Source organism: Prionailurus viverrinus, chromosome D2 (genome assembly GCF_022837055.1).
Source record: "Prionailurus viverrinus isolate Anna chromosome D2, UM_Priviv_1.0, whole genome shotgun sequence".
Taxonomy (NCBI): domain Eukaryota; kingdom Metazoa; phylum Chordata; class Mammalia; order Carnivora; family Felidae; genus Prionailurus; species Prionailurus viverrinus.
Genome location: NC_062571.1, coordinates 78,962,394 through 79,087,656, shown reverse-complemented (window position 1 = coordinate 79,087,656; position 125,263 = coordinate 78,962,394). Strand labels below are relative to the sequence as shown.

The window sequence follows — 125,263 nt, the reverse complement described above, 5'->3', positions numbered from 1 at the left end:
CTCTGCCCCTCCCCTGTTCATGCTCTGTCTCTCTCTGTCCCAAAAATAAATAAATAAACGTTGAAAAAAAAAATGCAAATTCTTAGGGCTCCCCCAGAACTACGCATCAGGAGTTCTGGAAGTGGTGCCCAAATATGTGTGTTTACTAAGCACTCCAGGTGACTCTGACACATTGGAAAACCACTGTGCAACAGCATATGTAAAGGAAACGTAACAGCGAGTTCAACAGTATGGTGAGATACACTTCCTTAGACAACCACTTACGCAGCCCCTGTAGGACGCTGGACCCCTCAGGCAGGGGATGTATTGACATTGCGTGATGCCTCCACTGTCCTTTGTAAATTTGCTCTAGCAGGTGAGGCGTCCAGGTAAGCAACTGGTGAACAGGAAACTAAGGGCTCCAGCTGAGGGATGTCCAGGAGTCTAGCGGAGATCATATGTGATTCCCCGGCACAATTCCAGGAAGTACAAACAGAGGTGAGCCAGGCAGAGGGGAAGATGTGGGGCAAAATGGGCTCTGAGGAGGTAGGGACACTACTTCTACACTAACTAAAGGGCTCCTTCGAAACAGTCTTATAAGAATAAGAATAAAAAACAGTATTTATAAGAATAAAATACAAACTCTAGGGGCACCTTGGTGGCTCAGTTAGTTAAGCATCCAACTCTTGGTTTCGGCCCAGGTCGTGATCTCACGGTTCGTGGGTTCAAGTCCCACGTTGGGCTCTGGGCTGACAGCTGTGGAGCCTGCTTGGGATTCTCTGTCTCCCTCTCTTTCTGCCCCTCCCCCACTTACACACACATACTCTCTCTCTCTCTCTCAAAAATAGAATAAGTAAACATTAAAAAAAAACAACACAAAAAATACAAGCTCTATGCAAAGCTTCTTGGCCGTCTCCTGCAGAGGGAGAGATAGACGAATTAGGTTTCTGGATGGAAGGACTGAATACAGAAATGTCATTCACTGTAGACCAATTTGGGTTTACTATCATTCCCATCCAAAGATTCTTCTTTGAGAGGTTCTTTCAAAAAAGGGTTCTGGGGGCACCTGGGTGGCGCAGTCGGTTAAGCGTCCGACTTCAGCCAGGTCACGATCTCGCGGTCCGTGAGTTCGAGCCCCGCGGCAGGCTCTGGGCTGATGGCTCAGAGCCTGGAGCCTGTTTCCGATTCTGTGTCTCCCTCTCTCTCTGCCCCTCCCCCGTTCATGCTCTGTCTCTCTCTGTCCCCAAAAAAATAAACGTTGAAAAAAAATTAAAAAAAAAATAAAAAAGGGTTCTGAAGTTCATTAGGAAACATTAACAGCCTAAAACTAAGTTCTTGAAAAGGAAAGATCCTGATGGGGCAAAGTGGGGGTGCTGGGAGTGGGACCTGTACACCCAGGAGCTTGGGGGACACAGGAACATAGGTTTAAATTCTAGTGCTGCTGCTCCTTTGCCCTCTAAACGTGAGCAATCATTAACCTCACTCTCCGTCTCCTTATCTGTATGAGGATAATTACACGAACTCCTTCATTAGGTTATTGTGAAGACAAAACCAGAAAAAAAAAATACACCAAGTGTTTAAAATAGTGTCTGTCATGTAGCTGGCATTCAAAAAATTAGCTTTGAAATATTCAAAATATTAGCTATATTAGCTATATTCAAAATATAGCTATACGAATTAAATATATAGGGGGAAAAAACCCTTATTCTAAAATAAAATACTGACTTTGCACCAGAAAGCAACATAATTTTCAGAATGAAAGAACTAGATATTTAAACACACAAAAATAAGAAACTCGTTAGAGACCAGATACGCTGTTAAACATCTTAAACGCTATTAAACGTCTTAAAATACACAGGCCAGAGCCCCACAACAACACTTCAACCTGATCTGAAATGTAAGTACTGCTGAGGTGGAGAAACCCTGGGGTTGGACAAGAAAAAAAATGACTTTTCTCTGAGTTCCCATTTCCAAAATACACGTCCTCATTTTATAGATTAGGAAACCGAGGTTCAGAGATGTTAAGTCATTTACCAAAGTCACACAGCTAATAGCTCCCCTTCCTTGCCTCATACCATCAATTTCAACTTACAGAAATTGCAGAGTATTTTATTCTTTCCTTTTAATGTTTATTTGTGTATTTTTGAGGGGGGGTGTAAAAAGGGCTGAGAGAGAGGGAGACAGAGAATCCCAAGAAGGCTCGGCGCTCTCAGCACAGAGCCTGATGTGGGGCTTCAACTCACGAACCGCGAGATCACAGCCTGAGCTGAAATCAAGAGTCAGACGCTCAACGGACTGAACCACGCAGGCACCCCGCAAAGTATTTTATTCTTAAACAATACTGTTCAAAGAACACCATATATATATATATATATATGTATGTATATATATATGTGTGTATATATATGTATGTATATATATATGTGTATATATATGTATGTATATATATATGTGTATATATATGTATGTATATATATGTGTATATATATGTATGTATATGTATGTATACACATATATATATATACACATATATATATGTATATATATAGTCTGCCAGAAATTATATTTTCTGCTTATTTGTGAGATTTAAATTTCAGCTGACACTTTCACTGGTTCACACATTCTCACACCTTCAAACATCAGTCGGGCTGATGGCATCCACATTTCTGTATCCATCCTGTTTTTTACCCTTTGCATAGGAAAGAATGTATAAGACATAAAAAGAAATAAACCCCATAAATCTTAACAAACGTATACTGTTGTTTCCTTATCACACTTCTGGCCCGGGGGCGGGTCTCGTGAGAAAATGCCAAGGCCGATATCAAAAAGGTTGCTGCCTGTGTTCTCCTCTATGATTTTGATGGCTTCCCGTCTCGCATTTAGGTCTTTTCATCCATTTTTAATTTAGCATCCCAGAAACTATATATACAAGGAAACAGAAATCCTGCTCAGGACCTGGCATGAGGTCGTGCCTTTGGGGACGGCTCACAGGCACAATGGCTCTGGCCCAGCTGGCCCCGCACTGGAGCATTCAGGCTGCATCACTATGTTCAGCATGAGCCAGGCACTCTGTCAGGCTCTTGGAAATGCAAGATGTGGAGCCAGGTCCTAAATGAGCAAGACGCTGCCCTCCAGTGCCCCCCAGCATAGCAGGATCCCTAGAAAAATCCACAGATAATTTGGTGCAAGATGCCATGGAAAAATAAGAGTGATAACCATAAGGATGATACACTCTGTGTGTGTATCTGTATACGTGCCTGTTTGTGAGTGTGTGTGTGTGTGTGTGTGTGTGTGTGTGTGTGTTAAGAGTATATGTCAGGGAAAGATTCCTGGACAGGACAGGTATGTCTGCGGTATTGAAAAATAGCAGCTAAGGGTGCCTGGGTGGTCAGTCGGTTAAGCATCTGACTTCAGCCCAGGTCACAATCTCAGGTTTGCAAGTTCGAGCCCCGCATTGGGCTCTGTGCTGACAGCTCTGAGCCTGGAGCTTGCTTTGAGTTCTGTGTCTCCCTCTCTTTCTCCCCTTCCCTGCTCATGCTCTGTCTCTCTCTCTCTCTCAAAAATGAATAAACATTAAAAAATAAATAAATAAAATAAAATTGAGATGAAATGGACAAATTACTTGAAAAAGTAATTTACCAAAACTGACAGAAGAAAGAGAAAATGTGAACAGTCCTGTATCTACTGAGTAAATTGAATTTTGAATTAAAAACTTTCAACACAGGGCGCCTGGGTGGCTCAGTCGGTTCAGTGTCCGACTTCGGCTCAGGTCATGATCTCGCGGTTCATGAGTTTGAGCCCCGCGTCGGGCTCTGTGCTGACAGCTCGGAGCCTGGAGCCTGCTTCCGATTCTGTGTCTCCCTCTCTCTCTGCCCCTCCCCTACTCGCACTGTGTGTCTCTCTCTTTCAAAAATAAATAAGTATTAAAAAATTTTTAAAAGAAATTTTTTTTAAATAAAATAAGAATAGCAGCTAGATTTAGCCAGGTGAAGGCAAGGGAGAGGGGGAAGAAGACTGTAACCAGATAAAGGGAACAGCATGAGTGTTGTCAACATGGCAGAAACGGCATTACTGGAGTGTGGCCACGGACTTTCTCCTTGTTCCAGAACATTCGGCACCTCAACCAGACTGAGTCACATAACTTTCACTGGTGAGTTTGTGCAACAATCGTGCTCTGAAGAAAGGAGAACTGCTCAGGATGGTGATTCAGGAGTGCCTCCCCGTGTCCCACAACCCCCCCCCCCGCCCCGCCCCCTGTCCAGATGTCACCCACATTAAACACCTTCTCACAATGTCTGAAAACCCCTTCATTCGTTTTCTCCTTATTTCAGGCATCAGTCATTGCTAAAACCCCTGCGAAGCTGTGGAAAGGGTACACACAGGCTCAGCAACCTGCTGGAATTCATTTGTAAGCAGTTATTACTTCCTCGTTTTGCAAAACGTTGGCCTTCAAGAAATGGGACCAAAGGAAGTTACATTAAAAATTTTCTTGCAGGGGCACCTGCGTGTCTCAGTTGGTTAAGCATCCGACTTCAGCTCAGGTCACGATCTCACGGTCTGTGAGTTCCAGCCCCGCTTCGGGCTCTGTGCTGACAGCTCAGAACCTGGAGCCTGCTTCAGATTCTGGGTCTCCCTCTCTCTCTGCCCCTCCCCCGCTCATGCTCTGTCTCTCTCTGTCTCAAAAATAAATAAAAACATTTAAAAAAATTAAAAAAAAATGTTCTTCCAATAACTGTAGGGTTCTAGAAAAAGCTGCAGGGCTAATACGGAGATCCCACACACCCTGACCCAACTCCTCTGATGCTACCCAAAACGACCGGCGTGCATTTGTCCTGACTACCAAATCAGTGCTGGTACGTTCCCACTCACTAAACTCCAGGGTTTATTTGGATGTCACTTGCTTTTGCTTTTTCTCTCCCAGGATCCAATCCAAGACACCACTGGCCCTTTGGTAGTTAGGTTTGGATAAAACGTTAGGACAGCGTCTAGAGGCTTAAAAGTGAGCAGTTCTGGGGTGCCTGGGTGGCGCAGTCGGTTAAGTGTCCGACTTCAGCCAGGTCACGATCTCGCGCTCCGTGAGTTCGAGCCCCGCGTCGGGCTCTGGGCTGATGGCTCGGAGCCTGGAGCCTGTTTCTGATTCTGTGTCTCCCTCTCTCTCTGCCCCTCCCCCGTTCATGCTCTATCTCTGTCCCAAAAATAAATAAATGTCGAAAAAAAAAAATTAAAAAGAAAAAAAAAAAGTGAGCAGTTCTAAGGTGCCCTCTATGGGCCGGACACTGGGCGGTGACTTCCCGTCGATGTGACCCTAGGAGGTTGGAACACGGTCGCATATCACAAACCAGTAAAGGGAGGCTTGCAGAGGCCCCAGAGCTGGCAAACGGCAGCGCCAAAGACGTGGCTAGGAAAGGCAGGGGTTCCACGACCCCTCCAGCCCCGCACAAACCTGGGGGCACTGAATTTTTCTCAGGAGTTTGTGCGAGGACCAAAGCTGAGGACGGTGCCCGCTGCCATGGCCGGCGGGCACCCAGCTCCCCCACGGGGGCTCCAGCCCCGAGCCAAATGCCGAAGTTTGTCTCCTGGGCTCTTTTTGAGAAGCAGCAAGAGTCGTCGGGCCAAGACGGCTCCCTGAATGCCAGCGGACCGCCTCCAGGGTTCAAACCCCGGCCCAGCCGCTCACCCGCTGCTGACCCGGCCCAAACCGCGTAACCTTTCTGAACCTCAGTTTCCTCGTCTGCAGTGCGGCAGTGGTGATGCTTAACTGTGGGGCTGTTGGCAGGTTTAGATCGGAAAACACAGGCACACTCTCCACCCGAGCACCTGGTACAGAGGGATCACGTTGCAGAGGGTCATCCCCCACGTCTAAACAGCAAGCACCGGCGCGCGCGCGTGCGTGCGCGCACACGCGTTTGCGCATGCGCATGCCTGTAACACCCGCTGGTAAAACCACGAGTTACGGCAGTCTGAGATCCCTGCGGCCGTAAGCCCCTGTGCAGGTAACAACGGGAGAACTCGCACCCTGTCCCTCAGGGGCTGACGCGGATCTCGTGTCCCTGCTCAGCCAGTCCAAGTCCAGGGATTAATGTCCTCTAGATAAAAGCCAGAGCTAACAACACCCCCCCCCCCATTTGCAAGTATTTTGATGGAGACGAAGTTTCCAGCCCCCCGACTGCCCAGAGCCAGTAGCCACTGCCCGGAGCCAGTATCCACTGACGTCCTCCTGACAAGAAAAGAAGGTGGGCGCCCTCGGTCACCATGTAGTCAGCACCCCGTTGACGTAGAACTGGCCCGCCCCCCATCACCAGCGCGGCGAGCGCCTCATCACGGGGGTGCTGCTTTCACGAAGGCCGTTTCCCAAATGAACCTCTAGCTTGGGAGCTTCCCCTACAAAGCCTGGGGGTAGGCGTGAGAGTTCTAGAAGTTCTCTGGGAATTAGGGTTCTTTGGCCCCGTCTTCTGAAATACACGAATGGAGCAAAAAGGTGACACCAAAGAAAGGGGGAGGAAGATAGAAGAGAAAAAGGAAGGAAGAAACGAAGGGAGGGAGGGAGGGAAGGAAGGAGGAAAGGGAAGCAAGGGAAAACAGAAGGGAGGAACTGAGGGAGAGACAGAGACAATGGGAAAAGGGAGAGAGATGGAGAGATCTCTAACAGGCAGACTGGCTAACCGGCCTGTTCACGTACTATCTCATACATGGACACCGAGATTCCACAGTCACACTGATTTGCCTGTGGCTCTTTTGTGTCCGTTTGACCACCTGACACTCTAAGAACACAAAGATATTCATGAGTTGTTGAGCTTCTAAAGCGGTGAGTGATAGACACAAATTTCGAGTCTTAATGATCTTGTCTGTGCTCAGCTCTTTGGCCTGTAAATATTACCAAGCCAGATATACCTGCAGAAATAAGTCACGTAATGAGCATTTCCAGGGGCAGTCTTACTGCCCGTTTTTATAGTACACAAACCATGTCCTCAACCACCGATCAAAATTTTAGGGCCTCTTAATAATACACACACACTTTTCCATAACACCAGGGATTTTTCTAAGGCCAATCAATCATTTCCTTAGTTGAGCTACTCGCTGAAAACACTGACATAATGATCGACTTTTTCTAAGTACAACTATTGTATTTCTCAGCCAGCAACAAAAGGGGGGAGAAAAGAGCCATTCCTTCTAAGTACTCGCAATGACAATTATCAGCAAAGACTTGCCTCCTCCTTGATACAAAACTCCCCTCGAGATGGAAATTCTAACACCAGAGAATAAGTAGATACAATTTGCTATGATTTGGATTTGCAGGAGCGAAATTAATGAATATAATAATTAGATATAATACCTGTAGATAGAACTGGACCCAGTAAAAGACATATTTGGAAGATGACCGTGGAGATCCCCATTTTGCTGGGTTCTTCTCAACTGGAAGAAAAATTCCTTGACATTTATAGGTTCCCAGCTGAAAGGAGGCGTGCCCACTAGGGTGGTATATTTCTACTGCTGCCATAAATCAGTGTACACTTGATCTTAGCCAAAAGGCCGAGAAGCGATTGCCATAAATCAGTGTAAAGGAAGTGAGGACTTTTGCTAACAGTTGATGGTTAATCTGTGGGAACAACTTAGGTGTGTTAGATTGATTGCTCTGTGAACGATCTGGCCATTCTCCAACTGCAGACACACTGACAGTGATACAATTCCCAACTTCCTTTTAGGTGAACCTGTAAGACTCTCAGGTGCTCTCTGAATACAGGCTTAAGTTTCATCTTGGAGAATTTGAATAAACTTTGGGGAAGTCAGCCCCAAGAGTGGGGCATAGCAGGATGTGGGCTGCTGGGCAAACATAGAGCATGGTGCCAAGGGGAAATCATCTCTTTGGGATGATTTGTTCTGGCAGTGCATGCCCTTGTTGGCCCCTTGCTTTGGAGAACAACATGATTGGAAAGTAGAAGGTACCAGGGGTGAGTTCATAGATTCTGTGGGCTCGACCTAGCTTCCACCATCTTCTGGCTCTCACACTAATCCCATAGCACGGGAGCTGAGAAACCAAACCTGAGACCAAACCCCCTCCGACCATCTCACAGGCTCTGATTTCTTGGCCCTTGACGTTCACGTTGTGTAACTCTGGGAGCTTGGCAACCCCACAAAGCCTGCCCCTGACCTCCTCCTACCTTACAAACGGTCCCTCTCCTTGGGTTTGTCATGGAGGTATCACTTTTCCCTTTGGGACCCCCAGTGTTTATCACCAGACTTTGGTAAACCCCCCACTCTCCCCAAGGTTGCCTGTCTCATATTTTGATCAAAGTGCTCTTGGTGGTTGGTAACCCTTGGTAGAAGCATTTGCAGGACTTGCCTGTCATGCTGACCTGGAGGAGCAGTGCCCTGCCTCTCAGCTGAGACACCGAGGCTATCAGATGACACCTTGGTTTCCTTGCCATGAGCCGATAACCTGTGGTCTCCTGGTGTGTCATTCTAGAAGGATACCATGAACTCACGCCAGTCAGGATTCAAGGCTGGGCGTCTACACTTCGCTTCATTCAGATAGAAGATACGTTCACCCCGGGGATTTTGTTTTTAAGCCTACAGCTCTTCCCAAGTTCTACTTCTCCTCTTGATGAAAGTAGGCACGTTTCTGCAGGATAGCCTCATTGATTTTCATTCTCCTGCTGTCAGTCCAAGAATTGGTAGGTCTCAGGGGACTAGAGGGCAGGGATACACATCTCCTAGGGATGCCTAAGACCAGACAGCACATCGGATTCCTCTGCCAGGGGTTATGCTAGTTTGGATCCTGGTGGGCTGGGCCGGGGATGGTCATGAAGCCAGGTCTGGGATCATCAAAACAGGGGAGCTCTTACAGCTTAGTGATGTCTGCCTTGAGCACAGCAGAGAATAGTGGTGGTCGGAGTAAGAAATATCTGTGAGGGAGAAAGAGGGTAAATGTATCTTTCCCTCACCGAACAAAGCACACTGCTTGGTCGTAGAGACAGATGCACATGCTGACAATTACAACAGGGGGCAGTAAGTATTAATACAAGTTGTGATGGGAACATACAGAAAATGTATCTAAACCAGATGGCAGAGGCAGTTTCTCAGAAAAGGGGACACCTAAACGTAGCGCCGAAGTATAAACAAGGGTCATCCAGTGACCAGCAGTGGGAAGACCCAGCGAAGAACAAGGCATGACTTTCTGGACTGTGTGAGAAGGGAAGCAGGAGGGTATCCTGCCAGGAGCCTGGGAAGCAAGCTTCATCGATAGCTCTGCCCAGCCCGGGAGCATCCTTCTCGAGAGCTTAGTGTGATTTTCCCAATGGCACAGTATCCCCATTTTCGTTATTTTGGTGACTCTGTTCTTCTTCCTCTTTGATCAGTAGTAAAGAGCCAAAAAAACCAAGGGCGTGTGTGCTTTTTTTTTTTTCAGAAGACTCCAGGGAGAGGGAAGTGGAGGGGACCTACCTGTCATTTCAAAGCCACTGGGGGATGTGTCCCAGGTGGGAAAATGGCTAATGTCAGTGGAGCAGGAAGAAGGTGGACGTCCCTAACGTGCGGGATGGACACAATGGGGTTGAGGGCACCACCAGGTAGGTCCTTCCATCACCAGAAACCCACCTTGTCCCAAGACCCTTTGTTGGTTATAAGACCCTGTTCAGAGAGGCCTTCCTGTGTGTAGAGGAGGGCTCTGGGGGAACCCGGCCCTCCAGCAGCATCTGCTCCCTCTCCCTTTCCCCTGCCCACTGGCTTAGAAGCACCTGCGTGAACAGCACATCCGGATGGAAGACTGGAGCTACGGAGCTGCCATTAAGAACAACAGAACAGGGGCGCCTGGCTGGCTCGGGGGGTTAAGCCAACTCTTGATTTTGGCTCATCATCTCACAGTTCATGGGTAGAGCCCAGTTCATGCATCGGGCTCTGTGACATCAGTGCGGAGCCTGCCTGGGATCCTCTCTCCCCGTCTCTCTGTCCCTTCCTCGCTTGCTCTCTAAATAAATAAATAATTGAAAAAAGAAAAACAGGACAGAGCAGCTCATCAAAGCTCCGAGGCTCGGCACGAAGGCCCCACGTGGGAAGGGCCTTCCCCAGGCAACCCATACTGATGGCCACCTGCCTGCAGACTCCGGAGGTGGAACCAAGCTCCCCACCTCCGTCCCAGAGGGATGGCCCTCACTGGAACCCTGGAGGCGTGCACATGGCTTTTACTTTTTTCAGCACTAGAAACCTTTCCTAAATTGAAATTCGTGGGAAGCCCCCAAATGTAAAACGGAGGAGGAGGGGTCCGTGCCAGTTCAGACAGCTCCTCCTCCTTCCTGTGCTCACTGTCCTCCAGCTTACCACCCCCACCACCACCCTTTCCTCCTTCAGGCAGCCTGGGGCAGAGCTGGGAATCCCTTGAGGGAGCTCTACCCTTCCTTTTACGGGACGGAGAACTAGAGGCCCAGTGAGGCTCCGGGCATTGCCAGAGGCAGTGCCCCGATGCTGAGCTGGGGTTCCAGGCAGATTCCCCAGGGCAGGCAACTGCCCTCAGCTTACGTGGCCTAAGCCACGCTTTCTTCAAAGATTGGCTCCACCCACAGGCAAGTGCCCTGCCTGCCCATCTGGGGGGCTGGAGGCAACACAGGTTCCCATCGCCTCTGCAGGGTGTCTGATCTCTGAGCCCAGGGGCCCTGTGACTGGGACGGACCAGGGTCGCTGAGCTAAGGGTGCAAGCAGGAGGCTGGGGAGCCTGGGTGGGAAGGGGTGGGCGTCTTCGGATATTGCTGTTTGTTTCTGGCCACTGGGTCCCAGAAGTCTGTGTGACCACGGCTCACCTTCGGGTGTCAGGCTGACCTCCAAAATCTGATTTTGCCCTTGCTAAGTAACAGCAGAACGGCTAGCCATTGTTACCGTTGTAATAACCCTTCGTGCACAATGTGTATGATGCATACGGTACCAGTCAGCTTTGATCTCAGAAAGCCCGTCTTCCCGACCAGGCTACAAGGGACCCCCCGCCCCATCCAGCCCCACCACGATCTGAAGAGCAAGCTGCCTCAGGGTTTCCTGCTGCTCCTCTGTAATCACGGTGCCTCAAGCACAGCAGGTGCTCAGCAGGCATTGGCTGTTGAAGGTGGGTTATCAAGAGCAGTCCCCGCTCCTGTTTTCCAGGGTCACCAACATGCGGCCTCGAGCTGGGGACTCTGTGATCCAGAGACGGGAAGTGACACACAGAGCCAGGCCGGTGTCCAGGACAGCTCCCAACAGAAACGGCCTCCCATCAGAAGAATGGAGCGTAGGAGGATTGATACAGCTTGCTGTCCATCAGGACACAATCCAACTGCAGAATCTTCCAGAAAGAAACACTCGAATGACCCTTGAAAAATAGAAGTCTGATCATCTTACTCTCATCTTTCTCAAAATAATGCTGCAAGCCCTGGCATGGTTTATAAGCCCCACAGAGCCAGCCCCCGTAGCCTCTCCTCTCAGCACACTCCAGTGATAGTCCAGCCTCAGGGCCTTTGCACTTGCTGTTTTCTCTGCCTGGAAGATTTTCCCCCACAAATCTGTGAGTTCACTCCCTTCCATCCTTCAGATTTTTTCTGATACGTATTTCCCCCTTGCAGCCTTTCCTAACCACCCCTATTTAGGCCTCCCTAACCCCTTCCTGGCTCACCATTCTCCACAGTGCTTCTCACCATCTGGCCTCCTTATATTTTATGTCTTTACTGTTTTGCCTATCTGCTCCCACTACAATACAAGCTCTACAAGGTAAGGATTCGTGTCTGCTATATCCCCAGAATCTAGAACAATGCTTAGCACATAGTAGGTATCAAGAAATATCAAGAAATATTTGCAGATGGAATTGACTGAATGGACATGAACAGATCGGAAAGAAGGAGACCAGGACTGTTCACACAGAGTGACTTCTACGTTAACTGGGTATTGAGTACATGTAAAAGATAATGCTGTTTATTCATCTGCTTACTTAGCAAATATGTCCTGAGTACTTACGATGTGCCAGGCACTGCTCTAGGTAATGGGGCTAAAGTCCAAAGCCAGGGAGACATAATCCCTGCCCTCATGGGCTTTACAAACTAGAGCAACACAGACAATAGACAAGAAGTGAATAAGTAGAAAGAAGCATTTCAGATTGTGATAAGAATTATGAAGGAAATGAAAAAGGCGATAGAATAGAGAGTATCAGTGGTAGGAAGAACTACTTTGAATGAGGTGCCCAAAATATCACACTAGCTCGGTAACTGCTTCAGAGGAATCTGAGTCTCAGAGAGGTTAGGTAACTTACTCAAATCACACCGCTAGAAAATGGCAGAACCGGAGCTTGAATCAAAAGTGGGACTCCGGGGCCTGGTATTTTCCCACTAAACCCCAAAGCCCTCCCCACCTACCCCTAAGAGATTGTATTTCCAACCAAATGGTGGCTCTTGGGTTTGAGTGCTATCCACCAAAGGACATCTTGATATTCGGAAACATTCAAAGGAATGGGTAGAGAAAAAAAACAAGCTCTGAGGTCCTCGGGACAGGTGCAGAATTTTTTGACACGGGTCCTATGAAAGACACTAAGTGGCCTGTCCCCAAAAGAGTGAAGGGAGAATATTTTTAAGGACAACATGAGATCTAGACCAACACAACTGGAAGCCTCATAGGCAGCTGCTGTCCAGAGTCGGCTCACAACAAAATGGGAAAATAAAAGGAAACCAAACCTGTGGCTTCCCAGTTCCTCTCTGCTACCTGTCTTTCCCTTTCTCTCCCTCCCCTTAGACACCCAGGAGCCATCTCTCCTTCACCAACGATCACCATCTTCCCCAGAGTTATTTCCAACTCTTTCCCACTGAGGCACAGGTTAGGGAAGCCCAGTGCACTGCCTCTCCAGGGGGGTTATTATGCCTGAACAGGGAACCCCTGAGGGCAAAAGTCCAAGTACAAAGTGAGGGAAGCAGGGGGAAGGAGCCTGGGGGACAGTGGGAGCACCCTCACACAGGATGGCAGCATCATGGAGTGTTAGCCTTTTCAAGTTCAATTCGCCCCAGGGCGATCAGATTCTAGTAAATCCAGTAACACTAATTATACTCACCAGACACTAATTGGTAAGCCAGGGGCCAATTCGTTCATTTACAATAGGAGTATACTTTGGCTCCAGAACCAGTCTGCTTGAAAGACCAAATTATATACCAAGAGTTTGTTTGGTGAGCAAAGAATGGGAACAAGGAAACTGGATGGTCTCCAAAAGAAACTCTTATCAAGATAATGGAACCTGTCATTGTCCTTGGGAAGTTTCTGCACAAAGAACTATTCTGGGCACGTCTAAATGCTTGTGGTTAGGAGTGCGTCCACAATTCCCCAACGTGCAGCCCCTGCTATGGAAGAGATACGGGAGACTCTTCAGTAGGCCACCTCCAGCCGGAGCATGCGAGAACTGGGGCCACGGCCAATTTGGTTCATGCCATTATTTGTGTTCAATCCAAGTTGCATTGGTGGTCGTTTTGCTAAATTAAAAGGCTGAGATTTAGTTATTTTAGGAGAAGTCTTGGGATCCAAAGGGGCTGATGATTGGTCAATGTCTACCCAGAGGGCATCCTGCACCATAAGATAGTCCCTCATCCTCGTCTCCTTCAACACCTCTACCCGTGGCTGGGAAAAGACATATAAAGAGGGATGAACAGAAACCAAAGATACCACCGGTATGCACAACAATCTAAAAAGACTGAGCAGCTGGTGAAGCTAAACATGATTAAATGCAGCGCAAATCAGACCTGTCCTTGAGTCTAAAAATCAACTGCACCAGTCCTGGATGGCGGGATTTTCACCAGGCATCTGTAAGGATAACTGCAGTGTTAGAACGGACTGGAAAGGTAGTAGGAATCCAGTGGAATGAGGCACCACTGAAAGCAAGGCATCTAGGTTCATCCTAGTTGCTGCTTGGGGCCCTGAAGGATGAAGGACCCGGTTCCCTCCAGATGGATCAGGACATACCTTGAACACTCCAGACATTGATGCACTGAACCACTGGTTCTCAAAGCGTGGTTCCTGAACCCACATCAGCATCACCTGAGGACTGGTCAGAACTGCAACATCTTAGGCTGCAGAGCAGGTCCTAGTAATCTGTGCTTCAGCAAGCCCTCCAGCTCGCTCACAGGCGAGCTGCACAAAACAAACCTCAAGGTGCACCCGCACATGCCTGGCTCGCATCCCCAACCAGGGGCACACATTTGAGTAAAGCATGGCCCTGCCCTGCAGGAATGTGGCAGGGCCAGTGGCAGTGGGGAAGATTTCAGGGGGAACAGGAACTGAAGCCAGGGTCTACTGGATGCCGGGGGAATAAGGCAAAGGAGGTGGGGGAGCCCAGAATGTCCGGCTCTGCTTTGAGTCAATGGGCCACCAAGTAAAGGAGCCACTGCCTGAGACAGGGAACTCAGGAGGAAGGGGGGCACTGGGGACAATGGGTGCTTTTCTGAGCTCTACCTCAGCCCCCTGCTCTCCCGCCTCCTGATGGACTCCATCTACACCCATGGCTTTGCACCTTTGACCCTGATTCTCTACCTGGCCCCTGCTTCCCCTGTCTTTTGCTACCTGCTGGCCATCTCCACCTGCGCAAAAGCCTAATCTGCACATTCAGTTGATTTAAGCCTGTAGGGGATGGGGGAGGGGCCCTGGGAAAGATGCACTGAAGGTCTAACAAGTAGCCAGTGTGGCTGAGATTGAGCCACAAATCAGAGGGGCCCAGGCCCAGGGGAGGGTGGAGAAAACTGTCCGGTGGTTTCAGGGGTCTGGAAGGTGAAGCTCATGGGTGGGATGAAAGGAAAGAAGTGAAGCCGGGGTGGGGTAGCCAATGAACTTGGGGGGCGGGGGGGGCACAGGGGTGCCAGTGAGGTGAGGTCTGGGTCTGTCACATCTGTGTGGAGCTAAGGACAGGAGAAGGTGAAGGCTCTATGCCAGTACTGGGGTCTGGCAGCAACAGGCTGAGGTTCTGGAAGTTTCTAAGGCCCAGGGCATGGCCGTGGGGAACAAAGAAAGGTCACTGGGAAGAGGGTCTAAGAACCGAGAGACTCTGCCGGATGCCACGCTTTAGGCAGGAGGTGGGCCTGTTGTTTCCAAACCTTCGCTGTAACGGGCCTGTCCATTTTCAGACAAATTTTATTTTGGGACTAACACAATGCCGCCATCTTTTATTGGCAAATGAAAATGTTTTTAAAGCCCAATTTTCATCACCACCATTTCATAAACTAATGGACATTTAACCACAAAGAGACAAGAGTGACAGAAGCTCAGATTCAAGGACGGTCCTTCCCGAGAAGAGGCCTTGTTTTCCTGCTTTGCCTCGGACCAGTACATCTTCAGTCTGGTGGTGCCATCCCTGGTCCAGTGGCAGAGACCCACAAGGGAGTCCCCAGGGGAGAAGGGCCAGGGCCCTGGCTGGTGAAGGCTACTCACTTCACTGCACAGCCCCAGGGCCATCCCCCCCCCCCACTCTGCCTTCAAACCTGGACTGGCCCCACAGTCCCTTTGCCCCCTTCCAATCTGGACTCCATCCAGAAGCTACAGTGACCTTTTAACAACACAGGATGGATCCATTGTTCTGCTGAAGGCTTCAGGGCAATCCTCATGTGTTCTACATTAAGACCAGGCTCAATAGCAGGGCCCAGGCTCACATAGGGACCATGTGTCTAGTTGTCCTGAGGGTCCTGATTCTTACTTCTTATCCCAGGGCCTTGACTGCTGGAACCCACCTCTGCTCCCACCAGTGTTCTGGTTGGGGTGGTTTGATGTGGGCGTCTACCCTCTGCCCACCACCCTCTTTCACCTTTAATAAGGCGTGTGAGCCTTGGGGCACCTGGGTGGCTCAGTTGGTTAAGCGTCCAACTCTTGATGATTTCAGCTCAGGTCATGATCTCTCTGCCCTGAGCACAGAGTCTGCTTGGGATTCTCTCTCTCTCTCTCTCTCTCTCTCTCTCTCTCTCTCTCTCTGTCTCTCTCTCAAAATAAGTAAATAAACATTTAAAAACAACAACAACAAGGAGTGGGAGCCTTTCAAGCCAGTGAGGCAACACGGGGCAGGGAGGGCAGAGGAGGGAAAGGGAACAAGGAAGAGAGCAGTGTTGGCTCACGGGAGTGGGTGATGCTGGTGGTAAAGGATCCAGATTCAAACCCAGCATGACTATTCCCAGTGCTGCCCATCTTCACGCTTCACCCCCAGGATTGGAGGTTCAACATGAGGGGAGGCTAGCAGGGCCCCCATTGGGTCCAAGCCGCCGGCCCTCCAGGCTCAGAGATGCTGCCTCTGTCTGGCTCTCATTCTGACACTGAGGAAGGAGGCAGTGGCTCTGACCTCCAAGCAAAGTGGGCCAAGGGGAACAGCTCAAAGGACACACATCACCCAAGAGGAAAGCTTTTTATTTAAAAAGGGGATCATCTGTTGCCCACATTGGCTGGAGTCCTGAGTGAGCTCAGGTGACAAGGGTGGCCCTGGGGACAAGGAAACCATCACCTCGGCCCCTCCACTCTGGAGAACTGGTTCACATTGGGTTTAAGGCAGTGGTTCAAATCCACTGCTTTGCTCGCCAACAATCACCAAGTCAGTTTTTGTCACGGCCTTGACAGGTGGTGTTGAAAACCACAACAAGTCCTATACCTCCAAGGAAATTGGAACAAAGGAAGAGCCTTAAATGCATATGGGGTAATGACAAGCACGCGACAGCCAGCCAAACCAAAGAAACAAAAGTGCTACTGGTGTCACCAGAGCTTAAGAGCAGCACAGCCATAATGGACTTCTTATGTGTGTCCAGTGAAGAAGGAAACCACGGTTGATGGCCTCCACAAAGCTGCCTCTGACTCTCAAGCTAGTTCCTTGAGTGAGAAATGTTTCATTCATATTTCCTTCTTCCTTATTACAACATGAAGCCCAGAGAGCCAGTGCAAGTGTGTGTGTGTGTGTGTGTGTGTGCGCACATGTGAGCATGCATGTGTGTGCACAGGCAGTATCCCTAGGAGACGGCTGACCCACCATTTCATTGGATATAATCGGGCGAACACATTTTTTCCATGGCCTTATAGGGTGGTTTTGATCAGGCTGAGATTAGTGCCAGGGGTCCAGCTCTGCAGGGAGCTGGCCCCAGGCCAGAGAGAACCAGCCCCGTGGGAGGAACCGCTCTTACCCAAGGCTGGGGTGGAGCAGCTGAGCCCTCCATCACATCTTGGGTCACTCCCAGCGTGGCTTGGGCTCTGCGGAGGGGCTCCAGACTGGGAGGCATGCCAGGGTTCAACCTTTTCTTCACGTCAAAAGTCCCAGGGCATGGGATGGGCTTTAACCGTGTCTCATTCCTCCCAGAGAGATTTATTCAAGTTCTCCTTCCTTCTCTGTCAGGGCCCCACCATGTCTCAGAAGACCTGATGAATCTCTCTTGCTTCCCTCCACGAAGACTTTTCTCTCTGATGGCCGCCAGGGTCGCCACCCTCACAATGGGTCTCTTGCTCATGCGCCATGTTGGGCTGGGCCCTTGCTCCAAAACAATTTCATGCCATTTTCAAAACCGCATACAGAGTCCCAGCAAAAAAGAAATGTTTGAGAGCACGTATATGGAAAACTAACGGTAAGCTAGGAAAACAAAGCCAGGATAAAATCACAAACCATAACCGGAAATACGATAAGGCCCTCCACCAGGGGACCGGATCTGCTCCACGTCAACTGAAATTGGGGCCCTGTGCTTCCTAGCGTCAAAGCAAAGAAGGAAACAAGATCAGCACGAGACTGAGCCCAGTTGTTGCTCTGAGAGGCATTACTTTTCTTATTCCTGAGGCCTGAAAAGAAGTGTCTCCCTGAAAAGAATGGCCTCAGGGACAGATTACCTCGGTGAAGGACAGTGGCTTTCCAACCAGAGTCCCACATGCCAGAGGTGACAGGGGTGTGACAAGGAGGTTGAGGGATTGGTTGTGCTCCCGTGCCCCCTTCCTCCCCTCCAGCATCAGCTCCAACGAGTGGCTCCTCTCTGGGGGACCCTTGGAACGCTGAGGTGGCCTGTGCAGCCCAGGGATAGGTTTCTGCTGCCTTTCACTTCCTGCCTGACAGAAATGTTGCCTTTGACTTGATTAAAACCGTCCATCCCGCTCTATTTTCTAGCACCCAAAACTCTTGGGAGGCTGTCACTTTTTTTTTAACGTTTTTTTTTTTTTTGTTTGTTTGTTTTTTTGGGACAGAGAGAGACAGAGCATGAACGGGGGAGGGGCAGAGAGAGAGGGAGACACAGAATCGGAAACAGGCTCCAGGCTCCGAGCCATCAGCCCAGAGCCCGACGCGGGGCTCGAACTCACGCGAGATCACTCGAGATCTCGCGAGATCGTGAACTCACCGACCGCGAGACCGTGACCTGGCTGAAGTCGGACGCTTAACCGACTGCGCCACCCAGGCGCCCCGGGAGGCTGTCACTTTTATATGCAGACAGATGTGCAAGCATCTGTCTCATACGAGAGGCCCCACATCTGGATCCCCTGCTCCCTTCCTCCTCCTCCTCGTCTTCACCGCTGGCTGCCCAGGTAGTGTGTTCAAGCCCTACTTGGGCTAACAAACCTCCTCTGGGAAGGGTAGTTTTTCTTCTAACATTGTTATTCCCTCAAGAATTCTATAGAACTGTCTCTTCTCTCCTCAGAAACCAAGAAGAAGGCGGGGGCGGGGCGGAAGCCATATATTCGACAAACAGAGAAAGGCAGCGTCCGCCACATAAAATATGCAGAATGTCCTCCATCACCGCGTGTCACGGGTTCTGTGTAAGTCTTGCCATTGGATGAAGTGACCACATCGAGAGAGGAAGAGTGTAAAATACATTAAAAGTGTATCTCGACTGCAGATGATTCTCAATTTGAGACATGTTAAAAACGGGGCAAAACACATATATGTTAGAATCAACAAAATAGGGGCATCTGGGTGGCTCAGTCGGTTGGGCGTCTGACTTCGGCTCAGGTCATGATCTCGCGGTCTGTGAGTTCGAGCCCCGCGTCGGGCTCTGTGCTGACAGCTCCGAGCCTGGAGCCTGTTTCAGATTCTGTGTCTCCCTCTCTCTCTGCCCCTCCCCCGCTCGTGCTCTCTCTCTATCTCTCTCTCTCTCTCTCTTTCTCTCTCAAAAATAAATAAACATTAAAAAAAATTTTTTTAAAGAAATCAACAAAATAGATAGGCTAGAAAAGGCTGTTTTCTGACATATCTTCCCAAGACAAAAAGAGAATTTAGGGGCACCTGGGTGGCTCAGTCAGTTGAGCATCCAACTTCGGCTCAGTTCATGATCTCACAGTTCGTGAGTTCAAGCCCTGCCTCTGGCTCTCTGCTATCAGCACAGAGCTTGCTTGAGATCCTCTGTCCCCTTCTCTCTGTCCCTTCCCGGCTTTCTCTCTCTCTCTCTCAAAAATAAAAATAAAATATTTTAAAAGAGAGAGAGAATTTCAAGATCGCTTAATCAATGCCCCTTATTTTCCGGGGAGGAAACTGAGCCCCAGAAGGTGATGTGTCTTGCCCAAGCCGCCTGAGTCTGGAACCCAGTCTCCTGACCCCCTCTAGTCAAGCGTCTTCCCGGTCCGTATGCTGCCTCTTTACCGATTTCTAATGGCCTGTCGCCTTGCTACTTTTCAATAATACACTGCCAACCCATAGCAAGCTGCAAAGAGAGCTGCTCGATACAAGTAAAGATAAGAGGGCCAGATTTTTCCAAGTTGGCTTCCTGGTTGAACCAGAAACCACCTTGCCTCCTATTGCCTTGTGGCCTTGTGTCCTGGGGACAGAAAAACAACAAGCTACTTTCTCCAGGTCCTCTGGAAGCTGTCTTAATTGAACCGTAGAAACTTACACAGGGTAGGGGCTTGCTCCATTTCCGTTTTGTTTTTTTCTGTAAAAGCTACACACCGTGGCAGGCGGCCGTGGCTACTCATTCTAAGATCGGGGTCACAGAGCTGTGCTGGGTCGCGTAGAAGACAAAACTGGTTTAAAACACAGACGCCTTGGCCCCACACCCTGACGCTCTGATACACTGACTCTAGTGTTGGGCCTGGAGATTCTTCTGTTCAAACTTCCCAGATGATTCTGGGGCACACCCAGAGAGACACTCTGAGCAGGGCCAGGAGGAAATTCGGATTCATTTGAGAAGAGCAGAAAAGCGGTTTGGGCCGCACGGTGAGGGTCTTCAATAACTCCTGAAGGACTCTGTGTCTAATTCAGTTCGAAATGGGGAGCCCTGGCAGGGTCTTGAGGAGGAGAGTGGTGAGAGATGAGTTTTATAAAGACAGACGGAGGAACAAGAGAGGGCAGTGTGCCTGCGTTGGGATGCTTGGAGGCGCACGCATAGAGTGTGTAATCATACCCAGTGCTGTGCCAGGGGTCTGGAAAGCTACTAGGAAGAAGAAAATGATCCTTGCCTGAAGGAACTTACAATCCAGCCGTGGAGAAAGGTCACTGGCACATCGGAAAATAACCCATGAAAACCACTTGGCCCCTTAAAGGCCTCTGCCCCAAAACTGGCACTGGAGACGTGGGCTGGAGCCCTCGGGAGGCATATGGCTTTAAGAAAATGGACTTGAGTGAAATTAAAGACCTTTCTAAGCTTGGATCTGGGGAATAGATAAGAGTTAAATCTATGATAGAAAAAGATTTATGAGGTGGCACTTGGCAGTGCCTAGGCATCTACGAATTCAGGCCTTCATCTACGTTACCTATCTGCTTTTGATAAATAGAAAGTCACTGGTTGTTTTGAACTATTATCTTACAAATATTTTTTTATGTAAAAGGTAAAAGTGGAATCACTAAGAGCACAGAGGCTGGCTGTGCTGTGTCTGGGGGCGGTACGTGCCAGGGGGCTCTTGGAAGCCAAGTCCACGGGTTTGAGGGACCTATCCAGACCTCACAGAGCAGTTTAGGGCTTCAGCTGGGCCTTGGGGATGCCATCCATCCAGAAGATCCTGGACATTTCTGGGAAAGGTAGCATCAGATCTTGTAAGTGTCTGATCACAAACTACTACTTTAGATAATTCTTGCGTGTTAATAGAACAGCAGCCAGGGTGAGTTAAAATGAGGTACAATTCGAGTCTTGGGCTATCATTTCTGCACAGATTTAAAAGTCCCCTCAAAGACGAAAATTAAAAAAAACAACAACAACAGTCTTGTCAACAAATGGCTGCAATAAGTGATCAAAATTTAATTTCCAGAGCACTTCCAATTTTTTAAAAAGGAGAAAACGTTCTCTCATTCCATTAGCTGCCTTTTAGTTTTGTTGATTGTTTCCTTCGCAGTGCAGCGTTTTATCTTGATGAAGTCCCAATAGTTCACTTTTGCTTTTATTTTCCTTGCCTTCGGAAACGCGTGGAGTAAGAAGTTGCTGTGGCTGAGGTCAAAGAGGCTGTTGCCTGTTTTCTCCTCTAGGATTTTGATGGTTTTCTGTCTCACATTTAAGCCCTTTATCCATTTTGAATTTATTTTTGTGTCTGGTGTAAGAAAGTGGTCCAGGTTCATTCTTCTGCATGTCACTGTTCAGTTTTCCCAGCACCACTTGCTAAAGAGACTGTCTTTTTTCCACTGGACACTCTTCCCTGCTTTGTCAAAGATTAGTTGGTCATACATTTGTGGGTCCAGTTCTGGATTCTGGATTCTGTTTCATTGGTCTGCGTGTCTGTCTTTGTGCCAATACCATACTGTCTTGAGGATTACGGCTTCGTAGTAGAGGCTAAAGTCCGGGATTGTGATACCTCCAGCTTTGGTTTTCTTTATCCACATCACTTTGGCTATTTGGGGTCTTTTGTGGTTCCATACACATTTTAGGATTGTTTGTCCTAGCTCTGAGAAGAATGCTGGTGCTGTTTTGATTGGGGTTGCATTGATTGTGTAGATTGCTTTGGGTAGTATCACATTTTAACAATATTTTTTCTTCCAATCCATGAGCATGGAATGTTTTCCCATTTCTTTGTGTCTTCTTTAAATTCTTTCATAAGTTTTCTATGGTTTTCAGCATACAGATCTTTTACCTCTTTGGTTAGGTTTATTCCTAAATACTTTATGGTTCTTAATGCAATTGTAAATGGGATCGATTCTCTTTCTGTTGCTTCATTTTTGATGCATAGAAATGCAACCGATTTCTGTACATTGATTTTATATCCTGTGACTTTGCTGAATTCATGTATCCGTTCTAGAAGTTTTTTGGTGGAGTCTTTCATGTTTCCCATGTCATCTGTGAAAAGTGGAAATTTGATTTCTTTGCCAATTTGGATGCCTTTTATTTCATGTTGTTGTCTGATTGCTGAGGCTGACTTCCAACACGATGTTAAACAACAGTGGTGAGAGTAGACATCCCTGTCATGTTCCTGATCTCAGGGGGAAACTCTTGGTTTTTCCCCATTGAGGATGATATTAGCCGTGGGCCTCTCATATATGGCTTTTATGATGTTAAGGTATGTTCCCTCTATTCTGAATTTTGGAGGGTTTTTATTAAGAACTGATGCTGTATGTTGTCAAATGCTTTTTTCGTATCTATTGATAGGATCATATGGTTCTTTTCCTTTCTTCTATTAATGTGATGTATCACACTGATTGATTTGCAGATATTGAACCAGCCCTATAGTCCAGGAATGAATCCCACTTGATCATGGTGAATAATTCTTTTAATATACTGTTGACCTAGCATAATACCCTCCAGTTCCATCCACGTTGCTGCCAATGGCCAGATTTCATTCTTTCTAATTGCCAAGTAGTATTCCATTATATATATATAAACCACATCTTTTTTATCCATTCGTCACTTGATGGGCATTTAGGCTCTTTCCATAATTTGGCTATTGTTGAAAGTGCTGCTATAAACGTTGGGGTACAAGTGCCCCTATGCATCAGCACTCCTGTATCCTTTGGGTAGATTCCTAGCAGCGCTGTTGCTGGGTCATAGGGTAGTTCTATTTTTAATTTTTTGAGGTACCTCCACACTGTTTTCCAGAGCAGCTGCACCAGCTTGCATTCCCACCAGCAGTGCAAGTGGGTTCCCATTTCTCCACATCCTCGCCAGCATCTATAGTCTCCTGAGTTGTTAATTTTAGTCACTCTGACCAGCATGAGGTGGTATCTCATTGTAGTTTTGATTTGTATTTCCCGAACGATGAGTGACGTTGAGCATCTTTCATGTGTCTATTGGCCATCTGGATGTCTTTTTTGGAAAAGTGTCTATTCATGTCTTCTGCTCATTTCTTCACTGGATTATTTGTTTTTCGGGTGTGGAGTTTGGTGAGTTTGTTATAGATTTTAGATACTAGCCCTTCATCCAATATGTCATTTGCAAATATCTTTTCCCATTCCATTGGTTGCCTTTTAGTTTTGTTGATCGTTTCCTTCTCAGTGCAGAAGCTTTTTATCTTCATGAGGTCCCAATAGTTCATTTTTGCTTTTAATTTCCTTGCCTTTGGAGATGTGTCAAGTAAGAAACTGCTGCGTCAGAAAAACACAGATACCATATGTTTTCACTCATATGTGGATCTTGAGAAACTTAACGGAAGACCGTGGGGGAGGGGAAGGTGGAAAAAAGTTACAGAGAGGGAGGGAGGCAAACCATAAGAAACTCTTAAGGACTGAGAACAAACTAAAGGTAGATGGGGGTGGGGAAGAGGGGAAAGTGGGTGATGGGCAGGGAGGAGGGCATTTGTTGGGATGAGCACTGGGTGTTGTATGGAAACCAATTTGACAATAAATTATATTTTAAAAATAAAAAAATAAAAATAGGAGTTCTAAAATTAAAAAAATAATATACTGTTGAATTGAATTTACTAGTATCTTTTTGAGAATTTTTGCATCCGTATTCATCAGGGATATTGGCCTATAATTCTCCTTTTGAGTGGGGTCTTTGTCTGGTTTGGGAATCAAGGTAATACTGGCTTCATAGAATGCATCCAGAAACTTTCCTTCTGTTTCTGTTTTTTGGAACAGCTTGAGAAGAATAGGTATTAACTCTGCTTTAAATGTCTGGAAGAATTCCTCTGGGAAGCCATCTGGCCCAGGACTCTTATTCGTTGGGAGATTTTTGATAACTGACTCAATTTCAAATGATATATGGGATAAAGGGTTAGTATCCAGAATCTATAAAAAATTCACCAAACTCAATACCCAAAACACACATAATCCAGTGAAGAAATGGGCAGAAGACATGAACAGACACTTTTCCAAAGAAGATATCCAGATGGCTAACAGACACATGAAAAGATGCTCAACATCGCTCATCATCAGGGAAACACAAATCAAAACCACATAGAGATACCACCCACACCGGTCAGAGGGGCTAAAATTAACAACTCAGGAGACAACAGATGTTGGCGAGGATGAGGAGAAAGAGGAGCCCTCTTGTACTGTTGGTGGGAACGCAAACTGGTGCAGCCGCCCTGGAAAACAGTGTGCAGGTGCCTCAAAAAATTAAAAATAGATCTACCCTATGACCCAGCAATAGCACTGCTAGGAATTTACCCAAGGGATACAGGAGGGCTGATGCATAGGGGCACTTGTACCCCAATGTTTACAGCGGCACTTTCAACAATAGCCAAATTATGGAAAAAGCCAAATGCCCATCAACTGATGACTGGATAAAGAAGATGTAGTATATTTACACAATGGAATACTACTCGGCAATGAAAAAGAATGAAATCTTGCCATTGGCAACAATGTAGATGGTACTCGAGGGTATTATGCTAACAGAAATAAGTCAGTCAGAGAAGTACAGATATCATATGTTCTCACCCATAGGTGGAATTTGAGAAACTGAACAGAAAACCCAGGGGGAAGGGAAGGAAAAAAATATAGTTACAAACTGAGAAGAAGTCAAACCATAAGGGACTGTTAAATACAAAGAACAAACTGAGGATGGCAGGGGGACTGAGGGAAGGGGGAAATGGGTGATGGGCATTGAGGAGAGCACTTGTTCGTAGGAGCACTGGGTGCTGTATGTAAGTGATGAGTCATGGGAATCTACTCCTGAGGCTGACAGCACACTGTATACTCAGTACTTTAGCTAACTTGACAACAAATTATATATTTTTTAAAAGGATAAAATGCTTTATTTTATTTAAAAGAGCAAAATGTATCCCTGTCTTTCACTTTACATTTGTGTAAAATGCACTTCCCTAATAAATGTTTTTTTTTTTTTTTTTTTTTTTTAAATTTTTTTTTTTCAACGTTTATTTATTTTTGGGACAGAGAGAGACAGAGCATGAACGGGGGAGGGGCAGAGAGAGAGGGAGACACAGAATCGGAAACAGGCTCCAGGCTCCGAGCCATCAGCCCAGAGCCTGACGCGGGGCTCGAACTCACGGACCGCGAGATCGTGACCTGGCTGAAGTCGGACGCTTAACCGACTGCGCCACCCAGGCGCCCCCCTAATAAATGTTTTTAAGAAGGATAATACATTTGTATGGGGCGCCTGGGTGGCACAGTTGGTTAAGCGTCCGACTTCAGCCAGGTCACGATCTCGCGGTCCGTGAGTTCGAGCCCCGCGTCAGGCTCTGGGCTGATGGCTCGGAGCCTGGAGCCTGTTTCCGATCCTGTGTCTCCCTCTCTCTCTGCCCCTCCCCCGTTCATGCTCTGTCTCTCTCTGTCCCAAAAATAAATAAAAAGTTGGGAAAAAAATTAAAAAAAAAAAAAAAAGAAGGATAATACATTTGTATCTTCAGCACATGCAATGGTGATAAATTGCCCCATAATATTCAGATGGAAGAAATTCCATAGTAATTTTCCTAATCTAATCAAATCCTTACACAAGCCTAGCGTTCACCAATGCTGATGAAAAGCTCAATACTTACCATTCTTCAGGGGCCCTCCTGTCCCCTAGATTGGTCCTAGGCTCTCCCTGAGTGGGTGGTTGATACTGTGTTAAGCCCATCCACCCACCACAATAGCTTGTTGAGGCATGTCTTAGTGTATCTACTTCCTGCCCAGGCCAGCTTGCTCACATAGTGGTGGATGACCCTTGTGTCCAAGCCCCTAAGCTGAGTACCCGGGCCTTTACTGACCCACAGGCTACCGGCCCAAAAACTCTAGTTTGTGATTAAAAGCAACCATAACACTCAATTTCTGAAGAAGGTCCAGACCGAGTTTTCTTACTGGAACAGGGAAAGAGATCCTCACTGAAAAAACATTTAAGGGACAAAGACAAAAAGTAAACTTGTGTTTTGATGACAGCATGGATTATGCTCAGTTAATGTATCACACGAGCAAATTTCTAAAGGACAAATACAATTTTTAATTATAAAATAAAAAAAAGGAACGGTTTCCCATCATACACAGGCTCCCACCTGTTCTCAAAGGATTTATGAGTCACAAACCAGCCCCAGAAGGAATCTTAACTACATTTGTCTTTACCCAGTGGAACTGCTCTTTGAACTTCATGAAAAACCGTTGTGTGAATGGAACCCTATTAATACGGCAAGTGGGAAAGTTGGTTAGTTAAGGCAATCCATCAGGACCCCTCTAATACCTTAAAATATGACTTCCTAGTGATTTGGGGAGGGGGGAATCAGACTTTTTTTCCCAGTTTTATGGGGATAGCAGACACACAGCACTTGTAAGTAAGGTATACGGCATTAACGACGTGACTTACCATATAGCATGGAAAAACTATAGTTAAGTTTAGATACTAGCCATCCTCTCACATGGGTGTAAATCCAAAGAGAAAGAAGAAGAAGGAATGCAGTTTTTACTCTCTGAGCAGCTTTCATATCCCCCACACAGCAGTAGTGACTGTCACTGTCATGCTGTGTGTTGCATCCCTGCTATTTTTTTATTTTATAACTGGAGCTGGGGTGTTTTTTTTTTTTTTTTAGTTTTTTCTTCTTATTTATTTATTTGAGAAAGAGGGCGGGGGGGGGGGGCGGACAGAGAGAGACAGGGAGACAGAATCCCAAGCAGGCTCCACACTCAGCGAGGAGCCCAACGGGGGCTCGATCTCACCAACCTTGAGATCATGACCTGAACTGAAATCAAGAGTCAGTGGCTTAACCGACTGAAAACCACCCAGGCGCCCCAGGAGCTGGGCTTCTTAAGTGTCAGGTCACTCAGAGGTTTAGTTTACTTCTCTTTACTTTTTTACTTTAGTTAAATTTTTCTTTCATTTCGGCTGAGAAATGGGAATTAAAGAGGCCAGCTGATTGGCCTTGTAACCGAAGAGCAGGAACACACAAGCTCCAAGGACCTCTTCGCGTCTCTGCTTATGAGCTCCCCACCCAGCAGCTGAAGATCCGAGGACCAGCAAGGACTCAGGGAACGTTCAGGCCCAGTCCTTCCTCTCCTCCCCTCCATTTCACAGACGAGACAACAGAGCTTCGGGGAGGTCAATGGAGTAGACCCAACCCCTCCTCCTCCCACTGGCCCACTCTGCCTGCGAACAGGCCTCATGAGGAAGGGCTGCTGTGGGCAGGGGCAGAGGGCTGCTTGTCCTCCAGAGCAGACAGGAGGGCCACCAGGGCGAGGGAGGAGCATCTCAGGCAGCTTCTGCTCTATGCAGGTGCCACTGGCCGTTAGTGTGTTCCGGAAGGACTGAGCAAAGTCTCTATTAATGAGTACCCACCTCAGCCCCCAGTGTGCCCCAGAAGCCCTTGTACAAGGGGCAGATTATCTTAGCGCCCTTTGTGTGGCAGCGGCTATGGCAGAGGTCGCCGAGGAATCAGGGGGCAGCTTCCTGTTCGTGCTGCCAACACGGATTGCCCAACTCCCCTCTGTCACCTCAGCTCGGTCACCTTGTGCCTGTTTTTCCACGCTGCGGGTCCTTAATCTTTTCCAACCTCTTCCTGGTCAGTCTCCCTCCTTCTCTTTTGACGTGCCCTTCTGGAGCCAAAGCAGCACATGTCCTAGCTTCCCCTTTGCTTTGCTGGTTTTCAGGGCCTTCATCCTCACCCTCTGCCCAGCCTACTCTGTGGCTGGGCAGCCGCATCTCAGAACTCGGACTTGGTCCTGCCAGAGCCTTGACCCTCTGACCCTCTTGACCCTGGCCTGGCTGCCAGGCCAGAGACTCTCCCGCTGCATTGGTACCTGCCCGTCTCCCTCCTGATTGACTTCCTGTTGGCTTGTGCATGGAACAGTGTTCCTTCCAGCTGTCTCTTTCACAGCCTTCCTATACCAGTCCCTCTCTGTTTTTCTTTGCCTCAGGCTGTGTCCAGAGTGTTGCGGCCATCTGTCATCATGAGCTTGTGACGTGACACCCAAAGCATCAGGGTGTGCATTTAGGTGTCCCCTGTTAGGGCATTTGGCCAGGATTTGCTGGCTGCACCGTGTTTATCACAGAACATGCAGATGTCATATCTGGGGATCTCTGGACAAGAAGGGACTCGCTAAGAAGCCAACTTATCCACCCGTCTTCTAGTTAGAATATGTCTCTGAACCAGCCCCAGGTGGTGAAACCTACATATTGTGCAAGGTACTCAAAAGCCGAGGCCCCGCTACCCTTGGGCACACTTCCTCATGGAAAATAAAGTGTACAGCCATGAGAATAAAAGTTGTTAAACACTGCCCAAAATAAGGAAGAGAAAACACCCATTTCCCTTTGTCCCACCGCTGCTGGGGCAATAATTTTCCTCCCATCCTCCTGGGAAGCCTGCAGAAACAGGAATGGGCCGGACTGGCCTGCGTTCATGCCTCTCTACCACTTACCTGGCCAGCACGTATCCTCTGCCCTCCATAAGCAGGCGTGCACGCGTGTGCGTGCACAAATCCGCACAGAGAACCAAAAGAGATTCAGGTAGGAGTCGTATATTAAACCAAGACCGTCACTGAGGATTTTTTCCAAATTCATGTTGAACATTACATTTTAGACAGCGTCATCTGTCCGGCTCGCGTGTTACGTGAATTCACCTTCTACCAAGTAGCATAGTTCATGGCTCCTTCCCTTGTTCTGAGTGGACCACTTCCATGGACTTCAGAGAATAACTCCATTTTATCATTTCATCCTCCCTGATTCCAGAAACTTCTTCAACCCCACTTCAGCTTCATCTTTCTATTCCAAAGCTTCTTCCTTTGTCTTCCTTCAGGTGGTGGCATATCTGTGTGCAGGAACATCCGAGTTTCTTGACCGTCCCCAGTCCCACCAGTCCCTGAAAGGCAACAATTACAATTCTAAAAGTCCTTTTTTTTTTTTTTTAGATCCTCACAGAAAAAATGGAAGCCATTTGTACTTTAAGCATAAAGGGGATTTTCCTCCCTAAATGTAGGTGCTCCATTTGACCATCTAGGCCCTTCTGCCTGCCCACACAGCCTCCTGACAGTTTCATGCACTTTCTCCTTTTGGTTTCCTGACGAGTCAAGTGCCATTCAGTCACGTGCCTTTTGGAGGGGTTTTGTTCTTCCTTCATTCTCTTCCACTGAGGATTGGAAGAATAGTGCTCACAAAACTCATGCCATACACGAGCCATCCCAGTGTCTGTGACTAGAGAGGACAAGCCCTCTTTTTTTCTGTTCCCATCCAACAAAATCAGGGAAGGACTCTGATTGGCCTAATTTAGGTCCGATGCTCACCCCGTAGCCAATCATCAATGGGGAGTTGCTGGGGTCTCAAGAACATGGCAACTCCCACTCAAATGGATGAAGCAGTTTCCAGAAGCAAAAGGAAGGCCATTTTCAAAAGAATTAAAGACAAAATACTCAAAACAGTAGACATCCGCAATAAAGTATTTCTAAGCGTGCACGTAGATGTAGTGAGTTATGATGACATCACTGCCTAAAGACATGTTTACACATAATAAATGCATTAAACAGATGTTATCAAAATGCCAATAGCTATTATAAGATGGTAAACCATAGATACTGAATAACTGTATTGTTTTTAGAAAAAGTTAGAGTTAAGTATTAAGTTTAGAAATTTAATGGCAGGAATTAAAACAAGAAATACAGAACTTATACCCTCCACATCAGCAAAAGAGGAGAAGGAGAACATCAATCTAAGTAAAGGCAGGAAGGAAAAAAAAATATGCATACAGAAAGGATGGTAAGCACAAAATGTAAGAGAAGATGTTTAAAATCAGTTCAAATATATAAGAAATCACAATAAATATAAATAGGTTATCCTCACTGTTCAAAAGAAACAGACTATCCACTTGTGGTTTTTTTTTTTCAACGTTTATTTATTTTTTTTGGGACAGAGAGAGACAGAGCATGAACGGGGGAGGGGCAGAGAGAGAGGGAGACACAGAATCGGAAACAGGCTCCAGGCTCTGAGCCATCAGCCCAGAGCCTGACGCGGGGCTTGAACTCCCGGACCGCGAGATCGTGACCTGGCTGAAGTCGGACGCTTAACCGACTGCGCCACCCAGGCGCCCCAATTGTGTTTTTTTTTAAATCAAGCTATATCTTGTCTATAAAGTCATGCCTAAACAAGATGACATAGAAAACATTGGAGAAAGCCACACACCCCATGAAAGTACTAAACCCAAATCGGCGTGGTGACATCAATTTATAGCAAAATAGTAAAAATCACTAGCAGAAATAAGAGAAATGCTACATGGTTAATAAAAGAAATAGTCCACAAAACGTTGGTGGCATCTGCCAAAATAATCTTGAAACGTATGGAGCAAAAACTAGCACAATTGCAAAAAGAAATTCATAAAACCACAACTGTGGTGAGGGTTTCAGCAGGTCGTTCTCCATCACTTACAGATCAAGCAGGCATAAGCGTAAGGCATCATCATTAAGCATGTGGAAGAGCAGTGTACGGAAGGGAGACATTGGTCACCATCCGTGATGAAAAGTCAACCACTGGGGCGCCTGGGTGGCGCAGTCGGTTAAGCGTCCGACTTCAGCCAGGTCACGATCTCGCGGTCCGGGAGTTCGAGCCCCGCATCAGGCTCTGGGCTGATGGCTCGGAGCCTGGAGCCTGTTTCCCATTCTGTGTCTCCCTCTCTCTCTGCCCCTCCCCCGTTCATGCTCTGTCTCTCTCTGTCCCAAAAATAAATAAAAAACATTGAAAAAAATTTTTAAAAAGTCAACCACTAATGCAATTTCAGGAAAATCATAAAAGGCGTAAGTTTCCATGCTGTGATTGTGAATGTCCTTGCTCTTGAAAATCATTTGCCCGTGAATACCATGACTGACAAATAATTGCTACTGGGAAATTATCAAATATCCTGGAATACAAGACCCATTTGTAGAACTTGCCAAAGGGAGACAATTTTATAAAAACAAGAACAAAGCAGTCCTTGGCTTTTTATCATTTCATCGGTTTGAAAAAAAAAATGGTATCAGGCTTAGGGAACAAGAAGGCCACCAACATTTCCCAAGGCCTCCGCCCTAAGACCTGTGACCTACTGACTGGAGGCCTAGTCACCATTGAGGAACATTTTGTAGGGCAATGGCTCCCATCTAGATTTTTGGCAGGAACTCGAAGAATACAAAATGCAAACAACACTAAAGATTACGACAGAATTTCCATCCTGTCTATAAAAGCACACAGTTTATGTGATATTCACTCAATCACTCTTTACCACCATGTTCTGTTTGATCAGGAATGTTTATTGCCCTGACTATACTCTCTTACATACTCACATCCTCACATCCACATCTGTCTCTGACCCAATTTCACACTAGGCCCCCCTGGAGTAAGATCAGGGAAAGAGCTACTTCACTTCAAAGGCCCTGCTTAATTCACTGAGCCTGCAATCAACACGACAATAACGAGATAAAACAACAATGTATTTCAAATGCTCACCCACCTCCACTGACCCTTCTTGAGAAGAGTTCGTAACACGTGGAGGGGCCACAGCCCAACACTTGAGAACCGCAGTTTTAGGGTCTCACTATCTTTACATCCCTTCATAATGCTCTGCTTGTGTTCAAGTCAGTTCCTGGGAGGGAAAAGGGAAGAGTTAATCTGCATCATCTATTCAATACGAATGTAGAGAGTGATTGTTCCATGTCAATTCCTGGGCCAAATATTGGGATTCAAAATGCGTTGGGGCGCCTGGGTGACTCAGTCGGTTAAGCATCCAACTTCGGCTCAGGTCATGATCTCACAGCTTGTGAGTTTGAGCCCCGCGTCGGGCTCTGCGCTGCCAGCTCAGAGCTTGGAGCCTGCTTCAATTCTGTGTCTCCCTCTCTCTCTGCCCCTACCCTGCTTGTGTTCTCTGTCTCTCATAAATGAATAAATGTTAAAAAAAAAAAAATTTCAAAAAAAATGCGTAAAAGAAGGTCGCTGCCCTTGAAGAGTTTATGATGCAGCGGGCAGACCCATATAAGCTGGTAATAACAATACAGCATGATAAGATCACAAAAGAGGCTATGTGGACACCTAGGAAAGACTCCGTGCCGGAGGGAGTGGCACAGAGCGAGAGCATTGGTCACAAAGGGTATGCTTGAGCCAAGTCACGAAAGAAGAGTAGGCAGTGAGGAGGCAGGGGGCCGGCTGGCAGGGGGGGAGGGCTTTCAGGGCAGGGGGATTGGCGTGTCCTGGCCGTGAAGATAAAACAAAGCACGGACGCACTGGGAGAATTGCCAGGGAAGCATAACGGAGTGGGAGGCAAATGGTGAGAAGTTGGGGCTTCAGAAGCACGCCGGGGCCGGACCGTGGGCCTTGTGTGTGCACCCAATCCGGGAGACATGGTGAATCTGTTGAGGAACGAGGCTCAGCTTTATCCCTACAGAAATTTTGAATGGATCTAGAGGCCTGTAATACCCACCTCTTTGCTTTGGGCTTTTTCTTTGGGTTTTGAATCAATTCTTTAGCCCTTTGACCTGTTTCCAGCGGCTATCAGACAGTCTCCTAGAAGTATTCTGTGCCCAATGTCTACAGGACAGACTTCCAAGTTTGACATTCAAGTCCCTCCACTTATCTCCATTCAATCTACCAGACTCTGTACAAATTTTCTGCTGGCCAACCCCTGTTCCAGCAACAGCCTTACCCTGCTTCAGCTCTTCCCATTTGCTTACAACAACCCAGCTCTAATTCTGCAACTTTATTCATCCCCTAAGACCCACCTGAAGCTGCTGCCTTTGATGGAGCATGAGAAACTGTCCGCTGATCCGGCATTTCATATATATGTATCTAGCATTGTCCAATTTCTTATACGTTTACTTCTCATCTCCTGGGCTTAACTGGGAGCTCCTGGAGGCAGGGAATGTGCTCATGAGGACATACTCTGCTTTTCAAAATATAGATTGTGTTAACACGGATCAGAACCCGAGGTTTGTTCTATCATTGTAGAAAGAGGGATCCATGATTGTGAAGGCGATACTAAAAGCCTAGCACCAACCTAAGACATCTTGACTTAACAGAGTACAGGAGACCAGACAAGGACCCACATTTTCTCTATGAGATCCAGACTATTTCATACTGGTTCCTGCATTGCCGAAGTCATCTCCTGGCCCTTCAGTCATCTCAGCAAATGTGAACATCCATAAAGGTCTGAATCACTAAACAGCAAGACGTGAAAAATATTTACCTCTGAAAGTGGCGATGTAAATTTATGAGGGGACTTTCCCTTTCTACTGCCTAAACTTTGACATCGTTTAAATCTATTGCGCATGCATAAAATATAGTCACAATAAAAACAATTAACAAAGCGTCGACGCAAAATGACCAAAAAGCTTTATAAAAACAATCTCGTGTTTGCATGGCGTGTTCCTTGCCAAGGAGTCAACAACAAATTAATCATGGATTCAGCAAATGCTACTAAAGCAAAGATGACCACGACGACCACGACAGAAGCATTTTAATTAGCATTGTGTCTGCCTTGTTAGAATTTATGAGAACTTCGGGAAAGATGTATTGGGCAGCTCAGTGTTCTATATGAGCCTATGATTTCTCTCCTAATACATTTTTCTACCGCAAATAAAGAAGCCACAATCATTCCATAGGTCCTTAAAATACCCAAATGGAAGTACTTCTACTAGTTGATGGAGTTTCTGCCACAGGACAACAGTTGGAGAATCGAGATCATAATATATTCCATGAATATTTATTGGGGCTACTATGTGCCAGGCATTCATTGTGCAGTGAGCTACCACCACAGGGGCACAGGGCAGCAGTAAGCTCTATCAGGCTCTGTGCATCGTGCCGCGTATCTTAGCGACGATTACCTCATTTATTGTCATGTAGTCTATAAGACAAGTATTAATATGGTCACAGGCCCTTTGCAGAAGCCTTCCTGGGGCTTCCAGACTAGAGGAGGAACAATAAACAAGCAAACATGTGGGTAAAGAGGGACTGAACCGACATTTCTCCCCTTTATCCACTCCTAGTTTATTTCTGTCACCCAAGTAACGTGTTTGGACATATTTCATAACCACCAGAAAAGAACCATGTGATCTGTTCCAGATTTGCCTCATCCCTTCCCATAAGGCGCTTATTGGGATGGCTTGCTTGAACTTGACCATAAAAATACTTCTAATGAGTTAAGAGCCATGAAGGCAATTCTCATTAGTGTGGGTATTCTAATCTGAGCACCCAGACCTTTCCCTGGGAAAGACATCCGAGGGATGCTCTCCTCCAAGGAGACCCAGATTCTGACCTTGGCCAAATGTGTGATTCAAGGAAGAAGACTGGGGTTAGCCCCCTGGACGCCCAGCTTCGACAAGAGTAAAGGGCTGGTGAAAAGTAGTAACTACCCGTGCCCTTCTGCATCTTGCCGGACTTCAAGCATAGTTCACTGGAAGTGTTCCGTAACGCCTTTACTAGTAATTTCCTTTAAGCTACAAGTTCCAAAACGTAGTCCCACAGACCTATGGGCTTGAGGGCCCCATGGACACTTAACGTGCAGGGTATGAGTGCCTTTTCCAGACACTACAGAGTTCATGGTTTTCCTCCAATTCTCAGGAGAGTTTGAGCTTTACAGGTTGATGCCCAAAGTGTATGAAAACATGTTCTGCAGTCGTGGTCACCCACAGGAGGGCACCAACCTGCCCTGGAAGACCAGACGACATGGCAGCAGTAAGTTCTATCAGACTCTGGGCGTCGTCATACGTATCTTAGCAACAACTACCTCCTTTAATCTCACGTACTTCCTAAGACAAGTATTAATATGGTCACACCTCCTTTGCAGAATAATTAAGGGGTCTCAGGCCTGCAGGATTAACCACTAATTACCTTTGCTCTTCCTATGGGCAGAAGCACTTGCTATCTCCCATGGGAACCCAGGACCACTATGATTACGGAGACGCTCTACTCCCATCGCTGTTAAAATCAGATCCAGAGCCAGAGGCCAGAAGGCCCCAAAGGTGTCTCCGGCAAAATCTGACTTAGAAAAAAGGGAAATCCAGACGGGTTCCCAAGACCTCACGCTGCTAGGAGCTGTGACGCCCAGTGCACGCCTACTTCAAAGAACCATTGTGCATCTTAATTACAGGTAAATAGATGGACATAATAGTCTCTGTTGACTCTTTTCAGGTCTAGCCATTTCATTAAGATCGGCTCGCGGGTGAAAAGCCCAAGTTCCCACCCCCGCGGACACCGCTTCGCCAAAGCTTATAATTCAACTCCACTCAAGCATAGTCTATGTGACATGTGCCACCTCACAAGCCAGTAGGCCCCAGGCAAGTGTGGGAGGGAGGGTGGTCACATAGGTGAATAAAACATTTCATATATCCGCCTTGGCAAAAAATAGGGACGTAGGATACATTTTATGTGATCAAGACAGTTTGGAAAATTGGGCACAGATCGTTGCTTCCAGTGTTTTCAGGGGTCAGACTGAAGGGTGAGAGCAGTGACGAAGATCCACTTGTCCCCCCACTTAACATCAGGGCTGCTATGTCACATGCAGTGTCTCAAGACACCACAAAAATTCTATGAGGTCGATTTTACTGGCCCATTTTAGAGATGAAATAAAGTCGAGAAAAAGGCCCAATGGCACAGAGCTAATAACTAAGCAGCTGAGCAAGAGCTTAAACCCAGTTCTATTCACCCCCAGAGCCCTGCTCACTTCCCACCGGCTCCCGCTGCAAAGCCTCTGCTGTAATGTGGATTTACTCTCCGGTTCATCTGTTTTATGGATGTGATCTCCCAAGAAGTATATTTCAAAATAGCAGTTTAAAAAATATAGTGTCATTCTATGTCCATCAACTGACGAATGGGTAAAGAAGACGTGGTTTATACATGTAATGGAATACCACCTGGCAATGAGAAAGAATGAAAGCCTGCCATCTGCAACAACATGGAGGGAACCGGAGGGTATTATGCTAAATGAAATAAGTCGTCAGAGAAAGACAGATACCATATATTTTTACTCGTACGTAGAACTTGAGAAACTTCACAGAGACCATAGGGGAAGGGAAGGAAAAATAAGTTACAAACAGAGAGGGAGGCAAACCATAAGAGACTCTCAAATACAGGGAACAAACTGAGGGTTGATGGGGGGGGGGGGGGCGGGCGGGGAGGAGGAAAATGGGGGATGGGCATTGAGGAGGGCACTTGTTGGGATGAGCACTGGGTGTTGTAGGTAAGCCATGAATCACAGGAACCTACCCCCAACACCAAGAGCACACTGTATACACTGTATGTTAGCCAACTTGACGATAACTTAGATTTAAAAAATAAATACATAATTAAACAATTAAAAATACAGTGTCATTCTAGACTGGAGCACCACACAACATGGATCCGTGATAGGAAGAGTTACAGCCTTCATGCTGACCTTCCTTTTCAATGCCCTTTTTAAGAAATCTACCATTCGCCACTTTTCCATACATTTTGTCACGAGTAACTCACATCTTCAACCACAAGCCCAGGGCTAGCGTCCAGAAGCCCAGCTACTGGGGAACTGCCTGACCTTAGCTGGTCAAGCTGCTTTCTTTTGCTTGAAAATGAGCATGAGGAACCAGGGTGCGAGCTGAGGAACCAGCCTCGGAGCATTCGGCGCAGGGACATTATCCGGTGTGCCCATCTCTACACGGGAGTTAATCATTTACAGTATTTCTTCACAGCTTAGACAATGCCAGTAATGAAGAGTAATGAAATAATCTGCCAGAAAGATTAGTGTTTATTGCTCCATTATGTTATAAAACAACCAGATTGCCGACATTTAGGTTATCAAATGCTTGAAGTGTGGGAATACATCTTGTCCTGATAACGGCTTTATTATCATGGGTAACTCCGATTCCTAAAAGTTGTCCAAGCAAAGTCCACCACCCTCTGTGTTTCAAACATCAAGCTTCTAGAAGCCATATACCATACTATCAAGTTGTCTACTGATCTGATGTGACGTGTTGAACGGATAGAATAATAAATTTTTATTTCGCACAACTGCTGACATATACTGGAAATGCCATAAAATGTCTACTGTTGCTACTCCTAATAATGCTTAATAGAGGGCAATTATGAGATATGATTTACCCTACTGTTCGGTACTCTACAGAAGTCTAAAAAGAAAATCAACCACAAAAATCAGTTGGTCCAGTCCAGGTGTACTAAGGCCCCAAACTTCATGCTAATGAAGCTCATAAAATGGCTAAGATTGTTAATATCTTGAAAAGTCACACTGTTCTCAAATCTTAGGTCGGAATCAAGGGGTCTGGGAAGGGTTTCGGAACCCTAATATGAATCAGGTAATGCAGACACAGGTGATCTTTAGAGAATCGCACATTAAAGGGATGCAGTTGACCTGTCTGGGTCCAGGGCGGTGCCGTCCCTTGGCAGGATGCCCATCAGAGAGGTCCTGGGTTGACCCACACCTGGTGCAAGGAGCGGAAATGCTAACAGTTCTAGTCCTTGGTCTCCACTATTCTTTTCAGAGGTGAGGGCTGCGGTATAAGGATAAAGGCCACTTTAACCTTGGGGAAGCTGGCTAATTTGTTTAGTTAGCAATTCAAAGGCAGGGATAAGCCATTATACATCATAGAAGGCAGATATAATTACAGGAATTTACCAAGCCCCTCCTCCTTCCAGAACCTTCCAGCCTCTTGGCCTCCACAGCCTTCATCTTATTTCCACCAGCCTCTCACCAATTCCCCTCTCCTTCACATCTCCTAGGTTCCAGCTGCCTCCCCTTCTCCTTGCTCTTCGTCATTTAGAATTAGATTAAGCTCAAAGACATGTTTATTTTCATGGCTGCTAATTTAAAAATCAGAGGACCCTTGTTTCTAGTTTCATTGATAAAAACTTAGGAAATATATTTGTGTTTTCTTTTGCATTATCAATTTTGTTTTCCTTGTATGATGGGGACCCTCAGTCACTTGCTAATTACCGCTCGTCTCTTTTGTGCAAGGTTTTGAGCGGGACCTCTGAAAACACAAAGATTCTAGATGTGGTTTCCTTGAGGACAGAGACGTGTTTCACTCACATCTGCCTTGCTTTCCACAGAGGCAGTACGCTCAAAAAATAGAGCGATGGCTCAAAATATAGCTACTGAATTAAGTGGCTCCAGCCTTCAGAAACTTACATCCTGGCTGGAGAGGTGGCTATAAATGCAGGGAAAAGAAATCCCAACACAGACTATATTCATTTCTTATGGTTCCTATAACAAAGTACCACAAACTGGGTAGTTTAAGACAACACAGGGGAGCCCGAACGGCTCAGTTGGTTAAGTGTCCAACTCTTGGTCTCAGCTTAGGTCATGATCTCATGGTTTGTGAGTTCGAGTCCCACACTAGGCTCTGCTCTGACAACGCAGAGCCTGCTTGGAATTCTCTCTCCCTCTGTTGCTCTGCCCCTCCCCTGCTCGCTCTTTCTCTCAAAATAAATAGATAAGCTTAAAAATTTTTTAAACAATGTAAAGTTATTATCTTATAGTTTTGGAGGGCAGAAGAACAAAGTGGGTCTCACAGTTTCAGATCAAGGTGTCTGCTGGTCTGTGTTTCTTCTGGAAATGCCAGGGGAGGATCCATTTCCTTGCCTTTCCCAGTTTCTGGAGGTGTTCATGCCCTTGGGCTCGTGGCCCCTTTCTCCGCCTTCAAAGTGCACCTCTCTAACCTCGGCTTCTGTGGTCACGTCTTTCCTTCTGAGCCTCCTGCCTCCTTCTTATAAGGACACTTGTGATCACACTGGGCGCACCCAGATAGTCTGGAATAATCCTCACGTCTCAAGATACTTAATCACACTTGCAAAATCCCTTTTGCCATCAGAAGAAGCATATTCACAGGTTTTGGGGATCAGGAAGATGACACGGGGGGTAAGGGGGCAGTAGGGATGCTCAGCCTGCCTCCAACAGGCACAGACCTAGGAATCCAGGAAACAGGGTTGGGGCAGGGGGAGCCCCTCACGTGGGAGTGGTAGGGGTTGGGATTTCTAGAAAGAAAGGTTTTCCAGCTGAGCCATGAAGGATAGTTCAAGTTGGGGGGTAAGAGTATAAGCTCTGGGGACAGGCAAACCTGTCACTTCAGTTCTCTTGCATGGAGACTAATATAATACCTGTCTGATTTATGGGAAGATTAAATAAGATAATATATGTAAAGGGCCTGGCTATGCTGCGTAACTAATGCATAGAACATTTGGAAACGTGAGAGATGACACCCCCCTTAACTCATTACAGACTTGTCCCCCTTGAGGCTGAAACGACACAACAACAGAGACGTCGTGCGTGAAAAATACAGCATTCGAAGAGTTGCCAAGAAAACATCTTATGGTGCTACTCTCCTTCCCAGAAGTTACAAGTTCCCTATATAGTGGTCAAGGTCTCCTGCCAAATTGGCTATTCCCCTCCAAAATAAAAAGAAGCTGAGGGTGCGGTCGAGCCGAAGGAAATGCCCTGGGCTCCAAGCAGGAAACCATTTCCGCAACAACCCAGCCCACACTGCAGCTGGGCAGCGCCATCTTGGGCTGTGCCTGAGTGCTGGCTATTGTCCTCGCCCACATAGGGAAATGCTCCCTCCTCGAGGTTTCTTCAGACAAGGTTTCCTTTTAAAGCATTAGGTTGGGTTGGTGAGAGAAAAAAAACAAAACCAAAAAAGTAAATCTGATGGGGACTGTTAAGGATGATGCCGACAGTGGGCAGCTGCTTCTACCATGCTGCTCGGTCACCTGTAAGTGTGCAGAGCCAGTGAGTTTGGGGGTCAGCACTAACCATGAGGAGCATGGGAGGCTCACGTTCTCCCTCTCTACATGCCAGAACCCTAGCTCAGGGAGGGGATGAAACCACAGGAACAGGAAAGTCACAGCTACCCAGTATTCTCTGGGTGTGCTACGCAGGTGACATTGGAACACAGGGGAAAGTGGAGAGCAGAGGTGACACCTCACAAAGGCATTGGGTGCCTGTGACTCTTCAAGTCCTTCAGCTTTTCGGTCAATCAGGTCTGTAAGATTTAAAGATTAAGGGGCTCACCGCCCTAAGCCACCTGTTGAGGGTGTCAACACAATCCCCGCGATTTCTGTGGCTCATACTCAACACCGCTGTTGGCTCCAGCTTCCTGTGCCCACTGGGCTCCGCGGCTGATCTCATGATGGCATCACCACCTCACCCGTTCGTTCCTCTTTGTCAAGCATTGACCTAAAGTTTCGTTAGCAAATCTTCCCTGGAGTCTGGGGGCAATGAAGGGAGTTTACAGAGGATCAAGGACTTCAAAGAGAAAGACCTCCTTCAGTTCCTTCCACCTTCAAGAGTTTCCCACTGGCTTGCTGTTGTATTCTGCGCCTCTTTTCCCCTCTGGCCTTGGTTTTTCTGAGCCTGTTAACCTTTCTCTCAGGGCTGCCCAGGAAAAAACCCCAAATTTCTCTTGTCTTAAGACAGCAGTTCAGCCGTCTCCTCCTTCTTTCTTCTTCTCTTGGTTCAGGGGTTTCGCCTTTGCAGTCCCAAAGGCCTCCAAAGTCTACCCCAAGACAAAGAACCATCTACCGTAGTGCATAGCAGCTCCAGACAGCTCTGGGTTCACACAGCAGTGTCCTCTCTTCCACCAGGCTTGTAAGAGCCACTCTTGCTCTGAGTCTCCGGGATCATCTTATAAAGAGCATGCACCCACACTGGGAGCCAGCATGATGCTGCCTTCCGCTTGAACAGTGCCTCCACGCCTGTGTGTCTCACAGACCTTGAAGTCAGAAAAGACCCTGGAGTCGACTCCCTGCTCTTCCTAGCAGAGCACCCTGGGCCAAGGCAGTTAGCATATCTGAGCCTCACTGTGCCCATCTCTGAAATGGGGATGATAATACCCACGCTGCACGTGTTATAAGGATGAAATACAAGAGTGGACACACCTCTGTCTTCAGCAAATGGTGGCCATTCTTGTCCTGATTGTCACTACTTAGAAAAAACTCTTTCACTCATTATTCTTACTCTTTAATCCTCTCAAAAGTCTATGATGTAGGTGGGCCCAGGAATCATTAGACCCAATTTTAAAAACCGCAGAAGTAGGGGCACCTGGGTGGCTCAGTCAACTGAGCATCCGACTCTTGATTCGGCTCAGGTCATGATCCCAGGGTCTTGGGATGGAGCCCCAAGCAGGGCTCCGCATGGAGCACGGAACTTGCTTAAGATTCTCTCCCTCTCCCTCTGCCCCTCTCCCTGGCTTGCATTCTTTCTCTCTCTCTAAAATAGATTTTTTTTTTTTAATGTTATTTAACCAACAACAACGACAACAACCCACAGAGGTCAGGGTTCCCCTGGCCAAGGTGGCCCAGTTGAGTGGCTGACTGAGCTAAGACCAGAACCACGGCACCCACTTCCCTCCCCAGCAGAACTTCTATAAAACTGCAAGCCTCCAAGCCGCCACACTGGGCAGCCGGAGGTGGGCCAGGGAGGGGAGTGGACTTTGTCCTGAAGTAACGCGATTTTTCCAGCCATTGGGTGTGACGGACATTGAAACGGGCCCAAACAGCAGCGTGCTTCCCAAACCTCAGACCGCACAGTTCTCTCCTGCTGGCGGAAGCTGCAAGATGGGTTCCGAACACAGGTGTTTGCCATCTGGGGAGCTGTTTTCCTCTCTCTGGGCCAGATGAAATGGGGGCATGGGGTCCCTAACAAAGTCCGGACTGACCCTTTCAACAGAGTTCCCTCTTTTGCTCCTACGTTTTATTAATTCCACTGCTGTGCCCTTCCTCCTGCCAAGGCAATAGGTTGATGATAAACACACATTGCAAAAGTGGACATTGGAGGACAGCAGCCCAGAGGCCGTGGGGACAGGGGCCTCCAGAGGGCAGGTGTGGCTCTGGAGTGGGTCAGATGGCCGGTTTGGGCAATGGAGTTGGCTTGGCTTCGTGTTTGCATGAATCAAGGCTCCTGTGGTTGCAAGAAACAGAAACTGAGCAGGTTCGAAAGTGGCTCATGCCAAAGACAGATTCATTATTAGCACTTGGGGGTCTGGAGGTCCGCGGGAGTGGGTGGGAACCAGGGCTTGCACTTGTCGAGACACCCTCCTTCCCTCTGCTCCATCCATGCCCCCCGTCTCTCTCGCTCTCGCTGCCCTTCCCCTCTCTCTTGCTGCGTTTTCTCTGCTCCTCAAGAAAACCGCAGGCTGCCAACAGCTTTCTCATTTGAATTTGCTCCGTCCAAGGGACCCACAGCTTGGAGCCTCGAATCTCTTAGTTCCGACCAAAAAGGCCAACAAGTGAAAAGGCAGCTCTTGACACAGCTTTTAAGTGCAAGTTACCCAGGGCTGAGTGTCAGCTGTCTTCATCAAAGAATGGGTGCCCATGAGAGTGGGGCCCTGTGCCGGGAGACAAGCTGCACTGATTAAGAGGCTGCTTGGAGGCCCATCCCAGTTTCCCTGTGACTTGGGTGAAGGGGCAGTTCCAAGCAAAGTTGCGAATGGGGAGAGGACATGAAGGAGAAAAGCCAGCAGGTGTTCAGTACAATGTTGTCTGTACTTAAGGCAAAAAGCACCCGCAGAGGTCGCCTCCTACTGTTTCTGGTGTATTCTGCAGAACACATTTTAGCTGGAGCTCAACCCAGCCAGAAATTCACCACCTAAGATCGGGAACAGGAACACTTTCAGAGGATGGCCGGGATGGCAAGGGGATGACAGAACATTTCAGAGGAGAGCTGCATTTCCTTTCTCAAGTGTGACGTTAGCCCAGAGGACAAAGGACAGGGGCGGGGGTGGGCATACCAGCTGCCATTAAATTTGCAACGTGCTGTGGGGCCCCAGCAGGCAGAACTGGGGCAAAACAGTGGAACTTATCAGAACACAAGTTTTTGACCCAGTACAAGACTGAGCTGCCTCTGGGGATGGGGGTTCCCTATTCATAGAGGGGGTACAGGCAGGGGTGGACAGCCCATGGTGGTCACTGGTGGAGGAAATTGAGTTAGATGAGTCCTAATATTTCCTCCAGTGTCAGAGGGGAGCTCAGTGTTGACCTTATGTGCTGGGTCACAAGCCCTCCTTTTATGGGGCCAACCGGATAGGCTGCCATCGCTGCAGATTGGAGAAGACATTGAACACAGCATGTCCTGAAACAGCACTCTTCCTGGGGGCTGGAAAGTCACTCCCTCTGGTAGGTCTTGAAAAGGTTCTCTGGCCAACTGCCGAGCAAGGTACTGTCACCTGCACCCCCCCCCCCCCACATAGGCTCCACAATGTGAGAGAGGCACAGATCAAGGCACTGAACCCCATCACCATAAAGGTCCATCATTCGGGAAATAGAAAAATTAACTGGGGCATAATATTCATATTATGGAATACTAACATGGAACAAAACAGAAATATGTGTGTGCGTGTGTGTATTTTATAAACACACACACACACACACACACACACACAGATCTCCAAAAACAAAGTTGAGTAAAAAAAAAAAAAGAAAGTTGTAGGATAATACACATTAGATATCATTAATGAAATCCCTAAAGCCCACAGAAGCCAATACCCACTGCTCATAGATACATATGTAATATATAAATATATGAAAAAAGTGACACACCAAATACCAGGGGGGTGAGGAGGCAGGAAGGGTGGGATTGGGCGAAAGCAGTCAAAGGAAAGTTCAGATATGTTTGTAGGGTGCTTCTTTTTTTATTTATGAAAAGCAAATACAGTAAAGTGCAAACCATTGTTAAACTGGGTCAGAAGGAAGATAGGAGACAGGAACAAACCGAGGCCCGAGCCAACTAAAGAACGTTTTCCAACATCGCCTGAGATGCTGGCTAGAGTCATTCCCAGGCTGTGCACCCAGCAGCAAGTGGATTCTGACCCAGTTCTGCTTGGCTGCTGCCCCTGCCTCACATGGGGCTGGCCCCATCTTGTTCGACAGCCCCTCCTCCTTACTCGCCCCCATTTCTCCCCCCACCCACTGCCTGGAACCCCAGCAGCCTCAACCAGTAACACCAGTGAGAGCTCAAGAGGCCCAGGGAAGGGAATTGCTGAGAAAGTATCTGATGATGGCAGGGGCCCAGGGGCCTGGGGGGTGAGCACAGAGGAAGGCAGAAATGACTGTAAATAAACGTTTCTGGCCTGACAGCTGTCACCCTGGAGAAGATCAACTTGTCACCTTGGTTCCCAGCACGAGAAGGAGACAGGTCTGGCGTCCCCAGGCCGGGGTTCTCAGCTAGAGTGCCTGTTAGCAAGCAGGTTCCCAGGCTCTGCTCAGGGTGGGGGTGCGGGGTCAGGATCCCATGGCGGTGGGGGCCTCAGACCAGGTGTGTCCCCACAAGCGAATGCACACTGGCTTAAACCAGATCACAGCCCAGTGCCACGGGGCAAACTAAATCCTGCTAATCTTCAAAAATGGCAGAAATGCTCAGCAATAAAGAGAACTATGACCAAGGAAGAGAAATACAGCAGGAGAGGAAATAAGGCACCCAAACTGAAGAGCAAAGAGGTGCTCCCAGTACCAAGTGATGCTCCCCTGCCCCTTCGGTCCTAAAATAGTCCCAAATTTCAAAGTGCAGGAAGCCGGAGGTTGCAGGGTGCTTCCCACAGAATAGGCGGGAGCGGCCTACAGCCGCTCTTTCCATCCGCTGCTCTAGCGTGCCTTGCCTACGACACCCTTCTAATGTATGGGGCTGTGGAGAGCCTGTGCGTAAGGTCCCTGCTGTCACAGGGGCTTTTATCTTAGCAGGAGAAATAAGCAATGGACAAGTAAATGTGGTCCGTGTGTAACATGTAAGAGAAGAGGCTGGTGTGGCCGGAGCCTGGAAAGAAGCAGAGAGGTGGGGGGCTCAGAGCCACTCCCCCAGGGCCACAGTGCTGTGCACAGATGGGGCTGGAGGAAGCTGCCCGCTCCTGCCCCCAGCTTCGCCCTCTCTTGGCTGCTTCCTCCGGGCATCCTTCCCTTTCACATCCAGGTCCCCTGGCACCTCCCGGAGTTTCACGAGGCCAGTTCACCCCCTAGTGGACACACCTATGCCGTCACCATGGCCACAATGTTTCATGGAACCTCTGCTCCTCTCCTAGCCCAGGAGGAAATAATTTAAGTATCCGGGGCTCAGAGGCAGTGTATCTCCCTTACAGATAAAGAAGAGGTTATAGGAACAACCCGTGGGAGCAGAGGGGCCCTGTCTGAACAGAGACCAGGGGGTCCCAAATCTAGCAGCCCAACCCAGCTAAGCCGGCTGGGCGCGGGAGATGCACGAAGGGAAGAGAACACTTTTAGCCAGGCAGGGGCACCTGCAGCAGGTGGACAATACACGGGCCAAAAGGCCTCACCCACGAGCCCAGGAGGGAGGTGATGGTGGCTTCGTGGAGTAGAAGCAGCTCTCTCCGGTCATCAAATCCTCCCCATCCTGCTGGGGCCATAAGGAATTCTGTCACGAGGACAGGGCACTGTTTGCAGAAACCCAGGCAAAGGTGGCCCACCTGAAATGCCTCCCTGCGCCACACCAGCCCAAGGCACGGCGCCCCCGGGCCACGTGAGTCAAGAACGGATTTTCTTCCAGCAGAACACAGGCTTCCATCATGGGAAAAGAATGGGTCAGGTTGTGGGCACAGGGCTTAGAACCCCGGGTGGGCGCCACGAAGGGGCCAGCGGCCACACTCCCAGCGGTGGCAACTGGGCTTTTCATTTTTGTTTCAGGGTCCACTCTGCAGGCTTGAACCTGCTGGGAGAGACTCTGGCTTTGAGAAGTTCTTCTCTAAAAAACACTCACTCCTCACCTCTGCCCAGAACACCTGTCTCGGGTCTGCAACCTGGGCCAAGGGAAGCGGAAGGGGGCCGCTGCTGGAGGCCAGCGGGGGAGGCTGAATCTGAGGGAAGCATTTTTCTGGATCAGACAGGGGCTTCCATTTGGCTCTAGGGCCTGACCTAGAACCTCCTATTGTTCAGAAGTTTGCTTTTGAATTTTAATTAACAGACTTTTTAATTTTTTTTTTTAGAGCAGTTTTAGGTTCACAGCAAAATTGAAGAAAAAGTTCAGAGTTCCCGGGGCCTCTCCCCCACCAACCCCCAGTTTCAATATCCCTCACTAGCCTGGTACATTTGTGACGACTGATGGCCCTGCATTGCCACATGTCCTTATCACCCAGAGCCCACAGCCGCATTAGTGTTCACCCAGTGGCGTAGATTCTATGGGTTTGGACAAATTGTGTGTCTGTCATTCAGTATCATATAGAATAGTTTCATTGCCCTAAAACTCGCCCATCCCTCTTTCCCCACGAACTCCTGGCAGCCACTGATTTTTTTCCTGTCTCCATGGTTTTGCCTTTCCAGAATGGTATACATTTGGAATCACAGCCTCTACAAATGGGCTTCTTTCACTCAGAAACATGCATTTAAATTTCCCCCACGTCTTTTCATTGTTTGATTGCTCATCGCTTTCAGGCACTGGATAACATTTTACCGTCTGGATGTATCACGCTTTATTTATCCATTTGACTGCTGTCAGACATCTTTGGTTGCTTTCAAGGTTTGGCAATTATGAATAAAGCTGCTACAAACGTGTGCAGGATTTTGCGTGGACGTGTTTTCTCTCCCGTCGCTTTTCAGTGTTTTTACTCTTTGCAGGTTTTTAGCTTAACACACTTAACGTAATTTGTACTGATGGGAAAACTGTAGCTGACACATGTTTGCCCCCCCCCCACCTTAATCCAGCATAGGGATAGGGCTCGGGGCTCAGACCACTGAGGCAGCCAGGACGAGATTCCGCAGATGCCCACCCAAAGGATGCGCTGTGGCTGCTGCCGTGGGAACCAGCTCAGGGGCTCCGGAGGCAGAATCCTGCTTTCCACTCCCGGGTCTGACTTTTTTCGCTGTGTCTCATTGAACAAGGAAAGCCACCTCTCTGAGCTTCAGTTTCCTCCTCTGAGAAGAGGGGCCGCAGGTCACGAATTCAGAATTCGCCAGGATAGTGGCTGTAAAGCCTTTGCACAGTGCCAGGCACAAAACCAGTGCTGGATAAAAAGTCACAGGAACGGGCACATGACCAAGACAAAAGTGAAACAGATTCGACTAGCCCCTAACTCAGTTGCCGCAATCCGACAAAACATTCTCAAGAAACTCCATTCACTGCGAACTACTTTCATTAAAGCAAGAAAGCAGCTCAGAATCTTCCACGTCGACTCCACCTTTGTTGATTCCAGTCATTAAATGTCAGTGCAATTAATTTACGAGGGAAGGGACAAGGACAATAAGCCGGAAAATAGCTCTAGAAGTTGAGGATCCTTGATTGTCGGGATTTCCGAGGAGGTTTGAGTTCTACATGAATGATTTATTAACCCTCTCTTCCTTGAGGTTTCTAGGACGCATTTTTTTTTTAATGTTTATTCACTTCTGAAAGGCAGAGAGAGACAGAGCACAAGCAGGGGTGGGGCAGAGGGGTGGGGGGACACAGAATCTGAAGCAGGCTCCAGGCTCTGAGCTGTCAGCGGGGCTCCAACTCACAAAACGCGAGATCACGACCCGAGCCAAAGTCTGACGCTTAACCGACTGAGCCACCCAGGCGCTCCTCTAGGACGCATTCTTTATGCTCAGTATCTGCCATGCAGGGCCTTAGACATTGAGGTGTGTTTTTACCCTGGCAATCATCTAAGACCCTGTGTTCCCACTCTACTGGCAAATTGGGAGAGAGCACAGGGCAAAAAATACAAGACAGGCGGGCCAGCTGGGAGTTTGCGGGGCCCCCAGGCTCCCTTATTGCCCACAGCGTTTATGCCCTTTCATGGCGGTGATGCCCATGAAACGGGGGTGGGGGGAGGCGGCTTTCTAGTTCTGCAAAGTCATGCTTACAAACCAGCCCTTGAGCCAGCCTTTCTTTACCGCTTCAGAGACAGTCCAATGGAAAGTTCTGTTATAGAGGTCACTGGGCATCATCAGCAAAAGTGTATAAAGGCCTAGTGGCTGAAAGAGAGCACTCCAGAGCCAGCCATCGAAATTCCAATGCACCAGCTTTACCGTCCTCCTCGCTGTGTGACTTCAGGCTGTTTACTCAATGCTCTGTGCAGTAAATCAGTGTCCCCCCATGTATTCTAACAATATCTGCATCATCAGATGGCTGTGAAGCAATGGGCATACAGCACACTCCTGTGGCAGGTGGCGCTGATGACCCTGACCATGGGGATGCACGAGGAGGAGGAGGAGGCCTCAAAGGCAGTGTGTGTACCTCGGGCAGTGTGCGCCCAAGATCTTACCTGACCCAGTGAGACACGTTGGACAGAAATCCATTTCCATAAAGAATCTGAGCTGCGTTTCAGTTGTTTTTAAACTAAAAATGCAATCGTGGGTGTTTACTGCATTTGATCTTCGCTGATCCTTGGCAGGCACCACGCTGAGGCCATCACTTTCACAAGCGCGAAATAAAACAGCTGCCTCACGGCAGGAAGGCCTCTGCTCAGTGTGCTCCGCCCACATCTTGACGGAAGCACCGGAAGGCCACGGCCAGTCCCCTGTGGGAACAATGAGTCAGCCCAACTGGGGCCCAGAGGCAGGGCACAGACAGGGTCGGAGGCCCACTTGGCTCCTGCAGAACCAGCCCCAGCACCCTGCGAAGCCCGGGGCCCTCGGATGCGTGCTTCAACACGCAGGGATTATTTGATTCCAAGAACTGGCTTCCCGCTAAGCCAGATTCCTTTCTGTGGACTGTGGCTGAGTGTGTGGCGGGGCGGGGAGGGCCCTGAAATGGAACCAACAGCACGTATTTTAAAACAGGAGACTGACTTTCCAAGCCAGCATCCTGACGGTTCCATCAGACCCACGTGGCAGTCACAGCTCACGAGGCAGTCAGTTCTAGCGAGAGTTCTTTAGAGCCGTGTGGGGTCCGGTCCCTACCGGACAGCTGGTGAGGGTCGTGCGGCCCGGGGAGACAGCTGCAGAGGTACAGGGAGAGGGGGAGCCCAGGCATCTCAGGGCAAGGAGGAGCTGCCTGGAGGGGAGGGGCAGGAGACAGAGAGCAGCCGTGACGGCAGGCTCACCCTCCAGCCCACCTGCGTCAATGACGTCACCCGGATGGCTGAGGGTGACATCCAGGCATCAGCTCGCTTTTAAAACGCTTCTGCACTGAGTCTTACCACCTGCTCAGCCCAGGGCCCCAGGGAACTCCGGAAGCCCACTGACCCATCCTGCCACTATCAGACCTCTGGCCTCACCTGGAACCACCTCCGGGGGAGAAGGCAGCTTTCACGTAGTAACCTTGAACCTGCACAGGGCCATTCGTTCACCCACATGTGCCCCCTCCTGCACAACCTCAAGCTGGCCTCACTTGAGTGGCATCTACCGAAATGGGCCCAGTGCCCTTGCCGGCCAACTAAAACCCCACTGTCCAAGGCTCAGGCCTGAGGTGCTGACCAGGTAAAGACAAGCACCGTGCCAAGTTTTCATAAAAACACGTGCTGCCCTTCCCCACACCCACCAGACATGAGCATTCTGCAAAGTTTGCAGCTGAGGAAATGGAGCCAGAAAAGACCAGGACCACGTACAGTTTCCGGGCACAGCACCCACTCGGCGGGGCCTCAGAAGAGACAGTGAGGAGACCCCTTCGCGCCGTGGCCTCCCTCCCGGCTCGTGCATCTAGGGAAGCATCTGGGAGGGTGGGACGGGGACCAATCAAGCCACGTAAACGTGCCCATTGGCATCGCTCAAGGTCTCACACAAGCCGGAAGCAGGGACTGGAGCCACAGAGCCAAGACTGGGTGGGTAGGAATTCCTCAGGGGACAGAGAAGGGGGCGTTGCCAACCCACCAGCCAGCAGGGCCGTTAGGGGACCACGGAGGGGTCTGCAAGGCCCTGGAGGAACCAGAAACCAAGCAGGCTGCAGGCCCCCATGACCACCTTCTAGAAGCGAGATGGACACAGGCCTGCCCCGAGGCGGAGGGACTGGGAGTCTTAGTCCCAAGGAGGCAAAGGTGGGCAGGCAGTGCCGCACAGAGACCATGGGCTCAGGCCTCCTGGGTTTAAGTCACAGCCGCCCACTTATTAGCTCCATGACTTGAGCAAGATGCTTAATTTCCGGGCATCAATTTTTTCACCTGTCAAAAGAGGTAAACATAGCGTCCACCCGAGGGCTGATCTGAGGTCCGAACAGCCAGTAAATGTAAAATGCTCAGCACGACGTCTGACACACGGCAAGCACCCGGCAGATGTTAACTATTGAAATTGTCAGTTGAGAACCAGAAGGATGGCAGGCTAATCACAATAAAAACGGGAGCAGCTGCACGTATCTAGAAGCGCAGGCCCTCGCGGTTGACGCACACAACTCCAGGGCAAGGGGGGACACTGCTCTTACTCCCCACTTGACTGAGGGGGAAACTGAGGCTCCAAGACATCAAGGAACGCCCGTGTCACTAATATTTAGAGCGTTCGCTGTGCGCCACTGTGTCACTCGCCACAGCAGACACAGGAAGTGGTACAGGTGGAAAAACGGGCACAGAGGGGTGAAATAACTCGTTCAAAGGTCACGCGGCCAGTAAGATGCGGACCCCAGAGCTGAGCCCACATTTACCTAGCTCCAGGAGCGATGCCCCTTCGACTCAGCTCTGCCTCCCGGACCTTAAGGCTAGTTGATATGGCCCAAACCTCCATCAGAACCCAAAGCAAGGTGAGGAAACAACGGCTGGCCTAAGAGGGCCTGAGAAAGCCCGCGTGAGCGCGGGGTGCTCGGGTGAGCAGCCCCCACAGGACACCGGGTACCGCAGCTCAGGGCAGCCACGGAACCGGACCCATTACGTGTCGACCGTGCGCCAAGCTGCCCTCTCTGAGGCCTCGTATACGACCACATCTGCGGGCAACACCCCGACCCCCCCTCCCCCAGAGTCCCGTGGCCCTTCGGAACTGCTGCTCAGTATTTACAGTGTTTGCAGAGGGCTGAGCCCGTGGGCTCCAGGCCGATGCCTTCCAGCAGAACCCTCTGTGATCTCCCGAGCGGATGACAGGCTGGAGACAGACGGGCTCCGGCCGGGGCTGCCGCTGACCTGGACGCCACCCCGCGCGCCCTCCCCACCTGCAGTGGTACCTCAGCCCTGGGGCCCACCCAGGAGCAGGCCCGTGGGAAAAACATCTGAGGACGGAGCCATTCTCTGAGTCATCACCTTAGGTGGAGAGGGAGGGAGCGCAAAACCCACACGCAAGTCGGCTCCTTCTGACTTTCCAAGGTCATCTAAACAGACCGCGGAGGCACACAGCCACCCGGCTGCCTGGCGTCACTACTGATGAGGGTCTTGCTAAATCGGATTTCCCCTCCACTGAACTTGCTTGTTCTTCTACAGGCTCTTCTGTTATGAACCAGACCTCGGACATCTACTGGTCGAGGAAGGATTGAGCTCTCCGTCTAGGGACCCCAACCTCCATCCTGTCCAAGGCCCCCCCTTTGACAGCTGACAAGTAGAGAGCCTCATCCTCCACTCCCGGTGTAAAAAGCCTCCTCCCCAGTGTGTGCTCCCCACAGCGACGCAGGCCCGTGCTAACTTCTCAAGCTAAATTTCTGTGGCAGTCTACACGGGTCCAGTCTCCAACTCTTGGGAGCTTTCCCAGAGACAGAGGCGCCTCCGGCCGCTTACGGTTGCACTTGTTTGAGAACGCGTCGAGGGGAGCCCTGCTCTAGCCCTCCTCCCCCTCCCAAGGCTTACGGTCTGGTTCTTAGGTCAGAGCCCAGGACAACTGCAATCAACTTCAGCCTGTACTTTCTGGGGACTTAAGATAAGAGAGTTCTTGGGTCACAGAAGGCCTGGGTCCATCCCGCTCTGCGCCGATCCCTCTATACTTAGCACCCTGTCTGGCACAGAGCGGAGGCCCAGAATATCTTTTGTTGACTGATTGCGTGATGTTTGAGGTCAACAAACTCTCGTCAGTTTGGAAAGCTCCAGATGCAAGCACGACTGTCCTCAAACCCTATTTTATGAAGCCAGAGTGGCCAAGCACAGTTGTTAGTAATGCTGGTAAACCCCACGTGATGATTTGGAAATAACTGGTAAGGCTGCAAGCTGAACCCTGTGCGGACAATGTGGCTTAATGAGGACCTGGTGACCTTACGATCATTTCCAAGAGACAGCCGCCAGCTGTTCACAGGGAACGGGAAAGAAGCAAGCCACAAGGCAGAGTATGAAGAAGTACTTTAATAGCTCAAACTCAAAGTCATTGTGCCCCCAGTTCTGAAGAGATTCCTAAAAGAGGCAACTTCGGCCGTTTGGGAAGCCAACGGTCACCGGCCTGTGGTCTCTGGCGTCCATCTCCTCCGGGTGCTGACCGCGAGGAAAGCAAAAACGTGCCCAGGACCATTCTGGCTCCCGTGGGGCCTTCCTCCACCTATGCGTTATATCAACTGCCTTAGTTGGACTAAGATGATGACTCAGTTAAAGGGAGAGACAAATGTTGACTGTCTAAGCAGGAACAGTCCAAGCCGGCAAGGAAAAGCACACTGCATACATAGGAATACAGAAGGGCGAGCTTCTGCCTACGGATCTATGACATTACATTTGTTTTGCCTGCAAACTATCAAGAAGGATTCTGTTGGCCAGGGTGCTTCTGCTGAACAAGGAACATGGTGGTCCGAAGTCTTGAGTGTCCTGTGCCACCAGCCCAGAGTCATCGCGCACCGTCCACTGGAGAGTCTTTGAGGGGAAACATGAAATCCAGCTCATGCCTCTACCTATGGGTCGATTTCTTCAGGAATCACCGTAATCATAATGTCTTCGTTGCCCCTGCGGACAACCATGTTCAGGGTGCTTTCCTTTTTAATGACGTCACTGACGTCATTAGCGGAGACCACCGACTGTCCGTTGATGCTGATTATGACGTCATTTTCCTTGAGCCCACCCCTGCAACACAAGGGGAAACACAACTGTAACGCTTCCATTCCCCCGGGTCTAACTGCCATGAGAGGGACTCGACTGTGCGTTGACAGAGGCACAGTTTAGAACCCAGACGCCCCGAGCGCATCGGGTGGGGGGATGGCGAACTCACACGACAGTAGCTTCAACTACCAACGGATCGCGTCATTTCCTTTTGAGGGTTTTAGGCCAAATCATCAGTCCTGTCCATGGCAGAAATGCTCCCCAGCACTTGTTATGATCGGATGACAGACTGAGCCCAGAGGAGGTCAAGGATATGCCGCTACCGTGTATCATCTACCATGTGTCGTGCCCGTGGCCAGCTTGCTTGTAATGGGCATCACAACTCAGAGGACGGTCCCCTGAGGAGCAGGTGGAATGGATCCGCCTTCTTTTGTGTTACTATTGCTGTAACTCTAGCGCTTACAAATAAGCAAGAGTCAAATAAGTGTCAAATAAGCTATTACGGTCCTTTAGTGGTCTAGCACAGCGTCAGCAAACTTTTTCTGTAAAGGGCCAGATAGGAAATATTTTGGACCTTGCAGGCCACGTGGCATCCGGCACAACTCAACTCGACTGCCGTGGCCGTAAAGCCACTGTAGGCAGTGTGTAACTACCGAGCTTGACTGTGTCCCAGTAAACTTCACTTACGGACACTGAAATGTCAATTTCGTACAATTTTTATGCATCAGAAGAAAATACTCTTGCTTCAAAATTTTTTCAGCCGTTTAAAAACGCAGTATCTATCCTTCGCCCACGGGTCATATTCAAGCGGAGCAGTCGGCGGGCCAGATCCGGGCCCCAGGGAACAGCTTGCAGGCCCCGCCCCGTCTAGCTCTTCTCCCTGCATATTATGTCCGAAGAAGTAAGAAGTGCCGACTGCCTGCTGAGCTACTTCTTTTCATGTTACTTGGATGTTACCTGGGTTATTGTTCTGGAGGTGTGGACAGGTATGGCCTGGTCGGTAACAGACGGAATCAGAGAAGGCAGGCCTCTACGGGAGATGTGTCCCTCTGGCGGCCCAGGACGGGACCACTGCCCAAGATCTCAGGGCCACTGCTCCCTCAACCCTCTTTCCCCAGCCAGGCCTGCCCCAGAGACTCATGAGAGTCAGATGTGGCTTCTTCCACCTGAATCACCTCTCATGAAGTGAGGACTTCTGAGGACAGGAAGCACCCTTTTGCTGATGAGTGCTGAGCTGAACCAGGCCCCAAGGGCCCGGCTGGCGGGACCAAGGGTGTCCAACCCTTTCCTCAGGGACCCTCACCACCACCTGAGCCGATATGAAAAGAACACAGCCTCCCCCGACCGCCCCCAGGAACCGCAGGGATAATCCGGCAAAGAGAAAATAGTTCTAACTCACGCTTCCGCTGGAGTGTCAGGAATGACTTCAATGATATACGCTCCCGAAAGCACATCCGGGAAGTCTCGGTGACGGTCTTTTAGCTCTTTGGCTTTGCTGCTCGGGAGGAAAACACCTGCGTTAACATCAAGTAACAAGGGGCCTCTGTTGGCTGAGACTCAGCTCTCACCCAGCTTCTCCTCCTGATCCCTGAATCCGAAATAAAACAGCCCCAGGAGGTCTGATTCTGCTTCGCTTACATGTCTATTAGAGTCAAAGATCTACTGGCTGACACGAAGTACGGTGCTTTATAATGATTATTATTCGTAATTTTACTAATGATTTAATAGTAGCTATTGTAACGTAAGGAGTGAATATGGTCTAGCAGTTGCCCAGGTTTGGAGCCCCAGCTCTGCCACTTTCTGTGTGATCCTGGGCAGCTGCTTAACCTCTCTGTGCCTTAGTTTCCTCACCTACAAAACAGGAATAATGACAATACTCTATGATGTAGGGGTCATTTTGAGGATTAGGTGAGATGGTCTGGACGCAGCACCTGGCCTGGTGCGGAGCAAATGTGCGGTAAATACAGTGGCTGGTGTCACTGTGGCTGGCGACCCGTGCCACCACCCGTGGATCCGAGCCTGGGCACACGTTCAATCACTCGGTCCTCACCACCCACCAAAATGCCTACACTGTTGTCCTGGTCCCGGAGAGGAGGAAACTGAGGCACAGAGGTCAAGTCATTCCCCAGGTCATTAGCCAGGAAGTCGCACAGCTGGGACAAGAACTCAGGAAGCCAAATGCTAGGGTGTATATTCCTTCCCCATGCCTTCATCGCCCACAGTTCCAAGACAAGTAACTGATTCACATTTGAGTCTTAGCAAATCAGTCCATACATTGTGGAGTGCTAAAAACGACACCACCATTCATAATATGCATCTAAAGGATAGTAATATGGTCACGATTAATAGTAAATTAATTACGATAATTCATACGTTAATGGCGACATGAATACGTTCTGCTCTTTGCTACCTGTACCTGCAAGAGTTTCCACTGTGCCCTTAGTTACCAGGACTCGTGTGGTTATACCAGACTTTTTCATCAAGGGTAAAACACCAGTACGTTATTAGCCTGGCAGCCGCATGCCACAGCTTCCACCGGCTCCGGCAAACAAGCCTGACCCAGCATTCCGGCAGCCACAGCCCACACACGGTCGCACTCCCACAAGGCAGGGTGCTCTGGGCTGAGGGAGGTGCTGGGGCACTCCTGGAATGTGGGTTTCAACGGAACAAGTGGTAAAAGGAAGACATGAGGGAGAGTGACCAACACGCCCCACTGTCCAGGCCTGCCTTCAAAGAGGAGGGCAGAATCTTCTAGAAGGAAGGACCTGTTCCCTCCAAACACAAACAAAACCCCCAAAATGACGCATAAAACCAGAGGCCCAGGGGAATGGCCCCTCCTCTTTCCTGATGTTTCTCAATTATAACCAGAAACCGAGATGCTTAAGGCAGCATGAGGTTTCCCTTTCAGGGCGCCAGTGAGAGCCTTCCTAAGTTTAGGTTTAAGTTTAAGATACACACACAGACCCGCTTACCCACCTGGATGTGAGTGACATCATTCGGATGCCAATATACTTCTTCTTGGTAACGGCTTTGCCTGGTGGGACAACAAAAGGACAACAGGTCAGTCCAGTTGGCAGCTGTACTGGGGACACCAGGAGCCGTGAGGTTCAATCCCTGCAGTGTATAAAGTCAGGGCCACGGGGGGGAATGCTGACAATGTGGTTCAAATCCTTCTCAGACCCCTACCTGCCATGGCACCTGGGGAAAGTCCTGTCATTTCTGTTAATGGCCAAAAACTGGAGTGATACTTGCTTCCTCTTTGCCTTATCCTGACCTCCAATGAGGGTTCTAGCCCTCTGTTAAATCCAGAATCTGAGCCCTTCGTCCCACCCTGGCGTGGATGACCAGGAGAGTCTCTCACCTGGTCCTACAACTTCTGCCCGGCCCCTCCAGCGGAGTCTCCATGCACCCATGACAATGACTTTTCAAAGACGTCCACCAGATCATGACCGTCCCTGTTCTCAATACAACCCAAGGCCTTCACCATGGCCACCACGGCACAGAGGTCAAGTCTCCGTGACCCTGGCTAACTGCTTTCTGCATCCATCTGTGTGACCCTGAACCTCACTGCACTCCAGCCACGTGACCCACTCACTGTGTGTGCTGTGCCCACAACGGAGGCCTTGAATCCACTGTTCCTTGGTCTGGAACGTCCCCCTCCCGGCACTCCCCCAGCTCACCATCCTGCTTCATTTTCAGGGAAGCATCATTGGTATCTGAAACCTTGCATGTTTGTCTAGCATCACCCTCCCTCCTCCTCCAGTCAGAGTGTAAACATCACACATGCCGGGGACCTTGTGGAGCCATGGAACCCCCAGCCTAACCCCAAGCAGATACGGGTCAACAAACATGTGTGGAATGAACGATCTCCCTGAATCTCAGTTTTCTTATCACTGAAATGGGACTAATACTTCCCTCCTGAGAGGGCAAAGGAACTTAATGAAATAAAATGATGTATAGAAATCACCTAGGATCATGACTGGTACATATTAAACCAGACCACATGAAACATTCACGGCCAAAAAGGGTCAAACTTCTGTGACCCAATGCCAGGGGCCTAACAACGTGTATCCCATATTCCTTCTCGATCCGAAAAGGCTTAGCTGATGTTCAGGGGTGCAGCCGGGCCTGCCTGAACCACCCGCGGCCACGCGGGGCCATGCTTTACCTTTGGCCTGTCGGTCATGGGACTCGGTTAGGAACTTTTTAATCTTATCTGATGGGATTGCAAAGGAGATTCCGGCTGTCACCTTCAGAGTGTTAATCCCAATGACTTCGCCATCCTGAAAAGCAAGATGGAAACAGCCTGTTGAGCCCACGAAGGTTTACCAGAAGACACGCACCAAAAGCGAACAGATCGTCTGTAATGAAGTCTTTGAGCTGTGAATGGGTGGGGAGGGGGAACCGGGTGGAGGGGGTCCCGGGGCCGCAGGGGGAGAGGCATCACTTGGGCAGTACGAGCCAACACACATCAGGCTCTGTCCTCAGGGAGCACCGTGCCACAAAAACAGCCTCAAGAGGCTGGTTTCGAGGTGCTCCTTTGCTCCTTTCCCAGGGAATATTTCCGAAACCTCAGAGTCCCTTAGGTGTCTGTCCACAGCCTCCAGCTTCTTCCATGTTCCGTGATCTAAAGATTCCTCTGCTGACACCCAGGGGGACAACCTTAGTGACTACGGGTTACCGGGAAAACACAGTGCTATCTCCGTGCTGTCTCAGCAGCCACAGATGTTACAGGGGCTGCAGGGTAAGGCCCCGCCTCGCTTCCTCTGCTTGTCACAGACCGGCTTCAGATCACGGAGGAAGCCAGTCTACGGGCTGTGCTCTCGTTCAAGACAGATTCCTGGTTTGGCGAACGCTACTCGTGGAATAACAAGACCCCTTCACCGTTATTCTGCACACCCTCGTTGAATGGTTTGTTTAGCGCAGGCTGATAAGGGACAAGTGCCAAGCGACTACAAATTCTCTCCTCGTACAGTTCCTGCAACACTGAGAGTTCGGCCCCCGACACCGAGAACCTTCCAGCAGGCGCTGCCACCCAGGGCCTCTCTAAAGACGGCCTCGATTTCCCATGGAGGGAAATGAGAACAGGGCTGGGTGACCCCTGAGCTGCGTGCACCCCACTCTGACAGATTCTAAAGCTTCCCTTTTCATGCTTATGTATTTAAATATAGCCCTTATGTGACATCTCCGTGAGCGGGGGCGACTCCTCATTTCAGCCAGGTCTTAAGGGAGGGCTCCTGGCCAAGACAAAGACTGTGGACGAGCCAAGCCAGCTCCTGTGGCGGCCTGGGGACCTCATTTGAAGGCCGTGCCTTTTTGTAACAGGCCAGAGCTGCTGACACCTTCAAAAGAAAGGCCTCCCCCTTTGGCCGCTGCTGGGTTGGACCCAAATTCCACTGAATTTACTTGTAACTTTGAAACCCAAGCATGTCTGCTGGCATAACACTTCCAACCCCGACTCCCACATGCCTTACTCTTTCCAGAAAAGATAAGAAGGGTAATTTCTAAGGATGCGGTACAGACTCACAGATTTCACTGTAAAAGAATCAGATAATGTGCTGTGGCAAGTTCATGTCTGAAAAGAAAGCAAAAAACAGCAAAACAAAAAACAAAAAAACATGTACACAGATTTTTTTTTAAAAAAAAAAAAAGGCCTTACCAGGTTTACTAATGGTCCTCCCGAGTTTCCATACTGAAATTAAGCAAAAATGAAAAGGTTATGAGTTTATGTCTTTACATGGCCCTGTGCATTTCCCTGCCTGGCAGGTGCTCTCCTTGGATTTGTTCCTGTCAACCTAATATGCTGCTGGAAAAAGGGGCCTTAAACATTTTCAGAAAGTTTTAGATGTGCCATAAATGGGGGAAAAAAATTTTTTTTTTTGGCTCCAAAGCCCAGAGGCCAACTATGACCCCCCCCTCAGACACCCAACACCCATTTCCTTCTCCTGGCAACACACTGGCTACCAACCGGTATTTCAAACCTGCCCCCACCCCACCCCCACCCCCGCTACGCGATCCCCGCTTTGCCGCTGTGGCTGGAAATCCACATGGTTTGTTCTTTTTCCACTACTTCATGCGGATCACAAGAAAGTTTGGGAATGAAACCTTTCAGAGCAGCAAATGTACAAAACACACTGTTTCTTATTTATTAGACAGATGTAGGGGGAAACACGTTGCTCTGTAGAAAGGCCGATCCATGGGGCGCCTGGGTGGCTCAGGCGGTTGAGCGACCGACTTCGGCTCGGGTCATGATCTCACGGCCCGTGAGTTCGAGCCCCGCGTCGGGTTCTGTGCTGACAGCTCGGAGCCTGGAGCCTGCTTCGGGTTCTGTGTCTCCCTCTTGCTCTCCGCCCCTCCCCCACTCATGTTCTGTCTCAGAAATAAACATTTAAAAAAAAAAAAAGAAAGGCCAATCCTATAAGGAGACAGCCGAAGGGGAAAAAATGTGGTTTATAAAAAGTTCCATTGAGAAGATGGTGTGGAGCAAGGCCTGGCCTCCTTAGACATAGAACAGTATGGGCCTAACACTCAGACCGCGCCCCAAGGCAGAGTGAGCACCTCCGGGGGTGACAGCACCTGCACCAGGGTGAATGTCCCTCCGGCATAGAGCCTCAACATCAGGTCCACTGAGCAGCCTGGGGGCAGAGGAGCCACGGCCCCTCCAGTGGGATGGGGAGCTCCCTTGGGCTGCAGACCTTGGCGCACCTGAAGTCCCCTTCACAGGAGTCCCTGGAGATGGCTGAGGCCGAGGACCAGCCCTCGGCCTCAGCTGCTCTAGGGGTTCAGAGGTAATGCCTTGGCCGGCACCTCGAGGATCCTGGCTCCACCCCAGGTTCCTAAGCCCAGCTTTCCAAACACCTGCCCGACCCTACGGGACTCACGTTGATGATGGCGTCGGTCTGGATGTAGTCCATGTCCGAGTTCCGGAGCCCCAGCTCTTTGCCACCGCGCTGGGTGGTGCTGACGATCCCAGTGGTGACCGTGTTCTGAAGGGAGAACGGGCTTCCGATGGCGACCACGAACTCCCCCGGCCGCAGCTCGGAGGAGCGGCCCAGCAGCAGGACAGGCAGCTTGCCCTGGAACCACAAGGTTGGCGTTGCTGCGTTTGGTTAACAGAATGGACGATTCGCAGGCGTCGGGGAGTGTCGGGCGGTGACAGGCCTCGTGCGGGAGTGAGGGCAGGCCCGGGGCCTCCCGTCCCCTCCCGCCCACCGCCATCAGCACGTCGCAAGCTGCTGAGGGACAAGTGAGCCTTGGAGGCGCTGACCAAGGAGAACACGGAAGGTCATGAGAGGCCACCGCGGGGTCGCGCCCCATCTTGACTATCAGCACAGACCTGCTGTGAGACCCTGAGACCAGGGGACAGGAGACAAAGTCTGGACTTGGGGCAAGGCTGCCGAAGAAAGGGAAGACGCACAGAAGAATCCTGAGCCTACACAGCCTTGGGGTGGAATGGGGTGGAAGGAAAGGGCGGACCCACCCCCGCTCATCACAGGTGCTTCTGTCTGAGTCCTGGGGAATCGGGAGCACTGAGGCTAGAGCCGCACGGGTTCGGCTGGGTGCATCTCTGTGCTAAGTGCAGGGCAATTCTGGAGAGGCGCAGGGAGCAGGAGGGGGCGGCAAGGCATCCAGCTTCCCCCACCCCTCCACCAGCCCCAAAGCCCCAGAAGTAGCCTCTCTCCTCGCCCGAAAAGAGCGCCCCATCGACCACCTCTGCTCCGCGCGGCCCTGGTGAACTGACCAGCCCCGCGAGCCTGATCCCCAGGGCCCTGTGAGGCTCCGGCAGAGGCAGAAGCTCCAAATAACTCTTCACACTGAAACAGGGCAAAATGAGGCCAGCTGGAGTAGCCAGGCCTAGAGCTGGGCTTCCATCGGGATGGCCTGAGGCTCTCCCCCTCCCTTACTTCCTGAGCCAAGCAAACCTTCCTCTCGCCTTTGTTCCCTGAGTCAAGACCAGGGTAGCGGCTGCCCAAACAACGGGAACCAGGCCTAGGAAGCCGAGACCCCGCCCAGGCCTCATGCACGTCCAGCCCCCTCACATCCACCTCAACAAAGAAAGAAAGAGATGAGGGGGGCCCCCCCGAGAGGATGGGGTGGGCGAAAACCAGGGTTATTTTAGCATCTGCTCTGACACGGAGAGGTCAGACACCAACGGATGAGGTGAGGTGCCCATTTAACAGATGGACAAATTGAGACCCCAAAAGACTGGGTGACTCGAGACAGAGCAGAGATTCACACATCAGACTGTGCCCCCAAACCCAGATTCCCTCATCCTCTGACATGGCGCTAAGCCATAAAGACCCCTTCCCGCCCCTAATAAGGAAGACACTGGCTCAGAAAGTTCACGGAGGAAGAAGGAATATTGGAGAAGGGATCTAAGACCTCACGCTGACTTCGAGAAATGGCAATGAGAAGGAACGCCCCTCAGAGCACAGACAAGGAGAAGCGCAGTAGAGGCCTGTCAAGGGCACAGATTAGATCCTGATTAGATCCTGGTGCGAGTTCATAACCCCCTGGTCTCCAGTGTTGTCGTCTGGAAAATGGGAATAACGCGGCACAGCTCTCTCACGGGTGAGTTGTGAGAATTAGGCGACAAGACCCGAACAGCACCGTGAATACCGCCTGGCTCATGTTAAGTACCTAATGTGACTGGGACGTGTCAGCATCGTCTAAGTGTTAGTTACCGTTACTAGCACTGGGATCTGTGCAGACCCAATGGGGGAACCCGGCCAACTAAACTCCCACAAGCTCGTCTGCTGTCGCCCAGCCAGGAAGAGGCAGGTGGCACGGGTCTACACTACCAGTGACCCTTGGGGTCGCCCGAGGCCGGAGCGCACGGTGCTGTTCTGGAAGGGGCAGGCCCGTGGCCCCGCACCCCCAAGCTCCTCGGCGTCCAGAGGCACACCAGCGGCTCAGTTCGGCCTGTTTACTCTGGGCCCGTGCCAGCCACCCCTGCCAGGAATGACTTCATCCAGCAGTCACAGCGGGTGGGCGAGCAGAGCCAGTGACGTATACTCAGCCACTCTGGGGGAGGCCTGCTGGGGACACTACCCCTCCTTCGGGGCTGGGCCAGGGGACACGGCGGCGAAGGATCCTGGGGCTGGCTGTGTCTGGCTGCCCAAGATAACAGTTGCTTTTCACCAACTCCAAGGCAAGAGATCAAGTTCAAACAGAGAGGTGGGCCCAGCCCACATCAGCTCAGACACAAACCGGGAACCGCATCAGAAAGTTCCGTGGGGCAGGGCTCGCCGTGGGGCTCTCAATCAGCTTTGGCACACCCTCGATTCCTGCATTCCACCTGCACCCCGTCGGAAGGGAACCAGGCCCAGGCTCCCAGTTCTCGGGGTTCAGGAGGCAGAGGGGCTCTGAAGATGACACCCCTTGAGCTCTTGTTTCCCAAGTCTGAGCTCAAGGCAGAGGACGAGGCAGGGAGACAAACACTTTGGGGTCAGCAGAAGCTGTAAGGACAGAGGAGAGCACCCCCCACTGCCCCCCGCCACCATGAGGGGAGGAGAATACCAGGGGCCTGGGTGCTGCTCAGCCGTGCTCATTGGGGAGGGCCGGGCCTGGGGGACTTTAGCACGGTGAAGTCCTCACACTCAAGGGACCACACGGGCTTGGACAAGTGGACACCAGTGGTACTAGCCCAAGTCTCCCCAGGAACCAATCCTCCCTGGAACACAACCGGGGGAAAGAACCTTGGATCCCAAGAGGCCAAACCTGCACCAATGGTACCAATGGGCAATGCCAACCCTCACCTTGTGTAAGCTGTTACTCACTCGTCTCCTGGATCACGAAGGACGATCGTAGACAAAAATAAGCAAGCGGACATATCCCAAGAGGGTGGGATTTTTAACACGAAGCCTCTACTGACATGGAAGGGAATGAACCTTCCACCTCCCGGCTGACAAAGCACTTTCACGGCCACCTTGAGAATTAGGGCCTGCGTCCCCTCCATTTCACAGATGTGGAAACTGAGGCCCAGAGATGCAGTGACTCGTCACAGCTCATGAGCAGCCTGGCTAACGAAGAGAACAGGCTTCCCAACTCTCAGACCTGCGCTCCTAGTACGTGTCACCCTGAAGTCTAAGTGGAGGCAGAGATCTTTGCAAAGGGGTGACGTGGGGCAGGAATGTGGGTCAGGCCAGGCTTACAGCTCTCCATGAAGTCAAAATGCCTTCTCAGGGCCATCTGGCCCCTGCTCCCCGCAGGGGCTGCTGGCCCCACAAGCATCAGGCTCTCTGGCTGTTCCGGATCCCAGTAGGCTCATCTGATCAGTCTTTACCTCGGGTCTGTCTGCCCAACGCAGCTATACCTCTGCTGGCCAAATTCCTACTCAGTAATTGAGCATTTTATCCCATGGCTGTCTAGACACACGGTCCACAGGGGGCCTCGGGGGGGATGAAACGCAGATACCGCTGGAAGCACCAAGACACGTCTTGGCCTTGACCGCTCAGCCCACTCCTGGTTTAACTCCGCAGTGCTGCCGGAAGGCTGGCTCCCGAGACACCCACATCAAAGCCGCCTCGAGGCTCCTGAGCAGACGCTCCGCCTGAGTCTCCTTCTGAAGCGGCCCCAGCTTCACAGGGCCTGTCGGAGAAGCCAGCCCCTCTCCTGACAGCCCCTTCCCACAGCTCACCATCCCGGGCACGCAGCACGCCTGCGATGTTAAGACACAAGCATCTCTCCTCCACTCGGTATGAAGCAAGGGTGCGAGCAGCATCTATTCCCACGTCGGATCCTTTAGCCACCGGGTGGATGAAAACCTAAGTCGGGTGTGCACGCTGCAGCAGTGTGTGTGTGTGCGGGGGAGGGCGGGGTGGTGCGGGGGGTTGAGCTCGTAAGTGGCCGCAGCCGAGACTCCAAGGCTCCGTATCAGAGCCGAGAAGGAGCCCTCGGGCTGTACCCGGACAGCCTGAGTCTCACGTTTGGCCCGAGTCCTTCAAGGACTGGGGATATTTCATAGCGTGCCCGGTATGCTCCCAGTTCTCAAGGTCACATTCATGCTCATGGGGCGGGGCGGGGGAGCTATCTGGATGTGACTCAAGACCACTAAACAGCATCCTCACAACAGCACCACCGAGAGTGACTTTAAGAAAACACGAGGGGCACCTGGGTGGCCCAGTCAGTTAAGCGTCCGACTTCGGCTCAGGTCATGATCTCACGGTCCATGGGTTCGAGCCCCGCGTCGGGCTCTGTGCTGACAGCTCAGAGCCTGGAGCCTGTTTCAGATTCTGTGTCTCCCTCTCTCTCTGACCCTCCCCTGTTCATGCTCTGTCTCTGTCTCAAAAATCAATAAACGTTAAAAAAATAAATTAAAAAAAAAAAAAAAAAAGAAAACACGAAACCCCCTAACTCCTGGGTTTTCAGCCCACTGTCACCCAGGCGGAGGGAGAAACAGCCCAGGTGAGGTTGTCAGAAGTCCTGGGTGTGGACTCCAGACTCACCAGGTCTGTATTAAATTACTAAACACTAGCCATTGGCAGGATACTAACTGTGAGGTGCGTTTAATGCTAGAACTTGGGGGAGGTGAGCGTACAGTGTGATTAAAGAAGGCTCTCCCATTCATTTAATTACAACAAACAAACAACCAGCAGGCCTGGCAGCACTCCCATGAAACACCACCACCATGAAAGAGAACTTTCTCAACAAGCATTCACCGAGCGTCTCCTAAGTGCCCGGCACAGTGAACACAGAAGATCAATGAAATCCATCCGTGCCCACCCCTCCAGCCGTACTGCCTGATGGGTTGGAGAGTCACACGGCAGTAAAAAAGCACATGGTCCAAATCTCCATTGCCAAGGTCAGTTCAGTCTAGAATGTTCCATAAAGGCTAAATATAGATCAACACGAAAAACGATTTGGGTGTTTCAATTAGGGTATTTTCAGCTGCAAGTATCAGAAAACCCTACTCAAAATGGAGTAAATGTCCAGCTGTTCAAGGGCAAGATGGTGGCAGGGCTGATCACCTCAAAGACTCATGGACATCCTTCCTTCTGTCTGATCAACTTAAGCCACCTGCCTTCCAAGTGTTATGTAAAGACAGGACTATGCCCAGTGGATGTAAAAGGATCTTTTCTCTTCTGTGTGTCTCTTCAGAAGAACAAAGAATCCAGAGGCCCCGCACATCCTTCTTCCTGGGTCATCGGCCAGCAATTAGTCATAAGATTACCCTCAACCATGCTTTGACAAGGGGAACATGGCCCCCATGACTGCCTTAGCTTCTCCAGAATCTGTCTGCCTTAGGAATGGGGTGGATCATGGTGGGACAGACCAGGGCTGGAGCAGCAAGGAGAAGGACTGTGGGGTGGGAGCCATCAGCAACCCCCAAGGCTTAGGGGGAAATGGTTCACTGTAGAGCAGCGATCCTAGGCGCTCCTGGGTGGCTCAGGCAGTTAAGTGTCCAACTCGGCTGAGGTCATGATCACACAGTCCGTGAGTTCAAGCCCTGAATCGGGCTCTGTGCTACCAACTCAGAGCCTAGAGGCTGTTTCAGATTCTGTGTCTCCTTCTCCACCTCTCCCCCACTCACGCTCTCTCTGTCGCTCTCTCACAAATAAATATTAAACAAAGTTTAGAGAAGCGATCCTAATACCTAACAATGTTTGGGAAGGGCTCTACTAAGTATATGCTCCTTCATGCGGTTTTTTGGTGGGGTTGGGATGGGAGCAAAAGGAGAAATCTGCCTCAAAAACAAGTAATGGTCACGAAATGTCTGTGTTCGTGCAAGACACAAATGGTCCAAGCAGAGCCTGGCCTAACCCACCCCTTGTATGCGTGCCCTACGTGCGTCGTGCTCTGTCATCTGCTTGATGTTTACAACCAGACACTCTGGGGCGCCTGAATGGCTCAGTCTGTTGAGTGTCCAACTTCAGCTCAGGTCATGATCTCATGGTTCATGGTTCATGAGTTAGAATCCCACATCCCACATCAGGCTCTGTGCTGTGTGGCCCCACCTGCTTCGAGGACTCTGCGTGGGGCCTGGACTCCTGCTGAACGTGAATCACAACCACCGGAAGCCCTGAGGAAGGAAGGCTGGGTCTGTGCTGGGTAACGTCCTGGGTGATGGCTTCCTTTGGGCTTATTCTCCAGCAGCAGCCAAGGGTTGTGCATAAGTGGAGACTCAGACACAGTCACGCCACACGCACACGCACATATGTGCCCCCTCGGCCACCGCGTATCCCAGGAGCACAATGTCCCAGGCAGCGGGACAGCCGGGTTTGGACCCGGTTCTGTATTAACTCACTCTGGGACCTTGGGCCACCTGATTGACTTCTCTGAGTCCCGGATTTGGCCACTTCTAAAATAAGGTTGTTGGAGGCCGGTGATGTCCAAGGTCATTCCAGCTCTGACAATTAGGGTTCTTTCCAAAAGACCTGGCTGATTTCCAAAAAACCTATTAGCAGACAACCATTAAACTGATGAGATCAAAACAGGCACCGCCGTCCTTAATAAATCTCTTTTCCTACAAGTCCCCGACGGGGGCAGATGGTCCTTGCAAGCGCCTGCCTCAAGAGGAGAGGGGACTCCTGGAATTCTCCAGATGCTGGCTCAGCCTGTAGTCATCTAGAGAGGACCTAAAGGCAATGGCCTGTCAGTCTTTCAGCGTCTGCCACACTGGGTTCTGCCTACGAGCCCTTGAATGCTCTCAAACCACTGCACTCCTGCCCTGAAGCTGACAGAGAAGGCCAATGAAACAAACCATAAAACTGAACGGAAAAAAATGTTTTTAACCTAATGAGGCAAGTGAACTACTTCTTTCTCTTCCTTGGAAAGTATAAAGTGCTCCTGTTACAAAAATATTTTCGTTGCCGAGTCGGCGGGAGCCGCTGCCTCTCTGCCGCCCGGCACACTCGTTGTCAAGGGGCTGGAGCCCCAGGCTGGTCCTGAGTGTGTCGGCCGCAGTGTGCCTCAAAGGCTAATGTTGCAGCGGCTGGCTGAGACTCAACTGAGTGATTCCATGTGCTTTCTGGAAACAGTTATGCTAACCTTTCATTTTCTTTAAAAAAAAAAAAATATGCAATGGAGAAAATAGCACGTCCCCCATACCCAGCGAGAAGCAGAGCCACTAACTTGCCTGCTTACCGTGGAAAAGCAAACTAGGTCGCAGAAGCATTGGAGGGGGGGTGCTGTCAGCATCTAAGACTGTTCCACGGATGGGAGTAGGGGAGGGTTCAGGTGGGGGAGACGGGAGAAGTGGGGGAGGCAGAGGGAGAAAGAGGAAGAGAGCATGGTCAAGCCTGAACAGAAAGAGAAGGAGCAGGCCAGCAACCCCCTCGTCCCTGTCTGTGAACCCCACCAGAATATTTAGTCTCCGTCAGGCTATAAACACTGGCATCTCGAAAATTCCCTTACTCCTGTTGTTTAAGCCACAAAATGTCAACAGTTCTACATGGGAGTCCAGTGGCCAGTGACTGTACTTATTCCGTGGCATCCAGAGGAGGCAAAACATCGCCTCCGTCAAGCGTAACCCTGGTCTTCATACACCAGCCCCTGGATGCCTCCACATTTATCAAACGCTGACTTCAGCTTCACTGATAATAGTGATTGGCGGCTAAGCATCTATTATAAAAATCAATGAATAGGCAACTGAAAAACGAAAGAAATGAAAGAAAACCAGGTCTTTAAAGGCCCATCCCCAAAAACTGATCTCAAAAGATCCTTCCCTAGGGGCGCCGGGGTGGCTCAGTCAGTTGAACGTCCGACTTCAGCTCAGGTCACGATCTCACGGTCTGTGAGTTCGAGCCCCACGTCGGGCTCTGTGCTGACAGCTCGGAGCCTGGAGCCTGCTTCGGATGCTGTGTCTCCCTCTCCCTCTGCCCCTCCCCTGCTCATGCTCTGTCTCTGTCTCCAAAATAAATAAAAACATTAAAAAAAATTCTTTTAAAAAAAGATCCTTCCCCAAGAGAAGTGCAGTGGTCCCTCTCTGGTGGATTCAGTGCTTAGCACACCACAGGCACCCGATGTCTATTGAACTGAACTGGCTCCTTACTCCCCGTGACCACTTAGAGCTTGTGCCATCCTGTACGCAGAGAAGCCCAAGGAAATACCTTTCCTTTCAATGTTTGAAATGTTTTTTAATATGTAACCTCCTCTACGTAAAAATAATCTGACACGGTCAGTGACACGGGATATATTATACTAAGCTAATTAACATATATCCGTGGCATAAAATGGAGTCACAGAGAATATTCTAACCACAAAGCCAATGGTTTCGATGAGCTGCCTGGTAACCAAAGCAAAGAGGGAAATACCATGAGTCACATGCTGTCATCACCAGATTCTGGAGCCTTCATTAGCAAAAGTGACTTGTTAACTAGCACATGTACTAAAATAATCAGTCCTCAATTCACCAGAATGCCTTATTTCTCCCTTGCCACGGAAGGTGGTCATGATGGTGGTGGGAAAGCAGTTTTGGGAAACGGCATCTACACTGTCGTGGAACGAGGCAACCAGTTCATTACGAAGCCTCAGCACTTTCAGACTCTCAGGAGATTGACTACATGAGAGAGCGGAGCTTTCCAGAGTATGACCAGGAATTCCCAAGAACAAGGTCCATAAGAAATGTAGACAATATGCGGAAAAAGCAGCTAGCCAGAAATGTCGGCTGAGTTCTGAAGGGCTCCAATAAACTCACTGAGAAATAAGTTTGCACGTGGTCCGAGGTCCAGAGGCTCCAGGCTTGGCCCAGATCTTCCCCCGGGTTGGCCCTATCTGCCCGTCCTGTCATGTCACCTCCAAATGTAACCTTCCTTGTCTGCAATAGGTACAGAGGTCTCCCAGCCCCCAGTGCCTTCAACTTCTTCTGTTTGTTCCTTTTCTGCACCTGTCACCGACTTTTACGCCACCTGTCCTGTTTCCCACCCTCGACTGCCTTCTCACGGCTCTTGCCCAAGCGCTGGTACATCCTCAGCACCTAACACACCGTCTGGCCAAGACAGACGCTCGGTAAAGACGTACAGAGTCCGTGAGTGAATAAAGAGTAACGGAGGACAGTGAACAAACCAGACTCTAAAGATCTTTAGGATTTAACACTGGACACTCATTTTCAAAACATCTTGGAATTCACGGAAACGCTGCGCTGAGAATACAGAGAAATGGGCAAAAACAAGGCTTCTCTCTGCCTAATCCAGCAAAACCGAAGCTGCAGAAGTAGCAGCAAAAAAGAGCACAATTCACACATGCACACGCGCTACACACACAGACACACACACACGCGCACACACACTCACACACACACACACACACGCCCCAAGAGAAAGGGCAGATGAAATCAGCCTCTCTGGCCTCTGGTCACCTAGAGCCGCACCTCAATGGGTCTTAGGAGCACACTCAGCCCCCAGCACACTCAGCTCCTTAGGACAAGGTGTTAATCGCCTCACACTGGGGCAGGCAAGCCTTTTCCGTGAAAGGCCAAAAAGGAAATACTTTCAGCTTCACAGGCCCTGGGGTCTCCATCCTCACTACTCGACTCTGCTGGGGCAGGGCAAAAGCAGCCACAGACTGTAAATAAAGGAATGGGCATGGCTGCTGTTGCAATAAAACTTTATTTACAAAAACAGGTGGAGGGCTGCATTTGGCCCGCAGGCCGCAGCTGGCCAAGCCTGGACTCGAACGCATCATGACACATTCACTACACTGTCAAACGGGAGCAGCGGATGTCCCCCGCGCAGTGAAGGGGACAGGAGACACTCCGGATGGGGCACCTACAAATTCAGGGAACTGAAAACCTGAGAACTGCTTTGTCACAACCATAAATAATAGTCTTAATCCAATTCCCTGAGGAGAGAGCGCCAAAGTGAAAAAAGGCATTACCATATTAAGAGAAAAAATAGCCAAAGAATTTCCTTAACAATCAGCTAAGTTCTTGAACCGGGGCCAGAGAACACACAAGGGCTCCGGTTTTGAAAGTTTGGGGAACTGAAACATTTTCACATTCCAAGAGGAGCTGCAGTCAGAACATAAGGGGGGCCGCGTCCCCAGCAGCCTCTGCACAAAGGTCGCACGGAGGAATGAAGGCCGGCTTCCACCTCGCTGCCCGGGTTTCCATTACCTCATGAGATATTGATTCCCACCCCCTAAAACTGGTAAAAATCAATACGGTAATAGAAGCCTTGGGGCGCCAACAGGGTCTGTGGCTCCTCTGGCCTGGGGAGTTCCGGGAGAGAAAGAGCGAGACCACAGAACGACCAGCACGGAGGGAGTGGGGGAAAGAATCCAAAAGGGAAAAACACAGAAACAAAATAAGAGGGTAGCTATGGTGGTGCAAGCCACAGCCCAGGCTCCCAGTCGCTTTACGAGGGCGAGGGACAGGCTCCAAAAGATGGGAGGCCATGCCAGTCCAGGCCCCGCGTTATCTGATTCACTCTCGGACGGCTCGCACGGCTTAGTCAGCGCCTTCTGACGATCAGGCTGCCTGAGGAGAGCTGGCTGGTGGGCGGGCATGAGTCACACCTGGCACCACACCACCCCCAGCCTTGCCACGGTCCCGGGGCCCCCTTGGGCCCTCCTCGGGGTGGATTCACCGCCACGCACCGGGCCAAATCTTGAGATTTGAGCACAGGCCTGGAGAAGACAGAGCCTGCCTAGCGGCCACTGGGACCCATGCGGGGAAGGCCCGGGGCCCTTGACCCCGAGGGACCCCTGTCCCGAGCTGCACAGGATCAGAGCTGGCAGCTCTTCCTGCCCCAGCGGCCGGCTCAGCAGCAAAACGACCCTCTGAAAACCAAGCAGCAACCCCCCCCCCCCCCCACCACCGCCCAGAAGTCCTCCTCTTGGGCCACTTCAAACGAGTCTGGCCTGTAGGCGGCAACCGGCCCCAACGTGGCCAGGGACGGACGCAGGCCTGGGGGCGAGGGAAGAAAAACACCTCCCAAGCCTCAACCTGGCCGCTTCCACATATTTCCCGGGTTGTTGGCGTCAGGGGAAAGCGCCCACAGGAAACCTAACTGCCTCAGCAGCGCGTTGAGTTACCAAAGACCACAGAGCTGCGGGAGCCCAGGCAAAGCCGGGTGTCCATCCAAAGCAGACGGGCCTCGGGATCCGATGAGCACTGGCTGAGGAGGGTAGGGGGAGCGTGGGCCATCACACCCTCATCTGACAGTGGGACACAGGCCACCACGGGAGCCCTGTGCCTCCCTGCTCTGGCATTCCTCGGAGCAGAGGGCACTTAGATTCGTACAGGGACACGGGTGCCCAGCACCTACGACCTGACATGTGAATGTGACAAGAGTGTCCCTCACGCTCCGGCCGGCTAGGAAAAACTTAAATCAACAAATAAGGCAACGGTAGATTATGCTAAGGAGAGGAGCAGCGGGGGGGTATGAACAGTGACGCGTGACTGTCCTCAGAGTGACAAGTTGGGGGTTGAGATGTGGGCACCCCCTCAGGTCGTGGGTCGGGGAAGGGCTGTCTCGGGCAGAATTTGGCAGGAGCCCCGAAGAGATGGGAAGGCCAGCTCTAGAGGAGGTGCAGGGAGATACCCCGGGGTGCGGGGGGAGGCACGGCCAAGACCCCCCACACACACCGGGTAGAAACAGCACTGGTGTGAAAGAGGCTAAGTAGAGTGCGTGGCGGGCGGGCCGAGGGGGGAGATGAGGTTGGGAGGAGGCGCGCCCCATCAGGCCAGGCCTCCGAGGCCCCGGGAGAGGAGCTAAGCTCTCTTCAGAAGAGCACTGGGAAATGCATCAAGGGGACACAGCACACGGTCCGAAAGTCAGAACCAGCGAGGGAGGCGTGTGCTTTTTCGCCTGGTGTTTCCTCATCAACAAGGCTGGAAAACCGCTGTAACAAAAGGAGATTTCCCCTCAATGCATCCCCAGGGTTTCTGCCCTGGAGTCTGACCTAGAGAAACCACGTCGCTCTCTTTCTACCTCTGCCTCTATACCCACCCCTCTCCTTCTCGGCCTCTCTCTCCACCCCACTCTCTTTCTCTTTCGGAACCGCTCAGAGAGGAGACTGCACGGACAAAATGCTGCCTGGGGATGAAATGTTTAAATGTTCTGCCAACACGGCCAGTGTCATGTTAAACACACTTGGAAACAGTTTGTATCCGAAGCCGAGCTAGTCTGCCCTCAAAGCTGCTTTCTATTAAAATGTTTGCATGCACCCGCTGTCCCAACTTCCTGCAGCTGGCGCTCCCTCCCCAGGCCACTGCTGGCCCCAGGAAAGAGGAGGTGCAAAACCTAGGACAGAAGCACAGAATGGGCCTGGGGAGGGGGGGTGACCCTCCTCCCCCAGCTTGGGGGGTGGGGGACGGGGGGACAGACCGGGCCACGCGGCTGCTGGCGAGCCTTCTTCCGAAAGTTCTCCCGTCTCCAAACTCAGCAGGGAAAGTGAGCGCACATGTGTCTTCTCAGCCGTGAGAAGCAAAAACAGAGCTCCTTGGTCGCCAGCCCAGACATGTCGCTGGCAATCTCAAGCCAAAGGGGGTTCACTGGAGATGCGAGGGGAGCTCCAAGAATGGAAGGAAAAGTAGACAGACTGGGCTCAGAGAGGGCTGGAACTCAGACAGTGCCTGGGGGTCTCAGCAGCAGGGGCTCCACCCGCGTGGCCCCTGCAGTTTTTGTGAGGGCGACAGACAGGTGCACCCCTGAGGGGAGGGCCTGCTTGATCTAACGGGGCCACGGGGGGTGGGGTACCGTGACAGACGGTCCCACCAAGACTGCCCAACGGGGAGAAACAGACCCCAAAGAAGATGCTAGCTGCTGTTCCCAGGAGACGGCGGCCAGATAGATGACAAGGGGCATGACAACAGATGTCCATGGTAATTTCTATTCCTTAAAAGTGTTGAGAATACCACACTCAGGAAGGACAAGAGCTGTTTAAAGTCATGGAGAGCCTCCAAAAGAAATCACGATTGGGGGGGGGGGACTCCGAGTAAGAAATGGCCCCGGGTTATGAGCCACCAAGTTAGCTACCCAGCCCACATACTTGGCGGGCCATCACATCAATTTCATTGGGTTATTAGGAAACAGCCCCAGGGGCAGCTGGGCCACAGTCCCCCGAGGCACCATTTGGAATGATGTTCCATCCTCAGGCCCAATTTTTGCCGGTTCTGTTCCTCCTTGCTCTGAGTTTTCGCACTGGCTTTCTTCTCTTCTGCTATTCCTGAGAGTGACTCAGTGCAAACTCACATCCCATCCACAGCCTACAGGTTATTAAATCGTGCGCTGGGGCGGATTCGGGTTTGCCCAGAGGAGAGGCTCCTTCCAAATTGAGCCTCCTTCCAAGTCAGTCTCTGACCCCTCCTAAAGAATCAATCATCAAACTACGGGAACAAAAGGGAAAGAGCTGAAGAGATGGTTTTACTCTCCCCGCTTCCCACTACTATCAGCAAAAAATAAAAAAAGCAGTTTAGTAAGTGGAAGCGAGTCTCTTGTGTGGGTGTCTGCAATTTAATATCCATTCATTTCCGATTCCTTTTTAAAGAGCCACATTTGGCTCAGCTCTTAAATTGTAAGCACCTTTCTCTTGAGTTGGAAACACATGGCAAACTGTGCTGCCGGGCGAAGGGCCGGACCCCCGGTGGGGGCTGGGGCGGGGGGTGGGGGGGGGGGGGGAGGTTTGCAAGGGCTGGGTCGGAAACACCGCAAAGCTGGTCTGCTGAGATGTTTCACGTCCTGCCTGGACATGTCAGGGATGACACAAGGATACAGTCTCCACCTTGGCTCAAAATCTGAAAAGAATATCCCCCTGGCCAGAGGCACATTATGTGCCCACGCATTCCAAACACAAAATTACTCAGCGGCGGCAGCTCACTTAGCATCCGGGCCAGCACCCTGCCTGCAAAGAGCCCCGACTGCTGGCTGCCTTCCAGGAGCTTGGGGGGGAGCTGAAAAGTCTTGCCTGTGTGGCCACAGGATGTGCTATTCTGGCCAGCCTCCTTCCGATGAGACTACCACATCCTGGACACCTTTCGAGCAGCACGTTCCTAAATAGGGAAGTGCCAGCCTTCCCGTGGGCTATCTGAAGCCCAGCCATCCGATCTCCCCCAAAAGGCTGGGTTCCATTCTTTCGGTAAAGGCCACGGCCTTGGGCAGTTGAGGGTCAGGAGCCTGGCTTGGCTTGGAAGGTTAGTTTCACGGCAGCACAGCTGTGTGACTTCCGGCAGGTTATTTCCTGTTTCTTCCACTATAAAATAGGGACGATACAGCTAATTTGTTGATTAGGTGGAAGTTATGCATGAAGGCAGAGTCTGGATCAGCACTGGAGCTCACTGAGTAGAAGTTATTATGATTATATTGTGACCAATAAACACATCTTCAAAGAGAGATGTTGCTAGAAATTCCACAGCCACCTAACAGAAATAATATCCAATCGAGACTTTGCTAAAGGCCACCAGGCACGGAGCCGGATAAACAGCACAGACAACAAACAGCCTGTGTCGTACTCCACTGGTCTGCCTTCAGAGCCCACAAGCAGGCAAAGGTAGGTAAAGAGGTGGGAAAAAAGACCCCTCCTGGCTCTCAGTCTAGGATCTTTTCCTGGGCCAACAACAGGATTCCAGCCTCCCCAGTCTCCCTTCCCTATGAAGTCTGCAAGATCACAAGGGCACGAAGCAACCAGAAAATGCAATCTCACTGCACACACCACAGAGCCAACCAAGCCTCCCCAATCAACACACCATCAAGCGGGAATTGGTGATGGCCCCTGAGACCTGGATTTGATTTCAGGTAGGAAGACTTGCCAAACAAATCAACAGAGCAAAAACGACGGGAAGGAGAATGCTTAAACAGAGAGCAAACCGCTTTCAAACACAGCATTTCCCAGACTGAGCTCACTATGTCTCAGTTTTGCCAAAAAAAAAAAAAAAAAAAAAGTCCTATGCTCAGATGATTATCATTTGGAGTATACACCCTTCCGTGGGAGACTCCTGTGCCCGTGAGCATATTAAAAGTTCTGAGAAGTTCTGTAAGGAAGAAATCCATTAGCGCCCCGGTGCTTTAATTCAAGGTTTCCAAAACTTTTTTAAGAATGGAGCATTGTTTTACAACACATCTAGTAACCCTGAAAAAAAACCAATCTGGGAGACCTGGTTTGTTTTCAAAGCTGCTGAAATGCACAAGTGAAAACAAATCTGTAACAATAGTTGCCTGGAGGTCAGGCATGCAAGGGAGCCTCAAGGTTCACTGCTTACCTACTAATGTCTTTATAAACCTGTTGCTTTCTTTTATAAAAATGTCAGCTTCTATTTTTAAAACTCTGATCTTACAGTCTGCTTATTAAAGAAGTTTCCGTGAGCCCCCTTTTCTCGCCCAGCCCAGGCCATCCTCCCAGCATCTCTTAAACGCTCCCAGGTTTGCGACCTGGGAACTGAGTTCTGCAGATGGCGAGTGCACGTACCTCGTGGTCAATTTTGATAAGTGCAATGTCTGCCTTTTCATCCACATCCTTGATTTTGGCTTCGTAGGTGGCACCATTTTTCAGCTCAACCTTGACCCGATGCTTATTGGTCACCACGTGGGCGTTGGTCACGATCAGTCCATCTTCGGACACGATAAAGCCAGACCCACTGGCCACTGGCACCTCCCTCTTAGAAAAAGGAAGCCTAGAACCCAGAGGAGAACCCGGTTAAGCCTGAAACACCTTACAATCAACGGTCTATTTAACATTCAAAACAATGGGTGGCTACTGACTTTTGCGAGCTCCAAAAAACTCCACTTACAACATAATCTTAGGGGCTCTCTTCAGCACTAGAGGTTCTTAACTCCTCTAGGAGGGTCAAGAATGTAGCCTTAAAGAGTCAAAAGGGAAAGCCCACTAAGGGAGAAACATTATCTTCCCGTAGGAATATAGTCAATGGCACTTGGACAAATCCAAGTGCCTCAGAGATAGCTCTGATGCTTTGCTAACGGCAGTGCATCTCGGTGGGAGCATCAGAGGTCGTGGGAAAACAAGAAGGCCCTCTTTACTTGCGGAACAACTCGATGTGAACCACAGCAGGAGCGATCTTCTCCACCACATCGGCGATGAAGTTGTATTTATGGCGCAAACTGTTGGGGTCTTCCTGCCCTGGGAACAAAGCAAAGACAGGGCACTTCAAGACCTTGTTGCTCTGTGCTATGGGTTCCTGGGGAAGGCATGGGTGAGAAGGAGCCAAAATAGATGCCCGGGGCCTTTGGAAACCTGGACAAGCGAGGACAAGACCCCAGACCTGAGCTCCTTTGCAAAAATCCTTGCGGCTCTCAAGGAAACGTCCACTTAGGTAAGAAGCAACACCCATCACAGAGCACCTCTTTGTTCTGCCTCTTTCCTTCCAACAGCCTCGCTACAAAAATGCTGAGCCAGAGGCACCAGCCGATACCTGGACCTCCTAGCGGCCCCCCTGCAAAGGCCGTGGCACGCAGGGTCACCGTCCCGGCGCCACCCTCCGCCACAGCCCTGCCAGCCCTTCCCAGCACATCGCCACCACCGAGGGGAGGGCTGAGGTTGCTTTGGAGGAGATGCCCATTAGACATTATAGACTGAAAACACTATCATGAAAAGGCATTAAGGCAAAGGCACAGATCCTGTCTTTCCCACTGATACCACAAGGTGAACAGAGGCCACCGTCTGTCCCCAGAGCAACTTTCCATTACGTCTGGTTTCTTCCAACACCCTGGGACATCCCAGGCCAGAAGGCACAAGAAGTGCCTTGATACTGTTGGGGGGAAAAGAAAGAGAAATCAAACGACCGCAATTTCTATATAAACATGCACCCTGTAATTAGTGAGCCCCCATTTCAAAGCTACTTTCAGACAAAGCGATCCCACATCCCAGTGTAGGGCTCTCACCCAGCAAGGCCAGAAAGTTGGTTTCTGCCAACACCATGGCATCTGGTGCAGAAAGGAGCTACTACAGACTCAGGTTCCAGGACACCCGTCCTGCTAGCACGGGTGGTGACAGAGGCAGGGTAGCCCCAGGAAGTTATTCCCTGAGCCTGCTGCTCTGGCCCCAAATTCATGCCACCTGCTGATATCCCTCGACATGTCTCTCTGCCTTCACGGACCAGGGCGGTTCTAGGCTAGTCTGCCGCAAAGAACCCCTTCCTGGCTCTCTCCACGCCTCCCTCGGGCCAGTCGCCTAGCCCAACGCGACACAAAGCAGGCTCCAGGGACCAGTGGCCCTGCCAGCGCCATGGCCCCTCGGTCCCATGCAGACACTGACAGGCAACCTGCAGGAGCCCTTACAGCGGTAACCTTCCGTCTGGCGCACCCAAACATTTTAAACTGAGGCTTATATTTTGTGTCCTTTTTACGACATTTTGGTAGGAATTCATTTTAATTGATCCATAATGGATAGGGAATAAAAGGAAACGAAATCTGTTCCTTTGCCACAGATGGTCTAAGAAGCACGGATCTGTCCCCCTCACCTGTCACTCCCTGTCACAGCTCACTCAGCGGGATTCATAAACCACCCTGCAGCTTAAAAAGAAACCACCGGGGGCGCCTGGGTGGCTCAGTCGGTTGAGCGAACGACTTCGGCTCAGGTCATGATCTCGCGGTCCGTGAGTTCGAGCCCCGCGTCGGGCTCTGTGCTGACAGCTCAGAGCCTGGAGCCTGTTTCGGATTCTGTGTCTCCCTCTCTCTCTGACCCTCCCCCGTTCATGCTCTGTCTCTCTCTGTCTCAAAAATAAATAAATGTTAAAAAAAAATTTTTTTAAAAAGAAACCACTGGCCTGCAAAACCGTCCATCACTAACCCAAGATAGGGCCTGTGTGCCCCACTCCCAACACATGTGCACAGAGGTGCACACAAACACACCCACACGTACACACTCATACCCATGAGCCCACACATACACATGCACACTCAGACATTCATGCACAGACTCCGTCTCTCATACAAACCCACGTATTCCTGTATACTCTCACACCCACTCGCATATACGTGTACATACATGCACACATATACACACTCCCACACACACACTCACGTATATGCACACTCTTAACATACACTCACACACACAGAACCACACACCCACACTCACCCGCATTTACACATGCACTCACATACACATATAAATGTGCACACACACACACATACTTATACACACACACACAGAGACTCACACACCCACACGCCTCCCTCCCCGTGAGCAAGGGCTGCAGCCGCTTCCCAGGCTCTGGGCCGGCAGTAAAAGCTGTGAGCCTTGCCAGTGCCTGTGGCTCTCAGAGTTTCGTCTCCACAGGTTTCCCCGGTGGCTCCCTGTATAGACTGTGCTGAACCCACGGCTGCGTGTCCCCACCAGAGACCTCAGCAATGCAACTCGATACCGCTGGGCCCCGGGACATCGAGGGGACCAGCCTGCCTCTCCCACGCTTCCCTTCTGAGAAGTGAGAGACCATCGATGAGCAAAGGGCCCCTCTGTGGCCGGGCTGCCGGGCTCTGAGCTGCTTTACTCCAGGGCTGGAATCCACTCTCTTTTTGCACAGCCTGATTTTCTAAGGTCAGAAGGTCTGCACCCACCAGATAAGGAAAACTAATTCAACAAGTTCGTGGTAGCATCATTTTATCATTTTTGCTTTTAAAGCCCCTTCATACAGTACCCTACTTTTATTCCCCCTGCCTCCCTAAGGGTGAGGAAAATCAGGTATTGTTCCCATATTATATTTAGGGAAACTGAGGCTCACAGACCTTAAATGACTTCTCCACAGACACTACATGGTTTTTTTTTTAATTTTTTTTAACGTTTATTTATTTTTGAGACAGAGAGAGACAGAGCATGAATGGGGGGGAGGGTCAGAGAGAGGGAGACGCAGAATCAGAAGCAGGCTCCAGGTTCTGAGCTGTCAACAGAGACACTGACGTGGGGCTCGAACTCACGGACCGCGAGATCACGACCTGAGCCGAAGTCGGACGCTTAACCGACTGAGCCACCCAGGTGCCCCGACACTACATGTTCTTAATACAGAGTATAAATAATGGGGAAATCTGGGCAAATCTACAACTTTTTCTTTTTTAAAAAAGTGTTTAGCTTTGAGAGAGAGAGAGCATGCGCAAGCAGGGGGCAGGCAGGGAGAGGGGGAGACAGAGGATCCGAAGCAGGCTTCACCGCGACAGCAGACAGCCCGATGCGGGGCTCAAACTCAAGAACCGCGGGATCATGACCCGAGCCGACGTCCGACGCTCAACTGACTGAGCCACCCCGGCACCCCTACAACTTTTCTTCTTAATACCGGCCCCAGACATATCTGCCATCTCCCAGGTTTCCAGGTAGTGGCGGTTAATTGATTGGTCTGTCTCCCCAAGGGCTCTCAAGGGAGATATAAATAAGTGGACAGAAACATTCCTTCTGACCACAGAACCTGGCGACCATCACCCAGAGACAGCTGTAAACAAACGCATCTGGGCCTCCTCAGGCCAGCTTCCTGGGAAAGGCCAAAAGGAGGTTTAACGCCAAAAGGCCAGCAACCTCCGGGTCAGCATGGCGTTTCAGGGACCCTCTCAATCACAAGAGTCTTAGCAGCAAGGATCCTTAATTCACTTCCTCTTTCTGAATTCCCAGAGTAGGCATGGGAGAATTTGGCTGCATCAGGGGTAAAAACGAACATGGGTTTTTCCAGGTCCTGTGAGAACCAGCTGCTTTGTCACATACACTAGAGAAAGTGGCTCCAGGCACGGTGCATTCCAGGAAAACAACATGGGAGATCAGCGAGGACACAGGGCTGGGCGCTTGGAAGGCCCAGGGCCCATCCCATTTTCTGGGTGGCCTTCATGTCCCCATCTGTGAAATGGGGCCGACTGCCTCTAGAATGAGCTGCAAAGTCCATCCAGCCCAGTTCCAACATTCTGTGATCTAATCCCCGTCTCTCCCTCTCACCCCAACGTGCTATGGCAAGATAAAGAACTTGTGGAATTTGAGGCCGGGCACAGGACTCTCCAAACTCTGCACATGAGTACGCAGAGAGGAGGAAAAGTGGGAGGACGGATCATAATGAAGAGCCCAACTGACAAGCCTTAATTGTGAAGCTTTGATGAGAAAACCACCAGTGCCCCCCCGCCCGCCCCCCGCCATCACCAAGGGGACCCGCATCAGCGGGAAAATGAAATAGAGCAGAAACAATGATCATAAGGAACATCAACTGATTGTTCAAAGATGGGCAAAACGTGAAACCAGAGAAGAAGTGTTTGGCTTCTCGAAATGCTATTCCAGAACGAGGAATGGAAACGTCTCTAAGACCAGCATGGCTCAGGGTCAGAGTCCCGCTCCATGTCAAAGGCTGTGCATCAAACTAGAGGAGGCTGGCACGGCCCCCTGGTCGTTACAAACCCTGGCTGGCTCACCTGCTCACATCTCAACTGCCAGCCAACTGTCTTCCTTCCAGAGGGGTCACCCAAGGTGGAGAATTCCCCGAGGTGGACCCCGGCTGGCTCTGCCACAATCTAGGTGATTTTAGACAGATGGAGGAGGGCCGGGGCATCCAGGCCACTAAGCCTGGGGAAAATGGCTAAGAGCCCAGGCTGTGGTCTCAGCAGAGTAAGTGTGGCGCTCGGCACAGCAGTTACCTGCTGTGTGACCTTCGGTATGTCACCTCAGTCCTCCAAGTCTCATCCCCCTTGTCCAGAAAATGGGGTGACAATAAACCTGCCTCAGTGCGGTTCTGAGGCCGAGTGTATGAGCTACTGTATATGAAGTGTTTGGCCAAGTCGCAGTGTCGAGTTTAAAAATAAAACTAAACAGTGCTGCTCTTTTTACGGTAAAGGTGCTCAGGAGACAGCTCTGGACAGGTGTGAACACCACACGCCTCAGCGGTACAGCAGAGAAGTTAAGGGGAGACGTGAGGGTGTCCACAGAACCAGGCTCCCCTCCTCAGCCAATTTGTTCAGGTCCTGGAAATTCCGCCTCCCAGGGCCATCACGGCTGCCGCTGCAGAGGCAGAGATCAAGGGCAAGTTGTGTGGCAGGCCAATGTTCCTGGCCTGGATGTTGACCTGTGCTCCCCAGCGTACAAGGCTAACCCGCACAAAGGGTAGCAAAAAGGATGATATATCGTGACCAGGTGGGGCTTGTTCCAGAAAGGATCGATAAGACTTAACATCAGAAAACTAATCAATGTGATGCTAAGAAAACTCAAGCGATTATCCCAACAGTTGCAAAAAGATGGGACAAAACTGAACGCCCACTCGTGACAAAAACACTCAGCAAACCAGAAAGAGAACTTCCTTGACCTGATAAAAGGGATTAATAAAAAAACCTGAAACCAACATCATTCTCAACGGTGAAAGACTGAATGCTTTCTCTCTAAAACTGGGAGCAAGACAAGGCCGTTCACTCTTCCATTCAGTATTGCATTGATGTCCTAATTGGAACAGTTAAGCTAGAAAAAGAAATTAAAGGCATAGAGATTAGAAAGGAGAACATAAACCTGCCACTATTTGAAGATGGCACGATAGTCCATATGGAAATTGCTGAAGAATCTGAAGTATACCTGCTGGAGTGAGTGAGTTTGTCAATGTCACAAGAGAGCACAGGTCAATATACACAATCGTATTTCTATGTATTAACAATAAACTATTGGGGACACCTGGGTGGCTCAGTCGGTGAAGCGTCTGACTTTAGTTCAGGGCATGATATCGTGGTTCACGGGTTCGAGCCCCGCATCGGGCTCCGTGCTGACAGCTCAGAGCCTAGAGCTGCTTCAGATTCTGTCTCTCTCTCTCTCTGCCCCTCCCCTGCCTCTGCTCTCTCTCGCTCGCTCTCTAAAAGAAATAAAACATTTTTTAAAAAAACAATAAACCATTGGGGCGCCTGGGTGGCTCAGTCAGTTGAGTGTCTGACTTCAGCTCAGGTCATGAACATCTTTTTTTTTTTAAGTTTTTTTTTTTTTAATTTTTCTAATGTTTGTTTATTCTTGAGACAGAGACAGAGCGCGAACAGGGGAGGGGCAGAGAGAGAGGGAGACACAGAATCTGAAACAGGCTCCAGGCTCTGAGCTGTCAGCACAGAGCCCGATGCGGGGCTCGAACCCACGAACTGTGAGATCATGACCTGAGCCGAAGTCGGACGCTCAACCGACTGAGCCACCCAGACGCCCCATGAACATCTTTTTAAAAAACAATAAACTATTGGGGCGCCTGGATGGCTCAGTTAGCTGAGTGTCTGACTTTAGCTCAGGTCATGACCTCGTGGTCTGTGAATTCAAGCCCTACGTAGGGCTCTGTGCTGATAGCTTGGAGCCTGGAGCCTGCTTCCGGTTCTGTGTCTCCCTCTCTCTCTGCCCCTCCCTCACTCATGTTCTCTCTCTCTCTCTCTCTCAAAAATAAATAAAAACATTAAAAAAATTTTTAAATACTGTTGGAAATTAAAAATTTTTAAATACCAATTATAGCATCAAAAATATTAAATACATAATAGGTAAATATTTCACTTGAAACTGAAAAACTGTGAATAACTAGGATTAGAATAATGAGTCACAGCATTTTACAGGACAGGCCTTTCCATCTACCTAATAAATATTTATCATTACTAATGTTTAACACAACAAATGACCCATTAAGAGCAGCCAACGTTTCCTATTATTTAATGAGTTTAAAACTGCCAGGATTTCATCCAAAGATAATAAATGATTTTTCTTTCCTCTGTATAAACTACTAGGAAAACACACAACTCCATAAATGCTGCTTCCTTGAACCCCATCTTCCCCGGGGTTTTACAGATAATACCTACTTTCAAAAACTTCCACACAGGGGGGAAGAGAGAGATACACGCAGCCTGCTCGGTTTCATTAATTAGTATCAAAATTAGCATAACAGACATTTCCATTATTAAGTGTTTGCTGAAAAGTGCCAGGCACTAGGTTAAGAATTTGACATTCGTGATCGCAGTGAAGACAAATGTGTTGCAGTGAAAATGAAAAATCACAATGTGGGGGCTACGAACCAACAGGTGGACTTTGATCTATGCTTCTCTCCGAAGATTCAGCACCGAATTAGACGTGTGCTTTAAAAACATCAAAGCGTGCGTGTGTTCCTATTTAAGGCAAAAACGTCTGGTAAAGATTAGATGTGGGGCAAGAGGCAAAGATCAAACTCGTATACTTCCCTCCTGCCAGCTCCTTAGTGCAGGCCAGAGGTTGTACAGGGTATGAAAGTATATGGGAGCAGAGAAATACGCCAGAGGAAACAATTAATAATAATCACAATAGGGCACCTGGGTGGTTTAGCCAGGTAAGCTTCAGACTCGATCTCAGCTCAGGGTATGAGCTGAGCTCAAGCCTTGCATCGGGCTCTATGCTGATGGCACAGAGCCTGCTTGGGATTCTGTCTCTCCTCCTCTCTGCCCCTCACCTGTTTGTGCTTTCTCTCTCTCTCTCAAAATAAATAAACTTAAGATAATAATAATAATAATAATAATAACAATAACAACAACAATAAAGAATTCTATTCTCTCCATAGGAATCATTACAAACTCACTGTCATATGAAAGGTGATCCAAGGCTCTATAATTTTGAACTTCTTCTTTCTTTTGTAAATTTTTTTAAATCTTTTAGAGCACGCACGCGCACGCACGCACAAGCTGAAGAGGGGCAGAGGGAGAGAGAGAATCCCAAGCAGACTCCGCGCTGTCGGCACAAAGCCCGACGTGGGGCTCGATCCCACAAACTGTGAGATCATGACCTGAGCCGAAATTAAGAATCAGATGCTTAACCAGCTGAGCCACCCAAGGCGCCCCTTTGAATTCTTTTTCGCAAAGAGGTTCCTGAATTGTCTGTGTCTCAGGTCCCATACAACCTGGACCTGCCAGCGGGGAGGTGGGAGGACCAGCTCCTAACCGAGTAGCAGGCCCGAGTCCCACTCATTCCCCAGCTCCCTGGGTTTCTGGAGCTCGCGACTGGCTCGCCGTGTAAGGCGAGGAGTGGGGGACCCCTGAGCTACATCTACAGGATGCGCTGCCTCAGTCACCAGGACTCCCGGTCACCGTCCAGACACCATGGCTAGCAGGGGAGGCATCTGCTTTAGGAGGACCAATGGAGCCCTCCTGGCAGTCCCAGGAGAGCCCCGGGGCCGCCCCGGGGGCAGCTGCCACCGCAGACCTGGCTCCAGGAATCGCAGCATGGATCCCAGATGCCCTGACCCTGTTCTCGGCTCCACGGTTTCCCAATCCACGGCCTGGCAGCTCCGGGTCGCACCTACAGGGAATAGATGGGATGCCGGGCTGAGCTCCAGCCCCAGAAGATTCCTAGCAGCGTCAGCGACGCTGGGAAAGATCACAAGGCTCCCGTTAGTGCCAGGAGGACTCCAGAGCCAGACTTGGCCTCAAATCCTGATGCTGCCCCTTCCAGCCGTGTTAACTTCCGGCAGTGGCTTTCTCTCTGTCCGAGCCTCAGTCTCCCGTTCTGCATCCTGAAGATAGTACCACCTCGTCCAGGCGGTGGGGAGTCCAAAGCGGGACAGGGCCCACAAAGCCTGCCCTCAAGGCCATTATCATCTCCCAGCTCTCAGCCTGCGCACCACCCAGGTGCATTTCAGGGCTCCCAAGCGCCTCCTCCCACACTCCTAAGACTTCTCAGAATCCCGTTTCTGCATTCTCATTCAGGCATGCCCGGCCTGTTTTCAGTGTCGCCCCCGAAATGACGGTTACCACCTGGGGGGTGTGAACTTCCTGCAGGACCCCCACGCTGGTCTGCATCTCCCGAGCACAGCTCCCCACCGCCCTGATTCCCCAACTCGCTCTCCCAGGACCCCTTGAGATACACCCTCCGCTGCTGCAAACTTCTCACCAGCCTCGGGGCCCACTACGCTCCACCCCACCCACCCCTGCACTCACCCTATTTTCCTTCCTGCCTGGAATCCTCATTCTCCTCCCTTACAGCTGGGCCAGTCCCACCCAACCCGCAATATTGGCAATAAAATAATAACACCAATGAGAATAATACCAGCGCTCATTTACTAAGCATCTACTACGTGCAAGCAGAATGCGAGGCACTCAACGAGCATTATCTCTAAATGTTCCCGCAAGCCTCTAGGGTGAATCCCATGCCCAGTCTCCGGAAAGACGGAAAAATGAAGGATGTGAGACGTAAGGCCGAGAAGCGAAGCACGTTGCTCACGTCCTGAGAGCTGGCAGGTGGCACGGGCGGGAAGCTTCCCCCTGTGCTCTGCTGCCGTAGCCTCCCTTCCAGGCGCCGGCCCCTTCCCTCGGCCTCCAGCCCCCTGCGGCCCCATGACTGTAGGAAAAGGCTTCCCACTTCGTGCCTGAGAGCTCAGGGCCAGAACTCGGGACTAACAATCCAGCCTTGGCTTCCAACAAGAACAATCGCGCCTTCCAGTTTCTCAAGAGAATCGAGAAGTAGAGCTAATTTGGAAAACAGAACACAGTGTATTCGAGGGAAAAGAAATGAATCCCCCTTTATTCACAGGGAACAGCATGTTCCCAAAATTCAAACCAGTTGCAAGAGGAGATTGATCAAATCATGGGCATTTTAATGCCCTGTCCTACATTCAGGACCGGAGAGGCGACGCGCAGGGCCCTGTGCAAAATGAAACTGCAGGGGCTCCTTGCTCCAGAATCATCGAGAAGTCCAAGACGGTGGCCACGGGGCATTAACCCGGGTGCAGGGTCCGTCGGAGCACGGACTGCACGAGAGGCATGCCCATGACGCCGGGCCTGTCTGCATTCCATTTCATTTGATTTAAAACCCAAAGTGCAGAAGTACTGAGAGGCAGCACCCGCTGCCCAGGAGCTGATGGAGACGCTGAGTCTGGCAGAGCCCAGGAGCCCACAGGCAGCCGTCAGGGGTGACGGGCGCTCCATGTGCCGGGAGGCGGGCCCTCCCGTTCCGTGGTCCAACGTGCCGGGCACGCCTCACACGTGGGTGAGACAAGTACACAACCACAGGCAAGGCCCTGGGGCTGAAGGTTCCTCAACTTTAAAATAAGGAGGCGCGGGGTCACTGGGTGGGGCTCAGTTGGTGAAGCATCCGTCTGTTGGTTTCGGCTCAGATCATGATCTCACACTTCGTGAGTTCGAGCCCAGCATCCGGCTGCGTACTGACAGTGCGGAGCCTGCTTGGGATTCTCTCTCCCTCTCTCTCTCTGCCCCCCTCCCCTGCTCTCGCTCTCTCAAAAACTAAGTAGAGTTTTAAAAAAATAATAAAATAAGGAGGCTCAACTGGGTGGCTTCCAGGGTCCCTCCCAGCCCCCGAGGAGAAAGGGAAGAAATCCCTTGTGATGTGCCACCTGATTGCTTCCACTTCAAGTGCCACCAAAGGTACCGGTCCTTTCAAGCCTACAAATCCCAGCACAGACCAGCTCCGACAATCGGCAGGACGCAGGGGAAAAGACGAAATGTGAAGAGAGACACTCAGCCAACAGGGCCAGAGTTGGCCAGAGCCTTCTTCGCCGAGGGACCGCGGGAGGGCAGGCGGGGATGGCTGGCCCTCCTCCGTTCGCCCCTGCCTCCCTCAAGCTTCCGGTCCAGCCCTTCTCTTCTTCCTGTCACACGGGCCCGGGCACAAGTGACAAAAGAAACAAAGTCCTTTCAAAGGCAAGGGCACGAAACGCGCCATGCAGAGGTCGGAGATGAAGGCCAGAGGAAAGCCTGTTCCCGTGTTCACCTGAAGGGACACCCCGGGCCCTGGGTCAGGTGATGACCAGGAGAAGGAATCACCCCTGAGACACCAGCTTGGACCCACCATGCTCTAGATTCAAGGCCAGCCCCAAAGCCTGGGGAAATGTACATGTACTCTGGCCACCAGCAGAGGCACTTCCAGCCAGGCTCCCACGGGCTCAGAAACCGTCAATCGGCCCCCAGTGGGGTGTCACGAAACATTTCAATAGTCTTTAGGAATGGCTCAGTTGCTTGCGGGGTCTGGGACACACTCTCAGCTGTCATCCAGCCACCCTCCCACAGCCCCCACGCTCGAACAGGAGCCCCCCACCCCCTATGAGTTCCAGCCTCTGGAGCCCCCTTCCTCCAAGTAGCAGCCATAATTCAGGCTGACGATCCAGGGACACCCCCAGAATGTATTGCCAGGGGGCTGCATGCTGAAGGCTGGCCTCTTTTTCACCTTTTGATGGTCCGAGGGGCACATCTGAACTTTTCTTCGTCCCTAGCACGGCTAGATGAAGAGTAACTACCAAGAGGCTACTTGCTGGGTAAATAAATCCGGGCTCAACTCCAGAGGGGACCTGCAGGAGGAAATTCCACTCCTGGCACATCACCTGCACATGCCCGGGGCCTGCTCTCCCACCTGCTCTGTCCTGCTCACAGTCTGGCACCTTCACAGAGAGGCCAAGTGGAGCCTGGACAGGGGGAGGTGGGGGGTGGGTAGCACACGCAGGCAGGATCCAAAGATTGTCCCACTGATGCTCCTCTTACTTCCCCAGCGCGGCACTGCCCTGTGCCCCAGGTCCCCGCACTTCTGATGGGGTGAGGACATCAATCTCAGGGAGACAAAACAAAGCAGAGAATGAGAGGGCTGCAGCCAAGGCCAACACATATGAGGGGCCTGCCATGGCCTGACGCTATGATGGGGGGGACACTGTGCTTTTTGCTCAATGACGGGTCCCCCCGCCACCCCGCTTGCCACATCAGACCTTTGTTTTTGTTTTTGTTTTTTTAATTTTTTTTTTCTCCGTTTTTATTTATTTTTGGGACAGAGAGAGACAGAGCATGAACGGGGGAGGGGCAGAGAGAGAGGGAGACACAGAATTGGAAACAGGCTCCAGGCTCCGAGCTATCAGCCCAGAGCCCGACGCGGGGCTCGAACTCACGGACCGCAAGATTGCGAGATGGTGACCTGGCTGAAGTCGGACGCTCAACCGACTGCGCCACCCAGGCGCCCCATGTTTTTTTTTTTTTTTAAGTGGGCTTCACCCAACGCGGGGCTTGAACTCATGACCCTGACATCAAGACCTGAGCTGAGATCAAGAGTCGGATGCCTCACCAACTGAGCCACCCGGGCGCCCCAACACATCAGGGTCTTTTGATGTCAGCATTGGAACTGGGCTCCACAACTCTGCCGAGTGCGGGCACCTGAAGCAGGAGCGGGCCACCTGTTCCCACTTGGGTAGGGGTGTGGAGACGGGACCAGGAAGCAGGCGGTTAACTAACCTGACACCGTGCAGCTGGGAGAGGTGCTGGTCCACATTCAGGGAGGGCAAGGGGGATGATTTTTCACTAAGAAAAGCTCTCTTTGTGAGGTTGCACGATGAATTCAAGAATGACTGTGAGAGGGGTGGGAGAGGCCAGACCAGCCAAGGGGGGGAGAAAGAGAAGCAGCAGGCTGCATTACAGGAGCCAGACGGCGGGCGGGCGGAGAAACAGAAGGAGGCTTCCTCGCCTTGCAGTGAACTTTCACTACTTTCTCCCTGAGGGTCAGCAGAGAATCAATTTAAACAGGTTCCCAATGGGTAATGAGTCACGATGTGCAAAGGGAATGGGGCCTCCTGTTTGCAAGCGGCTTGCCTGGGAGGAGAAGAAGCATAACCCAGTGGAGGCAGCAAAGATGCCCCGAAAAACTCATTTTCTCCACGTTTTCAGTTTGAGCGACTGCGATCTGTCTGTCCCACTCCATTAAATTCCAAGTAAGCTTGTCAGGAACAGCTCCAACCCAGAGGCTGGCCCAGCGCTGGTCTGGGGTGTGGAGGCAGCAGAAACAGAAGCGAGACTTTGCACATTCCGGGAAACCAGACCCCCATTCTAATCAGTGCTGTGACTGCAAATTCCAGGACGCTGGGGGCCTGACGCAGAGGGGCCCCTGCACAACGAGGTTGCTCTGAACCTTGCAGAGAAAAATGCCCAGGAGGGAGACAGGTATCACTTGGCTGTGGCCACGGCAGCAGAGGCTGAGGTCTAAAATAAACTTGAAAATCCTGTGCATCATCAGGGCCACCGTCTGCAAATCTAAGGAAGAAGGAAACGGAAGACACAGTTCTGGAGTCAAACTTCTCCAGGCCAAAGGCCCTTGGACCCCTCCTTGTTAAAATAAACTGAATTCACGGGGCGCCTGGTTGGCTGGGCTTCTGACTTTGGCTCAGGGCATGATCTCACGGTTCATGGGTTCGAGCCCTGCATCGGGCTCTCTGCTGTCGGTGCAGAGCCCGCTTCGGATCCTGTGTCCCGCCCCCCCCCCCCCCCCCCCGCCTCTCTATCCCTACCCTGGCCGATCCTACACACTCTCCCTCTCTCTCTCAAAAATAAATTAAAAAACATTTTTAAAAAGTCATAAAAAAATAACAATACACTGAATTCACAAGGAGCCACTGTTATTATTACTATTTTTTTTTTTAAGGTTGCATGATGCACTCCCATGCTCCCTGTCTTCTGCACAGAAATAAAGAAATGAAATTCAGGAGAGTCCAGGGTGACCTATTTCTCTCCTCATAATGAAGAAAGGAGGAAGAGGAGGCGGAGCCTGGGAGCCTGGCCTCAATTTCCAGCCCACACTGGCGCTTCCAAATGCTGGCAGCCCCCCTTTCCGGCACAGTCTCCCAGATGGCCGAGGGTGGGAAAAGCTCGCCTGACGCCAGCCCTCAGACCGCGAAGGTGCCCCCCAGCCCCACGGGGCCCTGAGCACGGAGCCGCCTGCAGAGGCCGGGCAGCAGATGATGCAGGGGTAAGGCGGGGGGCGCGCACACTCTGACCCTGCCCCAGACAAGCCTGAGCCCGAGCCCGCCTCTCCCGACCGACAACGGGCTCTGGGGGTGGGGGGCACCTGGCCAGTTGGCCGTGAACCCCTAAATGTGCCGTCAGTCACAAGGGCGGCTCGCTGTTGCAGCTTCAACTTTACTAGTAAAGAGGTGCCTTTTCCAGAACAACGTGTCTATGTTTTCACGGCGCCTGTCATTGATCATTACTTTTCAGTTTCATCGGCCAAAAAAAAAAAAAAAAAAAAAAAAAAAGCCCTTCCCTGCGCACCGCAGTGAATGCTCCGGTCTGGTCAGTATTGCGGCCTCTGACAGTCTTTCCCGACCTATTATTGTCCGTGCTGGGGGAAAAGGGTCCGATCCATTCCACCGCACGACTTTTTTCCCCCGAAGTCTCCTGAATGCCCAGCATGATGTGTCTTTTATTACCTTCAGGGAAACGGCTGACCGCTCAGTTCACAAAAACACTATTAATGTTCCTCTTGATAAGCATCTGGCTCCGGTCTTGACCTTCCCAGATTTCTCATTTGGGTTTTCTTCCTGCTCCGACTGCTCCTACTTGTTATGTCTGGAGCGGCCAGGGCAGCTCTGCCTCCGTAAGCAGTGGGGCTGGGAGGCAACCGCGGAGTTGCTCAAGGGGCCCCCCCGGAACGCACCCCTCAGCGGTCATGGTTCCCCTCCCACGGCCCCCTGGTGGAGGAGGGTGGGCCTGGGAGCCAGGCGAAACCGGGAAGGCACAGGGAGGGATGTGACTGTGAACCAAGGCCCTCCATCCAGGAAGGGGACAGTTCCTCCCAGGAAGTACCCCATACCCATCTGTGATGAGCCCGATACAAGGAGGAGAAGGAGGGTAACTTAGGAAACCGAGACAGAAGCCAGGGGGAATCTCTGGCTCAAGGAAGAAGTGAAAAGCGGGGCCTGAGACCCGAGACAAGCCACTTCCCCTCTCTGGGCCTCAGTTACCTCAGCAGTAAGATGATGAGGGGGTGGGCTAGACCATTTCCGACATCCTTTCCAGCTCCCTACAAAGTTATATGATCTAATAAATCTGAGAAGTGCATTTCCTGATCTCTTCCTGTCAGCATATAATTCCCATCCATATAGAATATTCCCGGTTTCCTTTAAGAGACAAAACAGATGAGCATAGGGGAAAGGAAGGAAAATAATATAAAAACAGAGGGGGAGACAAACCCTAAGAGACCCAACAAACGGAGGGTTGCTGGAGGGGTTTTGGGGGGGGGGATGGGCTAAATGGGTCAGGGGCATTAAGGAATCTACTCCTAAATCATTGTTGCACTATATGCTAACTAATTTGGATGTAAATTTTAAAAAATAGAATTAAAAAAAAAAACAGAGGCAGGCAAACCATAAGAGACTCTTAAATACAGAGAACAAACTGAGGGCTGCTAGAGGGGTGTTGGGTGGGGGGATGGGCTAAATGGGGGATGGGCATTAAGGAGGGCACTTGGGATGAGCACTGGTGTCATATGTAAGTAATGAATCACTGGGTTCTACTCCTGAAACCATCACTACCTACACTGTATGTTAAATAACTTGAATTTAAATAAATAAATTAAAAAATACATATATTGCTGTTTTCAATGCTGGCTTCCTGTGTCACGTGCTCTGGTTTCTTCCAATAGAACGAGCCAGGGCCACCTCAACAGTTCAGACTTTCAACGTGACTTTCCCGGCTGGGATTAGGATTCCCCGTCAGGGAGAATCGATAGAATACAAAGTCTGGCCTTCCTATATCCACCCAAGAGAGTCTGATGTGGCCATGGAACGGACTAAGGCACCGGCACATGCTACGATGTGAATGAGCCTTGAAACCATTATGCTAAGTGAAAGAAACCAGTCACCAAAAACCACATAGGGTGCAATTCCGTTAGTAGGAGTTGTCCAGAAGAGGCAAATCCAGAGGGACAGAGAGCAGATTTAGTGGTTGCCTAGGACTGGGCAGAGGGAAAGTATGGAGTGTGTGCTGATGGGCACTGGGTTTCTTTTTTTTTTCTTACGTTTATTTAGTTTTGAGAGAGAGAGAGAGAGAGAGAGAGAGAGAGACGGCACGGAAGGGGCAGAGAGGGGGGGGACAGAGAATCCAAAGCCAATTCCACACTGACAGCAGTGAGCCTGATGTGGGGGCTCGAACCCACGAACCGTGAGATCATGACCTGAGCCAAAGTCGGACGTTCAACCGACCGAGCCACCCAGGTGCCCCTGGGTACTGGGTTTCTTTTGGAAGTGATGAAAATGTTATAGAATTCAACCACGGTGATAACTGCGCCCCTCTGAGAATATACAGAAACTGTGAACCATACACTTTAAAAGGGTGAATTTCACGGCATGCGAATTACGCCTCAATACAACTACAATAAAAAAGAAAAAAATGTCATTTGTACCTTTTTAACTCTTTTAATGGGGCAACTAGAAAGATGGATTTTATCTATGTGGCTCATGTCATATTTCTGTGTGTACAAAACGTTTGAATAAACATATTCTTCCCTTTGCAAAACAAACAAAAACATCCTGGCCTCCTCCTGCATCCTGGGCAGAATTGGATATCTGGGAGGCTCAGTGCAGAGACGCCTGGGCTGGGTGTCCAGGCACTCAAGTCCTCGGTCACAGCCTGGGTTGTGACCTCGGACCTTCACATGCCCTGGCTGGTCCTGGCTCCTCACTGAAAACAGTAGGGTCAGATAAGATGACCTAACAAACACAGGACCGCTTCCAGGTCAGACAGTCTGGGATCACAACTCTATCACTGGGTAAAAACCAAGTTTTTGAAGTGTTCACTCTACCCCAAACATTGATTATCTCTTAAAAGCATCTGAAACCACCTGAAAATAAAAACAACTTAAAGACCAGGGTGCCTGGGTGACTCAGTCGGTTGAGCATCCGACTTTGGCTCAGGTCATGATCTCACGATTCGTGAGTTCGAGCCCCGTATCGCGCTCTGTGCTGACAGCTCAGAGCCTGGAGCCCGCTTTGGATTCTGTGTCTCCTTCTCTCTCTGCCCCTCCCCTGCTCATGCTCTATGTCATTCTCAAAAATAAACAAACATTAAAAAAAATTAAATAAATAAATAAATAAATAAATAAATAAATAAATAAATAAATAACTGAACGACCAACCAGGTGATCTATTCAGTGAACAGAACGACTCATTTGGCATCATCCTGTTCCATTTATCTTGAAGGTTTTCTTTTAGGGGAATTTCTTGTTGCCCGTCTCAACTTTCAGTGACTTAAGACGCTGCTAATTCTACAGTTGATGGTCACGAACACGGGTACAACCCTCTAGGAAGACGACTTGGCAATATACACCGAGGGGCATTAAAAAAGCCTTATTCCATCCAGTCGCACTTCTTACTATGTGCCCTGGGGAATAACCCTAGATACAAAAGTAACCAAGAGCATGAAAGTGTTCATTTCAGTATCCCCTGCCACAGCAACCACAGCTCAGACAGACACACAGCGGGGACTCGGTAACCAGACGCTGGTAATGCTTGGGACACAAATGATGGAGATGCCAAACTGTGGCTCTTTTTGCCAGTTTTCTTTATTTGCGATGTAATTAGACTATATTTACAATTTTGAAAAACTGATATGGTAAAATGTGTCATCAAATGTATGAATTCATGTCCTGAGACGTCTACAGAGTCCAGTAAAAGAAATAAAAAGTAAAAAGAGCCTTGATGCTAAGAGAGGGAAAACTTGGTATAGTCATCTCAAAGAAAATCTAACCGCAGCTTAAAAGACAAGGAAGCATCTCAGCCCCGATTTATCTGGCGTGTCCACCATGATATTTGTACTGTTTTTTTTTTTTTCTTTCCCCTCAGCGAGAGCACTATAATTATAGTTCAGAGGCATTAATAATATGTGCTTAGAACTCTTGAGAGGAGAAATCAGTCATTACGTGCATGGCTTTGGGATCATCTTCCAACTGAAAGAGATCATTCTTTTGGAGGGGAGATCATTTTGGGGGGGGGGCAGTTATCTTTAGCATCATTTTGGGAGACTAAGCCAAAGTACCCACTGCTTCTCAGCCTCGTGGGAAAATCATATGGATGGACCCTGTCCTCTCCCAAACACCCACTTGCTTCCAGCAGGAAGGTGTGGTTGACGAGGGAAGGGCCTCAGGATGGAGTCCGCACTGGCTCCCCACTGATGAGCTGGGCAGCTCGTGAGTCATGTTTCCCTTAGGTGCCCATTTCCCCATCTGTAAAGGGAAGGGTTGGGCTACAAGATCTCCAAGGCCCTTCCACACTCAGGCTGCACGCTCTGGGATTCGGTCCTCTCTACGAGGCACTTGGGGACTATGGCCAGCCCTCTGAAGGGAAGGAGTTGTTCTTGTCCACAAAACCCCAGAAAACATGAAAATGAGGTGCGGCCGTGGTCAGAGATGGGCTGTGGAAGCCCACAGTATTTTTCAGAGGACGAAGGACTGTCTGGCTGGCCAGTGATGGGCATTCCAAGGAAATGGCTGTGTCTGAGAACACCGCAGAACCACCCCCCCCCACACACACACACACAGGAGGGAATCAGGGCACGTGGGTCCTTTCTCGACAGTCTCCAATCCTTGCCCTTCCTCCTGTGCCTTCTGTGCTGTTATCAGACTTCTCCTGGGTTTCTCCGGTGAGGGCTGAACCCATACTGGGCTCTAGTTTTCAGAACCCAAAATGTCAAAAGTGTCATATCTTGGAATACGGATTCATACATTTGATGAATTTCTCCAGCAATTTCAAGCCGGAGAACCTCAATTCAGGCCACTTCTTGGCCAGCAGATGTCCGACAGAAGCTCAGCCTGAGGAACTCAGAACGCACGCCACAGGCTCCCTGGAGGCACAGTGGAGACGGCAGTGTGCTCGGTATAGTAATTCCCAGTTCCTAGTGGTTTGAGCCAAAGTGTTCTTCCCTTAAGCGCTGATGGTAGTGGACTTGGCCTTTGGCTTCCCTGAAACAGAGCATCAGTGCTTACGAATAATTCAGTCGCCCTGGCCAAGGGCTATCGTGTCTCAGTGGGATGGGGGGACACGCCCAGAGGAGACCCATGTCTTAAACACACAGGAAGCGTATTACTTTTTCCCTCCTTCTGGCTCCACGGCTTGGTGCTGGTTGTACCAGGAGCCCCGGAAGAGTCCGGAAGTGCCAATTCAGGGTCCTAATTCCTTGCAGGTGCAATGCTCCAGGACTCCCAGATGACCACACAGCTTCACAGCCACTCTCTCCTCTGACTCTCACAGTGTCCCTCTGAGGTCTCCTAGGCAGCATCGTTATCCCCATATTACACATGAGGAGACTGAGGCTGAAGGGAGTTCGGAACTCCCCCAAAAGGTCCAAGCAAGTACGAGAACCCAGGTCTCCTGACACCAGGAGGTCACAAAGGAGACAGCGGGTCAGGGCTTTGGAGCAGACTCAGGAGACTTTGCCACACCTGTCTCGCGAACCGACAGACCAAGCAGGCCAAAAATCAGTCAGGCCAGGGTTGACCTGAACAGCACTATCAGTCCACTAGACCTAGTTGGCATGTATAAAACACTCCATCCGACAACCACAGCAGAATATTCTGCTGTTCACATGGAACACTCGCCAAGACAGGCCACATTCCAGACCAGAATACACACCCTACCAAACTTAAAAGAACAGAAATCATACCAAGTATGTTCTCAGACCACAGTGGAACTGAACTAGAAATCGAGAACAGAAAAGATCGCTGGAAACCGCCCCCCCCCCCGAAATACTTGGAGATTCAGTAACAGTCTTCTAAGTAACACTCGAGGCAAAGAAGTCTTGAGGTGCCTGGGTGGCTCAGTCGGATAAGCGTCCAACTTCGGCTCAGGCCATGATCTCACTGCTTGTGAGTTCAATCCCCGCATCAGACTTTCTGCTCTCAGCGCAGGGCCCGCTTTGGACCCTCTATCTCCCTCTCTCTCTGCCCCTACCTACCCCACTTGTACTCTCTCTCTCTCTCTCTCAAAAATAAATTAAAAAACATAAATAAAAAAGAAGTCTCAAAATGGTTTGGGAGTAAGACAGAGTTGGGTCCCAATCCCAGCCCTGCTTCATCCTGCCAGGGAGCCTTGGTCAGTTACAACCTACTGCTTGGAGCCTCCTCTTGTTTCCTGAGCTGGGAAGCGAGGACAATGCCATTCCCTCCCTGGGTGGCCCTAGTGGCCAAGGAGGCAGCAGGCCCCTAACTCAGGGTGCACAGTGTCCCCTCCCAGAGCACACCCAGCGGCAGTAGCTCTTTGGGGGTCACTGTTTCTCCAGGGCTGTGACCCACCACCCGGCCGTCCTGGGGTCCCTGCCCGCCCCCCCCCCCCCCGGCTAGCTCACTCCGCCGGAGAAAACCAGATGTGACCGCTAGACGCTGAGCCTTCTCTCCTCCGTATCTGGCTGGCAGCCGCCTGCCTGGGCAACCCCAACTGGCAGAACTCTGTGTCCATCCATCCCCACCAAGTGGTGACTGCCACCTGGAATAGTGGCACCGAAGACAGGGCTTCTCCCAGTCACGGGGTGCGAGATGACTCAAGTGCTAGATGAGCTGCTGAAATCTCACCCGAGACGATGTGAAAGGGAACCGTCCCGCAAACCTCGCCAAACCCTGAGAAGAAAACAGCTCGTCACACACACAGGCCTACCGTCTTCTTCTCAAGATCTGATTGCACAACTAATGAAAAAGATGTTTCCTGAGGCCTGAAGGCATTGCACAAGCCTCTGACTCACTTAGGGTTTATTCAAATCTGAAAACTATCAAAAATTCCAGCCACAACAACGTGCCCTCCGAAACCACCATGTGCCCAAGGGCGCAGGATCAGCCCCCGGTGAGGGAGTGGGCCACGGTCACGTGATGCTGGGGAGGACCGTGTTCATGCAATGCGCTTACTTGACAATTTGTCCCAGGAATCTCAAATAATAGGGTAGCCGGTAGGCTCCCACACTTCAATGTGGCAAATCTTTCCATGTGAGACGCTCCCAAAACAAGGATTATTCAAGAAGCTCTCAGGGCTTCTAAACACTGCCATCTCCTGAGCGTCACAAAGTCCCTCCAGGCAGGGTTAACAAGGGGACATCTGTAAAAGCTCAGGTGTCCCAGCTCTTCACTCAAGAGAAGTCACACAGGGGCGCCTAGTGGCTCAGACGGTTAAGCGTCCAACTTTGGCTCAGATCATGATCTCCCTGCTGGTGGGTGCAAGCCCCGCATCGGGCTCTGTGCTGAGAGCTGGGAGCCCGGAACCTGCTTCGGATTCTGTGTCTCCCTTTTTCTCTGCCCCTCCCCTACTCATTCTCACGCTCTCTCTCTCTCAAAACTAAATAGGAAGGAAGGAAGGAAGGAAGGAAGGAAGGAAGGAAGGAAGGAGAAAGAAAGAAAGAAAGAACAAAAGAAAGAAAGAAAGAGAGAGAGAGAAATAGAAAGAAAAGTCACACACTTGTCAAATGATACATAGGCAAGGACCAGGGGGTTCACGGGGTAACAGGGACAGTGGCGTCTGAGTCCCTCTGCCCAGAGAAACTTTCAAACATATTTACTGGCAAATTCCAAGTCAGCTTCCAGGACACATGTCCCCCCCCACCTTCCTTCTCTGCGAAGCCTTCTGTAACCCACCTGCCCACCTCATCCCCAGGAAGACATGATCCTTACAGCACTCGCCCCGCCGAGTTGACTCCCTGTTAGATGTCTCAAAAATGATGGCTGTTTCTATTATTACAGCTAATGCTGATTGGGTCCTAGTAACGCAGCAGGTACACTTCTAAGCACTTCATATAATTAGGAGCTTCCACCCCCCGGCAACCCAAGGACATATGTACGCAGGTACTATTGTTTTTATTATTATTCCACTGATGAGGAAACTGAGGCTTACAGAGATTACGTCACACACACGAAGTCCCACGTTTAGAAAGTGCTGATCGGGGCGCCTGGGTGGCGCAGTCAGTTGAGCGTCCGACTTCAGCCAGGTCACGATCTCGCGGTCCGTGAGTTCGAGCCCCGTGTCGGGCTCTGGGCTGATGGCTCAGAGCCTGGAGCCTGTTTCCGATTCTGTGTCTCCCTCTCTCTCTGCCCCTCCCCCGTTCATGCTCTCTCTCTGTCCCAAAAATAAATTAAAAAAAAACATTTAAAAAAAAAAAATTAAAAAAAAAAAAAAAAGAAAGAAAGTGCTGATCCGACTCCTGAGGCCGGGTATCGCGTGATCCAGCACGAAGTCCTTGAGATCGTGGGCTGCTAGCCTTACTCCCTTCGACCCCCTTCTGAGTACACAGTAGGTGTTCCATAAATGCTCTGAAGAAACTTAGAAATAGAATCCACGTCACTAATTCCAAACGCTAAATTCTGTACCCTCTGAGCAGCAAGTGGCCTGGCCTCTTCGCTGCCGCTCATTTCCATCTGGTGCTGTGTTATCCTAGCTGGTGACCATCGGTGGCTCTAGACACACGTCACCCAGCAGCACTGGGTCACACCAACTTCGCTATCACTTCTGGGGGCCTTTTGGAAAAGCCCGTCTCAGTTCCTCTGTTGACGTTAATTCTATCTCCCTTTCTTTCTTTGCCTTCTCGCCTCCTTTCTTGCCTGCCAGCCTGCCTGCCTGCCTTCCTTCCTTCCTTCCCTTTTTCCTTCTTCTTTAATGGCAAGGAAGGTGGGAAAGAAAGACGAAATGACTCGAGAAGGATCCCACTCCAGCCCAGCCGTGGGGCCTCTGGGAAAAGCAGGGAGAGGCACCAGGTTCACTGGAGCTCCCGTCTCAGGGGTGGGCATGTCACCACGATGGTCAACCAGGGATTTTCCCCAGCCAGCAAAAGCTAACGTACAAGGGAACCAGGCCCAAGATGGGCCACGTGACCACGGGTTTTTAGATTAGTTTCCTTACAAGAATCACAGACCATTCCAGCTAGAAGGGACCTCAGAGACCATTTGCTGAGGCTCTGAGATGTCGGGGGCTGGTCACCTGGTGAGGTAACAGTCTCGAAGGGTCAGAGCCAGGGGCCAGCCCGCCAGTCCCTCCACACCAGCTGGCCTTCCAAGGAACCCTCAGCCGCTGCCAAGCTTGATTTCTTCTTCAAACTAAGCCCGACCAGAGCTATTTATTCACTTGATATACAGGCCCATGGAAAGTCTGATCTCTCAATCCAAGGCACGAAACAGTGTCCAGGATCACACAACTCCAAATGGACTCAGAATCCAGCCCCGCGGTCCGGAGGCTGTCGGACGCCTGACCACAGTTAGCTCATGGTCCCCACCAGAATCGCCTACTGAATGCGGTTATTTTAAGCTCTAATGCAACCTATTTACAGCTCTTCTGGACGGAATGAAATAACTCAAACACTTGGCTTTCGACACTGTTAACTTACTAATTTTGTCAAACTTTAATATTTTAACTCTTTAGCAAAACCGACAAGAGAATAAAGGCAAATAACCAACCGGAGAGACCAAAGCCTTCTAAACCGTGGAAAAGACGGTTCTTCTTCCAAGCTGGTGGCTCTTTACCAGGAATGCACAGCGAGGCTCCACCTCATCAGGGTGGGGGAGGAGAGATTTGGGGGGCGGGGGGGGGGGGGAACGGCGATGTTGGGACCAGGACCAGAACGAGGACGGGAGAGCTCCCAGGCTTGTCTGGGCTGCCGTTTGGGGTGGGGTGGGCTCTCCTGGGGTGGGTACTAGGGGTAGAAACGGAGTAGCCTGCTGCTTTGAGAAGTCTTTTTCAGGCCTCTTTCCTGGCTTCTCGTCCATTTTTAGCAGAGATCTGTAGTGCTGGCTAGTCTTTTGCAATGTCTGGGAATCCAGAGGGGACTTTCTCTCCCCAACAGCAGTCTGGGGCCGAGGGTTCTGGTTTGGAAACACCTCTCTTCCAGCCCCTTCTGTTCTTTTGCTTTTCTGTAGCAAAAGTTGCACTGACGGCAACTGGGGCAGCCATGTCCTTCAACTCTCGTGCCTGTGGAATGAGAGCTGGGAGGTGTCCTACATTTCATCTCAAGGCCATGGCCATCTGGAGCACTGTTTATTCCAGCTATTAGCCGCGGCTTAGCTGGAGCTGGCTTATAATCTTAGTTTCTCTGTCAACAGCACAGCGCGGTGATTATGAATGCGCCCTGGACCAGATGCATGGGTTCAAGTCCTGGACAAGGAACTTCTCTGTGACTCTGTCTCCCAGTTGGGACACAGGGAAGATTAGAGCACACTCCTCCCACGATTCTAGGAGGGTCAAATGGGTTGACACGTGCCTGGCACAGAATAAGCCCTAAATATATGTTAGCCTTTATTATTATACTGTTATATTACTTGCAATTCCTTTCTCCGTTATAATTTCCTGACAGCAGCGAATTTTTGCTTTAAATGAATCCAAGCTGCTAGTGGTGAAAGATGAGAGATCTTTGTTCTCATACTTGGACACTTTCCCATCCAAACCCTGACAGCAGCATTGAGATTTCTTTTTTTTTTTTAATATTTTTTTAATGTTTATTTATTTTTGAGACAGAGAGAGACAGAGCATGAACGGGGGAGGGTCAGAGAGAGAGAGGGAGACGCAGAATCGGAAGCAGGTTCCAGGCTCCGAGCTGTCAGCACAGAGCCCCACGCGGGGCTCGAACCCACCCACCACGAGATCATGACCTGAACTGAAGTCGGCCGCTTAACCGACTGAGCCACCCGGGTGGCCCGAGATTTCTGAAATAGATGATTTGCCTTCACCTCCAGAACCATTTTTAGGAGACGCTGTCTGAACTCTTCATTAAACAGCTTACAGATAAAAGTGCTTTCTTTTCAGTGGTGACACGTTCCCCCACCCAACCATCCACCATGATTCTAAAGAGCCGCTCAACTCAGGGCCCGCTGGTCTGCGGGCATTTCCTCCTGGCTCCCCGCTCGCTCTCTGCTCCAGACAAACCCTCCAGAGGATCTCGGAGATCATGGAGCCCGCTCCTGTCTCGGGAGCTCCTTCCCCACATCCGTGCACGGCTCCCTCCAGCTCCAGGCCTCCCGCGATCACCCCAGCAAAAAGAGAGAGCATTCCCGCCAACCCTCTCGGCCAGAACTGGCTGCCAATTCACCTCATTCAACAACGACGTCAAGTGACCTGCTCGCCGGCCGGGCTTCCACTGAATGAAGTCTTGGCTCCCAGGCTCCGGTCCGCAGAGGCACCTCTGGGAAGTCAAGGGTGGAGTGCTAGATGGCAGGAGTGGAGCGCGGGTGGGCAGCAGATGGGAAAAACAAGGCCTTCCATTAGGGGAAGTCTGGATGGCCCTGTGTCTCAGGCACCTCTCATTTCCTGATGCATTCACTTATTCATTCATCACCTGCCCACATATCTACCGGGTGCCTCCCGTGTGCCAGGCAGAGAAGCACACGGCGTCTGACACACCACAGCGCTCAATAAATACTTGCAGAGAAAAGGGTGAGAATAGCCTCGCCCCCTCTTGTCTCTCTCTCCTCTCAAGGCCGCCATGCTCATCCTCCTGTGACTGTCCCCACGCCGGCTGTCTGGGAGACTGCTGTGGGCCTCATGGCCCACGGACAAGGACCTGTTTCTCTCCACACGGCGACTATTAATGCCTCTGCCAACTGCGAAGCTCGCTCAGTGACTCCACGGGCAATAAATCAGGTGCTCAGTCGGTGCCAATGACTCAAGACCCCGAGCAGTGAGACTACACACAGGAACAGCTGGCTTGTTTTTGACAAAAATATGCCAGATGCTCTTTTCAGTGTCGTCACCCCACACCCAGACCATTGCAGTGGCCCTCACTCGGCACCCTGGCGAGTTCTGCGCTCCGGTGCTAGGTGAGTCCTACGCCGGGATTTCTTTAAGCTGCCCCTGGTCCAAGAACATCCAAATACACAGCACAGCCGGCCTCTTCAGGCCCGGGCCTCTGTGCCACCAGCCTGAGTCACTCTCGCTGCCCGCCCCTAATGTCCCCAGCCACACCAATCTATTCACCAGCTCCCAAGCAAGTTTCAGGCTTTGCCCAGACTGAGCAGGCCGCCCGGGATGCACTTCCCGGCCTTCCAGAAACTTCCGTCACCCTGTCTGACCTCTCTTTCTCAGCCTTGGGGTTGAGCACTAGGCTGGCACCAAGGAAGGCTGTCTGGGTTCATATTCCAGCTGAGTGGCCGTGGGCAAGTAACTGAGCCTCAGTTCCCCTATCTGTGAAACGGGAATCTCACACCTGTGCACCGTCACAGCCATACCTCAGTCGCTGTTGGACCACTTCTCTCCGAGGGAAGTCTCCTGCCTCCCCCCTGGCTAGGCTCTTTCCTGAGGGCAGGCCGGGCTCCCTGCTCCTGTGTTGCTGGAATACACAACCTCCAATTTCTCCTCCACGGCTCTGGCACCTTTCTCTGCGTGGGAGCCAACCTGTGCCAGGCCCTAGTTGGTCGTGTTGGACCATATTTCTCCAAAGAAAATCTAGACCACTTCCTGGCGCTGGGCTCCCCTGCCTCCCTCCCTCTCCATGCACTGCCCGCGGTAGGAGGCTGCGGCCAAGTGCGCTGCCAAGCACAGCCCGCCCGTCCCTACACCGCTGGATTGGCCGCAGCTGAACTCCGTATTGTTTTTCCACATGGTCTCTCCGCCTGGAGAAGCATCCCTCTGGAAGGTCCCGCGAGAGAGACAATTTCCCCACCCTTCGCTGGGTCACCGGCACCTCCCCAGCCAGGACGGGTCTCGTTGAGCCAGAAATGATGCGAAAGTAAGGAGGAGGGGTTCACTTCTTCATCCCTATCCCGCCTCCCCCCACCCCTTCCCCGCCTCAGATTCCGCGATCCAAAGTTCCGTTCCCCTTATTTAAAAAAAAAAAAAAAAAAAAAAAGCCACTTTCATTTTTGTAGGATTGGCTCAAAACACGGGAAGCAGGCAGGCGGCCACGCCGCTGCAAAGTCTGCGGGGCTCAAGCGGTGCCAACCCAGCGAGATCATCTGGGGGAACCGCGGAGCGGGCGGGAACACCGTTCCTTTCCAATACAAAGTTACGGGAAAGTTTTCCGGGACAGGATCCATAATAAGACGAACGCACGCTTAACTCTAAAGGCGCCAGGGGGGTGGGGGGCGGAATGCAGAGAAGTAGAAGGAAGGCAAAGCGACAGAAATGAGTCCTGGCGGTCCCGACGCCTCCGGCACAAGGCATCTTTCCCAATCCCTCTCTCAACTCTACGCGCACACTCCTGTCTCGTTTGTCCGTGTTCCCCCGGGGCGCTGTGGTGCCTCGCGGGGCACCCAGCAGCCGGCCAGCGGGAGGGACGCCCCGTCACCCTGGCCCGGGGCTGCCGCCCAGAGCGCGCGGGGCACCCGCCGGGCGCGGAGCCGGCCCCGGGCCGGGCGCAAAGCTTGGGTCCCCAGGGGGCCCGCGGAAAGTTCCCCCAACCGGGGGTCCGGGGCCCCGCCTCTCGCAGCAGGTGGGAGCCCCAACACCCCGCGACGCTTCGCCGCCCCTCGGCTCGCCCGGCCGGCCCGCCGGGGCCGGGATGGCGAGAGCGGGGAGCCCCGGGCGCGCAGGTACCTTGGCCGCAGGCGCCGCGCTGCAGGACGATGACCGGCGGCTGGTGCAGCCTCTCGGAGCGGCGGCTGGCGGCGCGCAGCTGGCACGGGTTGGCGTAGGTGTTGGCGTCGCTGCCGCACACCGGCTCGCTGCTGGCGCACACGCAGAGGCCGGCCTGCGAGCGCCGCCGCACCGTGGCCGAGGCGGGCACCCCGAAGGGCACCACGCACTGCAGCCCCTCGCCGCACGGGCCCTCCTGCAGGCCGCACGCCGCCCCCTCGGGCGCGCCGCACACCTCGCAGCAGCCGCACGCGTCGCGGACGCGGCCGCCTTCGCAGTGTGCCGGCGGCGGGGAGCAGCGCGCGGGCTCGCAGCGCTCCGGGCACCCGGCGGCGGCGGCAGGCGCCGAGCGTCCGGCCCGGGACGGCTGCGCCGGGGCGGGCGCCGCGAGCAGCAGCAGCAGCAGCAGCGGCGGCGGGAGGCACGAGGCGCGCGGGGGCTGCATGGCGGCTCCGACGGCGGCGGCGGCGGGCTGGGCGCGGGCCGGAGAGCGGCGCCGGGGAGAGCGCGGGAGGGACTAGGGGGAGCGGGTGCGAGTGCGCGCGGCCGCGCGGCCCAGCCCATTGGCCTCGCGGCGGTGACGAGCCGCCTTGGGGACGGGCACGGCGGCCGGGGGGGGGGGGGAGGGGGGGTGCGGACGGGGGGCGGGCGGGCGGCTGCAGCGGGGACCGCCCGCGGCGGGGGCAGGGCGGGCGCGCCCGGGCACGGCGCGGCTCGCGGGGCGCGGGCGGGGCGGCGCGCGGGTCCGCCCTCTCGCGGGGCTCGGTGTCCGGCTCCGCGCGCCCCTCCCGCCCCTCCCGTCCGCGGGTTCTCGCACGCCCCTCGCCAGCCTAAAAGTAAGAGGGAGACTCTGCGAAGGGGAACCTGCGGCGGCCGCGCGCGCGCGCACGCGCGGGCCCGAGGAAGTTCCCCAGATTGCCGAGCCGGGGACCCGCTGGCCCTCGGTCATGCGCTCCAGAGGAGGGGGGCGGGCACTTCCCTGGAATTGACCCCCGCGTCCCACACGCGCGACCGTGACCGCGGTCCCAGTGCAGCCTTGCGAGGAAGGCGGGGCTGGCGGAAAGCCCGCGGCCAGACCCACGGTTACGTGAAAAAAGCAAAGAGCCGAAGTAATTAGAATACAATCACTCGCGTCAGATTCCTTTGGAAAGTTGTTAACGGGTGGGAGGCGTGCTTGTACATGCACGGAATAGCTCCGGAGCGTAGACGCGAGAAGCTGGTAGCACCGGGGCGGGGGGTGTGTGGGAGTCCTGGGTGAGAGAGGGGCTTTGTAGCGCCTGAGTTTTTCACCACGTGCATGATGATCTCAAAACGTTGTTATTACCTAAAGGAGTTCATCTTTGATCTTCCACCTGAGAGTCTTCGGTGCTTCCTTTGGGACAGATGCAAGTCAAGGCATCACCTGGAGGGGCAGGGGCGACTCCGGAGGTGGATCCGCGCGTCCCGGTGGCGCCGGGCCCTCGGGCGTCGGCCTCCGGGCCGATACTCAGCAGATGGACAAAGCTTACACCTGAGGCCAAGGGAGGAGACCGGTTCGCACACGCCCCGCCCAGGCAGAGATGCCGAAGGAAGGACGGGCGGGCTGGGAGCTCCGACCTTGGGGTGGGGTAGGTGTGGGAAGGGGCACAGGAGGCTTAGGGATTTTGCACTTTTTTTTTTTTTTTTTTTTTTATTTGGGTGGTTCCCTTGTGCACGGGATGTTTTTCCAATAAAAATAGTTTTAAAAAGCAAAATCCAAATATTTATAACCGCCCCCGCCCAAAGCACCTCCCAAATGTGAGCCAATAGCATCCAGGATCCAGAGGGGTACCTGGGACCAGGAGTTGGGAAACAGGAGGTCCAGGAGCCTGGACTTCTAGAAGGACATTAGCACAGGATTTCCTAAAGCCACAATCTTCATCCTTGTGTAAAGGGAGACCTTGAGCCAGAATTCACTCAGTCCCTGGATACTGGAGAGGGGCACGGCATTCTGATTAGGGGTGCTGAGCGCCTGGCTAGATGTGATTACCCAAAAAGGGGGATGGGGGGGTGAGGGGAATAATTAGCAAAGTGGATCAGCCAATAAAGCGTCTCCCCACTGCAGCCCAGTGGGCAGATAAACTTTGGCCTGCGGTAGTGACTTCTTTTCGTCCAATACTCTCGCTTTGCAGATGAGCGAGAAAACTGAGAGCCAGCAAGGGTAGTGTGACTCCCCCAGGGTCACACTACAAGAGTGATACAGCCAGGACCCCATCCTCCACCCTCCAGCCAAGCTGCGGGAGTGAAATAACTGATTAAAAATAAAACTGCATGCTGGGAATGGGTCCTGGCCTTTTCCCTATCAGAGGCCAAGTCCCTGCCAGTTTCAATGAGTCCCCATCACCCCTTCCCCCTCACTCCATTCTCCACCCCTTTGCCCCGCCACACACACCTGACTCCCCCAGTGCTGAATAACTTGCATTTTCTGGAACATACCTTCTCCTGTTTAAAGTCTTTGTGTCTCTGCCCATGCTCTTCCCTCCTCCTGCAATGCCCTTCCTCCTCGCCAGGGTGAGTTAAATGTGACCTAGTGAAGCTGGCAGGAGCCGTGTCGTCTGATGAGTTTGGGAGTCAAAGTCCCGCTTCTGGCCCTTAATTCTGTGACTTTGGGCAAGTTATCTAAGAACCTCGAGACCTTCACGGGGAAAATGGGGGTGACTACGCATCCAGTGGCTAAAAAGGGGTGTTTGTGGCAAGGAAATCGCTCCGGTAATGGTTCACAACCCGGAAGTGATGTTCGCAACGGCGGTGATCGGGAAACGCAAACCAAGGAGTGGAAGGCTGAACAGCGCCTGACAAGCAGAACTGACAATGCCCAAGGTTCTGGAAAGACCGTGATCACATCATACCATCTCCCCCAGGTGTGACTACAGTTCACTCACCTGATCTTGCGTTAACGGGGATCGCTGAGAAGACAGCTCATAGGAGGGCCCTCGCCCAAGACCTTCGACTCTGAGTTCGAGAAATTAAAGATCCACTGGATGGAGTATGGAGATTTTTTGCACCGTCCACTCAGGAGGGTGTCCTGTGTGTATGTGCCCCTGCGTGTGCCCGTGAGCGTGCATGGGTTGAAGGACACGGAATAATACAATTGAAACCAGGTATTCCCTTTCTCCTAGCATTTCCAGATCTAAAACTAATGCTTTTGGTCCGAAAGGACTACTCTTTCTTTTCTTTGTCTCCCCACCCTGATGCCATGTATAATGACAGTTTCTTACAAGATGCGTGTCTCAAATACATCATGAAAACTCATTTCTCACCGGGGCTTGGCACGGATTCCTAGAGAAGATTTTTCCAGGGAAAAGGGAGTCGTTTGGAAGCTACGTAGGCCCTGCTATCTTCTCTTCGGCCCAAATTTGCAGCCATTAAACCTTAATGTTGAACAGAGTCAAGTCTATTCATGAATAATGAACAAATAAAACACCATGGCTGACAAAGCCTCCATTAGAAAATGAGGCTTCTGAACTGGCACAGAGCAACCATGTCTGTGCTGCCCCCAAAGAGAAAGATCTCCCACTTTGGGGGCCTCCCAAAAGTACGAAGGACCCAGAATGGTTGGGGACTCGAACTGCCTTTCCTAATCCACAGGACCTAAAGCCTAAGGAGCTGTAGCAATCATTTTGACTTTTCCTACAATCTTGCAATTGCCCTACTCAGTCATTTTCAGGGGCTCGAAATCTTAGTAAAAGGAAGTCCAAACTTCTTCACCTGACATCCAGAATGCTCCATGCTGTCACCCAAAGTGCCCCTCAAGCCAGGTTGTTCTCTGCTGCCATAGGGTGGCAGAATCCCCAAGTTGCCCCTAGCATCTAGTCCCGCCCTCTCCATAGTAACGGCCTTGGCTGGGGACAGGCTGCCCAGGTAAAAGGTGACTTCTGAGCCAGTTTCGATTCCCTTCCAAGAACCAAGCACGCTCCCATTATGTCCATCGGAAAGTCATGACCTCCTTTGACAAAAGATACATCTGCTCCTTCCTGCCTCTCTGAAGATGGTCCCACATCGGTTCAGTTTCACTTAGAGGAATTTCTTGAGCATCTGCCAAGTGCTGGACACTCTGCTAGACACTGGAGATGCAGCATTAAACGGAGCTCAAAGTCTAGAATTTTCTGCAGTGATGGAAACGTTCTCTGCCTAAGATGATAGCCACTAACTATGTGTAACTAACTGCTGAGCGTCATTAATGTGGCAAGTGCAGCCAGGAGACTTTTTATTTGTATTTCATTTCAATTCTTTGAGCGTAACCACACGAGGGCACCCCCTTAGCGGTATGAGACCGGTGCCTATCACACCGGAGACAGCAATAAGAAGGCAAGCACAGGGTGACGGGAGGGAACTCTATGAGGGGGAGGAATTAGGACTTTAGAGATGCTAACTGGGCTGCATCTCGAGGGATGGGGAGGAAGTCACCAGGCGGACAGGAGCAGGCAGCACACGGGGCACCCTATGAGTCCACTCAGTTGGGGAAATTCCAAGCTGTCCAGTGTATGTCTGGCAGGAGAGGGGCCCCGTGGTCAGGAGAGGCAGCTGGAGGGCAGGGCCAGGTTCTGAAGGGCTCCTGTTGTCCTCCGAAGGAATTTGGGCTTTACCCTGGTGCTGATGGGGAACTCCAATGGGCTTTGAAGGATTTTGGCAGAATCACCTTACTGCAGTAAGGACGGTGGCTTGAAAAAGAAAATGGATTCAGCAACATACATTTTTAAATACAGACACATTATTAGAGTCTAGGTTAAGAAGCACTTTGAACTACACTGAAGATGCAGTTCACGTAACCCAGTAAGATAAGAGGTAGAGAGATTCCAATAGCTTTGTGACAATTCATTTCAGCATGACCTCTTCCACGCGAGCCCCTCCTTCAGAAATCATGCAAATGGCGAGGATGTTTAAAATATGTTTGAGAACTTCAGAGGCACTTTAGAAATACTAGCATTTCTCGGGGCGCCTGGGTGGCTCAGTCGGTTGAGCGGCCGACTTCGGCTCAGGTCATGATCTCGCGGTCCGTGAGTTCGAGCCCCGCGTCGGGCTCTGTGCTGACAGCTCAGAGCCTGGAGCCTGTTTCAGATTCTGTGTCTCCCTCTCTCTGACCCTCCCCTGTTCATGCTCTGTCTCTCCCTGTCTCAAAAATAAATAAAACGTTAAAAAAAAAAATACTAGCATTTCTCGGGGGTCTGGGTGGCTCAGTCAGTTGAGCCTCCAACTCTTGATTTTGGCCCAGGTCATGATCCTAGGGGATTCTAGGGGATCCTAGAGGATTTTCTCTCTCTCTCTCTCTCTCTCTCTCTCCCCCATGTCCCTCCCCCCCTCCTGAAATCTCTCCCCCTCTCTCTCTCTAAAATAATAAAAAGAAGAAACACTAGCATTTCTAATATCAAATCACCAAACATTCATGTCTCTTAATCAAAGGAGGACCCATAGAAACCAGTCCGTGGCCTGCCTGCTGTTCTGTGTTTCCTTTCAAGCCTTCAAGATCTATAATTCAGATCTTTCATTAATTTACACTAACATGTCCCCTGTCATTTGCAGAAGACCAATGGTCTGTGTTTGCATTCATCGGCTCTTTCCAACATATTTGCTCTAAGAAATTAAAAGTGCATGCATGCCATATGACTGGATTTTTCCACTCTCATTGACCGAATATCTGACAGACACAAGTTCAAACAGAGCCACAGGCAACCGCCAAAGTGCAATGAGTGACAACTTGTCAATTTTGTTAGGAGCAGCATGAAAATAGAACAAGGTCACTTACAGAACAGACTGCCTTGTAGGCAAGAATGTTTGAGTTTGAATAAAAGAAATTCTGAACCAGAATTTTAAAGGTGCTCGTAAAAAAAATTTTTTTTTTTTAATGGGGGAGGGTGTTCAGTCTTAGAAGTATTTCATCATCTAGTTATATAGGCACTAAGTTACATACAAAGGGCCAAAGGTCTAGAGTATTAAAAACTATTCACTGAATGTATTTATCAGTAGGGGGGTGCTTGGATGTCAACATTTAAAAAAAAAATCAACGTTTATTTACTTTTGGGAGACAGCACAAGCAGGGGAGGGGCAGAAACAGAGGGAGGCATGGAATCTGAAGCAGGCTCCGGGCTCTGAGCTGTCGGCACAGAGCCCAACGCGGGGCTCAAACTCATGAACCATGAGATCATGGCCTGAGCCAAAGTTGGACGCTTAACCGACTGAGCCACCCGGGTGCCCCTGGATGTCAACATTTTATTTTTGTGGTTTTTTTTGTTTATTTTTTTTTTGTTTTTTTACCGTTTATTTATTTTTGAGACAGAGAGAGACAGAGCATGAACGGGGGAGGTTCAGAGAGAGGGAGACACAGAATCCGAAACAGGCTCCAGGCTCTGAGCGGTCAGCACAGAGCCCGACGCGGGGCTCGAACTCACGGACCGCGAGATCATGACCTGAGCCGAAGTCGGCCGCTTAACCGACTGAGCCACCCAGGCGCCCCAGGATGTCAACATTTTCAACGAACGTGACCTAGAAGGCCCAGATTCTTTCTCTACAGACTTGCGTTGTTATCTTCTTACATTTACAGCCAAATGTGGTTTCCTTTGAAATCCCTATACTAATGGGACCATGAGAAACGTGAAGCCGTGGGAATATAAAGGTGGTGCCCCTTACCTAATGGCTACTCTAGAAGCCTTGGCCAGAGGTCCCTGAGGGCTGAGGTCTCCGCTTCCATCAGTGTAACTCCAAACCCAGCCCAGCAGCTGGAGGGGCCACCCAGATAGCCTTCTACGGGCTTTGGGTTTCCCCCACCCGCTCCCACTCTCCCACCCAGTTCATCTTCCTGTGTCCTTTGTCCGGCCCATACTAGGTGCACTGGTTGATATTCTTGACTTCCCAGCCGTGGAGAATATCCACCTTGAATTACTTGAACCCAGGGAAGGGCTGAATTGCCCCTGATTCTGGCTTCGAGGCCAGTGGTTCTCAAGCCTGAGCCAGCATCAGGAACACCTGGAGGGCTGGCCAGCTGCCAGGCAGGTGGCTGAGCTCTGCTCCGAATTTCTGATCCAGTAGGTCTGGGGCGGAGCCGGAGGATGTGCATTGCTAACAAGTCTCAGGTGACGTGATGCCCGTTGGCCTGGAGACTCCGCTTGGGGTAACAAAGCACTAGGCAAATAACGTGTGTCCCCCTCCCGTCCCTTGTCCACCGCCCATCCCTGCTCCACTGACACATCTCCGCATACGCACGCTGGGTCGTATTGTGGGAGAGACGCATGGCATCATTTGCAGGAACAGATAACCAGCCTCCGAGGGGCTTCTGCAGAGAGACGCCAGAGTAAGTCTTATGAGTGAGTAGGAGTTAGAGACCAGGGGTCGGGGAAGGGCCGAGCAGAGGCAGCCGCTCTTCCCATTTATTGCATATGGAGGAACTCTGGCTTCATCTAGTGGTTTTAATCGGGAAAGGGATGTGGTCAGATGTGTGGGTTGGAAAGACCACCAGGACCGGGTGAAATCTGGTTTGAGGGATGGGGGCGTGGAAGGAGGGAGAGTCTGGAGACAGGTTTTAGCAGGAGAGAAGACTCCGATTTTGGCAGCTCAGATCGTGGAATACAACAAAGAAACGGTTTGCCCCTCAGCCTATAACCAGCTCCTCTCCTTCCCACTCGATGTCGAGCACAGACTCTCCAAGGGCAGACATGAAGGGCACGTGTCCCACGATGCAGAACAGACTGACAGTCCCAGGCCCTCAGGAGCCCTGCCTCTCCCCTCCCCTTTCTCAGCTATCGTCAGCCCTACATAGAGAATGTGCCTGGTGCTAGGGTACAGAGGCCTGACACGACAACAAAGGCACTGTCCCCTCGCCACGCAATTGCCCATCTGGTTCAGCTCTAGGAAAGGCCTCTTTTCCTAAGTCATAGAAAGATGCCTCAAGGGCTGGACACCCTAAAAACCCTGCCCTAAGTTGCCGGTGACCGCAGGGAGGGCATTCTCGTTTCTACGGTCCTTCTCCACAAGAGGAGGAGACAGACGCCCCTGGTGTCTATTGGAATCACCTACGGAGCTGTTTTAAAATGCTGACATCCTGGAGTTTGGCAAAATTTGATCAAATTCAGTAAATAGTATTGAATAAGTATCGATTTTCTGATTTTGATCCTTTTCCTAAGGTTGCATAAGAGCAAGTTGGTTTTTAATTTTGTTTTTTTAAGAAAGATACATGGAGGGGCCCCTGGGTGGCTCAGTCGGTTGAGTGTCCGACTTCAGCTCAGGTCATGGTCTCGCGGTTCTTGAGTTCCAGCCCCACGTCGGGCTCTGTGCTGACAGCTCAGAGCCTGGAGCCTGCTCCGGATTCTGTGTCTCCCTCTCTCTCTGCCCCTCCTCTACTTGCGCTCTGTCTCTCTCTCTCTCTGAAAAACAGATAAATATTAAAAAAAATAATAAATTAAAGAAGAAAAGAAAATGCACACTAAAGCACTTAGAGGTCTATACCTCTATACAGGTCTATACCTGTATACAGGGCCTTCCTGTCTACAACTCACTCTTAAATGTCTCAGGAGTGCAGAATGAGCAAGTGTGATCGACATGTGGGGAAGCTGGGTTTGGGAAGCTGGGTGCAGGGTAAATGAGAGTTTTATACGATTGTTACGACTTTTATCTAAACCAAAAATTATTTCAAAATAAAAATGTTTCTTGAAAATAAATCACCCAGATCAATGGAATCAAAAACTCTAGAGGCACCGGGGCGCCTGGGTGGCTCAGGTGGCCAAGCGACCGACTCTTGGTGTCAGCTCAGATCTTGATCTCAGTGAGATCGAGCCCCAAGTCAGGCTCTGCACTGACAGCGCGAAGCCTGCTTGCAGCTCTCTCCCCCCACCTCTCTCTGCCCCTCCCCCACTCACAGTTGCACAAGCGGGCGCGATCTCTCTCTCTCAAAATAAATAAACATAAAAGAAAATCCTCTAGAGGCACCAATAACGAAAAGATGCTCAACATCATTAGTCATCAACGGATCAAAACCACATGGAGACACCACACCCACTAGAATGGCTTGTATAAAAAAAAAAATCAGATGATAACGGGAGAAGGCAGAAATGTTGAGAAAAGGGAACCCTCCAACGCTGCTGATGGGAATGGAAAATGGTGCAGCCACTTTGAAAACCAGTCTAGGGGTTCCTCGAATAATTAAACAGAGAGTTACCATGTGGCCCAGCAATTCCATGCCTTGGTACGCACCCAAGAGAGACAAAAGCATATGTCCACACAGAGGCTGGTACACGAATGTTCATAGCAGCGTTATTCACAACAGCCAAAAGGTGGAAATACCCCCACATGTCCAGTCGGCGTGCCGTATCCATGCCATGGAATCGTCCTCAGCCGTGAAAGAGTGGAATCCTGACACATGGTACAAAATAGATGAACCCTGAGTACATTATTGCCGGATGAAAGAAACCAGTCACAAAAGGCCGCATACCGTACGATTCCTTTGGAAGGAAATGTCGACAACATCTGGGAAATCTACAGAGACAGGAAATAGATTAGTGGTTGCTTAGGGCTGGGGGGAGGATGGTGGGATAGAGAGGTAACAGCAAAAGGAAAGGGGCTTCTTTTTGAGGTGATTAAAATGTTTTAAAATTGTGGTGATGGTTGCACCCCTCGGAATACGCTAAACACCATTGGCCTGGACCTTTTGAAACGGTGAGTTGTATGGTATTTGAATGCTACCTCGATAGGACTGTTAGAAACGAATCCTCTAGGGGGTGTGATTGAGCATCCCTGATGCTGAGTTTTCAGAGCCCTCCCAGGGACTCCAGGGAGCAGTCAGGCTGGGAACCACAGGCGGACCGTTACTCTGTGTTGAGGCTATGTGAATACGTGTTTAAACCATCCTGTTGTTTCACGGCCAGGGTGATGTCCTTCGGGATCCAAAATTCCGCGACTCTGGGAATTCTATTCGTCTAATTCACAGCCTGTAGTTTAACCAGCGGTCTGTGTTCAGATGGGCCACCGCATTGCCCTCCGCCAGCAGGCTGGGAGTTGTCTGGAACGGGAAGCCTGACCTGCCCATTGGACCAGATAGTGCCAGCCACAATGGTCTCAGGTTGTTGAGTTCAACAGACAGCTTGCAGCAGAGGCCAGGTATGGCACAGAAGTAATACATTTTGTGTTGATTTTCATCGACTTTCTTCCCTTAAACTGATTCCTCTTATTTTTTAAAATTTTTTTGGAATCTCTTAATCCCTTCACCCATTTCGCCCAAAATTGGTTCTATTTTTGATGTGTCCTCCAGCCGTCAGCTGTCGGCACTCCTGGATGGCGTGACACCAGCAGAGCATTATCCCCGATGAATCACAGCCGAGGTACTTTTCCACTGCCCCCCCCATCCTTTCTTAAAGCCCTGTCACCTCGCATTGTGGAGACCTGTGTCCCTCTTTCCCGATGGCCTCCACCTCTTGTAGGCGGCGTCTGGGCGCTCAAGCCTAGCCTAGTTCCTGGCACCCAGTCATTAAATGACTTCACCGTCGCTTAAAAAAGAAGAGCCGCCACTTTAGAGATCAGGCCTGAAAGGTGCACCAGCGTCTGAAGACCTGTGGCTGGAGAGAGGGGAGGGAGAGATAACCCGACCCCTCAGCTACAGGAAGACCCAGCCCAACCACCCTGATCCTTCAAAGGGGTTTCAGGAAATCCTCACTAATGGCCCAACTTCCCTAGTTTGAGATTCCAGAGGAAGCATGGTAGTGACCCGGAGAGATGCTAATACACCAAGCAAGAAATGCAGGATACAAACAAAAGTGTGTGTGGGGCTCGCCCCACCCCTGATTGTTAAGAAACTGTCAGGCTCCAACGTGGGCAGAACAAAGCCTGAGGCTAATTCTGGGTGGAGGGGTGGAGGGGTGGAGGGGTGGAGGGGTGGGGGGGTGGAGACTGATTGGTGATATTTTCTGTACCGAGCAGCCATTCTGGAGGAGATAGGCAAAAGTAAAGGAAGAGAAGGTCAGAAAGCCGGAGGCGTTTGCCATCAGTGAAAGCCAAGTTCCCGGGCATGCTCTCCCTGCAGCGGGGGCTCCCCGTCTGAGGACCCCCGACATTGGCCCATGCTCCTGCCTGTGGTCACTCCTTGTCCCTCAGGCCCTTCAAACCCACCCTGTCCCACCACTGAGCTCAGCACCTGCTCCTGATCCTTTGTGGACGCGGCCCATGCCTGCCTTTTACATAGCCAGCAAACAGTTGAGTGTGCACGAGTGCTGAGCCCTGAATAACGCCCCAAATTTATAGATTGTTCCAAATCTGTATTTTCTGACGTTAAAAAAAAGTTTGTTAACGTTTATTTTTGAGGGAGGTGGGGAGAGGCAGAGAGAGAGAGGCTCCGCTCTATCAGCGCAAAGCCCGACTCGGGGCTTGAACTCACAAACAGAGAGAGCAACCTGAGCCCAAGTGGGACGCTCAACCAACTGAGCCACCCAGGGGCCCCTATGTTTTCTGACATTTTAAAACGAGGATGCTTTTTCGAGTTTTTAAATCCAAGACATCCGTACATCTTTTTGAAGTCTTCAGTGAAGCTCTGTCTGGACATGACCTATTCACTCCCTATTTCCCCCTTTCTGTGTCCCCATTTCTAGTGGCCTGTGCCCTGCTCCCTGGCACAAGGAAATAGCCGTGCGAACGCTATAGAGGTCACGACTCCCAGGATACCTTTAAAGGTGGTGTTTAAACATCACAGCGTAATTTTAAAATAATCAGGACAGGGGCTTAGTCAGTTAAGCGTCTGACTTTGGCTCAGGTCATGATCTCATGGTTTGTGAGTTCGAGCCCCCTTCTTGGGATTCTTTCTCTCCCCCTCTCTCTCTGCCACTCCCGGCTCATGCTTTCTTTCTCTCTCAAAATAAATAAATGCAAATAAATAAGTAAACAAAAAAATCTCTTAAATTATAAAAATAAAAAATCTTAAAAATTAAAAATAAATATAACAATCAGGACAGTTTGGTCCGGGCATACAGACAAACATATAACTCACTGGAATAGGAGGGAGCCCAGATCAGACTCAGACATCAAGCAGTAATCTGATTTAACAAAAGCATAACTGAAGTAGGGTCTTCTCAATAAATGGCACTGAACCATTTGGCTATTGATATGGAAGAAAAATGAGCTAGGTCCCATGTCAAAATTAAAATTATTCGAAGTGGATCATAGACCTAAATTTGAAAAGTAAAAACAATGCAGAGTTCAGGAGAAAGGTTCCCAATAGGAAAATATCTTTACGACCCCAGGGTAGGCAGAGATTTCATAAACAGGACACAGAAATCACTAACTATTTAAAAACCTGGCAAGTATGACATAATTAAAATAAGTAATTTCTGTTCATCCAAAATGAAAATCATCCACTGGGAGAAGATACTTACAATACTGTATCTAAACAAGGACCCATACTCGGAATATACAACTCTACAAAAAGAAAGACAAATGAAGAGAAAAAAAAATCTGAGACAAAGACTTCACAAATCTACAAATGGCCAATGATGTCAGGAAAATACAGAGTAAAGCAATGACACACGCCTACAAGAATGGCTAAAATTAAAAAGGCTAACAACCCCAAGGCAGGACGAATTCTAGGGTGACCTCCAAGCTTTCCGGCCCCTGGTATGCACCCCCGGAAAAATCCCCTCCCCTGAAATATAGGTAGGACCATGGATATGCTGCTGCGATTAGGTTGTATGTAATGCCAAAGTCAGGGGCGCCTGGGTGGCTCAGTTGGTTGAGCATCTGACCCTTGATTTCGGCTTAGGTCATGATCTTGTGGTTCATGAGTTCAAGCCTCACGTGGGGCTCTGCGCTGACGTGCAGAGCCTGCTTGGGATTCTCTCTCTGCCCCTCTCCTGCTCATGCTCTCTCTGTCTCTCTCTCCCTAAATAAACTTTTTTAAAAATGCCAAAGACAGAGGGATTTTGCAGATGTTAAAAGTAATCACTCTAACCTTGAGTTAATCAGCAGGAGGAGACCCTGGTAGGCCTGACCCGATGAGGCATGCGCCAAGCTTAGGGATTCTCCAGCTGCCCTTGAAGGAGCCATCGTGAGTTCTGCGGCTGCACAGAAATGAATTTGGCCACAACACTGGGCTTAGAGAAGGACCACAAGTTGCCACAGCTCCCCATGCCCCTGCCTCCTATCTACATATCATCCGTGCTAGATGCCGGGGCAGAAGCCGAATGTGGGCTCCCTGGGGACAGATGCCTCTATCCTGCCATCTCTCATAGAACCCGACACATTGCAAGGGCTCAGCAGATTTTAAGTTCCTTATTGAGACATGGAAGGGTTGGTTGTATGTGTGCAATTCAAGTGAAATACAGGATTTTTGAATTTTAATTCTTTGCATATCCTCATCTGAATTTAAAAGACAATTTTTTTTTTACTATTTGCAACTTTGCTGGTACATCTACGGGGTAGATTCAAATATTCCTTGCCCTCCCGATAGGAGGATTATAGCAGGTCGAATCAAATAACATTGCTGATATTTGGTCATTTTTTGACTTACTAAAGTGGCAATCTTATATGGTTCAACCTCATACTTCGCTGCCCTTTTGACGTCAGGCTGGATCGTATCATTTTCTCTGACCAACGAAACGCGGGCATTAATGGCATGTGTCACTTAAGTCTTAGGAGGGGTTACATGACTGCGTATCTTTTCCCTCTTCCGTGATTTTCCCTCTTTCTCCATTTTCCAGATAGAGGTTGCCCGATGCGGGGCTGGAACCCGTGAACCACGAGATCATGCCCTGAACTCAAGTCAGACGCTTCGCTGACTGAGCCACCCAGTGAAGAGCAGAGCTGTGGCCAAGCCGTGGTGGACACGCAGCAGGTCAGTAAGCCTGTATGGTTATAAGCCGCTGAGGTATTTGCTGCAGCAGCAAAACCTAGTACATTCCATGAGACAGTCTGCCACGTAATAGGGGTAACTTCTGTGTGTCTCCCTCCCGTTTCTTTTTTTTACTGTTTATTTATTTATTTTGAGAGAGAGCGAGAGCGCGAGCTCTCACACAAATGGGGGAGGGGCGGGTAGAGAGAGGGAGAGAGAGAATCCCAAGCAGGCTTCGCACTATCAGTGATGAGCCTGACTCGGGGCTCGAGCTCACCAACTGTGAGATGGTGACCGGAGCCGAAGTCAAGCGTCAAGACACCCAACTGACCGAGCCACCCGGGCGCCCCATCCCTCTTCTTTCTTACGCTCCAGAGTTGGCGGCAAAATGTCTTGTCCCCGGGAAACCCTTGGGAAAGGATGATAGCGTTTAATCAAGCACAGTCTTTCTTCTGATGGAAAAAAACTGGCTGAGCACAACCAAAGATGTTTTGTAACATTTATTAATGCCTGCTCTACCTTTAAGCCTAAGGACAAGAAGCCGTCAGGAGCCAAGCTCTATTACGTCAGCAAACATTCCAGAACAATTAAGGCCCCTTGAAGGCTGAAACGGAACGGTTTCCAGAATCAGAACGAAATGCAGTTGTCAGCATGTATCTGTTAGCTCCTCTTCCTGGGCTGCCCGTTACTCTAGGCAGGGGAACGCGATGCCTCCTATAGCGCTGACACCATACCCAAGGCAGGAGAAGTAGAAGCTAGGACTAGACCATGAAGGGTCTTTGTAGCCCATGGGATATAGTCATTGTCTGAAGAACAATGGGAAAGTATCAAAGGTCTTCACCCAATGAGTGAACAATCTGATATTTGAACTGGGAGAAGAGATTGTAGGGAAACAGGGGAAACAGGGATGGAATAGAAATTTTCTCAGAAATCACAAATCAGGGGCGCCTGGCTGGCTCAGTTGGTAGAGTGTGAAACTCTTGACCTCAGGGTTCTACGTTCGAGCCCCACTTTGGGTGTAGAGATTACTTCAAAATAAAATATTTTCAAAAAGGCAATAAACACTGAAAAATATTTTTTTAAAGAAATTGCAAATTGCTTTTTTGACAGAATTTTTAAAAATCTTAAGTAAGCCAGCATCTACGGAGCAAATGAAATGTCTGTCAAAACAAACAAATACAAATCACCTCTGAAAAAATTCTTGAGGCCAACAGGTTTCATGGTTGAATTCCTGGGAACTTTAAGTACACAGATAATCTCATTTTTTTTGAGAGAGAAGGTGGGGGGGGGGGAGAAATGAAAAACTTCCCAATTCATTTTACAAAGCAGACACACGCCGATACTAACACTTCTAAAAGAAAGCACCCTTTCTCCCCCTGAAAAAAATATACAAGTCAATATTACTTATGGGTACAGGTATGGGGCCACTAAAAACAAGCAAATCATTCTGCACTGCATTAAAGAATGGAAAAAGCATGCAAGAATGCTGTTATTCCGAATTGTATTAATATAATTTTTCATATCATCCCAAATCCCAAAAAGTATCTCATGAAATTCCATATCCATTCCTGAGAGGATTTTTTTTTTTTTGGTGTCTAAAAAATAAGGAACTTCTTTAATATGATGAAGAATACCTTAAGTCAACAGCCAGCATCATATATAATAATAAAACACCAGAGGCAATCCTATTAATATCTGGACTAAAACGAGGGTGCCAAGCACTAGATGTTCAGGGCAATTCAATATTAACCACGAGTTCTTTGGGGGGGGGGGTGGAATTTACTATAAGTTTTACTGATTTGAGAGATATATAGCACATGATTTACAAATATTAATACAATATACAATACTCTTTATTGTGAATTCCATATAGGCAACTGGTTTTCACAGAATGCTTTTTTAAAAAAAATTTTTTTAAACGTTTATTTATTATTAAGAGGCAGAGGGAGACAGAGCATGAGCAGGAGAGGGGCAGAGAGAGAAGACACAGAATCTGAAGCGGGCTCCAGGCTCTGAGCTGTCAGCACAGAGCCCGATGCGGGGCTCGAACTCGCAAACCCCGAGATCATGACCTGAGCTGAAGTCGGACACTCAGCCGACTGAGCCACCCAGGCGCCCCCAGAATGCTTTCTTAATTATCAACCAGGGGTTAGCAAACTGGCCCGCAGGCCAAATCAGTCCACCTCCTGGTTTCCTACAACCTGCAAACTAACAATAGCTTTTACATTCTTGAATGGCTGAAAAAAATCAAAAAGAATCGTATTTCGTGGCACCAGAAAATTATATGAAATTCAAGTGGCACAAGTTCCACAAGTAAAGTTGTATTGGAACACTGCCTGACTCAATTCTGTGTCGTCCGTGGCTGCTTTCCCTGTGCAACGGCAGAGTGAGTAGTTGTGACAGAGGCCTATGGCCTGCAAAGCCTAAAACATTTACTATCTTGCCCTTGACAAGAAGAGGTGCCAACCCCTCGCCTAGACGATCAACAGAAGAATAAGTCAAGCCCTCCTTTGTAGCACCTGCCAATTTCCAGGGAAAACATTCCCACTGTGGCCGGTTACCAGTGTGGCGTTGCTGAATTCAGAGCAGGGAGAGAGGCACCGAGCACAGCATTATGTAGTGTTTCAGCCTTGCAGGTACACAGCGTGAATAACTGCCAGGGTACAGATAATAATAAGGTGCAGTAAAATAACTAGGACGTGAGGACTTGCACTTAGTACCTTTCTTCCGGATGTAACTTATTTATTTTTTATTTTTTAAATGTTTATTGAGAGAGGGAGAGAGAATCCCAAGCAGGCTCCATACTCAGCACAGAGCCCAACACGGAGCTGGATCTCACCAGACCATGGTGAGGTCTCTGGATGGTCTCTGGATGGTCTCTGGATCATGACCTGAGCCCAAATCAAGAGTCGGACGCTTAACCGACTGAGCCACCCAGTTACCCTGATGTAACTTATTTGACGGTAGGTTTTGATAGTCTAATCTTAATCATGGGTGTGTGTGACAACAAGCGTGCAAAATTCCCCCACATTCAGCAGTTGACTTACAAGCCAGTCCCAGCACCACCCCCGACCTGGAGTGACCAATGGGAGGGCTGAGATGTCAGCCCTCCGGCCTGCGTCCACACCACATCCCACAGAAATGGGGAGAACACCCTTCTCTATGCCCACCCTGCCTCCGTGGTCCTTCTGGTCACTCCTAGCTCCACAACGCAGCTGTGTTCAGAGGACCCAGAGTCTCCACTGCCTTCAGGCACACAGCGTCTTCTCTGCACATCCCCTCCCCACAAATGCAAACGCTCCCAGGAAGAGCCCGAGTCGGGAGAACCACCTGTCCACAGAGCCACCAAACACGGCAGAGACCCGGAGTTTCATCTCTGCTGTCACAGGAACAAGCACCCTGACGATGTTATAAATTTAACCTAATTGCAGGTTTTTAAAAAGTGGGATTTTTTTGGAAGTCAAAAATGAGGATTTGGAGGTTCAAAAATAGAACAGAAAAACATCTTTGATATTAAAATGTATTGTAAGCTGCAATTACTAATGCTGTATGCTCCCGGCAGAGAAATAGTCATATCCGTGTTCTAGAAAGTTCAGAAACGGACTCCAATGTAAACAATTACTGCCTGAGGGCTAGAGACTGAAGGTGGGTGGCCCCCTCCAATTAATGTGTTGAAACCTAACCCCCAAGGTGATGGTACTAGGAGAGAAGGGCCTTTGGGAGGTGACAGGTCATGAAGGCACCGTTGTCACCCTTGTAAGACAGACCCCTGAGAGCTCCCTTGCCCCCTCCGCCATGTGAGGACCCAGTGAGAAGACAGCCATCTCTTACCCAGGAAGCGGACCCTCATCAGACACCAAACCTGTTGGTGCCTCAGTCCGAGCCTTCCAGCTTCCAGAACTGTGAGACATAAATTTCTGCTGTTTCTAAGCCACCGAGTCTATGGCATTCTGTTCATAACAGCCCACTCTGGCTAGGACACTGATACAAGCAGTATTTCAAATCAGTGGGAAGAAACAGATTTTTAAAACTCCCCAAGAAATAGATTTAAACTAAAAGCACGGAGACACTGCTGAGCGTCTGCACTGGGGTCGGTTGATGGAGGCTATCAGATCTTTCCTTATCACTATTTGCCAGAATTAACTCCAGATGGAATCAGCTTTGAGGAGTAAAAAGTTACAATAAATGTACTGAGAGATGTCGGAGGTATATATATTCCTATGTGTGTGCAAAATTACTCTCCAGGCATGACGGCAAAGGCAAAATCCATAAAGAAAAAGACACTCATAAACAGACGCACGTAAATGAAAGACAAGTGGTAAACAAGGATATTTAAATATAGAAGATGAATAGAGGACGAAGGTTGGTAGTTCCGACACACAGAATTCTTGGCAACAGGAAAAATTCAAGCAGCACTCAGAAAAATAGATAGGGACAAAAACAGCCATCCACAAAAAGGGCGAATGGAAGTGGTCAGTTAACATTTAAAAAAGTGAACTCCCAATAGTTTTCAAGCAAGCATAAATTAAGATCTCAACAAGACACCCTTTTTTCCAGTCAGAATGCCCCAAAATGATGAAACCCAGTGCTGTCCAGGATGCGAGGAGATGGGCACTCTCATGCACTATCGGCGGGAGCGGGAACGAACGCGCCCTTCCTACAAGGTGGTTTGGCCATATCGAGAGATGTGAAGGTCGCACAGCCACGAGACCCACAAACCCGCGTGGAGGGACGCGCGGCCCCTGGAGGCAAAGACGCAGCTTGCAGTGTTGTTAAAATTGCAAAGTTGCGGGGGGGGGGGCACCTGGATGGCTCAGTGGGTTAAGCAAATGACTTCGGCTCAGGTCATGATCTCGCGGTCCGTGAGCTCGAGCCCCGTGTCGGGCTCTGTGCTGACAGCTCAGAGCCCGGAGCCTGCCTCAGATTCTGTGTCTCCCTCTTTCACTGCCCCTCCCCCCAATCGTATTTATTGCCAGATGATGGTGTCCACAATATCCTATGGCATGGAAAAAAGGCTACAAAAAAGCCTGTAGAACATGGTCCCAAAGTCGTTAAGTGTGCCCGTGTACGCATGTAAATGAGCACGAAGATGCACCCAGAACCAAGCGCTGGACTGTCAGGTGCTTTCTACTTTGAGTCTTCTGTCTGGGGCGTGTCAGGCGGCTTCTACTCAAATGTAAAATTGAACGTGCAAGTGTGTGAAAGGGGCCCGTGACCTTCCCAACAGCTGTGGGCAACTGTTGAAGCCGCTGCATTGGTGAAGGGCTTTTATAGAACTGCCAGGCCTACCAGCATGTCTGAATTTTGCTTCCTGTCTCGTTGACTGCTCTTCTGGGCCAATCTAATCAACAAAGAGCTCGATTTGGGCTCTTTCCACTTTCTAATCTCTTCCAAATTTTGAAGTCATCGGTTTTTAAAAGGAACTGTAGGGGAGAGAGAAAAGCTCTTTAGTCAGCCCAGAGTTTGAGAGCAGAAGCTTACATTGAATTCCAGTTCCAATGAACAGAGTTGAATGCTGGCTTACGAAGGGAGAGGCAATGGGGTATTTTGGGGTCATCCTGGCTTATGTTGTGGGAAAGTTGAGAAAGTGATTGTAACGCCTCAAGGAGAAAGCTGCATCTTATCAAGAACTGAAGGGCGAGTGGAGTCACAAGGCAAAGATGACCGGGACAGTGGCGTCCAATGAGGGGCAGCAAGAATTAAGGCAGAGAGGTGGGGAAACCAGGAAACGAAGAATGGTTTGGTTGAACTGGAACATGGGATATACAAGAAGCAACGTGTGAGGGGCGCCTGGGGGGCTCAGTTGGCTAAGCTTCCAACTTCGGCTCAGGTCATGGTCTCATGGTTCATGGGTTCGAGCCCCTCATCAGGCTCTGTGCTGTCAGCTCGGAGCCTGCAGCCTGCTTCGGATTCTGTGTCTCCCTCTCTCTCTGCCCCTCCTCTACTCATGGTCTCTCTGTCTCTCTCAAAAATAAACATGAAAAAACAAACAACAAAAAAAAGCAGCAGCAACATGTGAGAAGGTGGGAGGGCCCTGATATTAAGCTAAGTTTAAACACTGCTTCACAAGAAGAGTGTTTCATAAACGGGGAACTCAGACTTGTTCTCCAGGGATCACAGGTGCTTTATGAGAAATAATGCATTTCACACTTGAATTTTAATTTTTAAAAGACTCATAAGTTGGACTTACATGGCCTCCTTATACCTGAATACTACCGCTTTATTTTGGTGTCCACGTTTGTGTTAGTAACCACCTCGGTGCCAGGTAAAATACAGAGGATATCATCATCTGCCACATAAACAACGTCTTCACATTTGTTCATATATTTTGAGTTGAAGACAAAAGGAGTTCTTGCACCACATACTTTGCTCAACTCCATGCAAATACACTTGAAAACTTGGGATGTAATTTTCAAGGTATAGGATTTAACAGAACTGGTTCTAGAAGAGACAGAAAACCTAAGCACATCAATTTTCTAGAGGAAATGAGGAAGTCGTCAGATACACCCTCCCAAAAGGGGTCCAGAGGGGACCCTAAGTATAGCACCAACTCTGTAGAGTAATAATCTCAACTCTCTTTAGACAGGCCAGAGTGGGAGGAGAAAGGACCACACGAGCAGTGACATGAACTGAGACCGTGAACGTGAGGTATGTGAAAGTCACAAAGGAACGCAGGTCACTGGGACTAACAGCCCCTATTTGGAAACAGTAAATAAGGTTCCACGGGCAATAGATGTTCCCATTACGAAGGCAGCAAAGGCAGAGGCCAAAACGGGCTTTGACACGGTAATCTTCTAACTCATGGAAAGTTCTCCACATTTCCCATCCACTCCTTCCCCGTCAACCTCTCGCCGGGCCAACCACACTGCTGACGAAAACTAGCGTGACTGGTTTTGAAGTTTGAAAGGGAGAAAGAGGCAACGAGCCTCTAAGAGAAGATTTAAGTTTTTGCACCATTTGGGACCCTTCAAATTCCAAATCGACATCTGCAAATGTATTCTCATGTCCCCTAGTTTTTACTCACTGGGTACCTTCTCCTCTTCTGGGACCTTTGGAGGGCCCCTCTGGCTCAAAGCTTCTGTCACCCGCTCAGTCACTCACTGACCACCTCGGTCTCTCCACGTGTGGTTTTCCACGCTTGATTTGATCACGTACTGTGTATTTCTTTCCGCATATTCTTTGTGGATGGTCTTCGTCATCTTCCGCGATCCCTGTCGTGGGCATATCATACACCGAAGACACCGATTTGACCCAAGATCTTACACTAGAAGGTCAAAAGCTCCTTCACATGGAAGAACACCTCACTCCTACCCTACAAGTGATTATCACCAGTCTCCACAACTAGTTCCAATGCAAGAATTTGGCATCTGGAAACTATTTTATTTAATAGTCCTTCTTCTAGTAATCTTACTAAGTACGTATATAAACAGCAGGGCTTAACATCTCTCAGGGAGGTTACGATCAGGAGACTTATGTACTATTGGTTCTCCAATGTTAACTTTAAATGTATATATAAAGAAAGTATTATTTTCCAATTGCTAACATTTGAAATACTATGGTTCTGGGAAATGTTAAAAAGAGATTTAATGAAAAGTCAACTAACTTAATAATCTGGAGATAGTACAATTAAGCAAAGAATAGTTTTCAAGACTTCTACGGAGACAGTAATACCATACTAGTTAAGAGCCCAAACCTTGTCACCAAAATAATTGGATTTTAAATCTAATATGACTAAGTGTACTTCCAAACCTGAAAAATGGGAGGCGAGTGTGACTATAACGGCAATAAGAAGGGATCCTTGTTTTGTATCTTGACTGAATTTGGGTCAAAATCCTGGTTATAATATTTTACTATAGTGTTTCAGTATGTTATCACTGGGGAAAACTGAATAAAGGATATCCAAGAACTCTGTATTATTCCTTAACAACTACATGTGAATTTGTAATTATCTCCAAATAGAAAGTTTAATTGGTCTTCTGCAAATGTTAACTTAAATTGTAATTTCAAAACTATCCTATGCAATTACATTTCTTTTCTAACTTCTATGATGAGTGAAATAGACAAAGTCAAACAGACTACAAATTACTTTATTTTAAATTTAGCAATGACCTAACCAGAAGGTGGCACTGTTCCCACATCCCTAGACCACGGTAAGGGACTGTCACTTTAAACGTCGTGAAAACGGAATACTAAGGTTTTACCAATCAAAACTGTGAACGCTAACCCCAATTCAGTAATATTTTCAATAAGTCTTAGATGAGATTTGAAAAAGTACAATTTTCATAAATCATTAAAAAATAAACAACATATAAAACAATCAGTTTTGGGTCTGCATAACATGGAAGGTGGCAGAGACCAGGAAGATTCTTACCCAGTCTGGTATGAAGCTGTTCTATCGCTGCACTTTTTAATACAAGTATCTCCTGCCTCA

At 50.2% G+C, this 125,263-nt stretch overlaps 1 protein-coding gene across 1 annotated transcript; it reads right to left on the bottom strand.

The window, feature by feature from the left end:
- Positions 1 to 52,231: 52,231 nt before the first annotated feature.
- On the bottom strand, positions 52,232 to 103,518 carry HTRA1 (HtrA serine peptidase 1). Its single transcript, XM_047825141.1, has 9 exons — positions 102,981 to 103,518; positions 75,838 to 75,937; positions 75,269 to 75,473; positions 59,806 to 60,000; positions 58,584 to 58,616; positions 57,093 to 57,207; positions 55,901 to 55,958; positions 54,324 to 54,419; positions 52,232 to 52,948 (listed from the first exon to the last, which is right to left on the bottom strand). The coding sequence occupies exons 1-9, from the start codon at positions 103,462 to 103,464 to the stop codon at positions 52,780 to 52,782; spliced, it is 1,455 nt and encodes a 484-aa protein (XP_047681097.1). The 5' UTR covers positions 103,465 to 103,518; the 3' UTR covers positions 52,232 to 52,779.
- Between the last annotated feature and the right edge of the window lie 21,745 nt (positions 103,519 to 125,263).

Coding starts and splice junctions, on each gene's coding strand:
- HTRA1 (XM_047825141.1), bottom strand. CDS start 103,464: ATGCAGCCCCCGCGCGCCTCGTGCCTCCCGCCGCCGCTGCTGCTGCTG. Junction 57,208..58,583: donor GAGGACCATTAGTAAACCTG/GTAAGGCCTTTT, acceptor CTTGCTTTTCAG/GATGGCGAAGTCATTGGGAT. Junction 55,959..57,092: donor CCATGACCGACAGGCCAAAG/GTAAAGCATGGC, acceptor TTGTCCCACCAG/GCAAAGCCGTTACCAAGAAG.